This window comes from Zootoca vivipara, chromosome 15 (genome assembly GCF_965207765.1).
Source record: "Zootoca vivipara chromosome 15, rZooViv2.hap1.1, whole genome shotgun sequence".
In the NCBI taxonomy this organism is placed as follows: Eukaryota; Metazoa; Chordata; class Lepidosauria; order Squamata; family Lacertidae; genus Zootoca; species Zootoca vivipara.
In genome coordinates, this window is record NC_142598.1 from 20,146,174 (window position 1) to 20,288,328 (window position 142,155).

Sequence of the window (142,155 nt, forward strand, 5' to 3'; positions counted from 1 at the left end):
CATTTATCTGAGTGTGTGTATGTATGCTCAGGCACATTAGTGGTCCTCATGGGGAGACCAGAAGATAGTTAAGTGCTGGTGCTTCACTAGCCTGTTGTCTCAGGTATTTAATTTGTATCCGTGAGTACAGAAACCACACAGGCCCAGAATGATGGATTGTGGGTTGGGGAGTGGGGAAAGACCTCTAAATTGAGATCTACAATACCTGATGTTATCCAAAAAGGGAAGCAGACAGTAGAGATTTTATGGTGCGGTGACTTCTTGGAAATATTGTACACTACACACTACGTCAAGAAAAGTCCTTAGTGAGAAACAAGGCTTCTTTTTTCCCCAGTTCACTTGAAGACAATTCAGTGCATCTTTGCTCATTGCTCATGGATAGCTAGTGTTAACACTTTTTTGTTTCTAAAGTAGTGAAAATTTATGTTTGAAGGCCAGCTGTGAGGAGGAAACTGGAGTTACATATCTTCTTCGTCCTCACTCACAGCTCCATTCGAGTTGCTGGCAGCATGTTCTGCCTGTTCCTTCATGTACTCGACTTTTATCTGCTCCAGTTCTCTCATCTCAGACTCCAGTTTTAACCTGTACACTCGGCGCCGATTTTGTAAAACTTTCATGGGAAACGGGTTCATGTCACTGAAGGCGATGTTCATCAGCTTCCTGGAAGAGAGCAAGCATATGAGCCAGAATTTTTAAAGGGTAGCTTGGACTAAGTAGACATTGGAGAGAGACTTGTGGGAATTCTGCATGCTCTTTTGGCTTCCCTCGCAAAAATGTGGCAGGATTTCTGAAAGAGGTTTGTCTTCCAGGGACAGAAAGTGTCACCCAGGGACCAAAGCTCTGGGTCTTCTCTGCAGTAGGCCCTCATCTTTCAGGCCACATAAGAACACCCTTAGATGCAGCTCTGTGTCAGACCAGTTTACTGGTTCCCTGCACTACTGTTCTAAAACAGTATTTCAAAATTTACTACTGGCATTTCCCACAATTCTTTTTCTGCTAAGGAAGGAACCTCTCTTCATTACAGAGGATTCTGGGGAATGTTTTAGGGTGAGCACAAGGCCAAGTCTACTGGACTATCACCAGGGCTGCCCCAAGTAATTTTGCCGCCTGAAATCATGGACAAAATGTTGCTCCTTTTATGTACTGCATTTGCAGTGGATTCTTAAACACTGGCAATGGGACAGCAACCTCCACTGCACCTAAGGCTCATTTAGGGGAACAAGGCAGGCCATGGGGTTCACACAGCTCTGTTTTCTAGTACTTCACAGCTGCATTGAGCCCCCCAGAAACCTCAGCTTGAGGTATCAGCCTTACTATGCCTAATGGTAAGGCCGGCCTAGTCTGCCACCCTCTGTGAAATGAGAATGCAATCTAGAACACACCCAATACTACCCAGAGGCTAAGCATTACAGAGAGGGAAATGAATTGTAGCAGGACATCTGTCCTTCAGGAAAACTGGTCAACCATTAATGATCTGCTTCCGAATAACCCCAGGATTTTCTGGAATAAGGGATTATTATATACAATAACATGGACCTATGTTTTAGATGTGCATGATACATTTACTGGTGATCAAGGAGAGGCAGGATTCACTTCAAAGCCCAAGGGTATATATAAGGAGGTATGCTTTTAAAGGAGTATTTGTTCAGTTTCTGTTATGTATTAGTGTATATAGTTTTCCCTCGGGTCCTCAGGTCCTTGACAGTTGTTTTAGGAGGGAACTTTAGGAGGGAACTTTGAATTATGTTTGATACATTGTTTGAGCCAGCCTCTATAAAAGCAGGCCGGCTCGGCAATGCAGTTCAGTTCTGTTCCAGCTTCCAAATAAAGAGCTGCTTTTGAAGAATCGCTGTGTCGTCTACCCACTATTTTACAGTTTCAGTGTTGCCTCAGGCATTATTTACACACACCGCATCATGTGGAAGCCACTTCCCTGTAGTGCTGCCCCACACAACGGGAGTGTGAACATTTCCCCATCTGATCAGCACCTCATACCCAGTGTTGCACATCAGTATGAGGGAAATGGCACCAGCATGTCTCTGTGTGTGAGAGAAAAGGGTTTCACTTTAGCCCTAATCTATCTGTACTTGGCTTGGTTCCTAGCTTCTGATTTGCCTCAGATAAATGCTGTTGCTTATTCCTGATTGTGCCTGCCTCAATCCCGGTTTTTTACTTTTCCCAGTTCTCTGAATGACAAACTGTCACCTGACAACCACAATCCCCATACGAAACACTTCCTGACATCATCCTTACCTGCCATCACAGATGGTTTTGGTAAAAAAACGCATGTACTGGTAAATTTCCAGGCTGTCCTGGATCCTCAGTATCGCTTCTTCGTTGTATTTAAATATTGCCAGAGCGTAACGGAATATCACCTGGGACAAAGAAAAACATGGCTGACGGGGGGGATGCCATAGGAGGGAGGCAGTTAGAGCCACACAGATGATAGAGGTAACATCACTGAGGCAGGAAGGAACAGGTTCAATAGACACATCGGAAGCCTGGCCTAAATGCCTGATTGCTCAAACATCTCTGCAGAGACTATCTATGAAGTGAGAATGTAGGAGGGATAGGAGGCAGGGATACTCTTACCTTAGTACCTTCGTAGAGAAAGGCATCCCATACCCTGAAGAGAATATCGCTAACAAGACTGTCTACAAATACAACCAAGAACCAATTGAAGGTCACCAGGCCCAAGTCGATTCGGTGCTGCTCCAGATGAGCCGTCAGCCTGGGAAGCTTCTCTGACAAGAAATCTTTAAAGACTCTTTGATCCACCTGGATTCAGCAAAACATCAATAAGAACCAATAACCGTACTTGAAAGGATGCTTTATCAGCACGTTCTCAGAGTCCTCCAAAATCACAGGGGTTAATTGTACTCGTAAACACCTGACCGATCTAACAAAATCAAACTTTCGACACGGCACAATACAGTCTACAACACACACAAGCTATGGTTATACTTTCTGCAGTGGAGGCAGAACCAACCAAAATCTGCTTCCACTGTGGTCACAAAATGATTTCTTGAGTGTAAAATATTTTTTGTTGACTCTCCTATAGATCCTGTGATACCAAAAAGGGATTTTTTGCCCCCCCCCAAATAAACACCTTAAAAAACCGGGTAATCCTATAATCCCATGGTACTGATGATCGCATTGGAATGGGCTACAATTGAATGGTTTGTGTGTAACTTTATGCCAAACTAGTTTGGGCTTTGGATTGTGTCCAAATTAGGCCACAGTGAAGGAGGAATTAATTAGTTTTAAGGACAATTTGATTTTTGACATCATGCAAACCACTGGATTAGGTGTGAAGTTCCATTATTTTGTCAAATAATCAACTGGCTAGATTTAACATGAATCACAAAACAATGTAAGCCAGGCCTATGTAAAGTGCGTTGGGATTTTTCCTCTAGAAGCACCACTTCCATCATAAAGATATACAATTCTTTAAAAACAACTCATTTTTCTTTCACCCATGACTATCCTATTGTATGGCTTAGTGGGGAGTCCCAGACTTACTTGAGAGCCAATTAGTGTGTTGCTGTAGTAATCTGGAGGCATTAGGTTTTCAGTGATATGAACTAGGAACCAGAAAGCGTTTTCTTCTTCCTCTAGAACCAGTAGTGCAATGGCTGCCAATCTGGGATGAATAAAGAGACACCACTGTTAAAGAAAGCAGGCAAGAATGGGAGGCAGATCTTATAGCTATGGCCCTTCAAGCTGGAAAATTCCCACAAGAGGAAAATGGCGAAGAAGCAAGAAGTTTCTTCTGAAACTTAACACTGCATGTGGTAAATAGGCACCCCACTTGTTAATGTAACTATAAAACAGGTGCCATAGTAGCTACCAGTTCTTTCTATGGTGCCCTGGCGGTTCTTTCTATGGTGTCTTGCAAAAGGTCTCAGTAAATATTCCTTCAAAAAGCTACAGCACACAAGAAACTATCTGATCTTCCTGGTCAGTTTCTGTTTGGACTGGCTTTTCCTGCACTGAACACTTTAACATTCTTAAACATGCTGCATGCACATATTTCACTGGTTGCCAGGACTGGAACATAGCTGCCAAGTCTCCCGTTTTTCGCGGGAAACCCCCGTAATTTAAACAGTTTCCCGCTGGCAGCCTGGATTGAAAACCCCCCCCCGTAAATCTCCCGGATTTCCTACCTGCCAGGGAGGCTCCATTTTGGGTCCTGGCGCCACCCAATTTCCGGTGCCCAGACATGGGTAGTGCGGCACCGGAAGTCACTTCTACACATGTCCGGACATACGTAGAAGCGACTTCCGGTGCTGCGCTACCCATGTCTGGGCACCGGAAATCGGGCGACTTCCGGTGCCGCACCGCTGCTGATCCTGCATTTTTCGGCGGGAGACTTGGCAGCTATGGACTGGAAACACACCGGTTCTGAACAGAGAAGAGATACAAATTGCTTCTCTCGACAAATGAGTGCAGAGTAAGCTGATGTAGGTGCCTTTCCCCCATTGACTGTGCGTAGCTGGCGGGGCAGCGGCAGTGCCCACATAATTTGTGGCCCCGTCTCTCTTTCAGTTGCAGCGGCCATTTTGAGTTATGCCACATGCCCCAAGGCAGCCATTTTCTCACTGGCGACCATGATACTCTCTCAACATTCCCAATATGACCATGACCCCTGGGCCCCAAAAAAGGTTGGCAACCCTTGAGTAAGAGCAGCTCATCTTTTCAGCAGCACAAGTGAAAATAGGCACAAGAAAACATTTGGCTGTTTGCATGGTTTCATGTACGCCTATATAGCTTTGTTAGAACACAGCAGTTCCAGTTGGAGTCATTGTCAAATACATCTCACGACTGTGATTTTTCACATTATACTTAGATTGTATAGGGAAGTTTTTAATGTTTGGTGTTTTAGCGTGTTTTTAATATTGTGTTGGGAGCTACCCAGAGTGGCTGGGGCAATCTGGTCAGATGGGGGGGGGTGTTATTGGGTTGTTTTTATTTTGATACTATATGTTTTGTTTTTTTATGTTGATCTTGTTCTGTGGACTACCCTGAGACCTCTGGGTATAGGGCGGTATATAAATTCAATTAAATAATAATAATAATAATAATAATAATAATAATAATAATAATAATAATACAGTGGTATCTTGGTTCTCAAACTTAATCTGTTCCGGGAGTCCGTTTGACTCCCAAAACGGTTCGAAAACCAAGGCGCGGCTTCTGATTGGCTGCAGGAGCTTCCTGCACTCAATCGGAAGCCGCGTCGGACGTTCGGCTTCCAAAAAACGTTCGCAAACCGGAACACTCACTTTCGGGTTTGCGGCATTCGGGAGCCGATGTGTTCAGGAGCCATGCCGTTCAAGTACCAAGGTACCACTGTAAATTATTATTATTATGACTGATTGGGTTATATATTTGACCCTAATATTTGTTGCAAACATAGAGTTTAAAAAGGTCGGCAATGAGCTAGCACCCCTTACCTGTTCAGTCCCTGGCAATAGCCAATGGTGGGATTTTGCAGCGAGAACGCAAGCAAAATCCTTCGGAGTTTGGGAAGATACTGGGAGGCAGGTGAACTGAAGTGCCTATTGTTGGTGAGCGTGCGAGGCAGATCCAGCTCAATCTGGCGGGAAGCTGGGTGCTCAGCAACTTCACACTTCTTGAGCAAGCTTTGGTAATGGCCAGGAGAGCGAATGTGCTGTACCCGCCTGCTCACAATCCATCTCCACACTCGTTGGCGGTGGTCTATTGGGACGCCACAGCGCAGCAAGCTCTTTAGCTCTGAGGAGGGAGTTAGTTCCCCAAGATTATTCCACCGGTCAGAGAGAGTTCTCTCCATGGCATCCTGGTTCAGGAGATTACTGGATTTGATCTCCAGAGCCTGGATTTTTGCCAGAAGCTTCCAGTCTGCAGCTTCGTACTCAGGAATCGTCATAAACCCATAGTCATCATACTGGCTGAACGGTGAAAAGAGAAGAATATGGGGGAAACATCAAGCTCCAGAGCTGTCAGATTGATTAAAGAGAAGTTAGTAAACTCTGAAACAATTATTATCATTATTTTAAAAGTATACATCTTGCCAAAGATCTCGGTGTAGTTGCCTTTTTGACAATGGGGGGGAAAGTAAGATAATGTACAGTTTAAGAATAATATAAAATGCTATCACCGACTGTTTGAAGGAAAAACCAGCTCATGTTTTCTTTTGCCTTTCCCTACTACAGTAACACACCAAAATCAAAAGGTAAAGGTAAAGGGACCCCTGACCATCAGGTCCAGTCGTGACCGACTCTGGGGTTGCACGCTCATCTCGCATTATTGGCCGAGGGAGCCGGCGTATAGCTTCCAGGTCATGTGGCCAGCATGACAAAGCCGCTTCTGGCAAACCAGAGCAGCACATGGAAACGCCGTTTACCTTCCCGCTGTAGCGGTTCCTATTTATCTACTTGCATTTTGACGTGCTTTTGAACGGCTAGGTTGGCAGGAGCTGGGACCAAGCAACGGGAGCTCACCCCGTCACAGGGATTCGAACCGCCGACCTTCTGATCAGCAAGCCCTAGGCTCAGTGGTTTAACCACAGCGCCACCTGGGTCAAAGGTAACCTAATAATGTAAGCGAGTCTACTCTCACCTCGCAGCCCCACAAGTGAAAATGTGCTTTTGTGGATTAAAAATAGGATGATCAAATAAAGCTTTAGCTGATAATCTGGCAATGACAGCTCACGGACAGTAAGAATATAAGGATTGTCAGATGAATCAGACCAATCTAGACCAACATCAAATTCCAGAAGCAGTGAGCCTGGTGAAAACAAAGAGCGCTACATCTATTTTAAACACACACACACACACACACACACACACACACAGCCATTACTTGATTGGGCTCAGATGTACAGGGATCATGGCTTCCTCCTTCACACCCCATTGAAGTGCTTCCTGGATGAGGCCCTTCAACATTTCCACATGTTCACTGGCAAAGTCCGGTAGGCCTTGCAGCTTCCGCAGAATCATCAGATACTTGCTCTCAATCTGGCAGTTGTGGGCTTGCAGGCGGGCACACTGGAATTTAAAAAAGCGAAAAAGCGTTGCAGTCAGAATATGACCATGGCTTCCTGTTGTCGTGTTATGCTCCCCGTCGCCTCAGAAGTAGCCACCAGCAACCTAAGGTGGGAGAGCTGAGGTTGGCTCCTATAAAGCTGGAGCACAAGCAAACACAAAGATTCACACCTCACATTCAACACACATTTAAAGCACTTTGACCCCCCCTCTCACCCCCAAATTCTGGGAATTTTCAGAGTGGTTTAAGAGCCAATTGGTTTAAGAGCCAATCTCTCCTCCCAAGGAACTCTGGGAATTGTAGCTCTGCGAAGGGAGAGGAATAGGGGTCTCCTAAAAATTATCAGCACTTTCAACAAACTACAGTTCCAGGATTCTTTGGGGGAAAGCTATAGGTGTTTGAAATGGTATAATACTGCTTTAGATGTATAATGCAGATGGGGCCTAAAGCACAAATGCTGGATTATTATTTTTTTAGACTGCTTTTTACCTTCATCAGTAGGGTTTTCTCTTTCTGTGCTACCGCGCTCCAGATTTTAGTAACCTGGTGGATTTCGCAGTTCAGAAATTGGTTCTGAATCTTGTACGCTTCTAAGTCATCCTGGCAAAAAAAGACAAGAGAAGATACGTAGAAATAACCTGTTGGCACAACTGTAATTTGTACACCCAATAAATTTGTTGGGTTTATGAAAGGACAAATGGTGTCCGACAGAAAGATGGGGGCAAGCTGTGTTGTTGCTGAACTCTTTCCATGGCCAAGGGCACTGGTGACAAAAAGCAACAGAAAGTCCTATTTTGTAGACAGATAGAAAACATTACATTCACAGAGAAAACCAGAACACTGTCTTCTAAGTGTAGTCATCTCCAACCTGGTGCGCTCCAGATGTTGTGGGCACCGTGATATTTTTTTTAAAGGAAACTGAATCCTCTGCTCAATATCATATTCCGGGCTGTTTCTTAAAGGAGCTGCTATGGTATTGTGGTGCACGCAGACTTGCCTCTTGCACACACAAAAATAAAACAGAGGGATAACATATCACCAAGGTGCAACTGTGGAAGGAGTGAGGTCATAATCGCCACCTCCTACTGTACCCAGGCCAAAGCATTTTGCCACCAGAGGTGGTGCCCGCTCCCAGGTACGGAAGCTGACGAGCCGAGCCATTACATTTTCCTTCAACACCAGGTATGAGATAGTACCTGAATCAACAGGACAGATAAGGGCCCCCAGGACAGTTTGTGTAGCAACAGAGAAGGGCTAAGGGGCTAAGGAGGCATTTACCTGGGGGCATTTACTGTTGTGCCGCCCCCAACACATTTGCTCCCCAAGGCTCTGCCCAATGGTAGGGCCGGCCCTGCCATTGCACCATTTGCCTCAAAGTACCTTCAAATGTTCAATCTCTTCCTGCTGCTTGTACAAGGTCTCCATGGGAATGGGGTCTGCCTCCCGAACCGAATCAGGCATGTCTCTGGCGAGTTGCTCCGTCAGCTTCAGGATGACTTGTTGCTTGGCCTGGTTTTTGTCCATCAGGAGCTGCACGTGGGCCTTCAGCTCCCCAATGTGCTCGTCCTTCAAAGCCAGGCCCTGCTCCAGCTCCTTCTTCTCCATCTCCAGCACTTCAACCTGTTTATTCAGCTCGGCAATCTGCCTCACTTTGTGCCGCACCAGCTCCAGTCTATCCTCCTCCTTTGCCGTGACCAGGTACCTGCAGGACTCTCGCTTCTCATGCTGGGCTGCTTCCAGGGCTTTGTGGAGAAGCTTAACCAGTTCCTGTAAAAGTAAACATTGGGGGGGGGGAGAGAACCCTTCATTTTCTTGTGATTCAACACTCAGCAATTTATTGTTTGCATATGGAGTGAGGTACATCGATGTAAATCAGTAGTGGCTAACTGCAGACCATCCAAGTGTGCCTGTTTTCCAGGGACAGTCCCGGATTTACAGAAGCCCCTTCTGGTTTCTGACTTGATTCCAGAATGTCCCGCTTTTCCTTAGGACATCCCTATTTTCATGTTGAAGGGTATGGAGCCGATGAGATAAGTAACTATGCAACCTTTAGAAGACACCTGAAGACAGCCCTGTACAGGGAATGTTTTTTATTAAAAAAAAGTTTAATGCTTTACTATGTTTTTTTTTAATATGTTGCAAGCTGCCCAGAGTGGCTGGGGCAAACCAGTCAGATAGGCGGGGTATAAATAATAAAATTATTATTATTATTATTATTATTATTATTATTATTATTAATTATTATGGAATAGGACGTCCCTATTTTTGTCAGAAATGTTAGCGGGTATGTAACTGTGGCCTTCCAAATGTTGTTGAAAAGAAAAGGAGGGGGAGAAGTAGTCATGGACATGAGGATGAATCGGGGGGGGGGCTGCTGAATAGAAGACAGAAGTGGCCTCAAAAATAGCATTGGCAACCAAGAGTGCTGAGCACCTGCTTGGGGTGGGAAGAGAAGCTCTGTGGGTTTAGCATGAGAGGAGTGAGGAGGAGTTGGCGACTAAGGTTTGAAAGGGGCGTACTCCAAGTACTACAAAGATATCAGAAAGCCAACACAGGCAACAGAATAGTTTATTTTACTTGATAAACAAATTACTACTTGTCTTACAGCTAATGAGAAATCCCCTCTGAAAAACTATTGCTACCATAAGTAGTAAGTTGCTGCGATACAGGGCCGTCTTAAGTATATCCGGTGGCGTGGTGCAAAGATCCCTCCGGTGCCCCCCCCGTTGCCGACCTTTTTACGGCGCTGCCGGCAGCTTTGCGGGGCTGGAGGAGGCGGGCAGTGGCTGGAGAGCGGCTCCTCCGGTGGGGAAGAGGCAGAGGCTCCGGGCGCGGCGCTGCTTCAGCGTGGTGGGCAAGGGTGGTGAGCTGGTGCTGGGATGCGCCGCGCCGAGCCTCCACCTCTTCCCTGGCACCCGTGCCATGGTGGCCAAGGCAGGTGGAGGCTCTGGCGCGGCATGGCAGAGGAGGGCGAAGGCAGTGAGCTGATGCTGGGAGGCGCTATGTGCAGCCTCCGCCTCTTCCCATGCGCCCTCCAGAACTTGGCACCCTGGCGCCCCACGCCACTTGCCTCTATGGGCAAGACGCTTCCGCTGGGACACCCGGGCTCACTTGGCCATGGCAAACACCAGGTGCCTATGGGCAAGTGGTCCTCTCTGCCTGCCCTACCTCACAGGGCTCCTGTAAGGATAAAATGGGGCCATCCCAAATAGATTAGAGAACATGCATATCTCAATGCCAGGATATACACTTTGCATGTGTAGATGCCAAAGACTCAGTTCCCAGCATCTCCATTTAAAGAGTCCTAGGAAGCAGGGCTGGGGAAAAGTCTCAGCCCAGGCTGAATCTACACATATATTTAAAAAGTTTAGAAATATATATGGAATTTGTCATCAGCTCACCATCGCCATCTAGTGTCACATTTGTATAATGCACTTAAAACACACTTTAAATGTTGTACTGTATTTGCAGCTGTATAGCTGAGCCCACAACATCCTAGAGAACCTCTGCACCAGTACTTGGCCCCATCTGCATTATACATTTAAAGCAGTATAAAATCACTTTAAGCAGTCATGTGTTTCCCCCAAAGAACCCTTTGAAGTATTGTTTGTTAAAAGTGCTGAGAATTGTGCCAGAGAGGTTTAACAACCCATCCCTCTGCCCAGGGAACTCTGGGAGTTGTAGCTCGCTGAGGAGAAAAGAGGTCTCCTCCTAACACCTCTCAGCACCCTTAACAAACTACTGTTGCCAAGAATTCTTTAGGAGAAGCTATGATTGTTAAAAGTGGTACGATACTGCTTTAAAGGAAGAGTGCAAACGGGACCTTAGACTAGATGAACCAATGGTCTGATTCAGTATAAGGCAGCTTTATAAGTCACACTCTGAACAACCTGGAGGAAGCGCAGGATTCCAAAGTGATCAGACATACATTTCTGTATCTGGAAAGGAAGGAAGAATGATGCATTTCTATCATACGAGGATGAACTTAATTTTCCATTCCAACTATAATTAGTGAGGACAGTAAGCCACAATGACTCTTCAGCTACAGTTCTGGAGGAAATTCCCAAGATTCAGAAAGTTGATGCTGTGCTGATATTCTAGAAGCACAACTGAAGCGTTAACTACAGGCTAGTTAAATGTGCAGTGATCTTGCACAAAATGATAAAAATCATAATCTACGAATTAAGAAGTTGAATAACTTACCAGTTAAAATTAGATGTATAAGAAGGAGGAAGCTGAGTTTGGCAGAACTTATAAAAATAGGAGATGAAAAGAGATGTTAATAGCGAAAGGTGGGGGGTAGGGGTATTTGTTGTATTTTGATGTTTTGTATATAATGATCAATAGTACATAAGGATGTATGAATGTTTATGTTTGAAAAAATTAATAAAAATTATATGGGGAAAAATTGAGATGTATAAGAAAAGTGTTTTCTTAGTTTGTTTGTGTTTTTAAAAAGACATCCTCAGGTTGTTTGATTTGACAAGACTTAGATACCAAATATGGCCGCCACCCGTCTTTCATAAAACAATCAGATTTTTGTTTCTCCGAGAATTCAGCTTATTTCAGAAACCTTTTGACAGCCTCACCATGAAAGAAACCTAAGAGTACCATTAGAGAATCAGCTTGTATTTCGTAATAGTTTAGATGTTCTAACTTCAGTTTTCCTCCGAAATATCAGGAACAACGTTTTCCTTCAGCAGTTGCACAGGAAATGCAGTTTTCAGCGGGGAGTCTGTATCACAGTCTGATGCAATCACTCAGTCTGTGACCCACTGTCATAATAATAATCCTATATAATAATGTCCGTTGTCCCTGCGTCCAGTTGTCCCGTGTGTCCCTGAGGTACTGCGCATGTGCCCCAGGGATACAGGGATTGGACAGCAGAGACTGCCCGCGCGCACTCTCCCCCCCCCTCTGCCTCCTCCAACCGCCGCTCCCGCCGGACACCGCCTCACTGCAGGGCACGTCAGGGAAGCGAGGGTGGAGGCCGGCGAAGGCCTCCTCGCAACCCTCCCTGGCCCGTGAGAGGAGCGGCGGTTGGAGGAGGCAGGGGGGGGGAGAGTGCACGCGTCCTTCCTGTCGGCGGCTGGGGGAGAGGAAGGAAGGAGAAAGCGCTCCTCCGTTCCTGTCCCCCTGCCGCCGACAGCAAGGACGGGTCCCAGGGTTCGGAGAAGCGCTGCACAAGCGCTTCTCCGAACCCTGGGATGTCTGCTTCCTGTCGGCGGCTGCGGGAGAGGAACGGAGGAGGAGAAAGCAGCGCTTTCTCCTCCTCCGTTCCTGTCCCCCTGCCGCCGACAGCAAGGACAGGTCCCAGGGTTCGGAGAAGCGCTGCGCAAGCGCTTCTCCGAACCCCAGGATTCTAGCGCCCGTTATTAAACGGGCTGAAAACCACTAGTATAATAATAATTTATTATTTGTACCCCGCCCATCTGGCTGGGTTTCCCCAGCCACTCTAGGCGGCTTCCAATTTCTTAAAAAAATACATTAAAATGTCACAGATTAAAAACAGGGCTGCCTTCATATGTCTTCTAAATGTCAGGTAGTTGTTTTTCTCTTTGACATCTGATGGGAGGGTGTTCCACAGGGCGGGTGCCACTACCGAGAAGGCCCTCTGCCTGGTTCCCTGTAGCTTTGCTTCTCGCAGTGAGGGAACCGCCAGAAGGCCCTCAGCGCTGGACCTCAGTGTTAGGCTTGTGTAGGATGGTGCCTCTGTGAGTTACTAGAGGGAAATCGGTTCTTCAAGCCATACTGGCAGTATCCCTCTTAGCTGTAACTCTGAACAGCTCTCCAGTACCTGGGCACAACCAACCACACAAGTATTCCAACCATTTTCCAACCTTGGTTCCACAACCATCTCTCTACCACAACCTAGTACAGTAAAGAGGAAACACACTATAGCTCTAGAATGACCCTCCTAATCTTCTTTTTGACTATTATGGACAGATACATAACCATACAAAAAAGAAGCCTTTTTTGGAAATGGAAAAGACATTTTGACAATATGCTGTATAACGATTAATAGTTGCGCACAGTTACTTTATTTTAAAATACAAAAGGCTGCAAAGAAAGGAGGGAAGTCAGCAAAGAACTGAACTTGAACTGTATATATGTAGAAGAAAGCTGTATTGTATATTTTGCCGAGAATGTTGAATGTTAATTGCTGTAAAGGGTTTTTTTGGGGGGGGGGGTACGGTAAATAGAAAATCAATAAAAATCATGTCAAAAAAATAAATAAATAGAATGACCCTCCTACCAGAGCGCAGAAAAAAGGCAATTCAGAAGCTGGACTTGGACACAGTATTTAGGTGCTAGAAGAGAAGACAAGGGTGTGTTTCCTTTCATAAAGGTAAAGGTAAAGGGGCCCCTGACCAACAGGTCCAGTCGTGTCCGACTCTGGGGTTGCGGCGCTCATCTTGCTCTATAGGCCAAGGGAGCCAGCGCTTGTCCGCAGACAGCTTCTGGGTCATGTGGCCAGCATGACAAAGCTGCTTCTGGCGAACCAGAGCAGCGCATGGAAACGCCGTTTACCTTCCCGCAGGAGCGGTCCCTATTTATCTACTTGCACTTTGATGTGCTTTCGAACTGCTAGGTGGGCAGGAGCTGGGACCGAGCAATGGGAGCTCACCCCATTGCAGGGATTCGAACCACCGACCTTCTGATCAGCAAGCCCTAGACTCTGTGGTTTAACCCACAGCGCCACCTGGGTCCCGTGTTTCCTTTCATAATACCTTCTAATGCAGTGTTCACCAACATGGTGCCCTCCAGATGTTTCGGACTACAGCTCTCATCAGCCCCAGCCAGCACATGTTTGGCCCTGCTCTTCTCTTGCCAACAACAGTAATACATGAGGCAGGAACACACCTTCTCGTACAATATTGTGACAAAATCAAAAGGCTTAATTAAGCACATTTCCCCAAAGATCAAAATGGTATGGTGTCTCCATCCATACCAAACACACATGTCAAGGGCAGGTCCAGGATTACCTTCTGAGATTTGACATCCTCTTCAAGGACTAAAATTTGGTGCTGAAGAGAAGCTGTTCTCCCATCTCTTGTCCCTTCAGCGAAGCAAGGGAGACTCCTGCTTTCCTTTTTGTCTTTCCTAACCGAAGGTGGCTTTAACCTTGACTTTGTATCCTTCTGCGTCTCTGTTGCGCCTGAGGAAGGAAAGAACACAGGACACTTCCCTGCTTTCCAGTGGTGGCACAGAATGTTTTGATCTGCGGTTACCGGTTATCCTATGGGGATGGTATGGACTGGCAACTTGTGTGTATTTGCAATAGCTAGATGAGGTGGGTGAGTGAGTGAGAAACGGATAGATGGACAAAATTTGAGTAAAAGAGAAAGCAATGTTCGATATTAGACAAGGCTTGTTTTACTTCTAACGAGTACATAAGCAGCACTTCTCGCCAGCAGACTGGAGGTAGGAAGAAGGGCCCGATCCATGCATTCTAGGTCTAGAAAATCCAGTACAGTGGTACCTTGGTTCTCAAATTTAATCCATTCCGGAAGTCCGTTCCAAAACCAAAGCATTCCAAAACCAAGGCGCACTTCCCCACCCATAGAAAGTAATGCAAAAGGAATTAATCCATTCCAGACTTTAAAAAACAACCCCTAAAAGAGCAATTTAAGATGAATTTTACTATCTAACAAGATCATTGATCTATAAAATGAAAGCAATAATCAATGTACTGTACTATAAAACAAGTAAGACAGTATTGTAGATGAGAAAAATTAAAATTATTATTATTTTCTTACCTGGACTGATGATAGTCATTGTTTGGATAGGGGGCTTTTATCCATTTCTGCAGTCACACAACTAATCAGTAGCTGAACTGGGTTCCACACAGTCACAAAAACAAATTAACCAAAAAAGTCTCAAAAACAAAAATGCAAAATAGCAAAAACTAAAGCACCAAACTTAATCTGTTCCGGAAGTCCGTTTGATTTCCGAAATGTTCGAAAACCAAGGCGCAGCTTCTGATTGGTGCAGGTGCCCCAGAAACAATAGCCTACAACCCACATGGGATGTTTGGCTTCTGAAAAACGTTTGAAAAGCGGAACACTTACTTCCGGGTTTTCGGCGTTTGGGAACCAAGGTGTTTGAGTACCAAGATACCACTGTACTGCATACTGGGCCCAGAATTCACACAGCAAGGCATTATAGAAATCTGAGTCAGAGGTTTTCTTTCCACGTGAAAGTTAGACATTTGCATCTATGGATGTATGTGCAAACGTTTTTGCAAGTTTGTGCTATCATGGCTCTATGCCCAGGTTACCTAGAAATGCTTAATTAAACCCTGATATTTACTCAAAATAAATCCCAGAGGCTTCAACGAAGGCTTTTGTGTTCATTTTCCCCAGTTTCTTCCTCACAGCTGTGCAGAAAAACCAGTGCCGGATTAACGTATAAGCTAAACAAGCTATAGCTTATGGCCCCACTCTCTTGGGGGGCCCAAAAAACTTTAAAGGGAAAAAAACCTGGATGTACATTTCCAAAATATAAGATAAAAAACCAATAAAATAAAACCTACATACAGCAACCGTGTTTTGTGTTGTGTAGGCTCCTATGATGCAAGTAATAGGCCCCGCCTGCTAGCCTGCTCCCTAAAATATCACTGGTTTGCTCATTTCTATATATAGGGTGCAAATGGCTTTAGATACCTATTAGGTCCATAAATTACCATTCAACATATTCAACACAAAAAAAAACAGCGACAATTTGTTGTTGACAAAGGATAGCTGGACATATAAAGGGCCCCATTACCTTCAGTAGCTTAGGGCCTCATCAAACCTAAATCCGGCCCTGAGAGTAACAAGTAAGCAATGCTATTTTTAAATGTTCTCACCATCATGCAGAAATAAATACCTGCGTCTTCTGCTTGGGTTTCTGCATGCTCTTCATCGGCTGTGTTTTCAAGGTCGTCTTGGATTCCCTCAAAACAAGGCATGCCACCATTGTCCCTCCGGCTCTGCCAGCTACCACAGAGATTATGCACTGTGTTCCTAGAAGCACAGAAGCACATGGGAATGGTTAGACAGAACCTGTGAATTAATAACAACGCTTAAATGCCGCTGGCGGTTTTTGTACACTCGTGCCACAAGGCAATATCTCCCTGCAACGACATCTAGTCATTTCCTAGTGATTTTTTCATTTAGTAGCCGTTGTTCCAAGGTTGCAAACTCACAGGACTTGAACTCACTTAGGGCCGGGTTCATACATGCATGCGCATCACCTGATGACTGTATCAGCACTCTTCAAATACAATGTCACTTCCTGGAGCTGGTTCACACGTTCACCAGTAAGTCACCAAGTGTATATTGATCATGTGTAAAGTCATAATTTGTGTTGCGTCCGCTTCATGTTGTGTCTTTTCAGGTTGCGTCCCGCGGCAACCCGGAAGTACCAGAATGGGTTACTTCTGGGTTTCGCTGCTCATGCATGCGCAGGAGCGCTAAATCGTGCTTTGCGCATGCACAGAAGCACCAAATCACACCATGCGCCTGCGCAGAAACTGCACTCTAGTTGCTTTGGGGGGGGGATACAGGCAGGCCTCCGGAACGGATCCTGTTCGTAACCAGAGGTACCACTGTAGAAAGATCGAGTGAGGTACAAGCATATGCGCAACAGAGAAATCTGCACAAAAACGTATAAAACTCAAACATTACAATTGAGCCTAAATATTCTATTTGAATATAATATGAACAAAGAGGAAGGTGCATGGGGAAATTCTTTGCTCCTGCACAATGTTTACTTCCCCACATTTTTGCTTCTGACTAACCTTGTTTCTCCGTGGTTGCTAGGGAGAAACAGCTGGTGGGTGGGGAGCACAATGTTTTCTTCAAGTCCTTCATGGACACAGAACCAGAGGTTTCTAATGTTGGAAGGGACCCTGAGGATCATCTAGTCCAGAGTTTCCCAAACTTAGGTCTCCTGCTGGGTTTTTTTGGGGGGGGGGGACTACAATTCCCATCATCCCTGACCACCAGCTAGGGATAATGGGAGTTGCAGTCCAAAAACAGCTGGAGACCCAAATTTAGGAAACCCTGACCTAGTGCAACCCCCTGCAATGCAGGAATATGGTTGGAAACAGGGTGTTTAGCTAGAGGGGTCCTTGATCTGATGCAGCACAGCTTTCCTTAAGTTCTTATGCAACATCTGTGAGTTTATTGAAATAGTGATTGAGCCATAAATGCTTACAAGAGTTGATCAATGCAAGTTGTGCACTTTCAAGACTTTTCCTTTATCTATATATATAAAAATGTAAAAAGGATGTGGGTGTATTTCCACTTTTCACCAAAACCGCTTGACCGATTGAGGTGAAATTTTGACACAACATCACATGCGAATGTCTGAAGGTTATAGGAAAGTTTGCTAAGACAGATGTCACACCTCCGCCAGGTAAAAACCCCAAAAAACCCTGTTCCAGAACGTACCACTCAGCCAAAAGTGCATGCTGGGAAAAGAACCAGGTTACAAACCACCGCCCTCTAGCGGCGGCTACACTGGCACTGCACCTATAAAACCTTCCCTCTCAACAGCACCTTGGCTCCCGTTTATATACTAGGCCGAAGCCTTTACAGACTAGGTCAAATGGAGGTACTGCCTCGCCTGGGTGTGGGTTGGGGGGAGGAGGGGATGGGATAGGTCAGGACATGGTGGGACCAGTCACAGGGATGAGCCGGGAGTGGGGGGAGAAGGGGGCGTGATACGTCATGGGTCAGGACAGGGGGGGGGAAATCACAGGGATAAGCCAGGGGGTGGGGGAGGAGGGGGGAATCACAGGGATAAGCTGGGGAGGGGGGAGGGGGCGGGATACGTCATGGATCGGCACAGGGTGGGGGAAATCACAGGGATGAGCCACAGCAACACGTGGCAGGGCCAGCTAGGCATTTAATAAAGCTAAAATATACATTTAAGCATATTAATAAATTTGCTCTTTTTTTTAAAAAAAAGTATAACGTCACCTTCCATAACAACATTTCCCCCCTCTATAGCGACACCCATGCCTACAGCTGGGTTCTTCTTCCCTGCCATCTGGTTGGCTCTCGCCTTTCAAGACTCAGGACACAAAGGAGCATTTGTTAGCCCTCGAGATGTCAAAAAGACTCTGCTGTTAGTGGTGCAACAGACTTAACACAGCTAGTTTTCAGGAATTGAAAAGAGATAAAAAAAAGTTACTGTATTTCAATCCAAGGATGCTTGAGGGAGATGTTCTGAAGAGCGTGAGAAGGCTGTAGAGGTGCTGGGAGAGAGGCTGCCTTCAGGCCAACGACATCCGTGGGGGTTTTCACAGGGGGCAAAAACTCATGTTCTGCCTCTGCTATGGAGGGGAGAAACAAACAAACGAGCTGCAGCATCATCAGTGGGATTCAGACACACCCAAGCTAAAGTGGGATTCAGACACACACCCAGCAGAGAGAGAGAGAGAGAAAGAGAGAGAAATGCTATCAGTGCATTCTCTGTTGTCTATTACACAAATACTGCCACCCATTTGGGGCAAATGAGATACCCATTTTGGCTGACTTTTAAGAAGCATTTGTGCAACCACTATGGAGAACTAGGCTAGCCTTGGGCGGAGTGGTCAACTTCAAAAATTCTCACATGCCCAGGACTGGAAATGAGCAGGCAGGCGCTGGAGGATTCTACTTTTGATAGATCCAAATAACTGCTGGCGTGTTTTTTAAGCGGACAGCAGCCATTGCCTTCACCATAGCATGCCTCTTATGGCATCCAGAGGTGGGTCTTTGTTTCCCCCCCCAGAAGGCACAGCTATAATCTGAGGGCATGTTATTCACATTTGCGGCTTAAAATGCAGTGAGGTCATTCCCCAGCCTGTGCCCTGCAGCATTTCAAGCTACATTTGCATGGAGTTGTTTGCATCCCAGATGAGGCAGGAATGTCTTCACCTGATGCAGGTGACCTCTTTCTCCATCCCTGCAACCCCCCCCCCCCATCTGCACTTGTGTGATGGCTATTAGGGTGTGCTCACATTAGTACTTATTCCACATCAAGTTTTCTACAGTATTTGGACTGAAGCTGGTTAAAAGCAAGCAAGCAAACACACACACACACACACACACACACACACACCCCAAACAGGAGTATTCGTTAAGAAACTACAGGATCAATATGGTTTATGGCATGCGACTGCAGCTTCAAAAATTAGCAGAGAGAGTGTGCTGGATGCAGACTAAGCACAGCAGCAGTGTGAACGTAGACACAGACATGCTTAACTAGTTGTCAGTTGCATTAAACTCTGTGGAGCTTACTTCAGAGTAGATACATGAAGGTTTGGGCTGAAGCCTGCATAGCATTGTCTCCATTCCAGAAAGCTGTCCATCAAAATTACAGGCTTTGGTTTCTTTGCATGCCAGAGTATTCTCCTTCCTTTTTTGTGCTGTTTTGCTCCCAGTCCCTAGATTGTAAAAGGTATTGTTCTACTGTCCGGATCCCCCCCCCCAATGGAAAGTTGTCCTGCTGTGTTTAGTCACCCGTGGCAACTGATACGCCCTAGCCCAGTAGCCTGATCCAGTCACCCAAGCATTTTTTTCTGTGCCCTTATCCCCAGACCCCACCAATTTTTGGCAGTAACAGCAAAAGGGGGGGATAGAGATGGCGATAGCATGAGTGAAGCGATATAAACCTCTCTGCCAGTCCAGCACCCTGACGGGGATCATAGCTGTCAACTTTTGGATTTAAAAATAAGGGACCAGCAGCCTCACCTGTCCCAGGGACAGTCTACAGCAGGCACGTCCAACAGGTAGATCGTGATCTACCGGTAGATCACTGGACGTCTGTGGTAGATCACTGGCTCCCCTCAAAGAAGCTCAACAACTTTGACTCCCCTAAAAAAGCTCAACAACTTTGACCTGAACCCCTAAAAAACGGGCTTTCCTCCCTAAAAAAAGCTCAACAACCTGAACCCCGCAAAATGGGGTAGATCACTGCCTCTTTTTAACTGTGAGTAGATCACAGTCTCTTGAGAGTTGGCCACCCCTGGTCTACAGTATATCTAACAATCCAGGATAGCAGCGGGAAACGGAGCCAGAATAAGGGAATTTCCAGCCATAAAAGGGAAGGTTGACAGCTATGATGGGGATACTAATCTGCCCCTCCCTGGTCATCCCATTTATCATAAGATGCTCCTCAGCTGATCTGCATGAATCAGCTGAGGAGAGGAAGCTGTGTCTTGTGTGTGCTGTGCATGTACTACTTGGGGATACAGCCACCACTGGAGAGTTTTCTTAGGTTGAATGCGGTCCTCAAACTAAAAAGAAGTTAGCAAACCCTGCTTTAGCACTTAGGCTGATGTTGTGCAATTTGTGCACAGTGAGGAAGCAGACTCTCTCTCTCTCTCTCTCTCTCTCTCTCTCTCTCTCTCTCTCACACACACACACACACACACACACACACACACACACACAAACACACACTCACAAGTCTCAAACCTATCAGAATTCTGTTTGCATTAATATTTATAGGATCAAGCCCTGCTAAATGGCTGAATTTATGCAGCACCAACTAAACCAGCACTGGTGAAATAATCCTGTCCCCTGGGGCAGGGGTGTGTTGGGGGCAACACATTTGCGCTGCTGCTACTTACTATTGTTAAGCGTGGCATCATTCACACAGGGGAAATCTGTGTCATCTTCTGCAGAACTTCTAGTCTGGTTACTATAGAACTCCCAGCGTTTTATCTGCAACTGCTGCAACCAGTATATCATGGTCTGTTTGTCGACAGCCTAAAGTTCAATTTGGGGGAAAAAAAATAAATACAGGATCTGTGTAACTCAAGGAGTTGCCTACAGATACAGCTAAATTCCACAACAATAGACTTCAGCGACAAACCCAACCTCATCAGAACAGACCATGGACTTACCAAAATCCAGTATAATTGGGGAGGTTTTGACGCAGTGGAAGTTCGGCTTCTCTGTGCAAGCGCAGAGGCCTCATCAATGAAGCATGGCCTAGTGCAGCGGTTTCCAAACTTTCCGCCCCATGGACCACATGAAAATTGCTGAGTTTTGGCAGGCTACTTAATGCTTTTTTGCCTATTGTAACCATTGCAATTTTCTGTGCTAGATGCCGAATGATTTTTAAATTGTGTTTCGATTGCTTCTTTTGCTCCTTATATATTCTACTTCGTTGCATTCACTAAATCCAAATTGTAATGCAATAAAAAAAACAAATAAAAGTAGCAATCAAAATACAGTTAAAAATTGAATATGAATATTCAGTGTAGTGGATGTGCCATCTCCCATCATCAACCACTAGTGCCTAAACTGAGGAACTCCTTGTTGAAAAGACGTGGCCGGCATTTGAACTGACAAAAATCTAACCCCCCAAGCCTTTAGCAAGAGGGGAACCAGGTGGGACAGTCTACCATGTCTGCTTGTGTGTGTGTGTTTTTTTTCACTTACGAAACAACGGCTTGCTCTACACAAAACAATAATCCATGGTTTGTTTCGGCATGCGGTTTTTCTGAACATCCAAACCCAGATTAGAAGACTAACCATGGTTTCTGGTAACAAACCACAATTTGAAGCCATGGCTTGTTGGCAGCTTGTGAACTATGGCTTGTTTTAACTACAAACTTAACAGCCGTGCTCAGCCATGGCTTATCAGGACACCCCACCACAGACATTTGCCAAGCTACAGAGGCATTTGGCAATAGTGGCTGGGAAACAAACCGTGGCTTGTTTAATCGTCTGCTAGACAACTTGTGATCTGTTGAACAAACCATGGTTGCATGTTATGTACAAATGCATCCAATGTAAAATGCCATGTACACTGAGTGTGCTGTCTAAAATGATAATAATGTACAAGAAAGTCTTCCCCACCAACACTCAGCAAAAGTAACATACTTGTATTGTTTTAATAATCTTTGAGGCAGAGGCTGCTAATGGTCTCGGGAGTTCAGGATACTGCCAGGAATCATTATTGTTGTCTTCTGCTTAAAGAAAAAAATCACTAGGAAATCATGTTTAAGGCAATTTCCCGAAGACAAGAGCTTTCTTCTTCTCATACTGTGAAGAGAAAATTGTGAAGTTCGTGCAACCCAAAGGTTCCAACTCTACTCAGACATTCCTTATCTTCTGCCAATATATATAAAAAAATGGGATCAGTATTTAAACGTGGCTCTGTATTAATGAAATGCATGCTAAGTTTATTATTATTATTGTCCTCCAAGAGTGCAGCCAAGAACCATTAAATGTCAGAACAGGAGAAGATTGGGATTCTGGTTAACTGAACATTCAGTTACAATTGGATGTAGCTGTGTAAACTACACCAAGATAATGCTGGCTTCTCAATGGTGATGGTGATAGTGATGTTAAAACATGTGTTAAATGGAGCAAACGATGTTTACCTCTCCTGTATATAAATGCTCCCAGTTCTTTTAACACAATAGTAAAACACTGATTATAACTTGTCCTAAATTCCTATAATTCAGGAAATTCACGGCTGAAGACTCGATGCGTTTGGGGGTTTCAGCTCTGTGGAAACCCCCAAACGCATTGAGTCTGCAGGACAAGGAATCCAAATAATTTATCCGCCAACACTAGTACGGCTGGTCTGCCTTTGTTTCCATGCTTTCAAGTTGGGCACAAAGGGTAGATCCCTGCCCGAGATCCCTTTAGGTCACCATATGAGCTCAAGTCCCATTGCATGCCCCCAACTACAACATGCACATTTCCCCACCACTAGCCCAAACCAGCCATGTATTCCACATACCTGAAGGATAAATGTTTTGCTGGGGGTCCTGATTTCAAAAACGCCCTCTTCTGCTCCCACCTTAAGATCAAAGCTAGCGCTGGATAGCTCTATGCTCCCCAAAGGGTTAATGTCCTGTGCTGTCCTGTAGTAAAGTAAGTGGCATTTGTTTTCATCGTAGAAGAACCAACGCGACTTCCAGGTCTTGATTGGGGCTTTTGCAGAAAATTTATTTAAATAGCCACAGAGTTGTTTCTTGGGGGTTTCCCTGCCAGGTTTCAGATCCACATTTTCCCTGAAAGGAGGCCCATCTCCTTCTAGGGTGCAACTGATGCCACTCTCAGTATCCTCTACTTTTCCCTCTTCGGGTTTATTGGAAGTTCCGACCGCAAGGCAATCTCTGCTCTCAGAATCCGGCTCCATACTCCACCGCAGGCCAGATCTCGTGTTGCTGGAATGCAAACAGCAAAAGGCAAAACAGCCCAAGAAAAAGTTGCTGAGAAAATAAGCATATACTACATGCATGTAAGTCCCACAGTTCAAGATATCTGCTGGTTAATAGAAAGACGCGCCTCTTGGCAAACTTCCTTCCACAGCCCAAAGCTGACAAGCACTTCTACTTCTCCAAACAGCTGCCTCACACGTACAGAGGTCATCGCGCGACTCACATGACAATGGAGACAAACCACAAGCAACGAGTGTGTGAAAAAAAATACAAATGGGTCCAGGAAATTAGCCTGCTTGCAGATGGGCTGGTTTCCACCTCTGTTAAATATCTGCTGGTCAGAATTTCCCATTCCTAAATGGCCCTAAATGGTCTTGGTCCAGTATACCTGAAGGAGCGTCTCCACCCCCATCGTTCTGCCCGGACACTGAAGTCCAGTGCCAAGGGCCTTCTGGCGGTTCCCTCATTGAGAGAAGCCAAGTTGCAGGGAACCAGGCAGAGGGCCTTCTCGATGGTGGCGCCCGCCCTGTGGAACGCCCTCTCATCAGATGTCAAAGAGAAAAACAGCTACCAGATTTTTAGAAGACATCTGAAGGCTCCCCGTGTTTAGGGAGGCTTTTAATGTTTAATAGATTATTTTATTTCATTTTTCTGTTGGAAGCTGCCCAGAGTGGCTGGGAAAACCCAGCCAGATGGGCGGGGTATGTATAAATAAATAAATAAATAAATAAATAAATAAATAAATAAATAAATATTATTATTATTATTATTATTATTATTATTATTATTATTATTATTCTTCCTGGAGTTGCTTGGGTAGCTTACCAGTATATAATGCCATTAATGTGCACAATGCCACTTTTCAGCCACATACTGTCAGTTGTGGGGGTAAGGCTGCCCTTGAAAGGCATCCTGAAACTTCAACTGGTTCAAAATGCCTGTTTCCTGGGGCCGGGCTGATGCATATAACTCTGCTGTTGTCCCTCCCACCCCCAATTGCCTTCCTCTTAATTTCCAGGGCCACTTATGGGAGCTGATTCTTAAGCATTAAACAGCTCAAGACTGATGCTTGAAGGAGCACCGTATCCCATATATGTATATGCCTTCCTGTGAACTTTGATCAGCATCAGATATCCTGTTCCTAAACTCAAGCGCAGCAGGTGGGAACAAGGAAATGTTTTTCCAGTTGCTTCGGAATGCCCTCCTTACGGAAACCAAACTAGCTAAGGACATTAAGATTATTTCTGGAGGGACTGTGGCTGGCCGAGTAAGAAGCCGAGTAAGAACCCAATCACCAATTGGGTAATTTTGCTGCAGGTTTACTGAGGTTTTCCCAGCTGCTGCTTTTATTATAATCCTGCTGCTTTGATTTTACTGCTTTGGTTGCATTTTGTTGTTTCCCTTTTGATAGCTTTAAATTTTACATGTTGCTAGCTGCCTTGAATCACCTAGTTCAGGGGTTCCAGACTCTGGTCTGTGGACCACAAGCTTCATTCAGGCGATCCATGGCCTGGCCACTTTCAACATCCCCACTGATATTTAGCTGTATTGTTTTTTCATTTCTTATATTGTATTGTCTTGTCTTTCCATTTGCTTTCTGTGGAATGCAGGCTGCGATACAATAAAATAAGATGCAAGACGGAAAAGCAGCAATAAAAACCATGACTGAAACCACGCAGCATTGAGCACATTACAATTACTGCACCAAAGTGCACAAGCATGGGCAGTGTGTATGGAGGTCCGGGGATGCCCAGACGACAAGACCCCTCTCTCGACTTTACTGATATGGTTTCAAAGGAAAGGAGAGCAACACTTTTGGCACCAGCTTGGCTGCAGGAGTTGCCAGAAGGAGGCGTACAAGGTACCATCCAATCATTTTAAGGACTCTGTAACGGATTAGCCCCAGGATGGAAGATTTATTACACCCTGGATTAGAAAGAGTTAATCCACCTCCAGCTTAACTGACAGCGCATCTTTAGGAGGTGGGAAGGTGCCCGGTTTAAAAGTTTTGGCAGTTGGAAGAGGAAGAGTGGGAGTGTGGTGACGAAGAGGGAAGAAGAAGGGTGTGGGGCCAGGATAGTGGTGGTTTAGGTTAGGCTTAGGATAACTTGATGTTAAAGCCTGACAGAGTTAATGTATAACTGTAACTAAGCTTGTAAACTTATGCATCGTTAAGAAAATAAAAACCTATGTTCTCAAGAAAATAAAATTCATCTTCTTTTTGTGCCAAAGAGTATCATCTTGGTTATTCCAGCAGCGTATTAAAACTCACAGAGGTGGAGACTCAGAAAAGGGCAAAACTTACCTAAGGAAAAGGGGATAGTTTGTGTCCTAGAGTCACACAGGAAGGGCAGTATGGTGAAAACCTAGAGTGCCACAAGTTTGCCAGGCCAGGGTGATATGACAGGCTGATACAGAGAGGGGATCTGAGTTGAGGGAGTCCCTGCTCTGTAGGCAAGAGGTTGTTCATTCAAATAGCCCTGAGTGTTTGTGAGATCAGGCCACGAAAGCTGGCATTAGACTCTCTTTACTGAGAAGCCCAGAACTGAGGGGTTTATTTTAAGGCGTAAGGAATTGAGTGGGGATTGCTTTACCCCTGTACCCTTTCATCCCATAATTTATTGACAGCATCGGAGTTTTGTTGCAGACTCCACTCCAGATTTGTGTAAGTAGGGCTCAGTCTTTTCTTCTCCCCAAAGTATCCCACAAGGCAGCAGAGGTTTAGGATCAGAGTTTTCCTTCTCCTAGATGGGCTCCCTTCCCAGGTGGATGAGTCCCATCTGCCCCTCACATCCCTCCACTGCACCTGCAGACACTGTCTTCTTGATCCTTGGGCCTACTATTGGTTTTATCCACTCAATCCACCAGAGCTTTCTTCACATGCAGGAGAAATCCCTAACTGACTGAGAGTTTGAGACCTGGTTTGGTTGGCCAGAGCCAGAGCCATTTCCTGGGGTGTGGCTGCATCCTAACAGCTTCTACTGGTAGGAGCCACAGGTAAGCACCGAGTGCAGGGTGGGGACCAAAGGCGGACAAACTACTCAAAGAGGACCATGACATGTCTACCGGTAATACATAGGAGCCAACTCTTAGGGGCCAAGATCCCTTTGGCCTCCCATAAAATATTTGAGCCCCCCCCCCCCGGTTGACGGGCATTGCCATTCAAATGTCAAGTGTCGCATCATATGGTTGATTATGCAGGGCAGAGCTTACCTGCCCGCCCGCCCATATTTTATTCAAGTTGGCACCCCTGGTCCAATAATATTATCCGTTTAATGCAAAAAGGAGGTGTTGCGGAAGCTAAGAAACAAAAGCACTTACTACAGCCACAAAACGCCTATGAGAGTGATGGGATAAAATGATGGGTGGGGTGAGGAGGTGTCTCAAACAAACAGCTCAGCCACATTAGCTCTCAGTAACCTACCCCCTTTGCCACTGCCATTGGTTAACAAAAATATACAGCGCAGTTTCCCTCACCTATCACCGCCACAGGTGCCAACTCCCTGGGTACCCCGAGCACCCACAAAATTCCCCATGAAGGGGCTGGGCACCCACAAAGTTCAGGGCCTGTGCCATGCACACATTGCATGGCACCCATGTCTCTGGGCAACCCCAGTCACAGGGCCAAGATCAGATCAGATCAGAAGAATCTTTATTTGCATCAGCCATAGCAATAAAATAAAATAAGATGTAGTGAAGACAGAGGTAAAAACTTAACTACAGTACAGTATACAAAATACATTTTGGAGGTTTACATCAATAATCAAATAATAGAACTTATTCTAATTGCCCCCGCTAAAAACCTTGCATTTCTTTGCTGTCTCCTGACGCGGGCCGGCACTCCTGCCGGTATCACAGTACCTCCATGCTGCACCTGTTGAACTACCCAGCGCAGTCCTTCAAGTAAGAAAAGTGGCGTCGCTAAGGGAGTTGGGGGGAAAAACCAACCCACTCTCAACAGAGAAGGATAGCATACGCGTAAAGAAAGTACTGTACTGTATACCCAAATTTGCCCAAGCAACCAAGTCACTCTTTCAGCTCTTATCTTCACTCACCCTCCGAGCGGACTTCAGCAGAAGCAGCTGCGCCTGCAAAGAGCCCGATCCGCTTCCTGATCAAACGGCAGCAAATGTTATGGTGCAAGGATCGAGCCAGCGAGCAGCGGCTGTTTCCTGGTCGGTTGGGGCGGGGCGGTGCCAGGCAGTCCCGGCATGGCGAGCCGCGAAGGAGCGGAAAGCAAAACAACAATGCATTCCGCCGCTCCGCGTTTGGCGGGGGAAGCGGGAAGGCGCGCCTTGCCGTGTGTTTCTCCAAGAAATATTCCACGTTCTTGCCCGAGGCGAGGACGATTTTTCCCCCCTGGAGAGCTCGAAAGTTTGCGGCTTATTTTGCGACTCTAAGCTGGTCCTAATAATACGTGGCTGTAGGTTTCCTATCCACCCCCCAACCCGGTTGCCTGCGCCTATTTTATTTTATTTTTGCTTATGGGGAAAGGACACCTTACAGAACCAGGATGCGCAACGGCATGCCAATAACATGTCATGCGCGAGATCAAATGCTGCGCAAGCCCATCTCTTTCCTGTACAGCTGCTATAAGTCCCTGCGCTGGGCAACTTGAATGCATGCATTCGCGTTTTTGCAAGCCCGCGCGCATCGCAGATTTAATGGGTTTGCAGCCTTGATTCCCGTGATGTCACCCGTTACCAGCGAATGCCTGCAAATGGCTGATCTAAAGTGCTTTGAGGTTTACAGCAAGTTGCACAGGACTGGCGCAAACTCCTGCAAGATAAAGACCCGAGCGCCCTTGAGCGATAAATCATCGCAAGCTAGACTGTTATCGTAATTTGGAAGCTCAGATTCATGAGTCATTTATTTATTATTCTTGCAAAAACAAAAAAACGAATGACATGCTCGTTTCTTTCAGCAACTTAGCTAGCACAACCAAAAGTTACGTCTAATTATCCGTTATTTAATACTGGCAAACTAGTACTGTGCGATAAAGCGTTTTTAGCTGAGTTATTGATTTTAGGATTCCACTTTCTTTCCTACGATGCCCTTTAAAAAACAAAACAAACCACGCAAGATCACTCTTAATACCCTAAGCAGTTTCTCTTCAATGAAAAGAACCCACTCCCGGGCACTAAAGGCTGCTGAAAGGGCTGAAGTCTCAGACTCTGGGGCTGGACTGATCCTTGAGTAACCACCACGCTCCCTTGAGATTTTTTACCGCTTGCTTAGCAGAGCTGCCCTCACTTGGTTCGGCTTCAGAATGCCGCTGAGCATGCGCAGAGCCGCCCTCTTCCGGTTCGGCTTCGCGATCTCACTGAGCATGCTCGACCCTCGCTCTGCCCGCACACTGGCTTGAATATGGCAGGCGCGCTGCGTCTCTGGCGAAGTTGCACGCGGGCAGTTGGGAGCCGCTTCTTGTAAGGTGAGCGCGCGGTGGTCGCCTGCCTACACCCCAGAGGTAAGGGGTGCTCTCTTCCTCTCCCATAGCTGAGGAGCCTGGTTTTTGCCACTTATCACCATACTAATAGGTGGAGGACAGAATGACAGGGCCCTTGGTTGCAAAAAATAGTCCTCCATCTCCCCCCATTTTATTTTATTTTCTTAAATAGCGCACTCTTTGGATGTGCTAAAACCAGCTCTCCATCCTGGATTCCTTTTATTGGACATTACAGTGACAGTGCTAATAATGGGTGTTTCAAGGCGGGTGTTTACTGTGGGATCTGTATTCCTCATGCAAGCAAGTTAGAACAAGGCTTCTCCCACTGATCTGTTTGTTACAACCAGTGCCAGATTTACGTATAAGCTAAACAAGCTATAGCTTAGGGCCCCACTCTCTTGGGGCCCCCAAAAAAATTTAAAGGGAAAAAACTGGATGTACTTTGATAAAATACATATTTTGTTATGTGCAAATGGCTTTAGATACCTATTAGGTCCATAAATTACCATATAGCATATGTTCAACACAAAAAAACAGTGACAATTTGTTGTTGACAAAGGACAGCTGGACATATAAAGGGCCCCATTACCTTCAGTAGCTTAGGGCCATATCAAACCTAAATCTGGCCCTGGTTACAACCATATAAAGCCCCTGTCTGGAAGCACTCCCAATTTTAGTTTCCCGGCACTGCTTCAAATATTTGTGTTCAAGAATTAACATTTCTCAACGCATGCTTCTCTCTCCTTTTTATTTAGGTGCCGTCCATTACTTTGATTTGGGTGAGAAGAGCAATTCCCTTTTACCCCCTTTTCAGTTGTATGCACTGAAGACAGCATGAGAAATCTAAAATTGCTGAGAACTTGGGAATGCCAGCCGGTCCGGACTGTTGGAACTCCTCAAGGCTTCTCTCTCCGTGCAGACAAGGGGACGTTATTAGTCAGTACAGAGTATGGAATTGTCGAGGTGGATCCTACCACACAAGAGGTGAGATATAGCACATGTCAATTATGGGTTTTGCATTCTAAGAACTGCTGCCTAGCTGCAGTCCATTGCCAACTACTTTCGCCGCTTCTCCATAGTGAGCCCTTGGCTTTTCATAGGGTGAGGCCTAATGATGCGAATATTTGAGCATAAAATGTTGTTGTTTAGTCGTTTAGTCGTGTCCAACTCTTCGTGACCCCATGGGCCATAGCACGCCAGGCACTCCTGTCTTGCACTGCCTCCCGCAGTTTGGTCAAACTCATGTTCGTAGCTTCGAGAACACTCCAACCATCTCGTCCTCTGTCGTCCCCTTCTCCTAGTGCCCTCAATCTTTCCCAACATCAGGGTCTTTTCCAGGGAGTCTTCTCTTCTCATGAGGTGGCCAAAGTATTGGAGCCTCAGCTTCACGATCTGTCCTTCCAGTGAGCACTCAGGGCTGATTTCCTTCTGAATGGATAGGTTTGATCTTCTTGCAGTCCATGGGACTCTCAAGAGTCTCCTCCAGCACCATAATTTTAAAGCATCAATTCTTCGGCAATCAGCCTTCTTTATGGTCCAGCTCTCACTTCCATACATCACTACTGGGAAAACCATAGCTTTAACTATACGGACCTTTGTAGGCAAGGTGATGTCTCTGCTTTTTAAGATGCTGTCTAGGTTTGTCATTGCTTTTCTCCCAAGAAGCAGGCGTCTTTTAATTTCGTGACTGCTGTCACCATCTGCAGTGATCATGGAACCCAAGAAAGTAAAATCTCTCACTGCCTCCATTTCTTCCCCTTCTATTTGCCAGGAGGTGATGGGACCAGTGGTCATGATCTTGGTTTTTTTGATGTTGAGCTTCAGACCATATTTTGCGCTCTCCTCTTTCACCCTCATTAAAAGGTTCTTTAATTCCTCCTCACTTTCTGCCATCAAGGTTGTGTCATCTGCATACCTGAGGTTGTTGATATTTCTTCTGGCAATCTTAATTCCGGCCTGGGATTCATTTAGTCCAGCCTTTCGCATGATGAATTCTGCATATAAGTTAAATAAGCAGGGAGACAATATACAACCTTGTTGTACTCCTTTCCCAATTTTGAACCAATCAGTTGTTCCGTATCCAGTTCTAACTGTAGCTTCTCGTCCCACATAGAGATTTCTCGGGAGACAGATGAGGTGATCAGGCACTCCCATTTCTTTAAGAACTTGCCATAGTTTGCTGTGGTTGACACAGTCAAAGGCTTTTGCATAAAATACTTTCAATCAAAGGAAGGAATTGAACCTGTGCATGCTTTCAACAATGTATTTTATTCACTACTCCATGCAGACAAAATTTTTGGCGTTAAAAAATGTTCGGGTAGATTCTTGAGTTAATTTTGCAAGACAGAAAGCATGCGGATAATTTTTATTAAAACTTTGCTAAAATGTGTGTGTGTGTGTGTGTTTGCCTGCTTGCAGAAGAGTGTAGATTAACACCAAAACATTCAAAGCAACAGTCTTTCGATTTCCTGCTCCCAGGAAATCCTTGTCATGTTGGTTTGTCTGCTGAAGAATCATTTCTGTGCCTCTGCTACAGAACCTCTGCATATTGCAAAGGATTCTGGGATATATTCTAGAACACACTTCCAGGTCTTGCTGGTTGCTGCTGACCAGGCTTGTTAGGTTTTGCTATGCTCATGAACCAAAAGTGCACCAGAATTTGCTCACTGTTCTCCCATGACTGCACTTTGCAGGGAATGTTCAGTTATAGTGTTTTTCACTAGATTTTCTATGCTACTACAGTACTGATCTTCTCAGTAAGGAACCCCTGACAGATTTCCAAAGGACTTCAAGATTCCTAAGAAAACAAGTTGGCAAACCACTGCTTTCTATTTTTATTTTTATTATGTGTAGTGTGCCCATCAACCTCAAGGTGTGCACATTTCATCAAGTACAACAGAATTTAAATTCATCACAGCAATTAGTATAAAAATAATTAACCCATGAACACCAGCATCTCAAAACAATCAGTAAAGAGGCACTGTACAATTTCCCAGTGTGTTGGATGCTAAGCCACTGCACAGAATCCTAGTAAAAGGGTAATCAAAATATATCCGCATATTTTTGTAGATGCGTATACCAGACGAACATGCATTTTTACTAGGATGATTCCAGCAGTTTGCAGCAGCACCAGCAAATAACTGCAGTTTAACACACATGTTGGTAGTGGTCTTCCACTAAGAGCCAACCCACATGATCAAATCAATATGTTTGCATTATAGCAGGTGCTTGCCTCTGTTTTAAAGGTCACAAATGAAGTTTCTTTGCTGGCTGAGGGTTTTTTACCAGAAGATGGAAGCGGGTTCATTGTGGGCATTGAGGATTTGCCTGATCAAGAATTTGTCTGTGTGGCTACTGCGACTGGAGACGTCATACTGTGCAATCTGAACACAAACCAGGTATGGCAGGAGGGGCCAAAGTAACATGACGTTTAGCCAGCGATATGGATGTTGTAAATGGTTTTGCCTTAATCTTGGCATCCACAGAGTTTTTCGCCTTTGCTCTTTTTTGTTAGTGCAGTATGTATATGGATTTCTTGAAATCTGTTGCACGTATGGGACGGGGAGGAGTTTGCCAAATGTAAATTGCCACTGAGGTGTATTTTACCACATACATGTAATGAGAAGCTACAGCCAATGACAGCTGTTCTTCCCAGAGAAACGCCAAATTTGAGCTTGATTGTAATGGTTTAACATACTATTTTTCTTAACATAAGATTGATGAACCTTGCAGGATCAGCCCAAAGGCCCATTGTAGTCCAGAATCCTGTTCTCACCACGGCCAACCAGATGACTAGGCCAGGGCAGTCCAACTTTTCATACCAAGGGGGCCACAATAGTACTTCGACATGGAGCTCACACACTGCCCTGTTGCGCTGGAGGGGGGAGTGACAGCAAGGTGCTGAGCTTTGGGAAGTAGGCGCAAGGCTCTGGCAGGGTCCTAGTAGTAGTAGTAGTAATAATAATAATAAATGTATACACTGCGCATCTGGCTGGGTTTCCCCAGCCACTTTGGGCAGCTCCCAGCAGAATATTAATAATAATAATAAAGCGATAAAACATCAAACATTTAAAACTTCCCTAAACAGGGCTGCCTTCAGATGTCTTCTAAAAGTCAGATAATTGTTCATTTCCTTGACATCTGATGGGAGGGCATTTCACAGGGTGGGCACCACTATTGAGAAGGCCCTCTGCCTGGTTCCCTGTAACCTCACTTCTCGCAGTGAGGGAAAGGCCAGAAGGCCCTCGGAGGAGGAGGACAGTGTCCGGGCTGAACAATGGGGGTGGAGATGCTCCTTCAGGTATACTGGGCCGAGGCCATTCAGGGCTTTAAAGGTCGGCACCAACACTTTGAATTGTGCTTGGAAATGCACTGGGAGCCAATGTAGATCTTTCAGGACCGGTGTTGTATGATCTCGGTGGCCACTCCCAGTCACCAGTCTAGCTGCCACATCTAGAACACTTCCACCTCCTTCCCAAAGCTGGGAAAGCACGAACAAGGCTTTGGGAAGGTTAAAAGGAGACGCTAGGATCCTGTCAGAGACCTCGCACCACCTTCCCAAAGCACAGCGCCTTGTTTACCGACTTTGGGAATGCAGTGCAAGGGCTGTGGATGTGTCAAATGTTGCTGAAGGCCACAAAAAAAGGCCTCAAGGGACATATGTGGCCCTCGGGCCACCTGTCGGACTGCTGTGCCTTATGGGAAGCACCTAATTGCAGCATCCTTCTCCCTACTTGTGATTTCCGGAAACTGACATTCAGAGGCATGCTTCCTCTGTAATCGGAGGGAGTACATCACAACCTCGGCTAGTACCCTTTAATGGCTTTATCCTCTATTTGACACTGTCAAATCCCTTGTGAAGTTGTGTCAGGCTGCTGCTAAAAGGCACAGGAGCAGCAGCATGAGTTAACACTCTTCAATCTTTTTGCAGTTGGAGTGTGTCGGGAGCGTGGACAGTGGTCTGACTGTGATGAGCTGGAGTCCTGACCAAGAGCTCGTTCTCCTTGCTACAGGTGTGGAGCAACATTCTGTGTGTTGGCCAATCCTGTCAGCCTCGTTCCTTACCTTTTGATCCATTGAAGATGATATAACGCTGACCCATTGCAAAACCCTAATAGGCCTTGGGAACTGTGCGCTTTCTGGGTTAGTGTTACAGGTTCACCAGTGCTGGCTGTGAATCTGATTCTCTTCTTCACCAAACCAACTTCCAAGCCTGGCTTCAGGCCCTGGTTTGACAAGAAAACCTGCTTAGTTGCACGTTTAACAGTTGTCAGCATCAGTGCGCCCGTAACACTAAATCAGTATGATTTAGGGCGGGGGGGGGGTTAATTCTGATAAGAGCAAGAGGGATGGGAAGCACATACAGTGGTACCTCTACTTACGAATTTAATGCGTTCCGAACGCACATTCGTAAGTCGAAAAAAATTGTAAGTAGAATCTCATAGGAATGCATTGGGAGAAAAAATTCGTAAGTCGAAGCAACCCTATCTAAAAATTCGTAAGTAGAAAAAATCCTATCTAAACCGCATCCAAGGTGGCGGACGGAGCTCCATTCGTAACTAGAAACATTCGTAAGTAGAGTTATTCGTAAGTAGAGGTACCACTGTACCTGTTTCTGAACCAAATTGCAGACCAAAGTTTTCTTTGAACCAGCATCAGATCTGCACAAAGTCTCTGTGTCTGTGAGGTCCAGAAGCTCCTACTGAAAGCAGACACTTTTAATGTTTAATGGCAATACAGAAATAATAACTATTACAGTGGTGCCTCGCTTAAAGAATGCCCTGCTTAACTAAATTTCCGCTTAACGAAAGGTTTTTTCGAGCGGAGGTTGCATCGCTTAACGAATGGTTTTTCCCCCGGCCGCGACTCGCTAGACAAATTTTGTCAATTATTTCCCCCGGCACGGAGCGCAACTTCAGAGACCTCCGAAGTTGTGTTCCGTGTCAGGGGAGGCGGGCGAGAGGCGGTGGCGGGGGGGGGGGGAGAAGCTCTTCCTCCGCCCCCGCATCTGGCCCCGCACAGCCGGCACGGAGCGCAACTTTGGAGACCTCCAATTTTGGAGGCAGGCAAGGCGGTGTCTGGGAGAAGAGAGCTTCTCCCCCCGCCGCCTTGCACACAGCCGACATCGGAGGTCTCCGAAGCCCCGTTGCATGCCGCTGCCAGTCCCCCAGAGCCTATAGGAACGCATTGATTAAGTTTCAGTGCATTCCTATGGGAAACTGGGACTCGCTAGACGAAAAATTCATTACACGAATTGACCCGTAGAACAAATTAATTTCGTCTAGCGAGGCACCACTGTATGTTAATTTTTTGCTACTGTTTTGTCAGCTGTTCTTTGAGTTTAAATGTCTTTGCCATGTGCTAACTGAATATTATTTTTTAGAAGACTTTAAAATATTGGGGATCACGTTTGTTAATCTAGTTCACTTATAAATCACTTCATATGAGGCATCCCAAAACGATTGGAAGTTTAATCACATATATAAAACAGTTACTTATATCAAAACAGTTAAAACTGCATATATAAAAAGATTAAAAGTATATATATAAACACATACATAAATTCAAGTCAAATTCAAGACAGTTGTCAACTGGGCTTAAGCTTTTAGAAGGCTTGTTGAAAGACATGGTTGTAGCTTAAATCTCTTGTTTTATTTATACAATTTATGTTGCACTTAATGTGGTAGAATGTCTAGGCAGGTTGCATGAAATGTACCAAATCCAAATAATAAATAAACACCGGGGCAGAGGCAGTATCGGACAATGTCATGTAAGACTACAGCCATATTTGGTAAATATCAAGTAAGAACTGGGGAGGACTATGTAATAGTAATGATATAAATAAAACAGTGGTCTAGGAAAAGAGAATGCAGTGCTATCCCAACAGCCACTGAAGAAGGGCTGGAATTCTGTGGTGTGATAAGTAAGTTATATTAGTTCATCTTGGCAGAGCAAAAATGTCTTGATTTTAAAGTCCATTGCTGCTCACACTATGACACAGGTCAGCAGACTCTCATCCTGATGACGAGGGACTTTGAACCTATTACAGAAAGCCAAATCCACCAAGATGACTTTGGAGAAGGTGAGTTGGTGCTGCAGATATGGGATGCTCAAAAAATGCACGGCGTCAGTTTTAAAAATTGAATGAAATGCATAGGCAGAACCAAATGAAAACTGAAATTACCGCACCAGAAAACTGGATCCAGCTGCTCATTTGGGCTGCTACAAGGTTGGAAGGGACTTGGGAAGACACCTAGTTCAACCCCTGTTCAGTGCAGACTCTACAATGCAGGATGTGGGGAACCTCAGGCCTGAGGGCTACATGTGGCCCTCCAGATAACTATTTAGCCTTCAGCAGCCCTGCTCCATTTTCTTTTTGTGTGTTTATTTTTGCCTGGCTGGAATGTGTCCCCGAAATGTGATAAATCCTTTTAGCCTATCTGTGGATGGAGAGGTGTAGCCCCCTGTAAGAGCAGATATAATAGAGAGTGATATTACATTTATGTGTGAATCAAGACTTCATAAACTCTAAGGCAGGCATCCCCAAACTTCGACCCTCCAGATGTTTTGGACTACAATTCCCATCTTCCCCGACCACTGGTCCTGTTAGCTAGGGATCATGGGAGTTGTAGGCCAAAACATCTGGAGGGCCGCAGTTTGGGGATGCCTGCTCTAAGGTCAACTGCTGGTCTCCAGCGATGAAGCTGATATCAAGTGGTTGGCATGGTGACTTGTAAAGCTTGCAAAAGATTTTGAGAACGAGAATGAAGTCTTGTGATGTTTGATGGGGTGGGCAATACATTTTTGTCAGATTGTTAAAATGTCACACCACAAATGCTGCTAATTGTTTACTTCTAGGAAAGTTTATTACTGTTGGTTGGGGTAAAAAGGAAACCCAATTTCACGGATCGGAAGGCAAGAAGGCAGCTCGCACCAAGCCAGTGGTACTGTATTCATTATAAATATTGGTTATGTATGTACACAAATTGTTATTATTATTATTATTATTATTATTATTATTAATTTGTATCCCGCCCTCCCCGGCCAAGGCTGGGCTCAGAGCAGCTAACATCATAAAGACAACACAATATGCATAAAAACAGACATCAATTAATCAAAATACATCTTAAAATTAATTCAGACAAGTTAAAATCTGGGCAGGTGGCAATTATCAGGTTGGAATTGAGAGTGGTTAATACTTACCAGGACCAACTGTTTCCACTGATCATACAAGGACCTGTGAGTGGTTTGGGGGCCTCCTTCGGGGTTGTTTTAGACAAAGGAAAGTCAAACTGCATCCTGCCCAAAGGCCAGGATAAAAAGTATACAATGGCAAAATGATGGATATAAGAAAGGCACCCCCCCAATTGAATTGTTCTTACTGGAATACCTGCATTAAATGAGATCACAGAGCTAGTGTGGTGTAGTGGTTAGAGCGTTGGATTGAGGTGATCCAGTTTGAAATGTCCACTCGGTTGTGAAGGTCTCTAAGCCTATTCACACACTGAATTGAAGAAAAGGCCCAGTTTGTATATCCCATAGTTATTTGTTTACTCTGAACATGAGGATGGAACGACAAATCACAGTTCCTAAATTAGTGATATGTTCATACTGGGGATTTTGGTTTGGTTTGGTCTAACAAGCCATGATTGCTCAGCAAAGAATGGTTTCATATCGTGGTTTGATTGGGGTTGAAGCAAACAGCAGCTTGTAAAGCCAGAGCGTCTGGTTTGTTGTTGTTGTTCACTATGGTTTACTGTGTCATGCGATTGCAGCCAATCAGAACAGGCCCTCGGTTTTTCAGTCTCATCTGTGGGAAAACTAAGCTAGCAACCAAGGACCGGGGTGGGGTGGGGCGGTGACTAGGAGTAAATGGCACACAGCCACCCGCCTCTTGCATCTCGGTTAACAGGAAGTGCATCATCATTTATTTCCCCAGGAAGTGCTGCCTGCTCTGCCATGGGATGACCGTAGACCTCGAATCACCTGGAGGGGAGATGGACAGTACTTTGCAGTGAGTGCTGTTTGCCCAGAGACAGGTTGGTATAAGTTCAAAACAATAAAATGTTGTTGTTTTTTTGCTTTAAGAAAACCCGCGACACCTGCTTGAATAAGGTATTAAAAATCATATTTTAAAAAGTAAGAATACTCTATCATTATCACTGTTATTTACATACATTGTTAAGGTACAGTGGTACCTCGGTTTAAGTACACAATTGGTTCCGGAAGTCTGTATTTAACCTGAAATGTACTTAACCTGAAGCGAACTTCCCCATTGAAAGTAATGGAAAGTGGATTAATCCGTTCCAGACGGTCCGTGGAGTACTTAAACTGAAGCGTACTTAACCCGAAGTGAACTTTCCCATTGAAAGTAATGGAAAGTAGATTAATGCGTTCCAGACGGGTCCGTGGAGTACTTGAAAGTACTCAAACCGAAGTGTACTTAAACCGAGGTATGACTGTATTTCTCATGGCTCTGTTCACATATCTCTTTAATATCTCCTTCAGAGATGGAACTCCAAGAAGACATAGTTAAGGAAACGCAAAAGCTATTCAGTGGTATCCTTGAGTGCATCATTTTTATTTTCTCTCATGGCTGCAGCGTTGCAGTTGGGATAATGGGTAGATAAACGCCCATAAATACGGACAACATGGGTGCAGAGGACATACATGTATATTGCATGCAAACACACCTGTAGTGTCCCTGCGCATGGGCTCACACATAATGTGTACGGTCATAATGATAGGCCAGGCCTCCTCAAACCTGGCCCTCCAGATGTTTTTGGCCTACAACTCCCATGATCTCTAGCTAGCAGGACCAGTGGTTAGGGATGATGGGAATTGTAGTCTCAAAACATCTGGAGGGCCGAGTTTGAGGAAGCCTGTGATAGGTGTTGCACCAGTTTCCTTAAAAACAGGAAAGTCTCCATCAGATGGGCTGTGAGCAATGAATGCATAGCTGCTCAAGATGTAATATTAACCTTTATTGTATGATAAGGCTCCCTGGGAGACTTGATGGGTGAATCATAGTCTGCAGGTCCTGAAGCTTGGAAAACAATTCTAATGAGTACTGTGTGCATGTTTCTCTCCCCCCGCCCCCGGCCCCTCTGGAAATGCAGGTGCTCGGAAAGTCAGAGTGTGGAGCAGAGAGCTTGTTCTGCAGACGACAAGTGAGCCCGTCCCAGGGTTAGAACAAGCACTGGCCTGGAAGTGAGTAGGGAAGAGTTGTGTTTTGTGGTGTGTAATGAGTTTGCGATGTTTTTTACATATGCCCATTGAAACTTCACCAACCATGGATTTTAAAGGTGGTGACTTCACTGATGAAACCCACTTCAGCCCCATCTGCACTATACATTTAAAGCAGTATTATACCACTTTAAACAGTCGTGGCTTTCCCCAAAGGATCCTGGGAAATGTAGTTTGTAAGTTTGTGAAGTTTGATTTAGTAGCAGTGCCATTAATTAAAGCAGGATTCCTCAAACTCGGCCCTTCAGATGTTTTGAGGCTACAATTCCCATCATCCTGCTAGCTAGGGATCATGGGAGTTGTAGGCCAAAAACATCTGGAGGGCCGAGTTTGAGGAAGCCTGAATTAAAGGCTGGAAGAGATGGAGGGAAATAGGGAAAGAAGTGAGAATTTCAGTGGTGGGTGGGAACGCTTTTGTTTGGATCCCAGACATCAGGACATTGAGGAACAATGAAGGGGTAGGCCTCGTATATAAATTTCTCAGAGGCCAAGGTTTTAGACCTGGTGCTCAGGATTTGCTGTTGTTGAGTTCCCAGATCTACGAGAAATGGTAGCCCTGTTCTCTGACTCTAGCGATGCCAGTTTGTATGTATATATTTGTAGTATTGGCTTTCACCCTCCCCCCTGGAAAAATTCCTGCGGGTGGTTGTAGATGGGGGCTGTGCTGGAGGGGAATGATTTGTTCTCAATGGTGACCATTTTGTTCTGAGGGACTAGAACACAAAGGAGGAACCACCTTCAGAAGCTCTCTGCAATATATATAGGGTCTCCCTTCTCCACCTTCCACCTTTCCTTATGACAGATGTTCCACTACTTCATCTTTTTTTAAAAGAATAAAAATGTATGTTTGAAGAATTGTCCGAAACATTGTTGTCCTAACTTACTCTTTTGTTTTATTTGTCGAGACCCTCTGGAAGCTTAATTGCATCCACACAAGATAAAGCCAACAAACATGACGTTGTGTTCTTTGAAAAAAACGGACTTCTTCATGGTGAATTAACACTTCCCTTCCAGAAAGGCCAAGTCAAGGTAGGATGACCCTCTTTCTGAAGGGATTGTAAACTGAATACAGTGGTACCTCGTTTTTCGAACCTTCCGTAGTCGAACATTTCGGAATGCTGAAAACCCAGAATAAAGGCCTTAGTTTTCGAACGCGCCTCGGAAGTCGAACAGGAAACGCGGCTTCCATTTGAGTTTTCCGTATCGAGGCTTCCGCTTTCAGTTTTCGGTTTTTGAATGTTTCAGAACTCAAACGGACTTCCGGAATGGATTACGTTTGAAAACTGAGGTACCACTGTAGTAGTCCCTTAACTGAATCTGAAGATTTCTTGGCCTCCCCTTGTTTGGAGGGATTTAGCATTCTTTAGAAATCGTCGTTTTAAATTGTGAAGGAGATGTTACTCAACTGAAGGCAAATAAATTCTGTTGGAAATGGCCCCCGGCTTCATACAACACCCCGATCCATGTTGCTTTAGGTAAACGAGCTACTCTGGAATTCGGACTCCATGATATTAGCAGTATGGTTGGAAGAACTGAAAATGGAAGATACCGCTCAACCAAAGACATATGGTAAGAACATAGCATCATCATCTGACTCTTGGTGTACCACAGCTTCTCAGACTGGCTCACAGGTCTGGTGTGGCCTCCATCAAGTACCCTGGTGCATGGCCTTCTGCTTGCATTGGTATGCTTCCAGTCGTGTGGAGGATTAAACTGCAGAAACATGCAACAATATGTGTGATGGCTGCCATTAAGGAGATACATTTTAAACTCTCAGGACACAGAGAGAGAAAGAGAGAGAGCACTAGAGAGACTTTTCATGCAACCCAAATCATATAGGGTAGAGGTCAGTAATGGGAGGCACCTAGGCCAATCCTGACCCCCCCCCCCTTATGGGTGTTGGCATCCTGCTTGCCAGCCTCCAGGCGAAAGAGATGTGGAGAAAGTGGGAAGGACAGAACTACCTAAATTGTATAGAAATTTATTTATGTCTGCTGCTACAGCACCAAGAAGGTTACTTGTCCAAAAGTGGAAAGAAGCAGAAGTCCCAGCAAAGGAAGAGTGCATACAAAAACTTATGGGATATGCAGAAATGGCAAAACTTACCGGAAGAATAAGAAATCAAGATAACAATTATAAAAGAATGGAAATGGTTCATTGAATGTTTACAGATAAATTGTAAACAGATGAAAACATTAGCAGGATTACAGGTGAAACTCAGAAAATTAGAACATCGTCGAAAAGTGCATTTATTTCAGTAATGCAACTTATTATTTATTATTTTTCTTTTAATTTTTACAAATGCTTTCTTTTGGAAATTCCACAGTAATAAAACAAATAGTTACAATAATACAAAAATAAACATCGCTATTACATTTCAATAATTACATTCCATTTATGATTGACCCACCTAACGACAAATAATTACAATTACAACAAATAAAGGCTTGACATATCTTGCTTTGCATGTCATGCATCTATCTCATATATTGGTTTCACCTTTTAAGTTGCGTTACTGAAATAAATGCACTTTTCGACGATATTCTAATTTTCCAAGTTTCACCTGTATTGTAATAACCTACAGTTTTATGAGTATACATTGACAGTAGATAATTACCGTAAATGAGCAAGTTAAATGAATGTGGATATGCAGAAGATATTAAAAAATAAATTTAAGGAACTGCAGAAAGGGGGGGAGAGGAAGTCAAAATTTGAAATGTTAAATTGATTGTAAAACTAATGAAATGTATACATTTAAAAAGTATAAATAAATTTTAAAAAAGAGATGCAGAGAAAGAGGCATCTGTGGCAAAAGAACGTGGCGACTACCACCACTTGGGAAACATTCGTTTTCAAACTAAGCTGAATGCTACACAACTGGGCAGCGAAGAGATTCTAATATCTCAAAGGCTAGAGAGATTCAGAGTTGGGGGGGGGGAGTGTCTGTTCTGCTAAACGTTGGGGTGTGTCTAATGTACAGTCCTGCGTTCTGTGTGTTCTGTTTGCAGTTCAGCTTTGGACAACGGGAAACTACCACTGGTACCTGAAGCAAAGTCTGCATTTTGATAGCTCAGAAGGCAGCCAGTCCATTGTGTCCCTGGCATGGGACCAAGAGATGCCGTACCGACTCCACATCCTCTGCCAGCAGTGGCTTTACCTCTGCTATGATTGGCAGTGGTGTACGGACCGCAGCAGCGGTGAAGGAGCAAGCGACTTGGCTAGCGTGGCAGTCATTGATGGAGGTACGTTTCTACTGAGCGAGATGGTTGTGGGGGTTTTTTAAGGTGGACTGCGCCTGCTGAGAAGTCCGCGCAAACTCTAAATCTGAATTTATTCCCTTATCTCCCCGACTCCACACAGCATTTCACAAGATGGAGAAGATGCTCTGTCAGGTTAACAGCAGCCAAGGTGGCCCTGTGCAGGGCTCCTCCCCATAGCTAGTAGAAGCAGAATGATGCAAAATAGGCAAATACATAGAAATTTGCTTAATTTTGCATAATATAAACAGGTCATGAAATTTGGTTTTTTGTCGATGCAGAACAATTATTTTAACTGTGGAGTGTACATAGCCCTGATTAAGGGTTTGTTAACATGAGGGAAGGGCCATTTTGAAGGAACCTAGAAATCCTCCAGAGAAACTCAGTCGAAACTGACAAAACATCTATAAAGATACAGTGGTACCTCGACAACCGAAAGACTTGACTTCCGAAGGTTTCGACTTCCGAAGTTGACAACCCCAAAGTCTTTTCGCCGCGTGCGCCTTGCGTGCGCGTTCTGCGCAGAAGTGGCGTGTGCAGTCGGCGCATGTGCAGAACGGGCGCTTCGACAACCGAAGACTTCAACTTACGAAGACAGCCGCGGAACGGATCGTCTCCGTAAGTCGAGGTACCACTGTAGAAAAAATACAATTCTCTTCCTCATCTCCTGTGCATGATGAGTATATGTCTTAATATTTATAAATAACTTTCTATGTGTTCAAGGCCCTTCACATGTCATAGAGTGTTTCAGTAATCTTTACAACAATCCTGTAAGGAAGTTCGGTATTGTTATTGACCTGCCCTGTAAGGTGCCTTGGTATTACGATCAGCAGATGGGGATGAGGCTCTAGGAATATAATGGCTTATTCAAATCTACCTGGTGAGCTCAGATTAGAGGCAGGATTCGAACCTGTGACCTGTTTGTTCATACTCTTAGCTCATGTGATTGCTCTATACTTAACGATCGGCCGCTGGAAAAAGTGATCAGACTCCAGTAAAAAGCATTAGATTTTAATATGAAAAAATCTGTGATGATGGCTGTATGTTGATCCAGGCCTTTGCTGCTATGCCCATTTTATTAAATAAATTTTTATTCAATTTCCAATTTATCCAATTAAAATAATAAAAAAAACATTCTTTTATACACAACATTATAAATTTTCATCTAACATTTTGCTCTGCCGAGCTACGACTTCCCCCCCTCCCTTCATGCGGGTTTCTTGTTTACTACATGCCGCTATGCCCATTAAAGCAATTTCCCCCTCTCCTCTTTCTGTATAAAGACAAGGTTCTGTTGACAGCCTTCCGTCACGCTGTGGCCCCTCCACCTCTTTGTACATATCAGCTCCAGCTCCCCTGTTCTGTCAATCAAGTTGCCTTCCTTATGGAACCTTCTAGAAGTGGGGATCTTGCTGTCTTGGATGCTAGCAACAGGATTTCCATTTATAGAGCAGGTAGGTACACCCATGGCTTCACCAAAAGCATGGCTTCAACTCCTTGCATTATAAAAGGCCAGGTGGGGATGGTGGCTTTCAATCTGCTTTTAATTTAAAACAGAACAGAGGGAACTTCTCAGGCCGATGCTGAAAGCAAGTCTATCGCCTATTCTCTTTGTTGCCTTTTGACAGATGGCCAGGCAGACGCAGACTCCACAGTTAAAACTGGTGCAGTTGGTGGAAGTAGGTGCAAAGTTGCATTCCCTCGGCTGGAAAAGTCATACAGGTACCGGGACTTGAACTTGGTGCAGATTATTTGTTCCTGAAGGAATGTGAAACCAATACATATAACTACAGTCATACCTCGGTTTTCAGACAGAATGCTTTCTGGAAGTCCGTTCGGCTTGCGAAACGTTCGGAAACCAAGGTGCAGCTTCCGACTGGCTGCAGGAATGCCCTGCAGCCAATCGGAAGCCGTACCAGATGTAGAAAACCAAGGTACGACTGTATTGGCTACTGACTGGGTGAGCTTTGGTGACTAAGGTAAGTCTTCCCTTGACTTTTTGTATTGTTTTCATAGGCATCCTTTAGAGAAGACAGGGAGGTTGCATTCACCTCTTCCCAGTGTCTCATTCCACATACAGTTATTCCTCAAGCTCTTTGCTTTCTTTCTTTTTTTGCTAACTCACTGGTTCTTCACATTATGAGCCAGTTTGACCATAACAACCCCAGCTTCATAAATCATGAACATTAGGATTGCATGCTTCTCTTCCCTTTGTTCCAGTACTTCGAAGCTGGCCAAACAAGCTATAGTTTCCTTTTAGCGTATGGAACAGAAAAACTATAGGTTCATGTCTGTCTACTATCCAGCATTGTAAACCACTGTAAACCTAGGCATGCACTTGAATACTAGTAACGTATAAAAAAGTAGCCCTCAAACCTGATTCCCACCAGCAGATCAGCCGTTGATTTCTCAACAAACAATTAGTTGCCTGCTTGGTGGCTGGTAAAGTAAACATGTATTCAGTTTTAAAGCACAGTAAATGAAGTAAGGAGATGGAGTCGGTCCTGTATACCTGAAGGAGCGTCTCCACCCCCACCATTCAGCCCAGACACTGAGATCCAGCACCGAGGGCCTTCTGGCGGTTCCCTCATTGCGAGAAGTGAGGTTACAGGGAACCAGACAGAGGGCCTTCTCGGTAGTGGCACTCGCCCTGTGGAACGCCCTCCCAGCAGATGTCAAGGCAATAAACAACTATTTTACATTTAGAAGACAACTGAAGGTGGCCCTGTTTAGGGAAGTTTTTAATGTTTGATGCTATACTGTTTTTAATATTCGGTTGGAAGCCGCCCAGATTGGCTGGGGAAACCCAGCCAGATGGACGGGGTATAAATATATTATTATTATTATTATTATTATTATTATTATTATTATTATTATTATTGATGATACACACGTGAATCAGCCCTTAGCTCTCCAAAGCCAACTTGGGATGCACATACGCAACAAAAGTGTTTGCAGAATCCATAGATACCGTGTTTCCCCCTTTTTAAGACACCGTCTTATAACCTTTTTCCCTCAAAAAACCACACGGTGGCTTATTTTCAGGGGGTGTCTTTTTTTCTTTTCTTTTTTAAAAATGCCGGTACAACTGGGTCCCACTGGCTCAGGATGCTCGGCGCTCTCTTCCACGCGCATTATCAGCACCACACTCTAGCCAACTGAGCTATCCAGGTTTTACAACATAATCCTGTAACATAATGCACAACATGATGTACATAACATCCATTAAATGAAACAAGAAAATAAGGTGATTATTTAAATACAATACATAATACACAGCAAGCAATGGCAGCAATTGAAACTGGGATTTTTTTTAAAAAAATTATTCTTTTGTCATGCTACGTGTGTCCTCTACCATTATTGCTGTCAACCAGGCTGGCAGCAGCTCTCCAGGATTTCAAACTTGGGGGTACCTGGCGGTTAAACCTGGGATCCTTATGCATTCTCTCCCTTTCCCCTCCTACCCATCCTGAGTCAAGGGCTCTCCTTCCTTGGAGGCTTTTAAGCAGAGGCTGGATGGCCACCTGCCATGTATGACCTAGCTGAGATTTTTGCATTGTAGGGGGTTGGACTAGATGACCCCCGAGGGTCCCTTCTAACTCTACAATTCTACCGATTCAACAAAGGGCATAATTATCACCATCACCAAACTGGTCCAAGCAACTAAGGAGAACGTCTTGCATACACCCCTGTCCTTTTGATTGGCAGCTAAGCTTCGCCTGGCCGGCTTCCGAGTTGCAGCACCCGATTCTGCAAAGCTCGCCGCGCTGATGGGAGGACGCCCGCCTGCCTGCCGCGCAAGAAGTTAGGCAGAGCCGCACAAGCTGCACAAACTCTGCAAAGAGGCGGGGGCGGGGGCAGTCCTGCCGAACGGGTTGAGTAACCCCGCCGGCGGGATACGGAGATGGCGTAAGGGAGCTGCCCGCTTCTGAGACGGCCTTTCGAGAGCCTCGCTCGGGCGGCAGAGAGGCGCTCCAGGGCCGGCGGCTCTCCTCGGGGACGGGAAGAGCCGCATTTCCTGAGGGGAGCAGCCTGCGGGCTGGGCTCTGGGGAGGGGTGGGAAGGTGCTTGGCCCCTGCTGCCCCCTCAGCTGTGAGGTAAACCTGCAACGAGCCCACACTTTTCTCTTCACAAGCAACGAGCCTCTCTCTCTTTCCTCCTGACGCTCGTGCCCTTGGTGCTCCGTGCGGCGCTGCTTCGCGCTTTGTTAGCGCTGCAGCTGCCGCCGCTTCCGGACAATGACCCGACCTGGCAGGCTTCTTCCTCCTGCCACGGCCGGCATTGCAGGAGCTGGGTCCTGCTAGCTTGTGCCCTCGGTGCTCCGTGCGGCACTGCTGCACGCTTTATCGGCATTGCCGCCGCCGCTTCCGGGCACCGACCCGACCCGGCAGGCTTCCTCCTCCTGTTACAGCCAGCGTGCTGGGTCCCGCTAGCTGGTTGGGGCGCTCAGTGGTCTTGCTCCGCACATCGCGGAAGTATGGCTTATTTTCGGGGTATGTCTTACATTTCTCAAATGATTAAAAACCCTGCCATGGCTTACTTTTTGACTACGTATTAAAAAAGGGGAAACACGGTAACCCTCTTCCTCTGCTTGCCTTCTGACTTGCCAGAACTGGTTACCTCGGGCTAATAGGCGATTCCTCCAAATAATACTGAGAATAATATTGTCCATTCTCTATGTCGTGTCGCCTGGATGTATTTAAAAAAGGGGTTGAATTGTGCAGAGGTGGGGATGGTTACCGGTAATGCTCCTAATTAATGAAGTACCAAACAATTCCGTCTCTATCTTCTTTTTGAAAACTGTCACAGATTTGACCTTGGCGACAACAGAGACGGTAAAAATCCGCTTTGGCTTCGCCTTGTCACCTGGTTGCAAGATGACCTGTTCCTGGCTGCCAGCCAGGGGTACCTCCCAGCTCACACCTCCATTCACCATCTGAATCTGTCTTCGTCGGCTGAGGAGGGAAGCATTGATATCAGGTATTGAACAGGGTATTATGTGTGCTGTGTTAATTTCAGAAATTCCTTTGCTTGGTTCCAGAATGCTAAGGCAGGGCTTCCTCCTTTGTGCCCTTTTGGGTCTGACTGGCTGGTTCAGCTATTGCAGAGGCTTTGGCTTTTTAAACCCCAGTAACTTGGAAAGCCAATTATTGTGTTATTTTCTTGTTCTCCCAGTCACCCATCTGTGTGTTCTGATGCCTAGAAAGAGCAATATTGCAGCCGTACAACCAGTTAAGATGCATTGTTAGTGGGTGTTCGAAAACCCTGGGAGTAAGAGTCCTTGTGAGATTGTTCATTGTGCTTGCTGCCTTTCTTGACCATGGTATATATTTCTTGGCGTGTGTGTGTGTATACACATATACAGTGGAACCTCGGTTTATGAACACCTCGGTTTACGAGTTTTCGGTTTACGAACGCCGCGGACCCATCTGGAACGGATTAATTCACTTTCCATTACTTTCAATGGGAAGGTTCGCTTCAGTTTATGAACAGACTTCCGGAACCAATTACACCCATGCTTCGGGTTAAGTACGCTTCAGGTTGAGAACTCCATGGACCCGTCTGAAATGGATTAATCCACTTTCCATTACTTTCAATGGGAAAGTTCGCTTCAGTTTATGAACGCTTCAGTTTATGAACAGACCTCCGGAACCAATTGTGTTCATAAACCGAGGTACCACTGTATATATTGCTCTGTCAAATAGGTTAGACAGAAAAATTGTCACTTACCCAAGGTCACCCTATGTGGTTTGTGGCTAAACCAGGCTCGTCCTTATCTAAATCCATCACTTATCCACTGTGCCACACCAGTTCCACAAACATGTACACTGAAACCTTGACGCATCTGATGCATTTTAGCCATCTATGTTAAAATGGCGCTGAAGGCTAGAGACTGGGATTGTCTTAGGGGTTTTGCAGACTTTGCTAGTTAAATTATAGAAATCCCCATTGAAATATGGTTAAATAATATTTGGAATGTGGCCCTATCAGAATGCCTTACTCAGGGTAATTAAAGGCACTTCAAGGATAGACACTTTTGATGAGACTTGGCTTCCTTTCTTTTCCTTTATACATGAGACAGAATGCACCTTTATTCCACCCACAACACAAGAATCTCTGGGGAGAGGATACTTGAATAGATAGCACATAAATGAACACATTGCTTGTGCACTGTGTACTGCAGATGAAACTTAATAAGAATGTACCACTGGACGAGTTACTGTTGTTCCTGTATTTACATGAAAACCAATAAAAATTATTGGGGAGGGCGGGAATTATTGCTTTGTTAGGGATCACTTTGAAGGAATAGTTCAGAGTGTGGTTTGGGTTTCCGAAACCTGCAATCCCCTTCTTGTCTTCCTTAGTCATTTATGCAAAAATGACTGGTCTCAGGTTGAGCATAGCACAGTCAGCTTCCTCCCTTTTGTGCACCTTTCGTAGCTCACCCGTGACTGTGGATGGCGATGTCATCAGCCTGTGTTGCAACCTGAAGACCAAAGCTGTGGCTCTGCAACTTTCTGATGGACAAATAATGAAGTACCTCTGGGGTATGTATGGTCACTGGTATTCCCTTCTCCGGTTGGCTGGTCTTGGAAGTCTTGACATGGGAAGGGAAGGGGTGTAGCACATGTTTTGACCGCACGGTGGCCCAGGCTCCATCTCCAGTTAAAAGGACCTGTGATTCAAATGGCTGGGAAAGACCCCTGCTTGAGACTTTGCAGGGCAGCAGCTTGCAACCAGAGCTGGCAGTACATGACTAGATGGGCCAGTGTCCTGTCTTCATATAAGTCAGCTTCGTAGGCTCAAATGTCACAAAAATCCATAAGCTGATTTTTTGCCTTGTCTAGCCTCTAGCGCAGGCACCCCCAAACTGCGGCCCTCCAGATGTTTTGGCCTACAACTCCCATGATCCCTAGCTAACAGGACCAGTGGTCAGGGATGATGGGAATTGTAGTCCAAAACATCTGGAGGGCCGAAGTTTGGGGATGCCTGCTCTAGCGCATTTAATGTTTTCATCTCCTAGAGGGTGCCGTGAACCATGCACTGTGTGTGAATGATGTATTCAGTTGTGTGCAGGTGTCTGCTTTCTAGAAGAGCCTTCCCTAACCTGGTGCCTGCCAAATCAGTGACACGAGTAGTGCTGTGGTCTAAACCACTAAGCCTCTTGGGCTTGCCGATCAGAAGGTTGGCTGTTTGAAGCCCTGCGACGGGGTGAGCTCCCGTTCTGTCCCAGCTCCTGCCAACCTAGCAATTCGAAAGCACGCCAGTGCAAGTAGATAAATAGGTACCTCTGTGGCGGGAAGGTAAACGACGTTTCCGTGCGCTCTAGTTTCCGTCATGGTGTCCTGTTGCCCCAGAAGTGGTTTAGTCTTGCTGGCCACATGACCTGGAAAGCTGTCTGTGGACAAACGCTGGCTCCCTCGGCCTGAAAGCGGGATGAGCGCCACAACCCCATAGTCGCCTTTGACTGGACTTAACCGTCCAGGGGTCCTTTACCTTTTACATTTTTTTGCCTGCCAAATGTATTGAGCCACAACTCCCATCAGCTCAACCAGCGTGGCCAATGGCTAGGGATATGATGGAAGTTGTAATCCAGAAAACACCTGGAAGGGCACCAGATAGGGGAAGTCTGTTATATAACGTCACCAGACCTTTCAGAGCATGGGTGAGAGAAAGCATGAGAATGAGAGAATGCAAAGCTGAATGGTGTGTTCCTGGGCTCAACTTTTCTAGAGGACCTTCTCCCATCGCTCTTCAGGCAGCCCCACTGTTCTTGGCTCTGGGGCATTCCCTAATCTAGTGGTGTGAGGGATGCCACCCAGGTTGCAAGCTTGGCCTGTTCAGCATCATTCCAAGATGTTGAACCTTAGTAGATCATCCTGCATTCGGTAAAATAAATAGTCTTGGCTTTATCACATAGACCTTCTGTGTCTTTCCCCTCCCACTTCAGGAGCTGAAACACCAGTTGTCACCCCTTGGCTGAACAGCAGCGGTTTAGCTGTCCAGTTTCCCTCTCCGTGTATGCAGACTGCACTGGCTGTGGTTGGTGGTGAAGTAAGTAAAGAATAAGTGTGACGTCTAGGACCACTGAGCACTTGGTTGTGACCTTACTCAGTGGTTCTCAAGCTTTTTTCTCTGAGCCACACTTTCAGAATAAAAAGTTGCTTGCGTGGCACCGAACTTTTTATTGATAAGGAATACATTTGAAACCGAAAAGAAACTGCTTAGCAGCTGATAAGAAATACATTGGGAAACTTTGGAAAACAAAAAGAAACAATGCCTAGCAGTGTCTGTGAAAGACTTTCCCCTTTCATCAAGTATAGTACTTGCGGTTTTTAATACATTGCTCTTAGTAATGCTGCTTATATTTTTTCTACTATGATTCTTGTACTTGAGTTATTGTTGTTTTAGAATATGCTGTTTCAATTTATTTTGTAAATCACCCTTGAATTCAATAATGAAGGATGGGGTGTGTGTGTGTGTGTGTGTGTGTGTGTGTGTGTGTGTGTAACAAATAAAATAAATATTCCAGCAGTAATAAGGGTGAAGTTTCAGGTCCCTGCATAGTTCTTCCCATCTCTATAATGAGCGGAAGCCGAATAAATTATCCAAAATAATTTTGAATTTTATACCTATTTGTTTCATTCAGATGATTTTGACAAGTCTAGATTTTAGGTGGTTTGTTTGTTGTTGTTTATTTCGTTAACAGGCTTTGGATTCAGTCGGCGCCTGGTTTTGATTCTCGGTACTGAATTCATAGGTTTCCAATCTATGGCAGGTTTGCTTTCTAACCCTGTGCTGTGCTCTGCCTTTTGTCTCCTCAGGAAACCATCTTTGGTCTGACTGACAGATGCCGCTTTTTTATTAATGACGTTGAGGTACCAACTCCTCTTACAGCTCTCGCTCGTTTGTTGCCCCTCTGCCATAGGAAGCTCCTTTGTACTGAGTCAGTCCCTTGGTCCGTGTAGCTCAGCCCTGTCAGCATTGACCAGCAGTGGCACTCCTGGGTTTCAGGCAATGTCAGGCATTGAGCCTGGGCCCTTCTGCCTGCAGAGCATAGGCTGTGCCACTGAGCTTCAGCCCTTCCCCAACATGGGCAATTCTGGGCTGCATCAATAGGAGTATAGCATCTAGATCTAGGGAAGTAATAGTACCACTGTATTCTGCTCTGGTCAGACCTCACCTGGGGTACTGTGTCCAGTTCTGGGCACCACAGTTCAAGAAGGATACTGACAAGCTGGAACGTGTCCAGAGGAGGGCAACCAAAATGGCCTTAGGCCTGGAAACAATGCCTTATGAGGAACGGCTTAGGGAGCTGGGTATGTTTAGCCTGGAGAAGAGAAGGTTAAGGGGTAATATGATAGCCATGTTCAAATATATAAAAGGATGTCATATAGAGGAGGGAGAAAGGTTGTTTTCTGCTGCTCCAGAGAAGCGGACACAGAGCAATGGATTCAAACTTCAAGAAAGAAGATTCCACCTAAACATTAGGAAGAACTTCCTGACAGTAAGAGCTGTTCAGCAGTGGAATTTGCTGCCAAGGAGTGTGGTGGAGTCTCCTTCTTTGGAGGTCTTTAAGCGGAGGCTTGACGGCCATATGTCAGGAATGCTTTGATGGTGTTTTCCTGCTTGGCAGAGGGTTGGACTGGATGGCCCTTGTGGTCTCTTCCAATTCTATGATTCTATGATAATGTCCCCCATAATGACCTACTGAAGGGATTCTTCTCTGTTTCCCACAGGTTGCTTCAAACGTCACATCCTTTGCCATCCATGATGAGTTTCTGCTGTTGACAACACATGCTCATACCTGCCAGTGCCTGTCGCTGAGGAACACAACCTTGAAAGGTGAATTTCTCCAGCATGCCTAGCAATAAAGGGCGCCCTGGTCAGTTGATCCTTTCTTGGCCTTCCTCTTTTTTGATATGCTGCTGGCCCTTCCCTCAAATATGTAACATCCACCTATGGATGGATGTTTGCTTTCGATTCTTCAAAATAGCCACCAATGTTCCTACTTTTTATAGGAGCTCGCTTTCCCATGCTACAGCAGCACAGAGAGGATGAGCATAACATTGACCAGAGAAGGTTAAGGGGTGATATGATAGCCATATTCAAATATATAAAAGGATGTCATATAGAGGAGGGAGAAAGGTTGTTTTCTGCTGCTCCAGAGAAGCGGACATGGAGCAATGGATTCAAACTACAAGAAAGAAGATTCCACCTAAACATTAGGAAGAACTTCCTGACAGTAAGAGCTGTTCAGCAGTGGAATTTGCTGCCAAGGAGTGTGGTGGAGTCTCCTTCTTTGGAGGTCTTTAAGCAGAGACTCTTTGATTCTATGACCATACTTTATAAAGCTGTTAGCATTGCAAAGCCCCCCCCCTCTCTCTCACACACACACTGCAACACAACACACTCACTCACTCTCAAACAGCAAGCCTATGTCAAATGTGCAGAGTGGCAGAAATCCCTGTACTATTGTACTATTGGGACAGTTTCATTGGATAAAACCCAGCATATCTGCGTTTGGGGTTTATGCCTGGTGTCCTTTTTTATTAGGCACCTTTTCATTACTCACCAAAAAAAGTAAATAGTTATTCCTTTGGGATTGAGCTTTTATATTGACTGTGGCATCTTCAGCTTTGCAATCAGGTTTGGGCAACACATCTGTCCCCAATAGTGAGACACTACGCAAGGTTGAAAGAGGATCCCGGATAGTCACAATTGTGCCACAGGATACAAAGCTCATTTTGCAAGTGAGTGCTCTACATCTATGCTTATGGCTCAAAGCACCTTATTTGTTGCATGTGGTGGTGGTGGTGGGGAGAAATAATTGGGCTGCACAAATGGAATAATTATGCTATGTAGCTCTTGGCTGGAGTGTCTCATTCACAAATCAGGCTGGATAGATCATTATTTGAATGATTTCCCATAAAACAAACTAGCTTGCTGAGGAAGAGGTGAGGCTGGACCCTTCTTCCTCATGTGCCAGCATTATAGTATAAAAATGGGACGCGGCTGGCGCTGTGGTCTAAACAACTGAGCCTCTTGGGCTTGCCAATCAGAAGGTCGGCAGTTCGAATCCCCGCGACGGGGTGAGCGCCCGTTGCTCGGTCCCAGCTCCTGCCAACCTAGCAGTTTGAAAGCACGCCAGTGCAAGTAGATAAATAGGTACCACTCCGGCGGGAAGGTAAATGGAATTTCCATGCAGTCTGGTTTCCATCACGGTGTCCCGTTGCTCCAGAAGTGGTTTAGTCATTCTGGCCACATGACCCGGAAAGCTGTCTGTGGACAAACGCTGGCTCCATCGGCCTGAAAGTGAGATGAGCGCCGCAACCCCATAATCGTCTTTGACTGGACTTAACCATCCAGGGGTTCTTTGCTTTTACCTTTATGGGAATAAAATTATGGGGCAGCGTTCACACATTTTGCACCCCCAACTTGTTTTTTAATGTCCCCATAACTCCGGCTATTTTGACACTTGCTAAAAAAAAAATCTTTCACCAAGCTTTCCTTGAATATGACCAGTTTTGCAATATCCATTTATTCGATTGCTGAAGGCTGTGTCAAGTGGCTGCAAAAGGGAAGGGTTCATGACTCCTCCCTCTGCTATTGGCAATAAATGATCGTGGTGTTAGCAGCAAGGGTGGTAAATTTATGTTGGGATCTTTCTGCAGATGCCGAGAGGAAACTTGGAAACTGTTCATCACCGTGCCCTTGTTTTGGCCCAAGTCCGCAAGTGGCTGGACTGGTGAGTCAAGTTGATGGGATGTTGGGAGCAATTTGGGACATGCTTCTTCCTCTTTCAAATGACTTATCATCATTCTGCCTGTCCTGCCAGCCTCCAGTTTAAAGAAGCCTTTGAATGCATGAGGAAGCTGCGAATCAATCTCAACCTCATTTATGACCACAATCCGAAGGCAAGTTTGAGTAAACCTGTTGTCAAAGTTGCTCAGAGTGCATCTGTTTGGGGAGAAGGCCCAAGTTGCATCTGTTTGGGGAGAAGCGAGTTGGTGGCTGTTAGCGCTGTCACCCAGCAAAAGAAATCTTAAGTGATTTACTCATACCATTGATCATTTTAAATTTGCACAAGTGTAAAAACAGTTGTTCTGTAACAATAGCAGACTTTCTCCATCGATAATGATAGGGGTGTTCCGTATCTCTTGACCCAAGTTTGGAGATCAGGAAATATGATTTCTGCTCCATGGCACACGGAAAGGTAGATAAGGTCTCCTCCAAATGCCATTCCTGATACCTACCCACGTTGAGTGAGGGTTTCCCAGGTTTAGCCATCATAAACCATTCAGACTGCTTTGTTAGATGGGCTGAGAAAGGCCATTTCAGCATGAAATTTGCTTTGGGTTTGTTCTTGCCTAATTAAAATTGGCCCGCAGATTTAAGAGGTTGATGTGAAGTTAACAGGTCTTGGTTTTGTTTCAGGTTTTCCTGGAAAATGTGGAAACATTTATAAAACAAATTGATTCAGTGAGTTTTATCAACTTGTTCCTCACAGAGCTGAAGTGAGTATTGCCTGGTTAATGTGCTTTGGTGTAAAGACCAAGAGGTTGACAGGGCCTTATACATGGGTGCTGTATTTGAAAATGCAAAATAGCTTTGAGAGGAGAAGCTGGAGAGAGGAGTGCTTAACCCTTTCCCCAGCTCTCATTTTTCCATTTCAGAAATGCCCCTCCAAAGTATTTTCTCTCCTGGAGCAGGAAAAAAAAAGTTTCTCTGAATTTTCCCCATCCTGAAGTTGTTCTGCTTTTTCAAAAGCAGGGCACTGTTACATGCATTGGCACAGCCTAAATCAACTTAGTGCTCTCCAGACGCTTTGAATTTCATGGGATTTGTATCCTAGAACATCTGGAGGGCAACAGGTTAGCAAAGGCAGCATTAGGGTGTAGCACACAGTTAGTTCATTTGATGTGTTTACATATATTTTTTGAGGACCGGTTGAGAGTCCTTTAAACATGTACAATCAGACGGCTGATTGAGAGGGAGGACTCTGCACAAAACAAATTCTGTATCAAGTAAAGGCAAATTTTGCAATCTGTACATCGTGCAGATTAAATTTGTTATATTTTCTTTATATTTTTGCACCATTGTCGTTGTTATTTTATGCAAAATGTATTCTGATTTGCCTGTATGGAGAAGGCAAGAGAAATTCCAACCTCAGTCACTGGAACGTTTCTGGTTTCTAAGACTTCATTATGCCATTCCCACATATTTTCAAGTATATTTTTGCAGACCTAAGGGCTAGAAATTTGTATGAAAAATAAAAACCAAAATACTGAGGACTTTAGGAAGCTAGATTTTGGGCTTTTGAGAAACACACAATCCTACCAATTTTGGGGGGTCAGTCTTGTTGCAGGATGTGTTTATCCTGTGTACATTTTTGTATTGTCGATGGCACTGAGACCTAGTTTCCTTTGTTTATGTGCTCCTTCCTAGAGAAGAAGACTACACAAAGACTATGTATCCGCCTCTAGAGCCTACCAGTGTCTGTGAGCTTCACGATTCTGATAGAAAAAAGGTTAACCTCATCTGTGATGCAATGAGAACAGCCATGGAGAACATCAGTACTACCAAGTATTCAACATATCATTCTAGAATATCTCTTTATATAGAAGCCATAGAACCCTGATAGAACTCTGATAGGAGTGCTGGGTCTATACAGAAAGGAAGGACCTTGACTTTTAATGACAGGACTACCAGATCACCAGTTCCGAGGAAGGAGGAAATATATTTTTCCCCATATCCACCAAAAATCCTCGGAGCTGGGGGTTCAGGGTATGTGGGAAGAGAGGAGAATGCAGCTTCCGGCTTAAGGAGTGGTGAGTGTTCCCTATCTCCTTTCTCAGGGTCTAGAGCAGGGTTTCCCAAACTTGGGTCCCCAGCTGTTGTTGGACTACAACTCCCATCATCCCAGTGGTCAGGGATGATGGGAATTGTAGTTCAAAAACACCTGGAGACCCAAGTTAGGGAAACCCTGGTCTAGAGACTGTGACTCCTTATGGTGTCGGTAAGCAGAGGCAGAATTCGCTCTCTCCATTTGCTCTTTTCATTCTAATCTACCTCAGTCATGGACAGAAGGAGTTGGTGAAATAATTTTCAACCCAGACTTCCTCTCTGTCCCTTTAAAACCAGCTTCTTTGCTAAAAAAAAAAGGGGGTGTGGGGCGTTATAGGAGCTGAAGAAAGGGCCTAGGCATCTAAATCTCTTCTCCACTTTAAGCAAAATATGGGAGAAATGAACAACTACCTAAAGTCCAGAGGTTTTAACTCCTGTCTTTCCCCCCTGTCCTCTGTAGATACTGTTTGTCCATACTGACCTCTCATGTGAAAAAGAGCCCTCCAGAACTGGAAACAGCTCTGCAGAGAATTCGTAAGCTTCGAGGTACATTATTAGGGTTGAATTGGTTGAACATATGTTATGGGGTTTAAAACGGGGGGAGTGGGGCCTCGTAAAGGCTGCTAAGCAGTATCTACATTCACCAGCGGATGTTTTGGCTCATTACTCACTCCTTTGGAGTTTCACCAAATGATGGACTCATGTTTCCAAGATTTTTTTTAAAGGAACAATGAGGGCAGGAAACTTGCTTATTGTGCATTAAAGCTCAGTTTCTCGTGCAATCAATCTGTGATGATAGTGCTTGCTTGTTAAACAAGTTCATACATTTCTGTGCAACATCTTCCTTAGACATCATCTGATTCAGCAGTCGCATTTTGAAAGTCTTTTTAATAATAATAATAATAATAATAATAATAATAATAATAATAATAATTTTAAACTGCAGAGCAAACTTCAATAACTGCTGGATCTGTGAGTGCAGAAGAAGCTCTCAAATACCTGCTGTACTTGGTAGATGTCAATGAGTTGTATGATCATTCTCTGGGGACATACGATTTCGATTTAGTCATCATGGTTGCTGAGAAGTCTCAGAAGGTAATTTTGTGTTTTGTTTTCCCATAGCCCATCTACTGCCCTGTCCTAGATGGTGGAACAAAAAAACATAAAAAGATCACTGCTTTATCAAAATGCACCCTCAAGGGGAGAGTCAGTGTGGTGTATGGTTAGAGCAATGGACCTAAGACCTGGGAGACCCAGGTTCGAATTCCCACTCTGTCCCAGTAACTGCCTCTCAGCCTAAGCCGTTGGAGAAAGAAGTGGGGTATATAAATGCAAAATATACTCCCAAGAATTGCTTCTGCCACCCAAGCTCCTCTGCTGTCAATGTACATTAAACCTTTTATAATAATAATAATAATAAAATAATAATAATAATAATAATAATAATAATAATAATAATAATAATTTATTATTGATACCCCGCCCATCTGGCTGGGTTTCCCCAGCCACTCTGGGCGGCTGCCAACAGAAAAATAAAAGAAAATAATCAATTAAACATTAAAAGCCTCCCTAAACAGGGCTGCCTTCAGATGTCTTCTAAATACCTGGTAGCTGTTTTTCTCTTTGACATCTGATTGGAGGGCATTCCACAGGGCGGGCGCCACCACCGAGAAGGCCCTCTGCCTGATTCCCTGCAACTTGGCTTCTCGCAACGAGGGAACCGTCAGAAGGCCCTCGGTACTGGACCTCAGTGTCCGGGCAGAACGATGGGGGTGGAGACGCTCCTTCAGGTATACTGGACCGAGGCCGTTTAGGGCTTTAAAGGTCAGCACCAACACTTTGAATTGTGCTTGGAAACGTACTGGGAGCCAATGTAGATCTTTCAAGACCAGTGTTATGTGGCCTCAGCGGCCGCTCCCAGTCACCAGTCTAGCTGCCGCATTCTGGATTAGTTGTAGTTTCCGGGTCACCTTCAAAGGTAGCCCCACGTAGAGCGCATTGCAGTACGACCGGAGCACATTCCTTCCACCAAAGAATTCTTGGCACTGTGATTTACCCATCACAGAGTTACAATTCCCAGCAGCACTTAACAAACTACAGTACCCAGAATTCTTTGAGGGAGGAAATGTGCTTAAAAAGGTATAGTGTATAAAAAGCCACAAGCATTCAGGGCTGTCCATTCTGTGCAGTTCCTACAGACCACACCTGTTTCTTAGTGCCAGTTATTCTTTGCCTTCATTATCCTTTGCCTCATTTTTCCACACTGCTGTTTAAATTGTCTGTGGCCTTTCCCCCAGCCTAGTGCCCTCCAGATGTTGCCGGACTGCAACTCCCATCATCCCCAACAATTGGCCGTGCTGGCAAAGGCTGATGGGAGCTAGAGTCCGGCAACATCTGGAGGGTTCGGGAAGGCTGGTCTGTGGCGACCCAAGTGGGGTGTCTTTGGAGAGTGTTCATGATGTTGCTTTGCCAGAAGTTCAGTCATGACATGAACAAAACCACCTGCGTCTTCTCAAGCAATTGAATAAAATGACAGTAGGAACAAAAGAGGCCGAGAATAGTGAGAGCCCCACCCCAAAAAAGAAGGGAAGGAAGAAAAAAAGGAGAGAACAATATTAATTAGAAAAAGTGAGTGAGTTTGCAACAAGAACACAAAATTTCTGAAAATAGAATGTGCCCTTTGACACAGCAACAAGGCAAATAGTTTCTGCTCAGATCTAGACTGCATTTGGGGGGGGGGCTGTTGAAGCTGCCGTTCTTTTGACAACTAGGCAACTGCAGCTCGTTCCTTTCAAAAATAATTATTTTTTAAAACCCTCTTTTTTTGGCAGGATCCTAAGGAATATCTCCCATTCTTAAACAAACTTAAGAAAATGGAAAACAATTACCAGCGATACTCTATAGATAAATATTTGAAGAGGTATTCAAAGGCTCTTCACCATCTCAGCAAATGTGGTAGGTACCCTGGCTGTGTGGTCTCTTGGGGGCAAAGATCCTTTTGCCGCATCTTATCTTTTCTGGTAAAAGGGTAAAGGTAAAGGGGACCCCTGACCATTAGGTCCAGTCGTGACCAACTCTGGAGTTGTCTTGCTTTATTGGCCGAGGGAGCCGGCATACAGCTTCCAGGTCATGTGGCCAGCATGACAAAGCTGCTTCTGGCGAACCAGAGCAGCACACGGAAATGCCGTTTACCTATTTGCACTTTGACGTGCTTTCAAACTGCTAGGTTGGCAGGAGCTGGGGCCGAACAACAGGAGCTCACCCCGTCGCGGGGATTCGAACCACCAACCTTCTGATCGGCAAGCCCTAGGCTCTGTGGTTTAACCCACAGAGCCACCCGCGTCCCTTATCTTTTCTGGTAACTATAGCTAATTAGAGACTCCCCCATTTTGCTAATCTTGGTAAAGGGAGGAGCAAAGTTTCTCCTCCCTTTACAGTGGCTTAATAAACTGATTATCTGAATGCAGCCAACATTTTCAGGATTTTTTCTTCCTGTCCACCCTCAAGAGACTGAATGTTGGGCTAAATGGACCATGGATCTGAGGCTACGTATCTATATTTAATTTTTTTTCTTTTGCAATAACTGGGACTATAACTTGCCCCCCCTCCAGCTAAGATTTTTATTTTTGTCCTCAGGTAGCTCAAACATTTCGCTTTCACACTAGGACTTGCCTAGCCAAACCCCACTCTAAGTAAGCCCAGATTGGCTTGCGCAGTTATGTGAAACTCATTGCTTGCTTTCTTCCCAAAAAAGTGTATTTTGCTTCTCCCTCAGGGCCAGAGCATTTTCCAGAGTTCCTGAACTTGGTGGTGGATCAGAACTTATTTAATGAAGCCCTGAAGCTATACTTGCCAGACACCCAGGAGTACAAGGTGTGTGAAATACTTTCCCCATTGTTGTACCTTTTTCTTATTACTACTTTATAAGACAGCATCTTAAAAAGCAGAGACATCACCTTGCTGACAAAGGTCTGGATAGTTAAAGCTGTGGTTTTCCCAGTAGTGGTGTATGGAAATGAGAGCTGGACCATAAAGAAGGCTGATCGCCGAAGAATGGATGCTTTTGAATTATGGTGCTGGAGGAGACTCTTGAGAGTCCCATGGACTGCAAGAAGACCAAACCTATCTATTCTGAAGGAAGTCAGCCCTGAGTGCTCACTGGAAGGGCAGATCGTGAAGCTGAGGCTCCAATACTTTGGCCACCTCATGAGAAGAGAAGAATCCTTGGAAAAGACCCTGATGTTGGGAAAGATGGAGGGCACTAGGAGAGGGGGACGACAGAGGACGAGATGGTTGGACAGTGTTCTCGAAGCTACGAACATGAGTTTGACCAAACTGCGGGAGGCAGTGCAAGTGCCTGGCGTGCTATGGTCCATGGGGTCACGAAGAGTCGGACACGACTAAACGACTAAACAACAACAACAACAACAACTTTATTACTTGTGAGAACAGGCTGCTCTACTGCAGTGATAAAAAACAGGTTGCAGGCTAGACATTGGCCAATAACTTACTCCAAACCACTTCATCAATTTAAAAGCCAAGTCACTTTTTCCTGAAGGGCGGCCAGCTCTTCCTGCATATCAGTAACTCAGTGGCTTCTCCTTCATGTTTTTTTAAAAGTTTTATTTCTAAAACAAGAAATAAAATAACAGTTGCACACACGATCATAGCCTGATATGTACAAGGTTCAACATTTAGTCAAGAATCTGTGTCAAGAATTAGCAGATAGAAACGAAATCATTGAGAACATAAGGTATCTTAGTCTGTCTTGTTGAGTCTCCCCTGAAGGAGACATGGGTGATTGGAGCTAGGAGAGTTATGGTAAAGATTAAGAAACATAGGAGTTGAGAGGGAACCAAACAATAGTGAATTTGTCTTTCTGAGCCACCCACCTTATTACCCTCAGATATTTCAGATATGATATTTCACCTGTTTTGTCTAGCGCTCCTCGAGTCAGTGAATAATAATAATAATAATAATAATAATAATAATAATAATAATAATAATAATTTATTATAATAATTTATTATTTATGCCCCACCCATCTGGCTGGGTTTCCCCAGTCATTCTGGGCGGCTCCCAGCAGAATAATAATAATAATAATAATAAATAAATAAATAATAATAAATAATAAAGCGATAAAACACCAAACATTAAAAACTTCCCTAAACAGGGCTGCCTTCAGATGTCTTCTAAAAGTCAAAAAGTTGTTTATCTCCTTGACAGCTGGTGGGAGGACGTTCCACAGGGCGGGCGCCACTACCGAGAAGGCCCTGTGTCTGGCTCCCTGTAGCTTCACTTCTCGCAGTGAGGGAACCGCCAGTGAAAAGTAGCCATCCCTCCCCCAACCCCAATTTCTTTACATCTCTGCCTTGCAGACTGTTAGCTATGCTTACGGAGAACACTTGATCCAGAAGCATCTCCCTGAGCAAGCCGGGCTAATCTTCTTCCGCTGCGGTGCATTCGAGAGAGCGCTGGATGCCTTTTTGATCAGCGGTAACTGGCAGCTGGCCCTGACGGCAGCCGGCGAGCTTTGTTACACCGAAGACAAGCTGGCCAACCTGGCGAGGAGCATGGCAGGTGAGCATTCCGAAATGCATGTGGCCTCTCATTTGCGCTGTTCCAGGGTGGCCACCTGTCCTCTTTTTTGCAGGACACGTCCTCCTTTTCAGCAGTAAAATTTCTGTCCGGGTGGTTTTTTTCAATTTGCCAAAATGTCTCTGGCTATACAGTGGTACCTTGGTTCTCAAACTTAATCCGTTCCGGAAGTCCGTTCCAAAACCAAAGCGTTCCAAAACCAAGGTGCACTTTCCCATAGAAACTAATGTAAAATGGATTAATCCGTTCCAGACTTTTGAAAACAACCCCTAAAACAGCAATTTAACATGAATTTTTCTATTTAACGAGATCATTGATCCATAAAATGAAAGCAGTAAACAATGTACTGCAGTCACACAATCAATCCATCAGTAGCTGAACTGGGTTCCACACAGTCACAAAAAATAAACAAAAATGAGCTGCAAAAACAAAAACGCAAAATAAATAGCAAAAACAGACAGACCTCAGCGTAACACTCAAAATGCAAGTGTGGCACTCAAATCGTCAGCATAACACTCAAAACGGAAGTGTGACACTCAAAACAAAAGCTGAACACTCAAAACGGAGCACATTCGGCTTCCCAAAAATGTTTGCAAACCAGAACACTTACTTCTTGGTTTGCAGTGTTTGCGTTCCAAGATGTTTGAGTACCAAGGCATTTGAGAACCAAGGTACCACTGTTCTTTCTGGATGAGACATAGACATAACTGGTAGTTGAAGACTTGCTTTCCCACTATGGGAGGTTGGCAAATTACGGTTATGGAGTACGTGAAAATGGCTCAATTAACTAGGAAACTCGGAAATCAAGATGACAACAAATACAAAAAAGAATTGGAAATGTTTATTGCATATTTACAAAAGCAATGTATGCAAGTTAATACATATAGCAGGATTTTTTTAAAAAAACAACAACAACACTTGCAATGTTATATATAATGTGTAAACTTGGAGGTCGTTTGAGAGGAAGATTTTATTGACATCCATTAATGAAGATAATACAAAGGAACCAGGGGAGGGAGGGGAGGGAAGTTGGGGGATTCAAGTAATCCTAGAATGTGGATTTAAAATTGATTATTTACATAGTTGTTTTAAATGTTTTAGCTTATGTGTTTTTTTAAAATGCAATTTTAATTTTTTTTGTGTGAAAAATTAGTGTGTGTGTGTGTGTGTGTGTGTGTGTGTGTAAAGACTTGCTTTCCTCTTCTCTTCACCTGCCCCCTCAGCAATATGTCACAGCTTCTATAGCCTATACAGGTGAAACTCGGAAAATTAGAATATCATCGAAAAGTGCATTTATTTCAGTAATGCAACTTAAAAGGTGAAACCAATATATGAGATAGATGCATGACATGCAAAGCAAGATATGTCAAGCCTTTATTTGTTGTAATTGTAATTATTTGTCGTTAGGCGGGTCAATTATAAATGGAATGTAATTAATGAAATGTTTATTTTTGTATTATTGTACCGGTAACTATTTGTTTTATTACTGTGGAATTTCCAAAAGAAAGCATTTGTAAAAAATCAAAATCAAAAATAATAAGTTGCATTGCTGAAATAAATGCACTTTTCGACGATATTCTAATTTGCCGAGTTTCACCTGTAGTAGGGGTATTTAAAATGAGAGTCGTCATAGCATCCTCTTTTTTGCTCTTCAAAATATGGCAGCCCTACGACCTGGCTGTAGGTTAGATCCATAACTTGTACATCCAAGGCCCAAGCTTCTAGTTGGGAAGAGATGGGGAGGAGGCCTCAGGTCTGTGTGCCTCCCTTCCCTCCACAGACTATGGGATCTCCTGGTTCATTTTCTACTTTCTCTCAAGAGTTGGGAGCGTGATAGCCTGAGGGCCATTCCCAGTTTTACCCTGGATTGAATCCTGGCAGAAGATTACAAGCCATTGGAAACCAAAAGGAGTTTTGAGACAGAGCACCCTGAAGTTGGAAATAGTACAGCATTTCAGATGCCCTGCACAGTCAACTTTCCCTCCGTGTTATTTGCTTCCCTTCCCTTCTTTGCCATTCTCAATTTTTGCCAAACCTCCCTCCCCACCCACACACTGCTGAATTCCTTGAAGCCCAAATAGTGAGACCAAGTATTCATTAATGCAGATTACATCCGTGCGGCGGTTTCAACTTGCCTAAGTCCGTGCAAAGTGTGTGGTTGCTATGGTGCAGAAATTTATAAGCCAGTTACACTCCATATCAGGACGCTGTTGTTTTTTATCATTTTGCCAGGCAATTTGAATGAATGGAATCCTCTGCTGCTGACCTGATCTAATTTAAGGACTGGCGTCTTTAATTAATGGGGATCACATACAAGGAGGAAATCAGAACCCGCAATATATTAATGCAATAAAACAGGCAGGGTTTATTTTACCAAGAAAGGTTTCTTTTTTTTCTTTCCCCCCTTGAAACATTAAATTCTCTTCCTTCTTTCAGGGAAATTTGTTGAAAAAAGGAAGTATGCAGATGCAGCAATACTCCTGGAACAATATGCCAAGGTATAGACTAAATTTCAGACGAAGGGCAGTATACAAATTTAATAATAATAATTTCTCTTCCTCCACCCCCGCTGCTTGTTGGTCAGATTCCCAGCTTACTACCCCATGTCTCTTTGTGCTGTTTGGCCTGGGTTCTAAAGACAGCCATTAACCCAGTGGTTTCTGTTATCTCCTTAAACACACTTTGCCAAAAAAAATTGTACATATTTACACCCCCACCACATGTGAACATAATTCCCTTTTTCCTGGCATCCCCTCTCTGTAAATCGCTTCCAGGCATGTGTAAAGCAACGAATAAACATAAAAATAGAAGACAGTAATTCTTTGCTTCCCCTTTTCCAGGATTACGAAGAGGCCATCCTTCTCCTCCTGGAAGGGAACACTTGGGATGAAGCCCTAAGATTGGTGAGATCCTTCAAAACATGAACCCATTTTCGTCACCTGCCTGTTGAAAGAATTTGTGTTTGTCACTCAACAACAACCTTGATGTGGGTTTTTATGTCCCTTCTCTGTCTCCCAGATTTACAAATATAACAGGACTGACATTCTGGAGACCAACTTCAGACCATCTCTGCTGGAAGGTAAAGCTCCCGCTTCATGTTTGCTGGGATGCTCTCAGAAGTGTGGGGCTGCTGGGATTCCAAGGGTTGTAGCAAGACAGGGATACTGGGATGTGGGACTCTGCTGGTCAGAGATTAGCGCTTGTGCAAGGATATTGATAAATGTTGTCTTGCTATCCAGAAACTGCATGTTGTAGTACATTTTTTTCCCTGGATTGTGCAACTTCAGACTGCAGGCGGGGAATTGTATGTTCAAATGTTTCCTTTGTGTAAAGCAAACCTTCCTGTGCATGGAAAGCTAGTCCATCAGACATGACTAGATAACTGTTTCAAGATGAAATTCTGCCTTCTCTTTTAGTGGGGTTGGGTAGGATTCAGGCTTTTAGGTAATCCCCCCCCCTGCTTTCCTTATTGGTTTTACAAAATAGATCACACAATTAAAATTTAAAAACATTTTTTTAAAAATAAAACAAGATTCTTCCGAATCTTAGAACTTCCCTCCTCCCAACCCTGGGTCCTATATATATATATATATATATATATATATATATATATATATATATATATATATATATATTTTATTAATTTTCCAATTTTAACAAACTTATACAATAACAATATATATTCATAGCTACGGGTAGGTAGCCATGTTGGTCTGATGTAGTCGAAACAAAAAATAAAAAAATTCCTTCCAGTAGCATCTAAGTTTGTCATAGGTATGAGCTTTCGTGTGCATGCACACTTCTTCAGAATATATTCATATATATTCATGTCCAAATATTTAAAGAGTCAACTTCCCCCTAAACCCTTCCTTGGTTACATTGTGTTTCTTCACACCGCATTTGTTGTTGTTGTTTAGTCGTTTAGTCGTGTCCGACTCTTCGTGACCCCATGGACCATAGCACGCCAGGCACTCCTGTCTTGCACTGCCTCCCGCAATTTGGTCAAACTCATGTTCGTAGCTTCGAGAACACTGTCCAACCATCTTGTCCTCTGTCGTCCCCTTCTCCTAGTGCCCTCAATCTTTCCCAACATCAGGGTCTTTTCCAAGGATTCTTCTCTTCTCATGAGGTGGCCAAAGTATTGGAGCCTCAGCTTCACGATCTGTCCTTCCAGGGAGCACTCAGGGCTGATTTCCTTAAGAATGGATAGGTTTGATCTTCTTGCAGTCCATGGGACTCTCAAGAGTCTCCTCCAGCACCATAATTCAAAAGCATCAATTCTTCGGCGATCAGCCTTATTTATGGTCCAGCTCTCACTTCCATACATCACCACTGGGAAAACCATAGCTTTAACTATACGGACCTTTGTCGGCAAGGTGATGTCTCTGCTTTTTAAGATGCTGTCTAGGTTTGTCATTGCTTTTCTCCCAAGAAGCAGGCGTCTTTTAATTTCGTGACTGCTGTCACCATCTGCAGTGATCAAGGAGCCCAAGAAAGTAAAATCTCTCACTGCCTCCATTTCTTCCCCTTCTATTTGCCAGGAGGTGATGGGACCAGTGGCCATGATCTTGGTTTTTTTGATGTTGAGCTTCAGACCATATTTTGCGCTCTCCTCTTTCACCCTCATTAAAAGGTTCTTTAATTCCTCCTCGCTTTCTGCCATCAAGGTTGTGTCATCTGCATATCTGAGGTTGTTGATATTTCTTCCGGCAATCTTAATTCCGGCTTGGGATTCATCTAGTCCAGCCTTTCGCATGATGAATTCTGCATATAAGTTAAATAAGCAGGGAGACAATATACAACCTTGTCGTACTCCTTTCCCAATTTTGAACCAATCAGTTGTTCCATATCCAGTTCTAACTGTAGCTTCTTGTCCCACATAGAGATTTCTCAGGAGACAGATGAGGTGATCAGGCACTCCCATTTCTTTAAGAACTTGCCATAGTTTGCTGTGGTCGACACAGTCAAAGGCTTTTGCATAGTCAATGAAGCAGAAGTAGACGTTTTTCTGGAACTCTCTAGCTTTCTCCATAATCCAGCGCATGTTTGCTATTTGGTCTCTGGTTCCTCTGCCCTTTCGAAATCCAGCTTGCACTTCTGGGAGTTCTCGGTCCACATACTGCCTAAGCCTGCCTTGTAGAATTTTAAGCATAACCTTGCTAGCGCGTGAAATGAGCGCAATTGTGCGGTAGTTGGAGCATTCTTTGGCACTGCCCTTCTTTGGAATTGGGATGTAGACTGATCTTCTCCAATCCTCTGGCCATTGCTGAGTTTTCCAAACTTGCTGGCATATTGGGTGTAGCACCTTAACAGCATCATCTTTTAAAATTTTAAATAGTTCAGCTGGAATATCATCACTTCCACTGGCCTTGTTATTAGCAGTGCTTTCTAAGGCCCATTTGACTTCACTCTCCAAGATGTCTGGCTCAAGGTCAGCAACCACACTACCTGGGGTGTACGAGACCTCCATATCTTTCTGGTATAATTCCTCTGTGTATTCTTGCCACCTCTTCTTGATGTCTTCTGCTTCTGTTAGGTCCTTACCACTTTTGTCCTTGATTATGGTAATCTTTGTACGAAATGTTCCTTTCATATCCCCAATTTTCTTGAACAGATCTCTGGTTTTCCCCATTCTATTGTTTTCCTCTATTTCTTTGCATTGCTCATTTAAGAAGACCCTCTTGTCTCTCCTTGCTGTTTTTTGGAAATCTGCATTCAGTTTCCTGTATCTTTCCCTATCTCCCTTGCATTTTGCTTGCCTCCTCTCCTCCGCTATTTGTAAGGCCTCGTTGGACAGCCATTTTGCTTTCTTGCATTTCCTTTTCCTTGGGATGGTTTTCGTTGCTGCCTCCTGTATAATGTTACGAGCCTCCATCCATAGTTCTTCAGGCACTCTGTCCACCAAATCTAAATCCTTAAACCTGTTCCTCACTTCCACTGTGTATTCATAAGGGATTTGATTCAGATTGTATCTTACTGGCCCAGTGGTTTTTCCTACTTTCTTCAGTTTAAGCTGGAATTTTGCTATAAGAAGCTGATGATCTGAGTTACAGTCAGCTCCAGGTCTTGTTTTTGCTGACTGTATAGAGCTTCTCCATCTTTGGCTGCAGAGAATATAATCAATCTGATTTCGATGCTGTCCATTTGGTGATATCCATGTGTAGAGTCGTCTCTTGTGTTTTTGGAAAAGAGTGTTTGTGATGACCAGCTTGTTCTCTTGACAGAACTCTATTAGCCTTTGCCCTGCTTCATTTTGAACTCCAAGGCCAAACTTGCCAGTTGTTCCTTTTATCTCTTGATTCCCTACTTTAGCATTCCAATCACACCGCATATCCTCTTTTAAATATCTTAATCAACTGCATATTATAGTTCATCCGCATTTTAGTCCTCCAATTTATCCAAAGTCTTTGTAACATTGCAAGAGTTATTCAAAGCCTGCCCAAGAGTTCAAGTGTTTACAGTGTTCTTTTAAATATAATAGATATTTGTCCCATTCTCTATTGAAGTTTTGATCCTCCTGATTTCTGATTTTCCCAGTCAATCTCACCATCTCTGCATAGTCAAGTAGTTTCATCTGCCAGTCCTCCTATTCCCTTGTTTTTTCAGTGTATTTGGTTCTCTAATGATTTGCATTTTATGGGTTTGTGTAAGCCACTTTGAGAGACACCTTTCTGAAAAGCAACAAATAAATGTAATAAAAAAATAAGACCCTGATTGCGCTGATACGCTAGCTTTCTAGGTGCCAGGATAAGGCGTGTACACCAGGGAAGATTCAGCTTGACATCCTGCCTTAAGCTTGTACAGTGATGTCTTCTTGAAGGCAGCCCTGTTTAGGGAAGCTTTTAATGTTTAATAGATTGTTGCATTTTAATGTTCTGTTCTGTTGGAAGCCGCCCAGAGTGACTGGGGAAACTCAGCTAGATGGGCAGGGTATTATTATTATTTATTATTATTTATTATTTATTATTATTATTATTATTAGGGTTTTTTCCTTGCTTAGACAAAGTTTTTAATGTGCCTGATTCAGTTTTACTGCAAAATGCTTCTTCCACTGTTGTCGCCCTCAATAGTTCAGAAAAATCATTTGGCATTCCTGGAGACTCAGAAAGCAGCATTTTCTTGCCATCAGAAGCGCCTTTCTGTGGTCAGAGAGCTGAAGCAACAAGCCCGGAATGAGATGCTGGGTATGCATTGGGATGGAGTCTTGTGTCCTGCCACAGATTAGCTCCTGGGCTAAAGCTGTGTTTTGAGATAGAGTGGAAGCACCAGCTATTGAGTAGACCTAGTCATGTAAGATAAGGCTATCAATGGCTACTACTCGTGCTACCTCCAGGTTCACAGGCAATATTACCGGTATCTCCTGAAAGCCCAGCGGTAGGAATAAACAACTGGGTGGTGGGGGGCACTGTTGCCCCCATGCCGTGTTCCTCAGCTTCCCAGAGGCATATGGGTGGTCACTGTTGGGAAGAGGAGGCTGAACTGGATAAGCCTTACAGCAACAAGGATTCAGTGCATGTTCTTATGGACTAGCGCCATGGAGGCCAAAGTGTGAATTGCAGGTCTATGGTTACCGGTATATCAAATCAATTTCACCCCAGGTTCAAATCACAGCTCACTTGCAGAGCGATTTTGCTTCCGTTTGTGAGATGGAACAGCAATAACTAGCTGTCTGGCAGAATTGTTTTGGAGAAAAAGACCCGTCAGACATTGCTAGGTGTCATAGAAATACTGTTGTGGGGAGGATTTAGGAGGCGGTATGGGGGATGTTTTGTTCTTTCTCCTTCTGATCCAGGTAACTGACTTTTGCAGATCTCGAATTGCCAAACTGCCCAGAATCGGATCTCTTTTCTGATGCCAGCAGCATGGTGACAGCCAGTGACGCGAGTTCCAAATACACTCACAGCAACTCGAGAATATCTGCGTATGTACTTTGCCCTTGCACCAGCTTTTCTTGTTTCAAGTGGGAAGGTTTGGAATTATATTTGCGCAAACGGAGGTTGTGCCTGGTTCTCTTTCGCAGATCCCATTTATTTGATCATCTGCATTAGGGCTTTGATCACCAAGCAGGTCACAAAGCAATTGCTTCATCCCTGCAACATTTTAACCTGAACGGTTGCCTAATTTTACCTGTAAGGAACATTGTTTTCAGAAGTGTATGTGTAATTTTAATGTTACACCTCTCTTCGCGTTTTATGTGTCATGCTGGTAACAACCAAGCACACACACTCTGTAAGTGTGAAAGTCCTGCTATTAATAATAATAATTTATTATTTATACCCCCGCCCATCTGGCTGGGTTTCCCCAGCCACTCTGGGCGGCTTCCAACCAAATAATAAAAACAGTACAGCATCAAACATTAAAAACTTCCCTAAACAGGGCCGCCTTCAGCTGTCTTCTGAAAGTAGAATACCGTAGTTACTTATTGCCTTGACATCTGCTGGGAGGGCGTTCCACAGGGCGGGTGCCACTACCGAGAAGGCCCTCTGCCTGGTTCCCTGTAACCTCACTTCTCGCAATGAGGGAACCGCCAGAAGGCCCTCGGTGCTGGAACTCAGTGTCCAGGCTGAATGGTGGGGGTGGAGACGCTCCTTCAGGTATATTAGGTGGTACTGAGCTTATTATAGAGCCTGACTATATACTTGGGTTATATGGTTAAACACATGCTCCCCACTTGCAGACCAGTGGTGCCCATAGAAATACATAAGATGGGTGGGTTGTCATTGCTCTCTCTTGCACAATTTCAGTAGAGCTTCTGTTACTGATGATCCTGCCTTTCTTTTTACCCCAGACGTTGAATCTTCAGTGGTGGTGGGAAAATAGAGGGACAGGTAAATAGCAGCAAGAGGTTGAAACTAAAAGCTAGTTCTCACTTAAGCAGTAAAACCGTCTTGTCCAGGGCTTCCCAAAATTGAGTCTCCAGCTGTTTTTGGACTACAACTCCCATCATCCCTAGCTAGTAGGATCAGTTGAGAGGGGTGATGGGAATTTGGTAGCTGGAGACCAAAGTTTGGGAAACTCTGGTCGAGGCTGTACCACTTCAGCCTGCCTGTAGGTGCACATGATGGAATACTTCTCCCAACCACCCATTTCCTAAAAGCAGTATCCCTTCACATAAAAAACTAGCACAGCCAGACAACAGGTTATAGCTTCTTCCTAAAATGCTAGCTTTCCGCAGTACATGTGGAGGTATTGACAACAAAACCAAGCTCTCCTCAATCTGCCTTTCCATTTATGATTTCCCCCTTATTTCCTCCTCGTAAAACAGTCCCCCCCCCCAAATTTGGGTCCATAGCTGTTGTTGGACTACAACTCCTGTTGTCCATGACCACAGGTCCTGCTAGCTAGGGATGATGGGAGTTGTAGTCCAACAACAGCTAGGGACCCAAGTTTGAGGAGAAAAAAACTGCCCCCAAAGAACTCCCAACTCCACTGTTGTGTATAGATGTTTCATGGCATTTCATCTATTGTAGACGCTCTTCAAAGAACCGTCGCAAGGCAGAGCGTAAGAAACACAGCCTAAAGGAAGGGAGCCCCTTAGAGGATGTTGCACTCCTGGAAGTTTTAGGGGAAATAGTCCGGAGTATTGACAATCTAAAAGGTGAGTCACTGAGGTTCTTCGAACTTTGGATGTCGTCTGAAGGAAGAGGCTCAGAACCGATTCTGGAAAAGCCTGGGTTGGGGGGGGTGGGGAGTGGGGAACGGGACCCCCACATAGAGCAAGGGATTAACAATTTCCAGAGAGAGTTTCTAAATGCAGTGGCTCTGAATTATAGGCTGCCTTCATTAATGGATAAGCCTAAATGGCAGAATGGCCAATAACAAAGTGAGTAAAACAAAAATGCTCGGATCCTGGAGTACTGAGGCCAACGTTCATGTCGCTGCTGGAGAAATCTGATTTAAAGCTACTCTTAAGAGGTTAACAATAAAAACCTGACACAGGGTAGCTAACTCAGTGAAGAAGCCTGAATTCTGAGGCACTGAACTTTATCTCTGTTATTGTTCTCAATATTCCCTGAAGTTAGTTAGTTAGTTAGTTAGTTAGTTAGTTAGTTAGTTAGTTAGTTAGTTAGTTCATTCATTCATTCGTTCATTCCCTGCCCATCTGGCTGGGTTCCCCCACCACTCTGGGCAGCTTCCAACAAATACCAAAATACATTAAAATATCACAGATTAAAAACTTTCCTAAACAGGGCTGCCTTCAGATGTCTTCTAAAAGTCAGATAGTTGTTTATTTCCTTGACATCTGATGGGAGGGCGTTTCACAGGGTGGGCACCACTACCGAGAAGACCCTCTGCCTGGTTCCCTGCAACCTCACTTCATGCAAAGAGGGAACCACCAGAAGGCCCTCAGAGCTGGATCTCAGTGTCCGGGCAGAATGATGGGGGTGGAGATGCTCCTTCAGGTATACAGGACCGAGGCCGTTTAGGGCTTTAAAGGTCAGCACCAACACTTTGAATTGTGCTCAGAAATGGAAGATGAGCACCCCTAGCTTCTGACATGTCAGGACGTAGTACTTTATGTTAAAATAATAGTGATACCCACATCCCCCCCCTTTTTCCCCTTGGTTTGCCTTCATCACTAGAATACATTCCCAACATATTTAACTTATTAAGTAGACTTTGGGAAATATATTAAATGTTTGAAGCGCCAGAGCCATTGACATATTTGGCCTGGACATTAAAAGTTGTTTGCTTCTTACTGATCAATAGGGCACAAGGCAATTTGCATTTCCTGCCTTTACATCTCATCGAGCAAAAAGCTCCTATTGTTGTTAATTAAAAGGAAAGCTGAATATTCAGGGATGGGGATTGGAATGTCCCTGGAGGGGAGAGGTCCTGCAGAGGCCCCCCGGAGCTTTTTATTTTCCAGAGGAAAGGAATAGGTGCTCATTTTGTGCGGGCCCAAGAGAGAGGGGGATTCTGCGGAATGAATCTTGTGGTAGTTCCAGGCTGGGTTTGGAGGGCAAAAGTAGCATCTTTGTGTATTATCCCCCACAGTTAAAGAACTTCAGTTTTAACCTATAATAATTGGAGGGGGGCCTTTAATTTCTTCCCAAGGTGAGATACACAGCCTTTTAAAGCATCTCATCCTCTTTGGCTATGATGGGCAAGCCCAGGAGTTGCAGCAAGCCTTCGAGGAGACCCTTCGCTTGGTGGAGCAATCCCTCCTTGAAATCTGGACACCAAATCTGCAGCAGATCCCAGCCAACTCGGTACAAATTTAACTGAGTAATCACTACCTTGCCTCGTCTGCCTTTGCTTATAGCTCAAGGGGCTAAACACTGCTGGCAGCGACGTATTGCCGCAGTGCCAGCAAATCAACACCAGCCCTTGACGCAGCAACCAATAACACGCCTAATAGCCGCTGACAGCCTTGGCAGCAACCAATCAAACAACCACCCTATGCACTATCCGTGTATAAGATGACCCCCACTTTTTAGCATAATTTTTATAGAAAAATACCTAGTCTTTTACACGGAAAAGTACGGTAACTCTTTATTGCCAAAAGTCCACTTACAAGTTAGGTTGGATGGACATGCCTTTCCCTGTGTCTCTCAGCTACTCCCAGGTGTGCACTCGATAAGGCAGTTTCCACAACAGAGAGGCCCCAACCATCTCCCCTATCCAAGCTGCGCACAAGCAGATAAAGACTCTGCCTACTTGTAGCTGTCTGCTCCTCCCTCTTCAATCCTCTCCTTGTCCTGGGAGACAGTGGATCGGGGAGACGGGAGCCAGGAGGAGGTGGTGTGGAAGCCCTTGACCCTAGCCTTCCCTCCTCCTGCGCTTGTTCTTGACTCCCCAATCCTGCAGCTGCCCCTGCTGCTAAAGGCTCCTGCAAATCGCCGGTCCTTTCTTCCAAGCCAGTCTCCAGCCCCTCTTCTCCCGGGGCCCACTCACCACAATCCAGCCACCACTCCTCTGCGTCCAGCCAGTCCCTGACACCAATTAATATTGGGGACCCATGCCAGTTTCCTGCTGGCAAGCTAACCTGGCCTCTGTCGGTTCCTTAAGGAGCTGTTTGAAGTTGACCTTTGGGACAAACGGCAATGGGAGCAGGGGGAACGAAGCAGCACGTAGCCCCTAATCTAGAACGGCCACACATTCCAGACCAGAGTCCAATGGCTGATTTTTCTTCCCATAAAAAGTGGCCAGTTTAAGCACACATTTCTTTAAATGATGACTAGCGTAATGCGTAGTTTGGCTCTGAGCTCGGGGTAAGTACTGGTGCTCCTATGGTCCTTACTCTGATAGTACTCTGAAAGAAGTGCGTTGCAGCTGCACTTGGGAGCAGCACATTGCTGTCACCGTCAGAACCACTGTAGAACAAAAGTGCCCGGGGTAAACCTGATTTATCCCAGGTCTCTGTGACACGTGTAAAGAGCCCCACTTCTCTGCAGTGCTTAAAACAGCCTTCGCCAGCCAGGTGTGCTGCACGCATTTTGCACTGCGATTCCCATAACCCCAGCCAGCAAAGCTGATAGTCAGAGGCCACAGGTCTAAAGAGACGTGCTACCTGGGAAGGGCTCCCTGCCAGCACATTTGCTTGTTTGCAAATATGAATTGGGAGTGTGGAAGGGGAGCAGGGGAGCAAATATTTCTTCTTTCCCTTTTGACTCGAGAGAGAATATCTCAGCAGATTTGCTCTCTTAAGGAAGATAGCAGCCGCATTGTGGAATTCTAAAAACGTCCAAGAAGTACATTCGTACCTTGGTTTGCGAACGGAATCCGTTCCGGAAGTCCGACTTCCGAAATGGTTTGAAAACCAAGGCGCGGCTTCCGATTGGCTGCAGGAGCTTCCTGCACTCAATCGGAAGGCGCGCCGGATGTTCAGCTTCCAAAAAAAGTTCGCAGACCGGAACACTCACTTCCGGGTTTGCGGTGTTTGGGAGCCAAAACGTTCTGAGTCACAACGACTGTATACCAAGACTCAGGGTAAGCTTCATTTTTGCTGAAATGCTGTAATTCCATTGTTAGACATAGACCTGATTGACACGTAGCGCTAAGCCAGATGATGACTTTGAATGACCAAATGAGTATGCCGGTTCGAAAAGAGGAGACTGCCAGCAATTTGTTTCTTCCTGGTGCTACCCAGGGCTAAACCTTGGTTTGGCCTGGCTTGGCTTAGCATATAGTGTGAACCAGGGCTCAACTCCAGACAAACCATGAGCTGTAACCCAGACCTGTTCTTGGGTTTATAGCTCATGATCTGTCTGGAGGAGTCAAACCACAAACCTGGGTTCAGACATAATGCGGAGCAAAACCACAGCTTAGCCCTGGGTAGCATGGCAGCAGTAGGGCTCACTTGAACCCTGGTTGGGCTTAGCGTTACATGTTTAGTGAGCCACAGACTAATTGCTCCACTTGCCTATCCTTGCAATTTTAGATCCTGGGTCCCAATTCAACTGCCAATAGTATAAGCGCTGCCTACAATCAGCAAAAGACAATGGCTCCTGCATCACAAGGTGGGTGAGAGAAATTATACGCTGCGCAAATCAATTGTTACTGTGATTGAATTCAGCGTTTAATTTCTGCATACGTATAAGTTAAAACTTGTTTGACTGGAAACCCTCTAATCCCAAAGGGTGTGGAGGAAGCTGCTTCTGATTTTGAGAGCTGAGGGAACATCCTCCACACATGCTCAGAGGCACTATTCTTTATTTCTTCATATATTTCTGAGCTGATCCCCTACTGATTTGCGATTCAGATTATGTTCTGTTTCTATAAAAATCCCGATAAGTAAATAAAACAATCCATACCATGTAATTTCATTATCTATAATGCTTGGTTTTATTGGTATTTGTAATAAATATTTGATATTATGTAAACCACACAGAGTTTTTTGGTGATTAAATATGGTTACCATGAGGCATACCATTCATTAAAGTTCCAGAAACCATCTGTGCTGATCACAAAGCAATGAGATTAATAACAGGAATGCCAGATTTTTATACTCTTCATTGATTTGTTTTAAGTATGTCTCCAATAGCAGGTGGAATTGTAGGAGTGACTTTCATGCTCACAAAGTTCCTTCTCTCCCCACCCCCACCCCCTTTTTAAAAAATGCTATTGTGGGGGTTTGTCATTTGCATCTCCTTTCAGTTTCTGCATTCCCCATACTACATGTGAAATGCATTTGCTTGCCTGCTTATTTTTGTCTATAATTATTAGTATTGTCTTTTGTTTCCCACCCCCTCTCCAAGATCCTGAATTCTTTATACCTCCCAAACTCAACAAAAGCATCCAGTGGAAACTGAACCTTCTCCAATAATCCAGACCCTGAAGCTGTTAGATGGACTGAGTGCCTGCATTTCTGTGACTTCATATTCTGAAATATGTGCCTTCCCCAGATCTTGCAGCTGATCATGTATCCTGAACTGACAAGGGATTGGCAGGCCAAAGCTCTGAGTTATGGCCTGCCTTTCTTCATCCTCTTTGTTTCCTGCTGCTGACTTCCGATGGATTACCTGGACAACCAAACACAACAGCCTCTGCAAACCAAGCAGGCGACATCTGTTTGTTTAAAATTGTTGACTCAAAAAAAACATATATTTTTTTGCTCTTTGGTCCCTTTTTTGGCAGTGGATGTCACAAAACGATCTTTTAAAACTTGAAAGCAGACCTGCGCCTTAGTTGCACTGTGGTTTTCTAGGCTGAATGGCGACTTCTCTGTGTGTGTTTTTAAGGACACCCAAGTCAAACTCAAATACGGACATCAGCTACCCTGCATAGCCAAAGCGAAGCACCCACTGAACCAGATGCGCTTTGTAATTGAGTATCTGATGATGGATTTTCATACACTAACCTTGAAATACCATGTTTTGACAAAATATTTATAGGAGCTGCCCCTTTTTCTCAAAATCGAGGAGGAAGAGGGGCTAATAAAGTTTCATTGTCACTTTTTCCCCCATTCTGGGTCTCTGTATCTTTTAGTTCTTCTGTTCTTTGTGAACAAACTTTAGAACCTGCATTTTACCTCTTTTTGGAGGGGGGGGGAGAAATCTCCATGGAAAAACTGATGAATCAGTGGAGCACGAAATCCTTTTATTGGAAAGATGTTTTCTGGTAGCAAAACTAAAATCGTACACTATGTATTTATTTGTGTGGTTTTTTTAAAATTTAAAAATAATACTAATATTTTTATATCACCTTCGCAGTACACTCCAGGTGGCATTCGTGGGATTCCCGTGTGCTCTCTCATCCAGGCACTGCCTAGATCCAGGCTGGCTTAACTTCAGCAAAGTGGCTGCATTATGTGCCCTCTGACTACACCTGTTTTGATTGGTGTTGCAGGTTGTCCTTTTCTCTAGGTCCATAATAAATGATGGACGGGTGGATGGGTGACACCTGCCTTGAGAGCAGTACATGTGAAAAGGATCTAGGAGTCTTGGTAGACCACAAACTTGACACGAGTCAGCAGTGTGATGCAGCAGCTAAAAAAGCCAATGCAATTCTGGGCTGCATCAATAGGAGTATAGCATCTAGATCTAGGGAAGTAATAGTACCACTGTATTCCGCTCTGGTCAGACCTCACCTGGAGTACTGTGTCCAGTTCTGGGCACCACGGTTCAAGAAGGATACTGACAAGCTGGAACGTGTCCAGAAGGGGGCAACCAAAATGGTCAAAGGCCTGGAAACGATGCCTTATGAGGAACGGCTTAGGGAGCTGGGTATGTTTAGCCTGGAGAAGAGAAGGTTAAGGGGTGATATGATAGCCATGTTCAAATATATGAAAGGATGTCATATGGAGGAGGGAGAAAGGTTGTTTTCTGCTGCTCCAGAGAAGCGGACACGGAGCAATGGATTCAAACTTCAAGAAAGAAGATTCCACCTAAACATTAGGAAGAACTTCCTGACAGTAAGAGCTGTTTGGCGGTGGAATTTGCTACCAAGGAGTGTGGTGGAGTCTCCTTCTTTGGAGGTCTTTAAGCAGAGGCTTGACAGGCATATGTCAAGAATGCTTTGTTGGTGTTTCCTGCTTGGCAGGGGGTTGGACTGGATGGCCCTTGTGGTCTCTTCCAACTCTATGATTCTATGAAAAACATATACCGTATTGGCCCGAATATAAGCCAGACTTTCCCCCCAAATTCTGATCACGAAAAGTTAAAGTGTGGCTTATATTCGTGACCTTACAGTATGCAGCCAGGCCAGGAGCGCAAGGCAAACAGTGCCAGGAGTGTGGTGAAGTGGCACCCACCCCACACATAGTCCCCTGGCCTCTCCCCTAAGGCCAGGATCCTGCCCCCACCCAGTGTGCAGCCAGGATCAGCGAGGAATGGAGTGGCTTATATTCAGGTATCCCCCCCCCCCATTTTAAAGCTGTGGCTTATATTCAGGCCAATACGGTACAGCAGCACCTTGCAAGACGAATTTTTCGCAAGACAAATGCGTTTTGCGATCTGATGGTGACTCGCAAGATGAATTCGTTTTGCGAAAAATTCGTCTTGCAAATCGCGGTTTCCCATAGGAATGCACTGAAATTTAATTAATGCGTTCCTATGGGCCAAAAAAAAAGAAATTTCACTGCATTCCTATGGGAAACCGCGATTCGCAAGACAAATTTTCCGCAAAACGAATTGACTCGTGGAACGAATTAAATTCGTCTTGCGAGGCACCACTGTTAATTCAATGAAATCAAAACATGAGGCAGGGGGGCAGGAATTATTAGAGGGACATCTCTGAAGGTAGATAATTCTCTCTGCCCGCAATAAAAAGAAAACTATCTTGCTGAAAAGAACAAAGTATGCCTCAAGTTTTTAGTTAAGAGTAGGGCTTTTAGCAAAATTGTGTGCATGCCTAAAGGTAAAGGGACCCCTGACCATTAGGTCCAGTCATGACCGACTCTGGGGTTGCGCGCTCATCTCACATTATTGGCCGAGGGAGCCGGCGTATAGCTTCCAGGTCATGTGGCCAGCATGACAAAGCCGCTTCTGGCGAACCAGAGCAGCACATGGAAACGCCGTTTACCTTCCCGCTGTATTTATCTACTTGCATTTTGACGTGCTTTCGAACTGCTAGGTTGGCAGGAGCTGGGACCAAGCAACGGGAGCTCACCCCATCACAGGGATTCGAACCGCCGACCTTCTGGTCAGCAAGCCCTAGGCTCAGTGGTTTAACCACAGCGCCACCTGGGTCCCTGTGTGCATGCCTAGTCAGAACCAAATTCCATTTAGTTCAATGGCATTTATTCCCAGGTAAGTGTCATAGCTGCCAAGTTCTCCCTTTTTTTAAGGGAAATTCCCTTGTGCTGAATAGGCTTCCTCGCGAGAAAAGGGAAAACTTGGCAGCTATGGTAAGTGTGTGTGTATAGGATTGCAGTGCTGCATTATGCCGATTGTGTATGTAAATGCTATATTGATATAGCAACTTTTAACTTTTTGTTTGTTTCGCTCTGCACTGCTATTCTTGAGCTAGAAAAGAGTAAGGCACCCCTGAAAGGAACACAACTTTTGTCTCATTCACACGCAACACATTTTATAAGTGAAAAGGCTCGTCCCTTTCCCCAAGCAAAAATATTTGAAATATGTTGGCCTAGCAGGCAGTGTTTTCATGTTCAACGCCCATGACCATTTGGAACGTAAGGCAAAATAATTCCAGCTTCCCGTTTCTTCTAGAAGACAGAAATCCAGCCTGATGCTACACTTGCTTCCTGAGAACAAAGCCCCATTGACATAACTCGCGACTGGATCCAGCAGGAAGGCCTTACCTATGCGCAAAATTTGCCATGCCACTCGTGTCAAGAAATGGAAAACCACTTTGTTATAACTGCAGAGTGTTTACTATGGGCTTTTAATACAGGGAGAACGGAAAGTAAGCAATCCATTAGTGCTCACAGATCAAGTAACTTTTCGATGGGTACTAACAGAAAAGCGGGTGTGAGACTTCTTTAGCCTCTCTACATCTAGCTTGTGTGTGAGAGAGAGAGAGAAAGAGAGTTTTAAATCAGTGATGGGAGCTCAGAAACATTTCCTGTAGATGTAAAAAGGACCTCGTTCTTCATACTCTTTCCTATAAACCCACAGCTGCTGGAAAGCCTTAAGGGAGGCCAAGATGGAGCCTCCGGTCCACACCGACGTTTTCCTCTCGGGGGCAGCTGACGAAATGGGATTGTCATTTGGGCACATTTTAATCAGCTCTCTCTGGAAGCGGTCAGCAAAGCCTTTAATCATCGTACAGCCCCCACACAACAAGATGTTGCCCATCAGGTTCTTTTTGAGAGTGACGTCGCACTTATTGAGGGAAGTCATGGTGAGGAGAGGAAGCCCCAGCTGCTGCGAGTTTATCAAGGACGGCTTGAAGAGTATTTCGGAGCACAGGAATCTCTCTTTGCCGATAATGATGGTTTGCCCATCGGGAAGCTCATATTCCATCTCGTATTTCCTGGAAGGTGCTGTTGTCTCCTGTTGGAAGTCTAAGGAAGTGAAGCAGTGGTTCTCTTTGATATCTTCCAGGATGTGCCAGTCTCTCTCTGTGAACAAGTTCACGGAGTCATTTAATAACTTCATGAGGTGTTGTGTGACATCGGACCCAGCATAGTCTACCCTTTCAGTAATGCTTGGCATGGTATAGCCTTCATAAATGGGGACCACGTAGGAAACACCGTGACCGCTCTCTACGACGAGACCCGACGTCTTGCCATAGGAATACATGGACAATCTAGATTGGTAAGCGATGTGCATGGCAGGAGTGCAAAAGCTCTCAAATAACATTTCTGCGTATTTTTCTCTGTTGGTGGTAGGGCTCAGGGGCGGATCTGATACTAGGACCGCGTGCTCCTCGGGCCGAATCTTCATCTCCTTCAGGAAAAGATACTCCCACATGTCTTGAACAGTATCCCAGTCGACTATGATCCCATGTCTCAAAGGGTTCACAAGCTTCAGGGGTATTCCTGCATCTCGAAGTTCTTGGCCGACAAAAGTCTCTTTCCTATTGTCTCCAGTTTTTGCAGTCTCTTGGATATGCTTGCCCACAGTCGATGAGACCACATGGCTTGGCTTAAGTTCTCCAGCAAACCCGCACTTGCAGGAGCCAGTACCAATGTCTACGACGACAGCTCTGGTCTCCTTCACCACCATCCTTGGAGTTGCCTCCGCTTCATCTCTAGCCCTGGCTGAGCCAGGCCTCATATGCGGCCCCCTCTTCAAAGGCGCGGAACCAGAACTTGCACTTCCTCGGCTAGACATTTTCTGTCTCCTTTCTCATTTACGCCCATTCTCTAGGTGCTGGGCTCCATTTCAAACAGGCGGCAATGCCCACAGTGGGCTTCAGAACCTTGACGACACTGGCATTGTGCATTATGACATCATCCACACTGCAGACGCAAGCAGGAAATGGTCATAAAATGCGTCTGCACTGGAGGAATTAAGGTCGATTTGGGGGTTTGCCATAGGAAATTAACAATTGCTGGTACTCTTACAGTATTTGATTTGTAATTTATTGGGCATGTTGTAGATATGCCGTGTCGATGGTTCAGTATGAAAGTGAGCAAGCGTCTGGTATATTAGTTATTAAGTGTTCTGGCTTACAGCTAACACCTGTGGAATAACCTTAGGAATACAATGTGAAACTCTATACCACAGAATACTTAGTTAACCCCCTCTTTAAGCATCCTGATCTCTTCTAGGAATGAGGCCAGGTGAACTCAGTAACAGGGATATTGGGGGGGGGGGAAGACGCAATGGCCTTATCGGGCCCTTTCAGGTTACCAATATGGCCTTTAACAGGGATAGGCAGATTTCAGGCCTACAGGATCTACTTGGTTCCCCCATGTCACACTAGAACCCCAAGGTCCACCAAACAGAGCCAAGGGCGTAAGCGTGTCCCAGGTGGTTGGAAATACACTAATAATTCAGGGATGGGAACATGCTGAGCCCAGGAATCTGAGATGGGTACTAGAAGCGAGTTCAAAAGTTATCCCATACAAGCATTTTGTCAGGCACCTAATTTTGCAGGCTGGGTGAAATTATTTTTAGTTGTTAGATAATTAAGAGTCAACCCCTTGGTGATCTACTGCAATTTTCTCAAAAGATCTACCAGTAGATCCCCACCGGCCCTAATACCCACTCCTGGACTAAAGCATGTTTGCCACTCTTCACAAAATTGATTTACGTATCCACAGGGCTAGGAAACGGGCATAATTTGTATAGCCAGGGCTATAAGCAAAGCAACCTAGCTTTCCAGCTTTGATATCTAATTGAGCTAAAATGTAGCTGGAACTGACAACTTAGTAAAAAAAAAACTATTGTGGGTGGCTGTTAATGGGTGAGGAATTTCACCCTTCAAACTGTTTTGACACCTTGTTTCAATCAGAATGGTCAAAGCACAGATTCCAACCCTAAATGTATTTGAGTAAGTTAATGTTGGACTCATTTGGTCCAAGTTTGTAATTTTAAAACAGACACCTAAATGTTTATGTTACTTGAAATTATCCTTTGGGCTCTACTTTGGAAAACTAGACCAACAGATTGAACCTACATGCATTTATTCAGAATTCTACACTTCTACAGACTTCCAACCCAAGTTGCTAGTTGTGATGTGGTTAAGGACCATTGCTTTCAATGGGATCTAGTCGGAACTAACTTGAGCAAGCTGCTTCAATGCGTGGTGGCGATCCAGCTCCAGGTTGTTCTGGAGGAAACTGATTATCTGTACTCTTTCCCATCCGGTTTGCAACCATGTTTTCAGATGGAAACTCCTTTGGCTTCCTGGCCCTGATTATCTGTGCCCAGGAACTGGCATACATAGCACAGATGCGCTACCGAACCCCGACAGACTACCTCTCATGAGCCTCAGCCAGCATGTCCAATGATCAGGGGTGGTAGGAGTTGCAGTCCAACATCAGAAGGACTGTAGGGTTTCCCCACCCACATTGAAAGCTTTTGATACCATTAAGTATGGTATCCTCCTGCACTGACTATCTGGGAAGAGCCTTTGGAGCACTGTGTGGTGGTGGCATTGGCCATTTCTGAAGGGTAGGTTTCTGAAGGGTAGGTCATTTGATCTCCAAGAGAGATCTTGTTACAAAGTACTGAAGGGTAGGGCTGGGTGATATAGCGAGATATTTTCCAAAACCAGTTTGAAATCTGTACTGTGATATTGGTTTCATAATTTTTGACCTGGCAATTCAGTATATTGCAAATCATGATGTGTTTGTGTGTGTGCTATGCAAAAATCACAATGTGGGGGAAACTGTGAAGCCAGCCAACGCTTCTCTTGATTCCTGCAGTTCGTTAACTCTGCTCTGCCTCATGCAGTGGGCAGTGAATCAGAAGAGCAGGCGCCGCCAAAAATCACAATGCAGGAAAAACCATGAAGCCAGCCAGTGCCTCCACATAGCTCCATCCTTTTTTCAGACATGGTGATACAGTGGAACCTCAGTTTACAACTACCTCCGTTTACGAAAACCTCAGTTTACGAACACCGCAGACCCGGAAGTGTTTAAATCCGGGTTCCCCGGTGCGCATGCGCAGAAGTGATCTGTGCAGCACGCGCGTGTGCAGAAATGCTCTATCGGTGCTTCGTGCACGTGCAGAAGCGTGCCTTCGGCGAGCGAACACCTCCGCGGAACGGATTGCGTTTGCAAACCGAGGTACCACTGTATATTGATATATCCCGATATTTAGATGGTGATATATCACGATGTTGAAAACCAGATTATCACCCAGCCCTACTGAAGGGGAAGAGATTTTGGTCACAAGATAAAACCCAGTTTGATTTCCATCCAGCCCCACCTGCTCCAAATGATAAATGCCCTTTAGAAAGGGTTTGAGGCTACTCCTGTTGGTTCCCACCTACCCAAGAACACCATGCACTACCAGAGACATCACAAACCACCCCCAGCCCGCTCCACAATCTGTCACATTAAAGCAGAACCGGCCATTCTAAATACTTGCGCCTTTGTGGGCATTTTAATAAGCAACTTGGTATGGTCTTTGAATTAAAATGAGCATGTCAACTGTGGAATCCGGTTAACCCAACGATCAGCAAAACGTAGCAAGCGGATCAGAAGGGCCGTTCTTCATATTATTTTGGCCAATGTTCCTTCAGGTGCTCTTTTAACTGGGGGATATTTGGTTGCTGCCGTTTGCACATGTGACACTTCAGAGGCAGGTTCAAGAGTTTGGCAACGTCCTTGTCTACAGTTACTCTCCCTTTCTTCTTCACCATCGCAATCAGATCTGAAAATGGTGGTGGGGTGGCGTGGGGGAGGAGGAGAGGAGAGACAGACATTTTTTATTTGAGATTACAGGTTCAGCCACACCTGTTTTGTTAAAGTTAGGAAACGTGTGCCAATGGCTTAGCTCTGCTCCTGTGTGCAAGGGAGGGAATTGATTCCCTCCTACAACATTCTGCTGACGCAAACAGCTGCTTGTACCCATACCTATCTGTCTAAATCTATCTATTGCCATTGCTTCCCAAACATGATACTGGGAAGACACATCTTGCCCTTGAATTAAAATTGGAGGAACACAGCATTCTAGACCTCAGACCTGAACATGTTTGCTTTTGGCATGTGAAAGGATATGCATCACTCTCCATTGGAAGGAGGCGTGTGCCCAGAGCACTAACTCACGCAGAGACACAAAAGGGCTTGGCTGGACCATAAAGAAGGCTGATAGCTGAAGAATTGATGCTTTTGAATTATGGTGCTGGAGGAGACTCTTGAGAGTCCCATGGACTGCAAGAAGATCAAACCTATGCATTCTTCAGGAAATCAGCCCTGAGTGCTCACTGGAAGGACAGATCGTGAAGCTGAGGCTCCAATACTTTGGCCACCTCATGAGAAGAGAAGACTTCCTGGAAAAGACCCCGATGTGGGGAAAGATGGAGGGCATGAGGAGAAGATGGTTGGACAGTGTTCTCGAAGCTACGAACATGAGTCTGACCAAACTGTGGGAGGCAGTGAAAGAAAGGAGTGCCTGGCATGCTCTGGTCCATGGGGTCACGAAGAGTCGGACATGACTAAACAACAACAACAACAACAACAAAGCTCTATACATTAGTGGCCACACAGATGCTCCTTTAAGCCGCTCCATATGCCAGCTGTCTCAACATGGTGATTTGTTCAAATGCTGTGTGTTAAGCAATGTTCTCCATCTGGCAGCAGACTCTCCTTTGGGCAGTTTGTGGCCCACATTAGGTGATCACAGAATAACCAAACTGTAGAGTTGGGAGGTACCCCCAAGGGTCATCTAGTCCAACCCCCTGCAATACAGGAATCTCTTGCCCATGTGGGCGTCGAACCCACAACCCTGAGATCAAGAGTCTCATGCTCTACTAACTGAGCTATCCCCATTTCATGGCTTCTATATCCAAGATGCCAGGGTGTCTTATATCGGAAAACAATGGTGGAAAGTTCCGGCATCCTGTTTCGCAGCCAGGGGGTGACGGAATAACTCCTAGGGGAATCTCTACGCCCCACATGTAGGTTTAATAGTACTTTCCTCTCCCGGGTGTATCCTGGAAATAAGGGGTGGGTTACTTGGGGGGCTGACTGATTTTTAACAGCTAATTCTCAGCACCCGTTTGGGGCAGCACGGAGCCTGCGGGCACTCAAGCCACCATATCACTCCCAGGAGAGACATGTGGCTCAGGCGTGCTGCAGGCCCTGCGGTGAGTGCCGCCTGGCATTTTGTCACCTCCCTCAGTGGTGACACCTGGGGTGCTCTGCACCCACTGCTCCCCCTTCCTCCGCCCCTGCCGCAAAGGCAGTCCCTGCTTGTACAACTCCCTGCTTTTTTGGGGAAGAAGACAAGGCAGTTCACATTAGTAGGGCACCTATGCCCCCCTAAAGCAGGAGTGGAGAACTTTTGCCCTCCAGGTATTGCTCAACTACAACTCCCATCAGCCCTAACAAGCATGACCTTGAGCTAGCAGTGAAGGGAGTTGTAGTTCAACAACATCTGGAGTGTCAAAGGTTCTCCACGTTTACCCTAGAGTCATTACTACAGCTGCCTGCAGATGAAAACGTGAAGGGATCATCTAGGAAACTTGTTTTAGAATAATCCTGCAATACCGGCTAAATTAAAATGATAGCTGAAGCCACATTTGTTTAATCCTGCCCAGCCTATTCACATATAAAACGAGGAGGTTGTGGCTATCCTAAGAGGCAGGTGTTTGAGAGGTCTCTTCCCTTTTCATAGAATCATAGTTGGAGTAGAAAACTAGTATGTCAGGGAGAACATGCTTCAATATTTGTCCTAGGCCAGTTCAGTTGTAGTATCAGAGCAGAGCTGTGGAGAACGTACCTGGAGGGGAGGGTTCAGTTCACGACACCTGCATGCCTCCTTTTATGTTAAAATCAGACACCCTCCTACCTGCTTAATCTGCATGTGAAAGATGTGGTCATGGCTAGGTTTCGTGGAGAAAACAAAGTCCAAAGACAGACAAATAAACAGACACTCACAAATAAAGAGGAATTTTAGAAGAGATGGCCCGTTTTTTTGTGGGTTTTTTTTACCTTTGGAGTCTATGAAGTACTCTGTTGTAAAAGAGTTCCAGTGCTTCTTGGTTTTGAAGCAACTGGAATCAAAATCTTGGCTGATGACGTGAAGATGCAGTTGGCTGAGAAAACAACACAACAAGGATGTGTTATATGTTGCTGTAACAGGTAATGAACAAATTTATTAAAGATGGCCTTTCCTTCTAACAAAAGGTAGGAGATTTGTTTGCAGCATCTCATACTTACATATTTCAAAAAAGCACCTATAACTGAGGTTTTGGTACTACACAAACTGATTTAGTCAATTAACAAACAAGTTAATCTGGTTATAAAACGAGATTACTTCCCAACTGAAAAATAAATAAATCCTTAATTGGCCAGCAGACCTAATGATTATAATTAAGCACTTTTAGAACTTGCCGTAATGTGCAGAATGCCTTATATGGTATTCATACTTTAATTATGCTGTATGTTGTCACTGCGGTCTTCTGAAATAAGTAACTTCTACTCCCACTTCACAAATTAAGAACAAAAACAGAGATAGAAGCAGTGAGTGGGCTAAATCTGGCCTGTAAACTCGTGGAACGCGCTGGATCCAAAATAGCAGCAGTGGCACAAACACAGCACAAGCGTTCTCAAGGGTTGACCAACTCTGGCGTGGCGCCGGAGCCAACCATTACTTTTCGTCGTTTGCTGCTTCCTTATTGTGGACACATGTGGGGCAAAGTAAGAAACCAGCCATGTGCTACCGACCTCTCTGTTATGGACCAAATCTGCAGGAGGGAGCAAGCAACCACAGGGGAGACAGGCATTCTCTCAAGTGGACACTTGGCAGAGCATGCTGGGCACCTGCCAGTTGCCAGAATTAAAATTTACAGAATGGGATTTAACTAAGTTGCTGGGTGCAAGGAACAAAGTCCACTTGCCATGGGATTCCCCCCCCCTTCACTTCACTTCACTTCCCCCCTTGCGCCCTCTAAATCTGCTCTTGACGGTTGGGGAAAACCCTAGGAGACTCGCAGGGGGAGGAGAGGGAGAAGTCTTGTTGTGAGAGTGGACCTTGTTCACCGCTTGCAGGCTCCACTATGCTGAATTCCACCCACAGTTGTCTCCAGGGTCTGTGTCTGGGGAGCCCTGGTGTTCATGTCTGTGTACTACCTCCAGTGAATACAAGCTGCTAGTAGGCAGCATGAAAGAGCGCTCTTCCGTTCCTGCCCTGCTTTCAGGCTTCCCAAGGGCATGTGGTTGGCCACGGTGAGAACAGGATGCTGGAGCAGATGGGCGGCAGGGGAGGGTCAGCAATAACTCACATGGCATCAGGGAAGTTAACTCTTTATTCAAGGAAAGCCAGGCCGATTCAGTAAGCCGGGCCTAATGAGCCCAGCAACTTGTCCCAGTAGATCTCGCCCCTATAAGGCAGTTGTGGGACTGAAGGTCCCCACTTTCCCATAGTTCCCCAAATCTCCAGCTCCCCAGCGTCCTTCCCAAGTCTCTCTTTGCTATGCTCTCTTCATACCTCTTCTAGTACTGAGAGACCAGGAAGGAGAGGAGCTGGTCACAGCAGGAGGGGGAGACGCCCTGGCTTCTTCAGCTGTCTGCCTTATCTCTGCCTCTTAGCCCCACTCATCTCCAGCCTCTGCTTCTGGGCTGCTTTCTTCCACCGCCTCTTCCTGCTCACTAAACCCCATTACCTCTTCAGCTTCCAACACCTCCTCCCAGTCTTCTCCCTCTGAACACTCATTTGTCATCCCACCACCAATCCCCTGGTTCCGAGTCTTCTTCCCTTGAGGGTTCTCCAGCTGATTCCTCCCACCACTCCTCTGCATCCAGCCAGTCCACGACAATGGGCCTTTGCCCTGAACCAACAGGGCACAACCCAGTCCTGAACACAATTAGGGATTACCTCATGCTGGGAATGGCATGGTAGCCCAGTCTGAAGTGCAAGCTGTCTTTCTCAGGGCACTGCTGGACAACCTTCTCTCCAAGGGCATGCATGTGCTCCAGAAGTTCGAGATGCTCCTGAGTTACTTTACTCAAGGTGGAGATGGGTTGCCACGGCAGCACTAACCAGTGATAGCGAGCTTTCGGATACTTGTCCTTTATAACGACAGCCTTTTCATCCTTGTAGACCTAGCAGAAAAACACAGAAATCCTGCGGTCTTGCACTGGTTTTGCTATCACGGAGCATATATCCTCAAGCACCATGGTGACCCAAGTTAGGAATGAGATCCTTACCTGCATATCTGGGTTTTGCATGGAAACCTTCAAACCTCGAGCCCAGAACTCCAAACATTCCTATAGGACAAAACACAGGGACTCTGATAAAATAAGTCCGGAAACGTTCAATGGGGCACACTTCCTAGTTAGGTATGCTTAAGACTGCAGCCTAAAAGAGCCAAGCCACATAGCTAAAATAGCTGTAGCAGACACTTGTGGTTCTGATTGCATTCTGAAAGAGCACTGAATGCCAACATATTTGTAACTCTCAGGTCATTCCTGGGAGCAACGATAGTAGGCAAATAGCCCAAAATGCAGCAGTACTTTACTGAAGATTAGCAGAAACTCAAATGGTGCCTTCTGCGTGCCCCGTTTCATGATGGCAGGGCCTTGGGTGTGGAATCTACGGCCCTCCACACATTGTTGGACTCCAGCTCCCATCAATCCCAGGCAGGATAGTCAATGGTCATGGGTGATGGATGCTGCACTCCAACATCATTTGGAAGACAGCAGGTGCTTACACACACACACACACCGCCCTATTTGAATGTGCAACTGACAAGGAATCTCCGATCTAGTCGGGAACGCCAATTACCCACAAACTGTGAGGTCTGGCAGCACTGTTCAATGTTCTACACCTGCCCCCTCGAACCCAAAAGTCAAGCCCCAATATCAAGGTCTTGCACAGCCTTTGCCCCTACTAAGATCTACATTGCAGACACATCAACAGGGTTTATTATACCAGTCTCAGTGTTACATCTCCCCTCAAAGATTTATAGGAACTGCTTGGGCGAGGGGGCATAGAAGCCTTTAATTCCACTTCATTGAAGTGCAACTCCGAGGAGAGAGCAAATGACCATTGCACCAATTTAAGCCTGTAATGTAGATAAGGCCCTAATGTGATCTCACCTACCGCTCAGGTCCTGCAGCGAAAGGAGAGCTTCGCTGACTTCACCCACCCACATGCTACAACGAGTTACCACTAATATTTCCTGGCTCACCTTTTTGTTGACAGAGCTTCCACTTGAAGAAACAGAACTACTGCTGCAGCTTGAATCGCAGACTTGAGGGGCCATTTGCTCCATTTTCGCGTGTTTGCCTGGCATGCTTTCCATGCCACCATTCTCAGGTTCATCCTGTGGTCTTTTCCCCCCTTTAGGCTCCACCGCCTCCTTACCACCACAAGCCCCCATTTCCTCCGAGAACTGCACGATGTACGGGTACAGATTGTTGACGATATGGAGAATTTGCCCTGGCTTCAGTTTAATTTCCTGGTCCTTGCCAATATCCACTAGGTCAACGCTGGTTGGGTTGACTCCTATCTTTGGAGCAAAAGAAAATGCCAGAATTGGTGTTTTGTCGCCGAACCAGAACTTCCACACCCCTAAAATACGGCATCCATGGAAGGACATGTAGTATTTCCTACACACCCGAACAAGTGCCAAGCTGGCCATTTAAGCAGTGGACCACAACTGAGATGAACAAGTCTACTTCGTAGTAGGCGATCCAACACATGCACTACAACAGTACGAAACTTTAGAAAGGAATATTGCGTTGGATTCTGTGATATGTTAACTTAAAGTAGTTCATGGAAATAAATTTGCCTGTTCCCTCTTCCCTGATGCATTCACCTGCCTAACCCCCCCCAAAAGCCTCTATGTAAAAAAATGGGGCTCCTCCTGAACAATATGAAGTGGAGCATGTTCTTCCCAATTTTGGGAACCCTCCTCTCCCTGCAGAAGCCCCCTGTGCCCCACCCTATTGTTCACAGGGCAGCCCTCTGGAGAGGCTTTTGCAGGGGGAAGGAGAGGATCCTCAGTCTATAGACCTTCATCGACTTTCCTTCTATCCAATTCAATCTCTAGACTAAGATTTCAGTCCTATACATATGGACCTGGGAGTAAGTCCCATGGAATGAGGCTTATTTCTCAGTAGATTGTATAGGATTGTGCTGAAAGCCTCCAACAGGGAACAAGAGGGGTGGGGATCAGATAAATTCAACTTACTTTGGCTATTCCTCCCAGACTGGTATGAATTCTGGATGAAAGCCACTATATGAAAAGGAAGCGGAGTGGAATACACTTCCGCCAAGCAGGGCAGGTCTTAGAAACTGGTTGGGCAAAGCAATAAAGCACTCTTGTTACCTATAAAGTCAGTGAAACGTTAGCACACAGTGAAATGTTTGCTCCATGTGATGCAGATTATTTCCACTCAACTGGAGACAGCATTGCTGTCAAAGAGGGGGGCGGAATATGTCCTTCAGAACGTTGTTGGTGAATAGGGAAGCTTCTAAAAAAGGCCCCTTTGATGAGATTTGGTTCCAACTGATTTCTTAGGTTAATAACAATGCAGAGATGTGCTACCCAACTCATTTGCCATTGTAGAAAGGTTATGTTGGAACTGACTAATAGTCTGGGTACTTTTTCTTTTCTTTTCCTTATCTGCTCTTGATTGAGTTGTGTTATTTTCTGCATGTATTCTGTGTCTGCAGGCTGTACACTTTATGTGAACTTTTAAAGAAATAACAAAACTCTATTTTTAAAAGAGAGAGGTGGGGGGAGAACAGTACATCTTTGGCTTTATTTTTAAACACTGCCTCCTTCACTGAGGTCAACTCCTGGTCAGAAAATGAAGCCCCTCCCTGCAGCATCTAAAGATTGCCTTATCAGCCTTTGTTGTTGTTTAGTCATGTCTCTTCGTGACCCCATGGACCAGAGCACACCAGGCACTCCTGTCTTCCACTGCCTCCCGCAGTTTGGTCAGACTCATGTTCGTAGCTTCGAGAACACTGTCCAACCATCTCGTCCTCTGTCGTCCCCTTCTCCTTGTGCCCTCCATCTTTCCCATCATCACGCTCTTTTCCAGGGAGTATTGGAGCCTCAGCTTCAGGATCTGTCCTTAAGGAAATCAGGGCTGATTTCCTTAAGAATGGATAGGTTTGATCTTCTTGCAGTCCATGGGACTCTCAAGAGTCTCCTCCAGCACCATAATTCAAAAGCATCAATTCTTCAACAATCAGCCTTCTTTGGTCCAGCTCTCACTTCCATACATCACGACTGGGAAAACCATAGCTTTAACTATACGGACCTTTGTCGGCAAGGTGATGTCTCTGCTTTTTAAGATGCTGTCTAGGTTTGTCATTGCTTTTCTCCCAAGAAGCAGGCGTCTCTTAATTTCGTGACTGCTGTCACCATCTGCAGTGATCATGGAACCCAAGAAAGTAAAATCTCTCACTGCCTCCATTTCTTCCCCTTCTATTTGCCAGGAGGTGATGGGACCAGTGGCCATGATCTTAGTTTTTTTGATATTGAGCTTCAGACCATATTTCAGCCTTTAGTCAAACCCAAACAAAACACAAAGAAAAATATGCTAGCAGCCCCTCGCAGCCCACCCTTTTCCTGTAGCCAGAAAGAAGCAGCTTCCATTTTGCCCAGGTCTCCTTCCTTCAGGTCAAGTACCATATGGCTGCCTGCCACTATGGTTGCCTAGGCAATGACCCAGCACAGCTGTGAGACTGGCAGAGAAGTCTAAGCTGACAAAGAGGCCAGTCTCCAAAGGAGAAAGCAGCAGAGTTTTCTAAAGATACCTTAGCTAATAGGTGGGACTTAAATGACATGGGTTGAATGTAAGTGAAGATGTTCAATCTGTTCCAAACCTGGCAGAAAAGTGTTTTGAAGCAGGGCAATGAGTAATAGAAGTCTCGCCCCCTTTATTTTCCTACACTTTGTTGGGAAAAGGTGGTTGAGTTAATTCATTCGCAGCTGCAGCCGCTGCAGTGCTGCATTTATTCAAAAGAGTAACCTTCCATGGGCAAAAGGGCGAAACAACGCCAGGTCTTTGATCAGCAGCAGATACACTGCCCTTCCCGCACTCAGCAGGACCATATGTACCGACTGAAAATATCTCACATCTATCTCCAATACCACGGAAATCCAGGAAATGAGCCTATATTTGCAAGCTTTGCATTGTTCATTTTACCTCCATTTCTTTTTCCAAAGAATGAATCAACATGGGTTGTGGCTAGGGTTGCCAGACTCAATAGAGGACAGGACTTCTGTGCCTTTAATTGCCCTGCTCTCTTTTGAGTCTGGAAACCTTAAAGAGAAACCAGCAAATCCAATCATTCTGGACAATAACCATACGAGAAATCTGTAAGATAACTAAGCAAGTGCTAGAACCCACCCCAGAACTGGTCTTATTAAACATCTTCCAAGACAACAACGCCCACTCAGAATACAAAGAACTCATAACCCACCTACTGTCAGCAACCAGAAACATCATAACCAGACATTGGAAAGACCTGTCAGGAGTAAACATGGACCAATGGTATCAAGTAGTATGGGAAACAGCCCTACTAGAAAAACTAACCAGTAAGCTGAAACTGTCACGGGGACAAAAAGAAGAAGACACCTTCACCCCAATTTGGTTCCCCTTCATCACCTACACAGCCCAACAAGACAATGACAAGAACCTACCATCAGCATACAAATCAATATGGCTAACCTAAACAAAACACACACACACCCCACTCACACAAGAAACCGAAGACCACCACAGCCAAACACACATGAACTAGCACATCCTACGCCAACCCCCGACCTCTCTCACCAGGAAAGGAGAACAAGCGAACAACAGTGAACCTGCACATTCAACGCTGACACCGAACCCCTACACATAGCAAGAGAAAAGAGAAACATTGACACCCCACCCCACCCACCTCCCCCCTTTCCTTCCTAATGTCTCAACAATCAAGATTAATGTGTAAAAACAATACATGAGAAAAATACGAGACACTGTACTACCTTTGTAAACTAATAAAATCTTTAATAAAAAAAAAAGAGAAACCAGCAAACCCTTTGTTTAATTTCCAAGCAAAGAAAGGGTCTGCTGGTTTCTCTTTAAGGTTTCCAGACTCAAAAGAGAGCAAGGCAATTAAAGGCACAGAAGTCCAGAGCAAGGCAATTAAAGGCACAGAAGTCCTATCCTCTATTGCAGTGGTTCCCAACAGGTGGTCCGGGGACCCCCAGGGGTCCGCGAGCTATGCCAGAGGGGTCCTCAAGATCCTATTAGAATAAAAAAATATATTAACTATATTTCGTATGATAACAGATTTTTTGTTTTGGCCACTTCCTGCATGAGCAGAGTCTAGCGCAAAACTAGAATTAGATAGAGGCAGTAGTTCTGCTGTATGCCGCAAGGACTACAAGAAACTTGGAGATAAGGCAATGAAAAAGATCCTTCCATTTGCAACCACATATCGGTGTGAGCAAGCATTTTCTTCCATGTGTTTCATGAAAAAAACATATAGGAATCGGCTCGACATGCGGTCGGATTTCAGAGTGAAAGTTTCAAGTTTGGAACCTAATATTTCAGAAATAATGGACTCAAAGGACAGATTTAACTCATCTCATTAAGAACTGAAAATTAAAACTAATTGTATACTGATGGAGTACTCTGTTGTAACTGTAAAAAATGTATAAATATAAAATATAAAAAGACTCTTAATTTGGCTCTCACTTTTTAATTATAGGATTAGGAATTAATGGGGGTCCTTGTCACAATAGCGGCTCGATGAGGGGTCCTCGAGAAAATTTTGTTGGGAACCCCTGCTCTATTGAGTCTGGCAACCCTAGTTGTGGCAATAGAGGGAATGGACAGAAAAGGGGGAATTAAGTACTCAGTGATGGGCTCATTACATATAAGGCTTAGACCAGTCTTCGTCCACCTGGTGCCCCCTCCAGATGTTTTGGACTACAACTCCCATCAGCCCCAGCCAGTATGATGAAAGTTGTAGTCCAAAAACATAGGGAAGGCACCAGGTTGGCGAAGACAGTGACAGCCCTTGACCTCTGAAAGCGCCACCCAAAGCTCTTTTGGATTTCTGAGTGCACAGCAAAGTTATGCTTTCAAAGCAGATGAAACTGGCGTAAACCACAGGACACAAGCATTTCTATCCTTCCACTTAAGCTTCATAAAGTGCTCTCAGCATTGCTGCATGCGAAGGAAAGGACATACCTGTTTAACCTGGACATACCCTTTGTTGCAGTCTGCTTTTAGCTGTACTGAAAAGAAAAGTGACAGAGAGTGACATTAGGCCCCCCCCTATGCCCCAACATTTTATGCTGAAGGGTATACTAACCAGAAAGGACTGGGGATGGAGGACAGGGCGTGGGGGGGATCTAAACTTATAGAGAACAGGTGTATTATAAGCAGTGCATTTTTATGACATTATTTACTGGTATAGAGTATTGGCATCTCTTTCTTTTTGTATTTGTTTTTCTGCCCACAGCACTTTTATCAGCATATGAGTTCTGTAGACCTGGGAAGAAACCCCTTAAATTCGGGAGTCACTGCTAGTCAATGTAGATATTACTGAGCTAAATGGGTTAATGGTCTGACTCATAAAATTTCAAAGTTGGAAGGAATACCAAGAGTTATCTAGCCCAACCCCCTGCATTGCAGGAGTCACAGCTAATATTTTATTTCTGCAAGACACGTACAGGAACCATGTTTCTATCGGTTGGCCTGGCACTGCGACTCTACAAACAAGCTTGTTGTGACGGGTTGACTTCTCCACCAACTCTGTGTGCCAAATCAGGTGCAGTTGGTGGAAAGGGGAAGTCCAGCACCTCTGCCTCTTAGTCTTTATAAGGAGGGCTGAGTCACCTTCTTAATGCAGTTTGTACCTTGGTAGTCAAATGGAATCTGTTCCGGAAGTCCATTCAACTTCCAAAACGTTCAGAAACCCAAACACAGCTTCTGATTGGCTGCAGGAAGCTCCTGCAGCCAATCAGAAGCTGTGAAAGTGCCGTTGGACGTTTGGGTTCCAAAGTACGTTTGCAAACACTCACTTCCAGGTTTGCGGCATTCAGAAACCAAAATGTCCAAGTAGCAAGGCGTTCGGGATCCAAGGTACGACTGTGTTACCTACAGTGCAATCCTAACTATGCCTACTATGAAATAAGTCTTAACATTTTGCAAGTGGGGGTTAGGACTGCAGCCCTAGGAAGTTTAGTGGAAGCTCTTGGTCTTTTAGCCTCTCTATTAGCCCTATAGCAGCACCCCCTGCAAACTATTTAGCTTCAAATCACTTATGACATTACACCAAAAGAAATCAATCCTAAGCATTTTTACTCAGAAGTGAGGACTACTGAGTTTAATAGGAGTTACTCCCTAGCATGTTTAGGATTGCAACCTTCATCTCCACTTTACCTTGTCTTCGGGAACACTTCTTGTCTGTTATCTCTGTTTCGGGCCCACGCCCTATCACCACCATTTCTAAATGTGGCAGTTTAATTCGCTGACAGGCTCTATCTTTGCTCACAAGCCAGCACACATGCATTGTGCTCAGGGGAGAAAAGAAAGAAGGAAAAAAAACTCAGTTTTACTAAGTGAATCTTAAATTCAACTCGGGAACAAGCAAGCCACACGTTTTCCATAAAATCTATTATTTTATTTTACAGCGCTCACTGGATAGGTCTTAATCTTGCATTCGGTGTAGTGGGTGCAAGTTTGTGGAACTCCCTCCCAACTGAGATTAGACAGGCACCCTCCTTGCTGAACTTTAGGCACATGACTAAGACTTTCTTGCTCAGTCCAGAGGGAATATTAAGGTAGTGTTTTGTTCTGTGATGAATTGTTGTTGTTTTATCACCCAACTTTCTGTGGATTGTTTTTATGCACACAATTCAATTTCTCTGCAGGTGGAAGAAAACCGAGACTTACAGAACACAAATACTTCATCGGTGCAGAAACAGCATTAAGATACAGAATAGTTTAAAATATTACATGCACAAGACCAATCAAACCTCAACTATTTACCTAAAAATGTCATATTAGAACTGGTAGGATTTAATTGCAAATAAGTATGCTTAAGCTCCATAAACAAAAATGCAGAGTTCTATATCCTAAAAGGACAAGCAAGCACTTGACTAAACGCATTGTAACAGTGTTGTTTATACATATACACTTGAATATAACCTGTAGAACAATCTCATTGCTTTTTAACATTTACTACTCTAACACATTTATTAAGCCTCAGCTTTGAAGTATGCCTGTAATTTCCAACTAAAGGTAAAGGTAAAGGGACCCCTGACCATCAGGTCCAGTCGTGACCGACTCTGGGGTTGCGCGCTCATCTCGCATTATTGGCCGAGGGAGCCGGCGTATAGCTTCCAGGTCATGTGGCCAGCATGACGACTAGGAACCCACAAATTAGTTCTGGTCTCCTACAGGATAATTGCTTCAGAAGGAAGTTCCTTCAGGAGCAAGGTTGGGAACCTGCCTCTGACATGCATATTTAAGATTTTTGGTTGATGAGGCTCTAAGTTTTGCCTGCGACTATTAACCAGGGCACAGGGCTATGTGCATGAATACAAATGCTAAATGAATACAGTTAAGCTGAAGTAACTGTTCATAGGAATTCAGCTATGATAATAGAAACAAATGAATTGTGACTGTAGTCCTAAACATGCCTACCATGGTTTAATGGGTCCTACTTCAAAGTACAGTAAACATGTTTACAAATGCACTGTCTATAGTTTCCCCCCCCCCATAACAAGATTCAACTGTGAAACAGTGATTAATTTGCTTTCATTTTAACCAGGGCTCACCCTGCAAAGCCCGTCAGAAATTGGGAGTAAGGGACAAGAACAAAATTAAAGATTATTCTTAGGTTTCCTATTATAATTCCCAATTTCTTACTCAGTTCAGAAATGCAGATGAATCCCGAATAAGTAAATAGAATGCCTTGTGCGCAAGTGGATATTTTGAATGGGAAGCAGTGTGCAGCAGCTTCTTTGTGTGATTCAAAACAAATGTTTTGGGGTGGTCCAATGGTTATTGTCAGGGTGAGGGAGCACAGCTAGTCAACTCATTCCTCTTCAATACATGCAGCGTAAAAGGAGGACATCACACTTTACAGTGAGTTGCACACAAAATCGGTTTTAAACTAGATTATTGGCATACAGCCACTTATAGGGCACACAGAGGCTTCCTGGAGATATAGGCCTATGATTTGGGGTGATTTTTGGAGTGTGGGTATGTTCAAATCCCAGTTCCTTCCTTCAGGTTATTGTTCTGCTTACCACTTACCCAATATTAGAGCTCTTAAGAACTCAAAAGGCCTGCATACTTTTTTGGCTGGCCTAATAAAAGTTATGGCTTTTGCATCCTTGTTCCCATTTCCCAAGAAATAAATTCCAAGGAGTTCAATGCGCAGTGAACTTCAGCATGAAATAAATAGCTGCAGATCAGGAATTGTGGGTGGGTGGCTCTGGGTAGAATGAGCCACTGCCTGAGTGCACACAAAGGGTGCGCTGAATTTTCCAACTTTCAAATTCCTAAAATGAGGGGTGCTAAATAAACGTTTTAACGTGACTTGGGAATTCAAAAGTATTTGGTTAAATTAATACAATTCAGTTTTGCGTGGCAAGTAGCATATTACCAAGTACTTGCCCGTTATATTAATATCATTTACATTATGTATTTTTATTACTACTTAGCATTGCCTGACAGCTTCAGAAAGTAACATTTAAACTCTTGGGTTTCCCCAAAACAGTTTATGTGCTTCACCAAGTGTACTCTCTTAGGAAGCTAAATGTTGCCCGATCACAGAAATAACTGCAGCTTTTAATTCCTCACACCCGAAAACGTATTTTTAAGACCCCCCCCCCACAGAAGAAATTTGCAAAAATTAAGTTTCAGCCCCTAAAATGACACGCCCCACCCCCATACTAGCATGGCAAAATTTGAGACAGGAGAAATGACAACAGTTTGGGCCATCTGGAGACAGTCGTCATTTTTCCAGACTCCCCTCTCTTCCCTTCCGGCCTTCGATACGTCGGCCGCCTCCCATAACACACCCCAGCGGCACCGCCCGGCCCCCGGCTACTCCTGCCCGCCGCCCGGCCGGCCCGCACCCGGGCTTCCGCTCACCTCCACGCTGCCATTGCCGCCCGCCTCCGCTGGAACGCCGCTGTCCAATAGCCGCTCCCTTTGCGGTCCGGAAGCCAATCAAACCCGCTCTTTCGATTCCGCGTGTAGAGCGCTGCGCTCGCCGGCTGGAAGGCGTCCCCAGCCTACTCCTACCGGTAGGTGCAAGGAAGTTTGCTCGCTCGGTGGAGCTGCTTGTGAGCCGCATTCAGTATGGGGAGGTTGGAGCGGTTGGATTTCCCTAGGGGTGCGGGGACCACCCGATTGCATTGCACTAATATTCTTCACCTCATTTTTGCTTAGCTAGTTCAATGCAAAGCCTTAATAAAAAATGCAGGTAAAAAAAAGGTATGCCAGGCTAATTTTAAAGAGCCAGCTTTTTAAATTGTTTTTTATATAACGTAACTTCCGTATGCTATATTAGCAGTATAAGTAGCAAAATTATGTTAATATAATTTTGTATTGTAATTGTTGTAGGCGATCCTACCATTGTGATTGCAAATGATAAAATATATCGCGGCAGAAATTCTGTGTTCAATGCAAGTAGACACTCTGGTACTTCTCAGTAGACGCGTGTGTGATCGCCATTCTTTATTCCAAAGCACCTCTGTGCCTTTGAATGCATTTGAATGCAATAAATGTTTACAGAAATCAGCTGAAACTTCGTTTTGCTATGTCACAGAGTCCTTCACTGGGGGAAAAAGCATTTACTGTATTAGGAAGTTGTGTGGCAAGATGTAAAAGTGGGACATTTAATCATTGTGTAGGAGAGGGTATTTGAGCAGGTGTAGCTTGCCTGACAAGTTACTCCTGAAATTTCCTCCTACATAACTATTTCGGATATACTGTGAACTTCCTGTAAAAGTGGTGTTTAAAACTCCACCTTCTGCTGGTCCACAATGCTTATGTTGTGTCTGATGTTTGTCTCATTGTGTTAGCTACTAGGATAGGAACTGTAGTTTGCCCTCATAGAATTAAAAAGGTAAAGGAAGTATTACCATTTACATTTGTGAGTTACTTTTTACACACACTACGATCAAGTAGTGTATAAATTTTATTAAGCAAACAAATAAATAAAACCCTCATGTTCTCCAGGCACGACAACTAGGAAGGAACAAGATCCTATAGCAGAAGCCTATCCACGGCCAGCACATTTTGCAAAGCTAAGCAGGGTCCAGTATGGTTTCAAATTGGATGGGAGGGAGGGAGGGACACACCGTGTCTGCATTGTAGGGGGTTGGACTCGATGACCCTTCCAACTCTACCAGATATCTTGGACATACGGGACAAGAGGTTGCAAGTTAACGGAACCGTTGCCTGTACAAGAAGCGAACAGCGGCCATTGTGAGCGCCATGTTTCTTTGTCAGCGCGGGCCCCGCTGCATTTTGGAACTTGTAGTCTTCCTTTATACCAAGGGCGGGGGAGAGAAGGAGAGGGGGGCTTGGCACGACCTGATAAGGGCCGCCTCTGGTGCATGACGGGATTTGTAGTGTCCTCCGATGACGTAATTGCCCGCGAGGGGAGGAGCTGGCTTTTCGCGTTGCCGTTTGGCAGAAAGCCAGCGAATGAGAAACACTGAGCGTAGGAGGCGGAGGCGGTGCTTCCGGGAATGGGCGGTGCTTTCTTGAGAAAGGAAAAAACTCCCCGGATACTGACTAGGCTGAGACCGGCTCGGAACTTTCTAGAAAAGTCGCGGCTTTGCCTTGCCTTCTGTGTGAGAGGAAGCGGCAGGCTGGTTGCTCGGCTCCCTCAAGCGCTAGACTTCGTTTGGTATTTTTTTTTTAATTTCTCGGCCGGGGCGCGAGCGTATGGTGAGTGAGGGCCGAAAAGCTTCCCCCCCAAAAAAATTATCCCACCGGGGCCCGCTGCTTCCCCCCCCCCAAATTATCCCACCGGCGCCCGCTGTTCCACACAGAACGGGCGGGCAGTTGCGCGGTTGCTCTCCCCCCCCCCGCTTGTGTAAGGAAAGGGGGAGGGAATCTGGCGCACGCCTGGTCAGCTGACGCCGGTATAGCGTGGGGAGGGGGGGAAGAGGAGGGAAAAATGTGACTGAACTTTCCCTAAGGAGGGAATGTGAGAGGGGGGGGATCTAGTTGGGCCGTTGGTGGTGGGGAGGTTGCCATGAAGCCGGTCGTGACCGTTCTCCAGGAGGCGACCCCTTTGAAGCACAAAAGGTGTGCGTGTGTTCAGCTGTGGGGTGACTTCTCGTCTTCCTAAGCATGGAGTGGTGCTCGCCTCCCCATTTCCGTCTGTAGGGGGGAGGGTAATGCTGTTTTAAGTGGGGTGGGGTGGGGAGAAGCAGGAAGAGTCTCTCGTCAGATGTTGTGAACCGCCCTGTGATCGTCAGGCGGAGGGAAGTGTACAAATTTAATATAAAGTTGGGCATCTCTCTGTAGTGGTCTCAGGTTGGGTGTGAGTTTGTGAAGTGGTTGGGGGGGGGCGGGAAGGCCAAGGTTTTGAGATGGAACTAACACCACCCCCAAAAAAGGTGCTTTTAAGGGGTTTGGTGGGGGAGGGGTTTAGAAGCCCACATTGTCACGTGGACGGTATTTTGTATGGAAGTTTGTATGAAAAGGCCATTGCCTTTAAAGGTAAAAGCTATTGGGGTCTGATAGTCCTAAAGGTGTTTGCTTTAATAAGCATTTGGGAGACAGGAATGCTGAAACTATGAGAGAGACTGGAAATATCTCTAGCTTACTGTGTTTGTTTGATGCATTTTTAATGTCAATTGTCAATGTTATCCTTCCCTGCCCCTTCCTGTTACAGGTATCAGCTGAACCATGGTGAAGGAGACCACATACTATGATGTGCTTGGGGTAAAGCCCAATGCCTCCCAAGAGGAGCTGAAGAAAGCTTATAGGAAATTGGCACTGAAATATCATCCTGATAAGAATCCTAATGAGGGCGAGAAGGCAAGTGTGCAAGCCCCTTCCCTACTACAGACATTATGCCAATTAGTTTTGTGAAACATGCTTTATCTGCTGACTACTTGTTTGTATTGTACCTAATGGCTGTGAATTTAGAGTGGGTTGGATTCTGGTACCCTGGCAGTAATACATATCCTCTTCCCAGAATGTGACATAACAGTCTGATACTGATTAATGTTTATCTTATCTAGGTCTATTTCTCCATGCTATTAGTTTGAGCATGTGACATACTTTAGAATTCGGAGGTGGTGAGCAGAGAGCTAATATTGCTTAATGAGAAGCTATTGGTACTTGTACACCATCTTATATTTATAACTTACTGTTTTGTGCAAAACAGCCCCTCTATAGTGCAAATGGATATCAGAACGTTGATCAGTTCAAGGCTTTTTAAGACTAAATGCCTTGTCTTTTACTTTTAAGAAGCTTAAATTCAAAAGCATGACTGCAGTCCCTGCGAATTCTGAAGTTTCACAAATGGAAAGGCTGACCATCTTAACCTTTAAAAATTTCACATTGATGCCAAATGTGATTTAAAAGGCCTGACTTTAGTCTTCAACATAGGGTGCACGGTGGCTCCTTAAGGTAACATGTGCATATAGCCAGCTAGATTGCTGTAGAACATTAAGTTCAGATAGTGGTGCTAAATAAATGTTACACTAGTACGGGTAATCTTCTGTGAATATTCTGTAAAGAGATGAAGCTTTTCTTTTCTTTTTAATCTTGTAGTTCAAACAGATTTCCCAAGCCTATGAAGTGCTTTCTGATCCTAAGAAAAGAGAGTTGTATGATAAAGGTGGTGAACAAGCTATAAAAGAGGGTGGTACTGGAAGCGGCTTTGGATCACCCATGGATATATTTGATATGTTTTTTGGAGGTGGTGGAAGAATGCAAAGAGAAAGGAGAGGTAATGTCCAACTTTTTTGAACTAGTTCATGGAAGTGATTGTAGTTCAGTCAATAAAAGCAAATTGCATGGGCAAAGAGAACAGCTCCTCAGATTTCCATTTGAAAGTAAAGGTGGCCTACTCATAAGGGTAAGATCTTATTAATATCATGAGTTGCTTTGGTGACTCCAGTTAAAATAAATTCAAATCTTAAAAGACTTAACTTTTATTAAAATGTCCATTTGTAGTACTTATAAGGTGCTTCAAATTTTAGTTTCTGATACTTGAAAGTTACTAATGTGGAACTTCAGGTATAGAAATGCTAAAAGTTTAGCTACAAAGAGTGTTTTTTTAAATAATAAAAAACACCTGATTTATATCGCATCCCAAAAGAGTTTTCTGACTTGTATGTAAGCTATTCATGTTTACTTGGAAATGTTCCACTAAGCTCAATATATTACTATTTCGTAAATGTGCCTAAGATTGTAACCTTGGAGTGCAATTCTAATCTCCCATGTTGGTGGCTGTAGGGGATTACAATGATGCTTTGGTTTCTTTCCACTGGTAGAAAGGAGAACTATGCAGGGGGAGGGGTGCTTTACCCAATTTTGACTTCTGGGTGGAAAACTACCATCAGCAGTTGTTCTGCAGTGTTAGCAAGCAGTATGCTCTGGAACAGGCAGGGAATGAAACACCAGTGGTTCTGGATCTACTGGATCCAAAATCCTAAAGATCTCTGAGGATTAGTTTCCTTCCTAGAGTTGGTATAGCAAAAAGTCTTCCCCATCCCCATTCTGCTCTTGCACAGCCAACTAGCCAAGCTTTGTCTGTGGTGCTAGATCTGCCATTTTACTTCTCCCCAGCTCCTCATTAGGATTGTTCTGACCATTTCTCAAGAAATCCAGCTTTCCCTTTAAAGATCAAGCAGCACAGAACTCCCTCCCTTACAGTGGGGCCAGGGATCTTGCTTAATGTCAACTAGCAGCGATCACAGTTGAAACTTATTGTAGAATGGCTTCTCAGGTTGGAGAAAAATAAATTTAAAAGTTGAAATGTATTGGTAAGCAGGAATTTGATGGATCTTTGAGAACGTAACCTGAACTGAAATAAAACCAGATGCCTGCCATATTGGTCTTCAACAATATGCCTTTCCTTACAGGTAAAAATGTTGTCCATCAGTTGTCAGTTACTCTAGAAGACTTGTACAATGGAGCAACGCGAAAACTGGCTCTACAGAAGAATGTCATTTGTGACAAATGTGAAGGTACACTGATAAATTTTTGTTCTTAGGGGTAGGGGAGATGAAAAAGTCATATTGGAAACAAAGTGCAGTTGTAACGGGGGGAAATATGTAGTGATCTTGTGCTTATTTTCTTTGATGCTGTTCTCTAGGCCGAGGCGGCAAGAAAGGTGCTGTGGAATGCTGCCTTAATTGCCGAGGAACAGGCATGCAAATTAGGATTCATCAGATAGGACCCGGAATGGTTCAGCAGATCCAGTCTGTCTGTATGGAATGTCAGGGCCACGGGGAGCGCATTAGTCCCAAGGACAGGTGTAAAAGCTGCACTGGAAGGAAGATTGTTAGAGAGAAGAAAATCCTGGAAGTTCATATTGATAAAGGTATGTGTCTCATTTTGGGTCTGTAGTTTTAAACCCAATTATCTTTGAGGGAGAAAGTATGGAGAACTTTCAGAAAAGTTACAGAAGAATAGCTGCTACTATTGCAGCCTACTTGGTAATAGAAGTAGCCTGCAGGTAATGTAGCCAAACACCCGATATAATCTGGATAAGTTGCAGAATTGCATTAGAATCACCAGAGTCAAGAAACATACCTGTTAATGTCTATAATACTATGGTATTTTTGTCCTGTTTCTCCATCTTACATGGTGCTTTTGCAATAGGAATGAAAGATGGTCAGAAGATAACTTTTCATGGTGAAGGCGACCAAGAACCAGGATTGGAGCCAGGAGATATTATCATTGTCCTGGATCAAAAAGACCATTCTCTGTTTACAAGGTAAATTTGTGATCGTGCTGCTATAGCAATTTTAACTATGTTAATATGTAACGGCTGGTTTTTATATGTATATGTTTCCAGTCTCAGGGTTTGTTTATTGGATGAGAGGAAGGTTTTAATATTCTAATTCAGTGAGAATAGAGGATAGCTATAAAGGAACAAAGTTAAAAATCAAATCATTACTCTCTTAGAGATGGGGCAGCTACTATAGGTCTTCAGGAGTAACAAATGGAAATCAGGTGGTGGGGAACCACTTTTGGCTGGAGTACCAGATCTAAAAGTGACTAGGCCTTCATGAACCACAGTGATGGGTGTAGCTTAGTGTACTCCTGATAGTTCTTTCGCCGCCATGGCTCGTGTTTAAAGACACATATGCAAAGGAACCACTGGGAACATAAGCCGATTCCCAGTTGTTCCTTTGTAGCTGTGGATTTACCTGTGCTGTGCCTGATGAAAAAAATCTGAAAACAAGCTGTTCCTTGATACAATTCTAGCCACAAGATTCTGTAGCTTGAGAGTACCTTCCCCACTGACTGCTAATGAAGAAGACAGAGATAGCATGTGGCTAGTGTAGGGAAGCCTCATTGTTTGATAAACCCTCAGCCTTAAGTTTGCATTAGTATCCATGGTGGTGGGTGGGTGCAGTTTTGCCTTGCTAGTTGGTAAAATAGTCATCTACTGGGCGATACTGACTTTCTTGAAAGCAGGCTTGGGAGATGTGGTGAAGCTCTGAAAATCAGGGGTGACTGGATGTAGTTGCTTTTCAGTTAAATACATTACGTTCACATCTATAATATCCATTTTAGCAAAGCTAACCACTTAGAAATAGAACAGACATAGAAACATAACCACCCCACCCCCTATTCCCCCTCTTCTCCCCCTTTTCTTCCTAACATAACATTCTATGTATCATTAATGTCTCCTAACAAATGAAACTGAATTGTAGGAATCATTACTTGAAGAATGAGGCATCACACTGTTTTGTATACTTAAGAAATATTTAATAAAAACATTTTTAAAAGAAAAACAAATAGAACAGACAGCTGCAATAGCATTTCCCACCCCCCACCCCTTAAAACAGGGTCTTGAATGGCTCTAGGATCAGAGTAAACTATGGGGTGCTTCCAGTCTTGCAGGAGTAAGAATTGCTTCTACAACAAAATGTGTAAAGACTGTATGAGTGATGTTCTCAGAACTGTGATCTGGATTTGAACTTCCACATTTTACTTCAATAGTATGCTTAACTCAGGAGCAGCCAGTGTTGTGCCCTCCAGATGTTGCTGCACTACAGCTCCCCTCACACCTCACTATTGACTATGCTAGCTGGGGGCTGATGGGAATTGTAGTCCCAACACCACTTGGAAGGCATCCTGTGGCAGATAGTTCTTTTTTTCTACAGACGAGGTGAAGATTTGGTCATGAGCATGGATATCCAACTAGTTGAGGCGCTGTGTGGTTTTCAGAAGCCAATTACAATGCTGGATAATCGAACCATAATCATTACTTCTCATCCTGGTAAGTATTACTTGAGAGCAGGTATTTTGGTATATTTTCCTATTGCTTACTGTGGGTGGTAAAACTTCCAAGTAATATTTTGAGCTAATAATCATCACATGAAAATGAAGTGTGCTCAAATCTATGGAATGCAGACTTGTGACACAACAAATACTGTATCTATGTCAAACCTAGTAGTGATATACCAGCTGCTGAGATCCACAAGTGAGGAGGGTGGTGTTGCATTCAAGTCTTGTGTGAGAGCTTTCACCTGCCATCTGGTTGGCCACTGTGAGATCAGTATTCTTGGTGGCTCTTTGGCCTGATGTTGCAGGGCTCTTAATATCTTAGAAAGCTAGTATTATGTATAAAGGTAAAGGGACCCCTGACCATTAGGTCCAATCGTGACCGACTCTGGGGTTGCGGCACTCATCTCGCGTTATTGGCTGAGGGAGCTGGCGTACAGCTTCCAGGTCATATGGCCAGCATGACAAAGCCACTTCTGGCGAACCAGAGCAACACACGGAAATGCCGTTTACCTTCCCGCTTTAGCAGTACCTATTTATCTACTTGCACTTTGACGTGCTTTCGAACTGCTAAGTTGGCAGGAGCTGGGACCGAGCAACGAGAGCTCACGCCATCGCGGGGATTTGAACCGCCAACCTTCTGATCGGCAAGCCCTAGGCTCAGTGGTTTAACCCACAGCGCCACCCGCGTCCCAGTATTATGTATAGCGCTGTACAAATAGCATTTCAGTGATAGACTCCTGTTGCCTTGGAGAAATGTCACCATCACTTACAGCTGTTCTTTGACATGATGAAATGGAAATAAAGTTTGCAAATAGATGTTGGAAGTACTCTTAATACACTATTGAACATTAATCCTGGCTTGATTTGTAAGCAAGATCTCTTCTGTTCGCCAGTTTCTGCTTCCAATACTTGCTGATATCTGTGCAAAATGAAGTTTCACTACACTTTTCTGCATGAAATAACTACTTCTTCATGGTTGTTTGTGCACCTTCATTCTCTCTTGCCTTGCTAGATCTATTAAATTTTAAGCATTTCTCACAGGGAGTAGTCTTACTACTCTGCACAGAGCGTATTATAATGCTAATAAAAATAGGTCTATTAATGAGGATAACCCTTTATGCTTTTGATTCTTAGGTCATATTGTTAAACATGGAGATATTAAGTGTGTACTGAATGAAGGAATGCCCATCTATCGCAGGCCATATGAAAAAGGCCGTCTGATCATTGAGTTCAAGGTAAGATGCAGCTGTCAAAAGCCACTGATGAAATGAAATTTCTTCGGTAAAGTTTCTTCTACTCATGCTAGAAAATACTGCCATGTGAGATTTTAATATATTGTGCTTTAAAGAAAAAGTTGACATTAATTTACATAGCTACACAAATGTGCCTTCTGCTTGCAAATATCTGCCTGCCAAACCATATTGTATACACACACCTACCTAGAGATTTAATGATGCATGCAGTGCACTAATACTGTGCCCTAATTTCAGGTGATCTTTCCAGAAGGTGGCTTCCTTTCCTCAGATAAGCTGTGTCTATTAGAAAAGCTGCTACCTCCAAGGCAAGAAGTGGAAGAAACTGAAGATGCGGATCAGGTAGAATTGGTGGACTTTGACCCATCTCAGGAAAGAAGACAACATTACAATGGGGAAGCCTATGAAGATGATGAGCATCATCCCAGAGGTGGTGTGCAGTGCCAGACCTCTTAAAATGGCCTCATGATTCCCCTTGTGCTGCTTACCCTGTATGTCAGTTGTGGATGAGTGAAGGACTAAAGTTGCTAAACTCTCTCTCAAACTTGCCATCATCCCTGTAATATTTAAAACATAGTTGTTTTTAAATCAAGTTAACAAATTTAAATCAGTAAAATGCTACACTTCAATCAAGTTGGAATGATGTTCATATTTCCGTATGACCTCTTAAGGAAACTAGAAGCCACTTTGCTCTGGCTTTTTTATTTTGTGCATTGTAAGTGTATTGTGTGCAAACGCACTGGCTTAGTATTCAGTGATTTCTGTTTAGTATTATAAATTATATTCCCTTTAAAGTAATGCACATGTATTTATGATTCATGTTTAAAATGTGAAATTAAAGTTTTGTATTCATCTGCTCCTAAAATAAGTTGGTGTGTTTTGGATGTATTGTGGCTGGTTCAGACTTCACAAGACACTGTCCTGTGCTGGAAAGTAAAAGCCCCCCCCCTCCACCCCCAGCTTTAAGCTAGAATGCAGTGCAAACATGCTCTGTTAATGTTATACAGGATCTTAACATGGCTAGTGGGTGAAAGGTGTTGAAAATTCAACCTGCCTAGTGCTTATGTGTGATGAAGATCAGAATGTTCAGGCTTGGCACCTTGAACAACGGCAACCATGCAACTGAAAGCAGCTGGTCATTCTTGGACTAAAGGCAGAAAAATATATAGTATCTCCAACTTTAAATAGGAAAGGTGGACCATTTCAACTTATTAATATTTATCTTTAATTGATCCTATTAACAATATTCAAGTCCTTAGACTGCATGAGTACTAGAAAACCCCTAACTCTGACACTGAATTCAGATAGTTTTGTGTGAAGTTTCTTATCAGGGCTACCTCTACAATTAGCCATTTCAACATGTTAACTGGTTTTATAAGTAAATGGGATATAGCTTACTAAAATGGCTTTATATTCCACCTCATAGCTGGGCTTGATAACTAAGCCAGGGGCTTAATAGATTCAAGTGCCTCTTGAGACTCAGCTGTACCTAAGGTGACACTTTATGATTATTTTTAAGAATTCCATTGCAAACATCCCTATTATAAGAATGAGACCAGCACATAGTGCATCAAGCTGTACATAGAGAGCAAGTGAGCTAACGATAGCAGTCTAGTTTTTCACATCCATGACCTTATATTTGAGGTTTTGATCTATGACTTCTTTCTAGTCTCTAGTCTGGGGTTTGATTAAGCTGTATAGCAAATTATCATGGTCCTTGTGATAAGGATGAGTTAGTTTAATTGAGAATGTGACTTCTAAAAAATGCTTGCATATTGTACTTTAAACCTGAGTTTCAACCTATAGGGGGAATAAATGCTGTCCTTACTTCTAACAGTTTCATCTCTTCCTTTTTTATTACCTAAATTACCAATCAAAGCATATTAACGCAGTGGAAAATTGTGCCTTTGTGGCAATTTGTACCTATTAAAACAGCCATTTCTTGGCATTGGCCATGTGCAGGGAATGTTCAATTATGTTAACATTACAATTCATCTATTATTATAAGGGACATTATGAAATGCAGTTTTCTTTAAACAAGTTAGGCTATTTCAATTGAAGTGACAAAGTAATTTTTAAAGCATTAATATAATTGGGACAGCTCTTCTATTGACAGCATGGTAACTTTTCTTATCCTTGTAAAAAGCCTATTGTAGCACTGGTCTTGGAATGACTTGCCTGCCTCCCACCTCAACCAACTAGTTTTGTTTTACTTGTTCTAAGCAGCTTATCTGCTGAATCATATAGCCTGATGCTGTCATGATTTATCCACGGCACCTTGCTGCCCCAGGCAGTTCCCAATTAAAACGCTGAATAGCTCCTGCTTGTCACACTCTTAGTCACCTGAACATCCTCAGCAAACGTAGACAGTTAACTGGCAAAACATTTAACAGCAAGGGCATCTCTAGTAGCTCTCAAATATGGTTAGCAAGAATACTTTGTAGGGAAATAATTTTCTTGGCATTTGCACCCAATAAAAAGGAAGTTTTCCCTGTCCTCCACACTCTGGAGCACATCATAAGAAGCTGCTAGTCTTGGATAGCTCAGCTGTTAAGAGCATGGTACTGGTAACACCATGGTTACAGGTTCAGTCCCCCAGCTGCCTATTCCTGCATTGGAGGAGGTTGGACTAGATGATCCTCAGGGTTCCTTCCAACTCTATGATTCTAGGTACCACCTCCCTCATATGCAGTCTCAGGGCACTTCTGTTTTAAAATGGAAGGGTGGATAGTGATGTTGAACAAACACAACATTCCCCCAAGCCAATTCAAAACAGGCAAAAATGCCAGCCAGCATAGCTAATGGGATAAGGAATTATGGGGGTTGTAGTCCTATCTGCTCCAGAAGAGCTTGGCTGGCTGCATTTTCACAAAAACACTGCAATATTAGCATGTTTTATATCACTCTGCTGGATATATAGCAAAGCTGTACTATTTTTCTCTCTGCTGTAGAGGAATTGTATAAGAGAACCCGCTCTATGGTTCCCAACGCTTGGGAGCAAGAGCAAATAAAACATGATAGAATTGTAGAGTTGGGAGGAACCCCAAGGATCATCTAGTCCAACCCCCCCACAATACAGGAATCCTGCCCACAGCTGTCCCTGGGTGGGCAGGAGCTACCAACCTGCTGGTTAACAGCCAGGCACACTGTCCCATTGCGCCAGATATGTGCTCAATGCTTTGTTTTATAAAGGACAACCCTTGGTTAAAACTACACACAATGCAACAGTGTTACAGAGCCTCAATGTCTGTATGCATAATTAGTTCATGCAACAGATAACTGCAGGTTATCAAGTGAGGATCCTAATCACATTTCGAACGCTAAGTGGCTGCTTGCACTGCAGTGAAGTACAAAGAGACCCAACTCAAAAAAGCAACTGTCAGTGACCATTCCCAGGGATGGAAAACAGCCTTTACAGTAGAATCCCAAGTTCAAAAAGAAAAGCTAGACCCCCTACACAAGGCAGATGCTTTTGTAGTAATACTTTATTGTAGAATAGGCACACTTAAAAAATAAAGTACCACCAAACAAATGGCTCCAAATAAAAGCTACACAAGTCTAGAAATCAGAAAATTACCACTGAACAAGTTTGATCAGTCAACGTGGCTTCAGATCAAGGCCCGACACTAGCTAGATGAGGCTTATTTACTAGGACAATAAGCAAGATTGACTGAAGTTCACACATATTTTGGGACATTGCAAAAAGAAATCTATAAAACTCTTTTCTAAGCTAATCCAGACAAAGCTATATTTTAAAAGGAGAATAAAGTCAAATGTATTACCCAGAGCAGAAAAATCCACAAGAACGTTACCGGGTATTCATTTTGAAAAGTTCAGAAGATTTATCCACTACCCAGCCAAAGTTAAATGCTTTGAAACCCCATGCCTGTTAATGGACCGTATTATCTTCTTAACATGTCCATTAACACTGATGGGATTTTAAAATGCTTAGCTTTGGCAAGAAATGTGTCTGTTTTAAGTAGAATACGCCTTATTTCCGTGCTGTAAGTAAAATACAGGGATAGTTGGAACAGAACTTTGATGAAATCAATTTCACAGAAACACCAAATGTTTGCTTTTCTTCACTTTGCCTTAGCCAGAACAATATTTACATTTAACATTCATTGAATTAAAACAAACTGAATTATGGTTAATGTCCCTAAAAAGCAGCAAAAAGGAAATACATCTTAAAGGATTTTCATTTTTTTGCAGCAAAGTGCTACACCGGGGCAAGCAACTAGCAAATATTCTACTAACTGGATTTATTGCATTTATTTGCAAAAAACAAATTTATTGGGACATCTTACTATGAAATTAATATTCAGCTGAGATAACTTTTGGACCTCCTAGGAACTGAAAACCACCCCACAACACACACTGCCATTGCATTCAAGATCTCCATGCACTAGAGGGAATTTAAAAAATCAGTTTATGGTTTCCAGAGTTTCAGCAGCCCATCTTCACTATAGGTAGCAATCAAGTTCTGGTGGGGATGGTGAGCGATACCAATAACATCCTTTTCGTGAACCTGGGTATAAAAGAAAGTTAATAAATCTTTCTTAGAATTTAACTCGAAATCTGCAAGCCTGCTAGAAGATTTAAAGTTGAGATACAATAAAGTGGTAATTTAGGGTGAAGACATAAGGAGTATTAACATTATCCCAGAAATAATTTCTACATCCTGCCCAGCTCATAGTGAGGAATATATAGGCTTGATAATGTTCTTCTAAAGCAGGCTTATCAGAAGTCGTCTGCCAGGTAGTTCATATCTATACAGCTTTGCAGAAGAAAAGTATGGGATAAGCCACCTAGCAGAGATGCCGCAGAGCAGGCAGGGGTGGGGAAACTTTTTCAGTGCAAGACCTCCTCAATCCCTTCTGTACAATCTTGTGAGAGCTACATGCCAGAGGTGGCTGGAGCAAGAGGCAGAAGGAGGTAGAGAAATGAATGGAATTTTACTTTTGTGCAGTAGGCTAGTTTCTACACACATTTACATACACATCCCTCTCTCCATCTTCTACCTGGGCAAGCATCAAGTACCATCAGAGTTCAAGGATGCATTCCAGCCAAGTAAAAGCCCTCAAGGAGGATGCAAAACAGGGCTGGTGAATGGAGTTGACTAGGAAGGATGTGTGGCATGGAGAGAGTTCTGGGGCCGCATAAGAGAGGCCTCGAGGGCCGCATTCCACCCCCAGGCCTGGGATTCCCCATCCTTGCCATAGAAGAGGACGATACAGAGGTGACTAATACGGGGAATTGAGGAAAATGATATACTAGGGCTGAGGATGCAATTCAGGGGAGGAGACTAAACAGCAGTGGTGTTTAGGAAAGTGTTTGAGAAGACTTTAGAGCAGGAGTCAGGAAACATTCCCTTATGGTAATATGTCAGGGCCTGCTTGCCAGCAGAGGTGCAGCCATTCCCCTGCCCCCCCCCACTCCACCCCACAGCATAAAATGCATATAGATGGGCATTATTCAGGAAGGCAGCCACACTCTGTCTCTTACAGGAAACACATCCCAAAAATTTCAATGCAAGGTTTTCCCCAGTAGCTTGTGGTGCTAGGAAGCCTCTCTTTAATCCATTACCCCTCTCCCCCACTCAGTTGTCCTCATCCAGATTGGCCAGCCCTTGCAATTTGCATTAGAATCTCCACCCCCGCCACAATCCCCAGACCGTTGGATCAAACAGTGGATCTTGTTGCAATGCAAACTACAGCTATAGGCTGTCTTGTGTGAACTGGGATCACAGTGGAGGCAAGGGACAAAAGCCCTCCTATTCCCCCCCCCCCCCGCTAAGAGGGTACCAACAAGAACTGATGGTCAAACACCTGCAATTTGCTACATTTCCCTGCTGGCTGGGGAGGAAGAAAATCCCCCTCCCTGACAGCTGGCAAAAAACAGAGGAGTAATGGTGGGATCAAAGAGGAGAGGCTCCACAGGCCAGAAGAGATACCTCTGCAGAGTGGGGGTTCCCCGCCCCCTGATTTAAGCATTTTCACCTGCTTTTCAGTTTCTGGCTTCCTAGCCTACAGTGTACCAAGGTGGAGCCTCTGGGACAGCATGAGAGGTGTGAAGAGAGCTTCAGGCACATCGGCAAAAACTGGGTCGCCCCTGCTGCTGGTGAGATTCTCTACTGGATCTCCTCCCTCTCTGTGAGTGGAAGGAGCCCTTCCGCTTGTGGAAGCATGGTTGAGATTTGCATCACAGTAAATTAAAAGCAAGGAAATCTCCAGTTCAACTCCTCTCTGCAATGTGCTTAATAGGGACTCTCAATCCCCATCACCCACCAACAAAAATGGGGATAATAAAACCTATGTACTTAACAAGGGGTGTTGTATGGACTACTGAGACAATATTCTTGACATGCTTCGAACATTCGCAAGTAATGCTAAAGGATCATCGTTAGGATCCTTTTCTCCCCTGAATGATTAAAAAACGGGGAATGCCGCATGATCTCCATTAGCTGCAGCCAAAAAGATAGCCGACGTGAGAAAATGCTCTGCGGCCTGTCATGAATTTTGCACTACTAAATGTTATGGCAGGGGGAGATGTTTTCGGGAGCAGTTACACAGCAGCTACAGCACATGCCTCTGGCCAATGGTTTGGCCTTGGACTGAAAATACACTTGTTTTAAATGTATTACTTTATGCAAACCGTTTCTCAGTCTTTTAGCTAAGATCAAGTGTAGGGGGACTAAACCTTTCTTTGAGACAAGTTCCCTGAGATAGAAGGTCTCACCTGCTTGCGGTAACATTACAACATCCAAACTGGGATCAGGCCATACCCAGCACTTTGTAAGGTGTTTACAAAGACGCACAGGCTGCCGTCTCTGTTACTCACCGTCAATGTTCTCTCCAGCTTGCCAGTCACTGTGCTGAAACAGTACAGCACAAAGTCTTCACCCACACAGTAGATCCACTCGCCTCGTGGAGAAAGGGCACAGCAGACAAAGTCACCACCTTCCCTCTTACCAGAGCTGAAGCTTCTCACAATCTACAAAGTCAATATATATTGGCATTTAAATCAGCTGCGCATTTGTTGGGTGAGTGAATTGCTTGAAATATACCGAAGGATCCCATAGATCAAACAACACATAATTAGACCTAAGGGGAAACAGAAGCAGCATAACCCTCAGGGATCCATCCCACAATCTCTGCTTGAGCAGTGCTGAGAATGCTAATGAGAACAAGGCTTACAATTGTTACTTTTGGAGTCCACAATATCAGACTTATCAAGTCCAGAATCCTATTTAGTCACAATGACTTACAAACAGCCCCACAAATCATTTAGAAAGGGAGAAGTGAAGGAATCTGCACTAAAGAAACAGAATCTTCCCAAATCCAAGAGGATGTGTTCCCAGTCATTTCAAATCTATTGCCCTCTGATAACATACCTGCCCCTGCATGTTCATAATGACAACTGTATTTGATCTGTTACAAACAACAAAGTGTTCCGGATTCTTAGGCAGCAAAACCACACTGTTGACGGTGATGTCTGTCCCAGCTGTGCTGCCGAGTGATTTGAAAGTGTTACAACACTCTGTAGTCTTCATATTCCAAACCTGGGAAACAGAACAAAGGAGAAAAGATCAGTACAGTCATGTAATATATATATAAGCCCGGCTCCAGAGTTCTGTCACACCTTAGCAGCATGCCAAGAAATGGAATCCCAGTTCTGCAGAGTGATAGTAATGCTTCACAATACAGAGAGGACCACATCCCTTCAAAACATAGACATATAAATGTATTATCTATTTCGGAAAGTTGCTTGTTTGATATGCACGTGGACACTTCTTAAAATATAACCAAATTTGCATGGTGGTTCCTGCAATCAAGGAGGTTTTCGTTTGTGTTTTGATACAGTTGGATGCCATTATGAATCATGGTAGCAGATTAAACTTTTCAGAATTGCACTGATCTTTTGGTTTTACTAGTTTAAAGTAACGATGATGGTCTACTTTTTTATTTTAAAAAGCCAGTCCATAATTGGTGGTTAAGGTCTGGTACTGAAGGTCAAGTCTGGTATTTAAAACAAGCAAAAAAATACAACCTACTAAACAGTTGATTAATCAAATAAGTATACCGGTATACAATGCTTCCACAAAACAGTTTGGCTCCAGCTATGGAATCCCTTCAGAGAAATGCTAGTCTATAATATTTTAAGAAGCTGCAACAGTCGGAGAAGACTTGTGATACAGAAAGTATTAAATGTATGTTTTACTTCCGCAATCCAAGCTGGTGAGAATTCTCTTTACAAAAAGTGAAATGAGCAAACACTTTGGCTAACCAAGCAAAATAAACAACTACCAAAGGCCAGTAGGCTGATCTTACCTTCACAGTGCCATCCGAAGATGCGCTGATAATGTAATGCCCATCCTGTGTAAATGTGGCTTCGTTAACAAATGACGAATGACCACGGAATTCTTTGAGAGTCTTGCCAGACTTCAAGCCATGAATCCTGCCAGAGAATACAAGCTGTATCAATATCGCTCAACCAAGTAAGGCTGAATAGCAAAACTCAGCAAAAATGAAACGTACCTGATTGTCTGGTCAAAAGAGGCACTAAGAATCTGACTGCTGTCCTTTGAAAAACTCAGGCAGGTAACACCTTTGCTGTGTGCTCTTTCGAATCGCCTCAGACACTGCCCACTCTGAATCTTCCAAACCTGGGTACAGGAGAGTGAAATAGAAAACCATGTGCAATTTATTTCTGTCCCTGGAAAACCACCAACTTCAGGCTAGTTGGAATTTCTTGTTATTGACTGTTATAAAAACATGAGAAGATCCTGCTGATTTTTATTTTTCTTATAACAAGACGTGTAAAAGAATTCTGTTAATTTCAGTGTATCATTGTTTCTGTCCCTAGTTTATATACAACCCACCTATTTTAACCTCTTGTATGTTAGAACCTGCATGATTTGGATGTTTAAATTTGTTCTTACTGGGTCTGTAACTGCATAATGAAACTGTGGTCTGCAAGAGAATCACAACCAGACAGACAGACTATTGTGAACCCCACATTCTTACCCATAGAGGAAGCTGCCCCTGGCATTTTTGCATGAGTTACTGTAAAGGCCTTGCCTCCTTTCAAATCAGCGTCTGTGGAGTGAGAAGGTAAGTAATTCTGCTATGCCTCTCTGTCAGTTGTGATAAAATTGTTTGATGATTCCTGATGCAGAGAAGCAGCAGAATAACACTTTCCCTCAAGGGAGCTGTCTGTAATGTACCTTCATGAGGCACAGTTCCCTACCTACAAGCCTTCCAATCAGGAAAAAGACTGCAGAGACACTAGACCAGGGGTAGGCAAAAACTTTACCCACGGGCGGGTCCACTGTCCCTCAGACCTTGTGGCGGGCCAAAGAAGTGGCACTGGGGGGTGGAGCTGGAAGAAGAGGCGAGGGGGGCAAGTAGTCCTCCGCCCCACCTGCTGCGCTTACCTTCCCTGAGGCTGCCGCCGCCGCCACCGCTGCTGCTGCTTCTCCCACCTACAGGAGCCCCAGGGTAGTGGCGGTGGCAGGAAGATGAGCGGCGCGAAAGGGCTGGCTCCGGAGAGGGGCTGCTTAAAATGGCACTCAGCCAGCTCAGCCCAGCCCCCTTCCTCCTCTAGGCAGGGTGGGGAGAAGCCAGGAGGAGGGAGGTTAAGAGGCGCCACCGCCGCAGTGAGTGTGGGGGGGAGATGAGGGGGAATGGAATGGCGTGGGGGGGGGGGAAATGGCGCAGCCCAAACGAACAGAATCCCCACACCGATCCACAGACAGTCATTAGGCCTGATCCGTCCCGTGGGCCTTAGTTTGCGGACCCCTGCACTAGACCAATCTTACCCTTCCTGGGTATAACAGTAAATCTTGTTTTAATTCAGAAAGAAGTAGGCCTCGGCTCTCAGAAGTTTAGGAAGCATGGCTTAAGATCACCTCTCTGGATCAGTTTTCTGTCCTCTCATTCCCCAAATTGCATACCTTGATCTTCCCATCCTGTGCTCCGGTTGCTAGCATTTCCGTATCCCTACTGAAACACATGCATAGAACCGCATCATCCATCATCATAAAGTTATCCTGAGCTTGGTACTTCAGATCCTAAATGAAGTAATGAACAAAGGATCAGTCACTGAAGGTGAAACAAGAGCCACTGGGAACAGCAATGTGTATAAGAGTCATACCAAAGGAGCCGACTTATTCATCTAAACCAGGGGTCCCCAGACTTACCGCGCAGTGGGCCGGTGCCCGCCGCGCCGACCGCGCGGTGGGCCGGAGGGCAGGGGAGTGCGCGCGCAGCGGGCCGGAGGGCGGGGGAGTGCGCGCCCGTGCGCATGCGCACACGCACACGGGCGGGGGGGAAAATCGCCGAAAATCGCTTGTGCGCATGCGTATGGGCCTCCCCCGACCCGGAAGTGCATCGGAAATGACCTCTTCTGGGTCGGGAGAGGCCCATACGCATGCGCAAAATGGATTTTCGGCGATTTTTTGCCCATTTTTCTGTCCGTCGCCGCGCCGCGCGCCGTAAGAGCGGGCGGCGGCAGCGGGCGGCGGGGGTCGTCGCGGGCCGGATTGGGAGGCCGATTGGGCCGCATCCGGCCCGGGGGCCGTAGTTTGGGGACCCCTGATCTAAACAGTACTGTCTAATGGCGCTGTGGTCTAACCACTGAGCCTCCTGGGCTTGCTGATCAGAAGGTCGACAGTTCGAATCCGTCACGGTGTCCCATTGCGCCAGACGCGGTTTAGCCATGCTGGCTACATGACCCAGAAAGCAGTCTGTGGACAAACACCGGCTCCCTTAGTTGAAGTGAGAAGAGTGCCGCAACCCCATAGTCGCTTCTGACTCGACTTAACTGTCCAGGGGTCCTTTACCTTTACCTTACTAATGTGTCTAGCAGTGGAGCTCAAAGTTAGAAGCCTTTCTTAGGTCTGCCACATGATTCTTTATAATAGAAGATGCTGGGGACAATTCTGGGACGATTCAGGCTCCAGCATCTATTAAATCAAGATTAAGTCTACCAAATCTAGCACTAGGTGTTATATGGTAAAAGCAGGAGTCCCAAAAACACTTGGTTTGGAAGCCTACATACATCTTTGTCACTTGAGACCTATATTTTCAGAACCCACCCTATTTTTTGTGATTCCATTTTTCTTGTAATTTTAAGTTTTTAATGTTTTTAGTGTTGTATTTCAAATTGCCCTGGGACCTTGAACAAGTTGCTCGATCTTGAAAATGATGTTGACAAGTGTCAAATTGGTATTGTTATAAAATTCAAATGCACTGTGCATTCAGAGTTCCCATTTACACTCCAGTTCCATTGGGGAAACTACACAAATCATAAATTTTGCTTATTTACCTGAATTTAGTACAGTAGGCCCTCAACTTACATGGGGGTTATGTTCTGGGGCTCACTCCTAATGCCAAAATCGTAGATAGTCAAAGCCCACTGGGTTCAATGGTGGGTGGGATTGCCAAAGTAATTTCCTGCAGAATCTTGCCCCCTTCCTTGATTTATTTCATTGTCTAAATCTGAATGTGCACAAGTTAAATGAGTGCACGCTAAGGGCTTTACTGTCAGAACACAAACTATGTACTGTACTGAACAATCCACTTGAAAGGACATGCGATGTTTTACCTTCCTGATTTTGCCGGTGGTGAAGTTCCATACTTCAATGAACCCATCAACAGAGCCAGTGACTAGATATTGACCATCTGGGGAAAATCGAGCACACTCCACATGAGACTTCTGGCCAAACTGTTTTAAGGGAACAAAAAGAAGGATTTCACGCAATGCCAATTTCATATACAGTGGTGCCTCGACTTACGAATTTAATCCATTCCGAAGGCACCTTCGGAAGTCGAAAAATTCGGAAGTCGAAAAATGCCATTGGAAACGCAATTTCCCATAGGAATGCATTGGAAACGAAAAAATTTGTAAGTTGAAGCAACCCTATCTAAAAATTCGTAAGTCGAAAAATCCCTATCTAAAACCGCCGTGGGTTTTTCCCCGGATGTCGAGACATTCATAAGCGCGCGCCCATTACCCCCATTCGTAAGTCGAAAAATTCAGTTGTCGAGTCATTCGTAAATAACCCTCTGACACTGAATAGGATACTATCCTAGACTAAATAATGATAAATCCTCAGCCCTCACATCACATCAAGTACTCAAACTCTGTGGATATTTTTTAAATGCCCATCTCTTTTTGAATGAGGAAAAGTATCCACAATGCTTGCAGCATACAGATGTTGTACCAATTTAATATGAAATATATATGAAAGCGTAATTGGTGTTCACTTCCAGAAACTGAACTACAATAGGTTGGATAGAGCTCCCGCTGGAGAAATGGAGCAGAGAGGTCATTTTTCCCAATTCCTTCTTCTCCCTGCAGTGCCCTGAAAAGCTGCTCTGAGAGTAGGAACAAGTAAGAGGTAGTGTGAGAGAATTGGGGGAAGATTGTCTGACCCCCTTTCTCTAGCAGGAAGCCTCTGCTGGATCTCGGGGGGCTGGAGCTTGGTGCTAGCAGAGGGGCAAATCTGGATTGAACCCAATTACTATGTATATGCTTTGGTTCATGGCTTTCAACCTAGCCAAAGAAAAAGTTACTTTCATCATAAAAAATCTATTTTATATTCTCCTTCTACAGGTGGATGGAAGGAATCAATCACCACTGGATGCCATTTTGAGCAAGAAACATAACATACCCCCTTAGCATTCTTGTGTACATGTCTGGTATGCAAGTGAGTCAAAAATGCATCTTTAATTTAGCTTAATCTAATCATTTTAGTTTAATGATCTGATTTATATCCTGTCTTTCCTCTCGAAGTAGCCCAGGGAAGCAAACACAGTCACACAAAAAAAAGCATTCTGAAACAGTTAAAACATTCTAAAAACAGGTAGGTAGCCGTGTTGGTCTGACGCAGTCTAAATTGTCCAGTAACACAGAACCTTAGAGACCAACTAAGTCTGTTCTTGGTATAAGCTTTCGTGTGCATGTATCTGAAGAAGTGTGCATGCACACAAAAGCTTATACTAAGAACAAACTTAATTGGTCTCTAAGGTGCTACTGGACTATATATATATACACACACACATATTCCAAAAACAGTTTCAGTTAAAATGATTATTTCATCCAGTGATCTCAGTTGATTTCTAGTCCAATATCAGCTACAAATATAACAATGAGAAAGGCTACAAATGTGTTCATCAACTTGCTTGTGTGTTTAAATATAGCAGGTATTCAAACAAAGAACTCAGCTACATTAGGTTTTTTAAAAAGCGTTTAAAATGCATTATAACACTGTCAGCAGATGGCAATGTAGAGATCCGTCTTTGGCAACGTGATTTCCCGTTATGAGGTTTACAACGTGTTTTCCTGAAACATGTTTTTTTGAATGTGTCTAGATCCAGCCCAAGTTCAATATGACTCAAAAGCCAGATGAAAAGATACATCTATTTTGCATTTCATGCAACAGAATCTGCAAGATATATATATATAAATTGGCATCAATGAGAGAAAATGTGCTTTTCAGAGCTTACGGGCATGCAAGGAGGATTTCAAAACTGGTACTATTACTAATGACTAAAATGTAGGGGATTGAAAGTCAAGAGCTGTCAGCAATCTTGAATGTAACTGCAAGAAGCTCCTGCAGCCCATCGGAAGCCGCAGAAGCACCTTTGGACGTTCGGCTTCCAAAAAACAGTTCACAAACCAGAACAGCCACTTCCGGGTTTGCGGCATTCGGGAGCCAAAACATTCGAGAACTAAGCTGTTTGAAAACCAAGGTACTGTATCCTTGATATGTTATTTAAATGAACTCCAGGCTTGTGCCCCGGGGAAGTCACTTCGGTGCTGCTAAGGCGGTGGTTTGACTTCACCCCTGGAGACGCACTCCATTGTCTCTTGAGACAGATGGATGCCAACAATTCTAGAAGAACCCGTCCCATTCCTCGCAAGTGGTAATTAGGGACTCACCTTAATATGCCTACTCAGTTGTGTGGGGAACTTTTCCTCTTCAACATCTTTGACAGCTGCTTTGCCTCGGAACAAATCAATTGTCATACCAGGAGGAAGGAGTCCTTGATGCTGTTGCCATTTCAGTGCCTGAGAAATCAGAGGATTAAAGCACAGATCTTGGTAACTTTTAAAATGATAATCCTTACATTGATATTCCTAACATTGGGAAGTTGCATCTCAAACGTCAGCTGTGACCTTTCCTTAGTGGTAAGAACTTGACTATGATCACCCACCTACACTGCAGAAGGGTCTGTGAACATAGATTTGTTATGGAGGCTGTTTTATTCAATCCGTCCCATGAAAAGAATCATTTGAAATGTGAAGTGGAAGGCTGTGGTTTTACGATAACAAAATGTATTTAATTGTATACCTTTCAGCAGTTCATGAATAAGGAATCTCTATTTTCAGTTTCATACAAGGTAAGTCTCAGTAGAGGGGGGGAAATACCTGTCCCAGCAATGCCATAAGACGAGATGGAGGCACAACACTGACTTCACCAGCCAAGGCTTGGGCAATAGCAGCTCTCCGCTTCTCTTTGCTGCTCCCATCTGGGTATGCCTAGCGTAGAACAAGGTAATACCTCAGTTTAGTTTTCAGGGCTTGAAGGAACTTGGTAGGAGCAACTGTTCTAAAAAAAGGTAAGACCCTTCCCAGTTTGAATGAAGTAAAACTACTTATCCAATAGCTATCAATCTGTTTTGCTCATTAAGGCAAAGCAGAGATTTGTGCTGCTTCCATCTCCCATAAACTTAGACCAGAAAAGCAGGGAGTGGAAGGCATCATTTGGAGCACAGCAAACAAAAGGGAAGAATGTTTCCACAAGTCCACAACCCACCAATAATAATAATAATAATAATAATAATAATAATAATAATAATAATAAATTAATTAATAATTTATTATTTATATCCCACCCATCTGGCTGGGTTCCCCCAGCCACTCTGGGCAGCTTCCAGCAGAGTATTAAAATACAATGATTTATTCAATATTAAAAGTTTCCCTAAACAAGGCTGCCTTCAGATGTCTTCTAAAAGTCCAATAGTTGTTTATTTCTTTGACATCTGATGGGAGGGTGTTCCACAGGGCGGGCGCCACTACTGAGAAGGCCCTCTGTCTGGTTCCCTGAAACTTTGCAGTGAGGGAACCGCCAGAAGGCCCTCGGCACTGGATCTCAGTGTCCGGGCAGAATGATGGGGGTGGAGACGCTCCTTCAGGTATACTGGGCCGAGGCCGTTTAGGGCTTTCAAGGTCAGCACCAACACTTTGAATTGTGCTCAGAAACGTACTGGGAGCCAATGTAGGTCTTTCAGGACTGGTGTTATGTGGTCTTGGTGGCCACTCCCAGTCACCAGTCTAGCTGCCGCATTCTGGATTGGTTGTAGTTTCTGAGTCACCTTCAAAGGCAGCCCCATGTAGAGTGCATTGCAGTAGTCCAAGCGGGAGATAACCAGAGCATGCACCACTCTGGCGAGACAGTCCACGGGCAGGTAGGGTCTCAGCCTGCGTACCAAATGGAGCTGGTAGACAGCTGACAGCTGTGAGTCCAAAATGACTCCCAGGCTGTGCGCCTGGTCCTTCAGAGGCACAGTTACCCCATTCAGGACCAGGGAGTCCCCTACACCCGCCCACCCTGTCCCCTAGAAACAGTACTTCTGTCTTGTCAGGATTCAACCTCAATCTGTTAGCTGCCATCCATCCTCCAACTGCCTCCAGACACTCACACAGGACCTTCACCCTCTTCACTGGTTCCGATTTAAAAGAGAGGTAGAGAAACCCCAAATGAAGCCTGATGGTACCAACCCAACACTCGCATGCCACTTAAACAAAAAAGGAAATTGCTGGGAACATTAGGCATCACTTCTGATGGAATTCCTAATCCATATGAACATCCTAAAATTGGAGGGGGCCTTGGAGGCTAACTAGTCTAATGCCCTGCTCACTGCAGGCAACCAAGAGCTACAGCATTCGCAGCAGATGGCTGTCCAGTCTCTGTCCAAAGACTTTCAATGAGGGAGAGCCGGGAGAGCCCACTATATAACACACATATAAAGATAGATTTTTGATTAGTATAGGTATACCTCACGAGGATCAAAATAGGACCTGGCCAAAAGGTTTTCAAGGTGGATGTAACGCTCTGGCTGGGTCTGTTTTAGCATGATCATCGGGTCAGTTTGTCTCAGGAGAGACCTGGCAGCCCCCAATTCACGAAGCTCTATCAACTCCAAAACTACCTGAAACATCAGAAGAAAAATAGCATTAGTAAACAGCATTAGCGTATTCAGTGTAAGAGCAAGCCACACAAACAGAAGATCAAAGTTTCAGGCAGCTTAAATGAGCCAGTCTGGTGTAGTGGTTAAGAGCGGTAGACTCGTAATCTGGTGAACCGGGTTCGCGTCTCCGCTCCTCCACATGCAGCTGCTGGGTGACCTTGGGCTAGTCACACTTCTCTGAAGTCTCTCAGCCCCACTCACCTCACAGAGTGTTTGTTGTGGGGGAGGAAGGGAAAGGAGATTGTTAGCCGCTTTGAGACTCCTTTGGGTAGTGATAAAGCGGGATATCAAATCCAAACTCTTCTTAAGTACAGCATGATGCAGGTTTCGGAAATGGAGAAGTGAACGCTGCAGTTCAGAGAACCTAAATCCATATCTTGCTCAGCTGGCCTTTATTATGACAATAATTATTCAACTGATACTAGGAGAGTCAACCCTAAACCCCACCTGAATACATCAAGCACCCGATTAATACGCTTCCAGCATCCTAGTCTCACTTTATGAGACTCCATTTATGATATGAGGCTAGTTTTTTGAATTACAGGCAAGAGTACAGATACCTTCCCTTCACCACAGGCACCAACGACACTGATGTGGAAACAACAGAATTTGAAGCTATAATATTCTCATCAGCATGTGATGATAGGAATCAGTTCTAGATATACTCTTCATCTACGGTTTGGTTGGTATTTAGTAGAAGCAGAAATAGTACCCTTATGAGCCACCATACCTCTAGAAGACAGGTGAATAATTATTTATTCTGACAGCCTTTTAAAAACTGAGAATCTAACAGCATTTTAATGCCACTGTTATTTTTCAATACATGTATTTTAAATGCTTAACTTTTTAATGAACTTGCGGTGTATTTCCTTGCGAAATATATTAGTGTAAAAAAAAAGTAAACATCAGAAAAATTTGGTCCAACTGTCCTCAGACCTAATAGGAACCCATTACATCTTCACAGAGATAACACTATAAATGCAAAGCTACAGAGAAAAAGAGACAAACCATTTATTTTCTGGTGAATGATAAAGGTGCTATCAGACATGAACAAATATTACTGCAGAAAGCATGCTTACCTGCTCATACAGATCAATAAGGGTTTTATCTGGTAGTTTTAATGACTGTATTGCCTGCAGCACTGTGTCCCAATGGCCACTGTTAATATCTGCAACAAAACTCTCAATGCTGTCCACTGTGTTCAGTGACACGGTGGTCTCTTCCTGTAGAGTGGCCAAGGCACGGTGCAAACTGTTCTCCTTCAGGTACTGCATAATCAGTCGGATAACACTGAGCAAAATAAACAGGAGGAGCAATTAATTTTGTGTGTGTATGCAGTTCGCTAGAGCATATACAGAGCAATGAGGGGAGATATACAGCAGCCAATGCATAAGCAATCCATTTCCCCAAACTTATCAGATCCTGTTTCAAAGCTAAGAGGTGCACTCAGGACTTAGAAGACCCCACAATGATCACCATGGGGAAAATTATGGAATGAGAATGGGAGATTTACAGCTTGCGACGCCATAAAGGAAAATTTTCTAAAGATGTTTTCTAGATGGTACATAACACCTAGCAAAATATTCAAAATGTATAAAAACAAAATCCAAAATGTGTTGGGTGGTGTAATAAAGCAGAGGGGATGCTGCTACACATGTGGTGGACCTGTAATAAAATTAAGAGCTTCTGGGATATGATATATGAAGAGCTGAAGAAAACATTTAAACAAACCTTTATTAAAAAAAAAACAACACCAGAAACTTTCCTGCTAGGCATATTAGACTCCGACATTGCAAGTGAAAATAAGAGAATATTCCTGTGTGCAACATCGGGAGCAAGAATCTTAATTGCAAAAAATTGGGGAAAAAGAGATAGTACCAACAAAAAAAGAGTGGCAAGATAAATTATTTGATTACCTTGAATTGGCCAAAATGACGGATACAATTAGGGGACAATCTAAACAAAAATTCCAAAAAGAATGGGGGAAATATAGAGATTATCTAAAAAAGCAGTGTCCTAAAATCAATACCTGGACTTGCTTTGAGTATTTTTTGCAAAACAAAATATGGTGTAAAAGTATAAAATATAGAGAAAAGTAGGGAAAAGGAAATAAGAAACAGTTTACCAAATATGGAATTAGACCTGTGTTGAGCATGAAGGTAGTCAATTAGAAAAGAATAAGAATTGAAATATGGATATGCGTTTATTATATATGTATTTGTAAAATGTATATGTATTTGTAAAAAGCTCAACAACTTTGGGAAATTTTTTTGTTGCGGCCCCCCAAAATAGGGGTTGTCTTTAGGGAAGCTTTTAATGTTTGATGGATTTCTCTATTTTAATGTTTTGTTGGAAGCCGCCCAGAGTGGCTGGGGGAACCCGGCCAGATGGGCGGGGTATAAATAAATTATTATTATTATTATTATTATTATTATTATTATTATTATTATTATTATTATTATTATACTTGGGGGTGTTATACACGGGGGGGGGGGAATAGGGTATACATAATAGTTCCAGTAACTGATGACCATGTTGGAAACATAACTAAGAACAAAACCTACCTCAAATTTCACCTAAATTTACAACTGTAATACCAAGAATGTTCCCCCAAGTGTCCTCAATAAGGGATGTGTTGTAGAGTTATGCACTTGCCCCTGCTGGTTTCAACCCCACCCGCCGCCAGGATGTCTTCCCACACAGACTGCCCACCAGGCAATGAGACCCTAAACCAGCGGTTCTCAAAAACTGTGCTGTGTGGCAGGAGAGGTGGCCATTACTAAATAGCTGTGTTTTATAACATAGAACAGTGATAGCTGTTTCTTTTCGTTTTCCTGTGTATTTCTTATTGATAAAAAACCCAGCGTGGCATGAGCAAATTCTGAAAGTGTAGCCCAGAGGGAAAAAAGTGTGAGAAGGGGGGGGGACAGCCCAGCTCCTGCTTTTTGAGCATACACATCACCTGTAACATATACCCCTTTATAGCGAGCAGACAGATAGAGGCACGTGGAAGTTTTCAAAATCAGGCATGTGGCCCGATTTCGAGCGCCAAGGGTTTATCACCACCCACAAAACGACACACATGCAGTATATCACTTTGGGGGAGAGTGAAGCCATAGAACTGTAGAGTTGAAGGGGCCACAGTAAAAAAAAAAAGCTAAAGGACCTCTAGACAGTTAAGCCAGTCAAAGGCAACAAAGGTAAAGGACCCCTGGACAGTTAAGCCAGTCAAAGGCGACTATGGGACGCGGGTGGTGCTGTGGGTTAAACCACAGAGCCTAGGGCTTGCCGATCAGAAGGTCGGTGGTTCGAATCCCCGCGACGGGGTGAGCTCCCGTTGCTCGGTCCCAGCTCCTGCCAACCTAGCAGTTCGAAAGCACGTCAAAGTGCAAGTAGATAAATAGGTAAACAGCATTTCCGTGTGCTGCTCTGGTTCGCCAGAAGCGGCCTTGTCATGCTGGCCACATGACCTGGAAGCTGTACGCCGGCTCCCTCAGCCAATAAAGTGAGAGGAGCGTCGCAACCTCAGAGCCGGCCACGACTGGACCTAATGGTCAGGGGTCCCTTTACCTTTTTACTGGTGTACTTTCGAACTGCTAGGTTGGCAGAAGCTGGGACAGAGCAACGGGAGCTCACCCCGTTGCGGGGATTCAAACCGCTGACCGATTGGCAAGCCCAAGGGGCTCAGTGGTTTAGACAGGGCCGGATTTAGGTTTGATGAGGCCCTAAGCTACTGAAGGTAATGGGGCCCTTTATATGTCCAGTTGTCCTTTGTCAACGACATATTGTCGCTATTTTTTGTGTTGAATATATGCTATATGTTAATTTATGGACCTAATAGGTATCTAAAGCCATTTGCACATAACAAAATATGTATTTTATCAAAGTAATTGTTGAACTGATATACAATTAGGAAGTATATTAATAGTGGGATTTTTTCCGGGGGGTGGGCAAGAGAGTGGGGCCCTAAACTATAGCTTGTTTAGCTTATACGTAAATCCGGCACTGGGGTTAGACCATAGCGGCACCCGCGTCCCTAAGAGACCACGAGGGTCATCTAGTCCAACCCCATGCAGTACTGTGTGTGTGGCCTCAGCGCAAACGCACCCGCAAGTACCAGCAACTGCAACAAGGCTACGAAGAAGGTCCCTCGGCAACCCGGGAGCGGGGGATGTTTTAAGCTGGCACCGACTGGCACGAGCAAGAAATGGATCTGCCAGGAGAGGACAAAGGCACGAGCGCGGAGCACGGAAGGGGCCTGGCGGCAAAGGGAACAAGAGCAACCCAGCAACCCCGCCTGCTCCCCGCTCCCCGAGCCCAGTCAGGGAACTTACTCCGAAGACTCGATTTCGATCGACATGATGAACTAACTGCCCGTCGCCACCCGGAGAACTCCAAACCCAGGCGCACAGCAACAAGCCGCCACTTCCGCCCAGCCACCTCCGCTGCACACATCCGCTTCCGCGGTCATTCCCCTCATACGACCCGCATAGACTTATGACTGTAGACTCCCGAGGTTTATTGAATTCCGGGTTCCTTTACACTCCCCCCCCCTCTGCGTCACACTTTCAGAATGAAAATTTGCTCGCACCACACCGATTCCCCCCCCCCCCCATCGGTAATAAATACATTGGAAAACGCAACTAGGATTGTTGTCAGTACCACTCGATGCCCTTGCTCTCGTTCTGAAAAGATGCCAATCCACATTCTGCAATAAAAAAAAAAAAGTTCTGGTACTATGCTACAGTGAAATGTTTTAGATATTTGTTTGATTGCCCTTGAATCTTCCCGCCACACTTGCTATCCTCTTCTGCCACACCAGTGTGGGGGCATCACGCTACCACGTACCACCCCCACCCCGCACACCTCCAGAGTGGAAATAAGAAATACGCGTTGAATTCAATCAATGGAAATTGCTTTCGAGCTTTTATGTATAGGAACCCATCTCCAGACAATAAAGGGAAATTTCAGCATGGAACTGCTCGGTTATATTTCGGTTCAGATTAGAGGCAACCGTTTCCATCCTTTCTCATCACAGACGTTAACTTAATCAGTACTTATGATATTATGTTGTCGCAAACTGCTGCTGCTGAAAACAAGAAAAAAGCTTTCCGCAGAGTCCGTTTCATCCGATGAGGTGAAATCCTACATTGAGAGGAAATATACACACGCACAGCTGTGGTGGGGGTCGGAATGTAGAAGAGTTAATAATAATAATAATAATAATAATAATAATAATAATAATAATAATAATAATAATAATTTATTTATACCCCGCCCGTCTTCTCTAAAGGATTACTGTGCTCGTTTTGCAATCATTTAAGGTCTAAAAATTGATATATTACAGACTGTACTTTGTAAATTCCATTGTCATTTGACCCCAACATTATTTTTTTATTTGCACCCACGTGTAACTTCATGCAACTGATGCAGTCCCTTCCAAGCTCTACAATTCTATGATTCTGTTATTCCAAGTGAACTCTGATTCACGAAAGAGTATGCTGCAATAACGTGGCCAGTCTTTCAGGTGCCACAAGACTGTTATTTTTGCTAAGACCACTACATCTCCTCTCTCCTTCTGAAAATTGTGACTCTTCCGTTTTCCTATTTCTACGTTACGTATTAGAATCAACGCAAACAATGCGACGCGCCTCTTTTTGCGGTCACGTGACGGATTCTATATGCGACGCTCTCCCGCAGTCGCCGCGTTCTTGTACGTCACGAGACGAAGGTTGCTGTTTCCACGAGTTCTCTCTAGGCAACAGTCACTTCAGCTGCACCCGATTGGACCATCTCTTAGTGACGTCACAGAGCATATCTGCGCTTTACTTTCTCGCCCACCAAATCTAAATTAGATTCTAATCCGTGTGATTTTGAAAGCAAATCCTTGCCTGTTCAGAAATCGTACCATAATTTGTCAGCAAATTAGCTTTCTGAGTGATTTCCCTTAAGAAACAACATTCTAAAAGGCAACCTCAAATTTTGCATGAATGTGGCTACTACTATCTACTGTCCTACATTTTCTGCCCAGTTGATGCAGCAAACGAATTTGTCAGGCTGAGGTGGCAACCAAAATTGCACTTTAAGCAATGTATGGGATGTTTGCAATTTGGTTCTTAAGGCTGTCGTCTAATAGACCCTTAAATCAGACATAATCATCCGGAACTGCAGGAGTCCCCACCAGATTTCAGAACATACAGAAAGCCTGAGAATTTAATTGAAAAATATGTTTTAATTAATGTTTGTAAAAAACAACAACAACAGAAGCTTTATTTTTGGGAATTACAGTATAGGAACAGAACTACCCAAACTGTGTAGAAATTCATTCATGCATGCGACAGCAGCAGCAAGAATGTTACTTGCCCAAAAATGGAAAGAATAAGTCCCGGCAAAAGACGAATGGATACAAAAACTTATGGACTATGCAAAAATGGCGAAACTTACCGGAAAAATAAGAAATCAAGATAACAAACTTTTTTATAAAAGAATGGAAATGGTTTATGGAGTATTTACAAACAAACTGTAAACAGATAAGAACATTGGCAGGATTATTGTAATAACCTGCAGTTTTATAAGAGTATATATTTAAAGTAGATTAATAAATGAGCAAATTAAGTGAATTTGGATATGCAGAAAATATTAAAAATAAATTTAAGGAAAGGGGGGAAGGAAGTCAAGTTTTGAAATGTTAACATGATTGTAAAATTATTGAAATGTATAAAATAGAAAAGCATATGTTATATATAAAGCCTCCTGAGAAGAGGTGATCTCAGAGGTACCCTTGTTACCAACCTTGTTACCGTAGGGAGTTAAAACTTAGGGAATCAGAACCTTGAATTTTGCTTGGAAACAGAGTGGGCAGCCAAGGCAGATTTCTCAATACTGGTGTAAAACATAATCCATATGCCTGGCAACAGTTAAGTGGGCAGCTACATTCTGGACCAGCTAAAGTTTCTGAACTTTCTTGATGTGAGCAACTTCACATACACACATCCCCACTATATAATCTGGAAGTTTACCGAGGTATGTCTAATGGATGTAAGGTTTCTGTTTTCCAGGAGAGGGCATAGCAGACAAATCAGTCACTGCTGAAAAAAGGCCCTTTAGAGTTCTCACTTGGCTTAGCAACAGCTGTTCCAGATCCATGAGTAGTTGATTCTTAGGTCCCTCATTTGTCAGGTCCTTCCTCACCATCATCAACCGAATGTTACATGGAATGAGCTTTGGTATACAGTGGAACCTCGGTTTACGAACACCTCGGTTTACGAATTTTCGGTTAACGAACGCCGCGAACCCGTCTGGAATGGATTAATCCACTTTCCATTACTTTCAATGGGAAAGTTCGCTTCAGTTTATGAACGCTTCAGTTTATGAACAGACTTCTGGAACCAATTACACCCATGCTTCGGGTTAAGTACACTTCAGGTTGAGTACTCCGCGGACCCGTCTGGAACGGATTAATCCACTTTCCATTACTTTCAATGGGAAAGTTCGCTTCAGTTTATGAACGATTCAGTTTAAGTACTCTGCGGACCGTCTGGAACAGATTAATCCACTTTCCATTACTTTCAATGGGAAAGTTCGCTTCAGTTTATGAACGCTTCAGTTTATGAACAGACTTCCGGAACCAATTGTGTTCATAAACCGAGGTACCACTGTATTTCCCCCCATGCAGCCCACCAATTTCAGGCATTTGATCATAACAACTGCAATAAAGCAAATGTATTATGGACAAAAATCTCAAGCATGGTGACATATTAGGGAAATGATGTGAATATTTAGATTAAAATGACATCAAATAAGATGCACTGTGCCAAGGGCACCTTGAAGTCTGGTGCCAGTCCTGTTTGGCTTCACTGATTTCCTACTATTTGAACCTTTGTGTTCACTCTGGAAGCTTAAAAAGAATTGAAGGGGCCATAAGAATTGAAGGGGCCATAGAATTCCCTAGTACAAGGCTTGAAGCAGCAGCAACCCTTTTCTGAGAGTTTGGTCATTAAATAAAAAAGGCAAAACTTGATGTGATGGCAGCATACACATGTGCTTCAAACACAAATTGCAGCTAAACTGCTATAATGCACAGGGCGAGTGATTTCAAGTGGAGAAAAATGGCTTTTGGGTAAGGATGCCAAACACTTGCACCAGTCTGCCTGATGCTTTTTCCTGCAAACAACCACACACTTCCCTTCCCCTGCAACCACAGCAATTATGTTTACTAAATATGTATTTTTCTGATTGACCTTGGAGACTGGGCAGGAGAAAAACTGCTGAGATGAGGTTTTGGATGGGTTGGGGAAGTGATCAGAACAAGAATGGTTCAGCACCCTCTGCCGCCCATCGCTTTTCTGCTTCAAATGGTTTCGCTTCCTTTATAGCCAGTGGTGTAGTAGTCAGTTCTGAAGTGCATGTGCTCTTCATGACAACGCCCATAGCCACACACCCATAGTTATGTCGCTTACAAGACTGGACAACAAAAATGAACTTATGATCAACATTGTGGCTTCTGTACCAAGTGAGCTTATCTCTCCCCCTTATTCACCACTCTGCTGCTTTGCTTAGCATCCAGCTTAATTAGCAGTTCTTGTGGACTCGGAAGCTTGCCCACTATTTCGTAAGATTTTAATTCCTTATAATAAAGGGACTTTTTTCAGAATAGAAGTACAGTGGTACCTCTACTTACGAATTTAATGCGTTCCGAACACACATTTGTAAGTCGAAAAAATTTGTAAGTCAAATCCCATAGGAATGCATTGGGAGAAAAAATTTGTAAGTCAAAGCAACCCTATCTAAAAATTCGTAAGTAGAAAAAATCCTATCTAAACCGCATCCAAGATGGCGGACGGAGCTCCATTCGTAAGTAGAAACATTCGTAAGTAGAGTTATTCGTAAGTAGAGGTGCCACTGTAGTTTTACCCTCAGCCATGCAGGCTAATGTAACCTACACCACTGTTCACAATGTTTCAGCACCACTCACATTTGAAAATACTGATCTGCTGATCTTGTTCTGCCTAAAGACTTCCTACTTCTTATCAGAAAGATATATGTATATACAATCAGCCTTATAGGAACCAGAAATGTTTAACAAGAACTGAAACATTGCATTAGTATCCTGCCCTTTTGTACATTTTCTGTCTATAGAGATCTTCCCTGGTAGGAAGTGAATTTGCTTGAATGGCTTATGTTTTTCAACACGCTGACTCCAAAGATCTGTTCAGAAAGCACAGGACAGTGGTTGGCCTCCAAAACTTGGGAGATCTTGGATATGCTTTTGTTAGACATAAGGAGAAGCTGAAAAGCTTCATGTTGCACCATCATACTACTACAACGAACAACAACTAACAATAACAATAGAAATAATAATAATACAGTACAAAAAGCTCATTGCAAGAGGACAGCTTTTAATAAAATTTTGCGTAATCACTTCCAGCAAATAATTATATAATGTTTCCAAAACCCACTACCTCCAGTGAAGACATTTTAATGCTTGCTTATGAGAAATGTCTTTGAATTTTAAAGTGAATAAAGATTACCATATTTGTGTTTGGAAAAATAAAAACACTAAAACAATAACTAGAAAAGGATTCAAATTAACAAACCTCATTGCCATGGATTTCCCGCACCCCTTTGGCTATTTAATCAAGAGAAAGCTTTTGCCAGTATGTTCATTCTAAGAGGTTACAGATGTTCTTGGCAAACTTGCCTTACAGCTGTTGGCCCAAAGCCTGTGCTGGCCCATATGAAAGCGTGAATTGCATCTTTTCCCTCTTCAAGACAAACTGTGTACTACTTAGGAGAGTCTACAGAGATGGCGGATCATGAGGGCGCTGACAAAAGGGCTCTTTGGCAGTGCAATCTGATGCACGTCAACTCGAAAGGAGGCCCCACTGAATTCAGTGTGCTTTAATTATAGGAAAGTGTGTATAGGATTGCAGCCCTAATGTATATTTAGGAGCACTTAATGAATCAAGCACAGTAACCAGAATCATATCCTAATTTTGTATTAGAATTAGAGCTGAGCAGTTTCCCACAATTTTTTTCAGCACTGCCGAAAATCATCTCCGTTGTTATGAAAAATGTACCCCAAAATGCGTTGCCTTTTAAGAAGGACAGACGCGGGTCGGAAGCTCCAAAATTTGCACTAAGTTCAGCTCCGCCGGGAAAATGACAGAGACCACACGATGCTGTCAGGAAAAACAAACTGATCCCTTTATTGCAGAATGCAAAGCTACAGCTGTAGGGTCCCTGCCTCTGGAAAGAAGGAAGGAACCCCGGGAAATGGTGAAGTCCCCCTATATACCCTCCTGTTCATGCATGGAAATCTCTGGACTAGGAGGGAGGGGGAGACAAGGGCGACGGGGTGCGGAGATGACTCTTCCTTTCAGATGGAGAGATGTCAATCTCTCTTCTCCTGTCGTTGATGGTGCTCCCTGTTGTTTGGCAGGAAGGGCAATCAGTCAAGATGGGTGCAGAGGTGGGGCAGTTCCTGGCGATTTCCATGGGGTGGAAGTCCGCCCGGCAGTGTTTTCCTCCAGGCCATGGAAGGGTGGGCTACGTTGAGGATGGCAATTTATTTGAATAAAGTTGTCAAGCTAATCTTTCTATTGTCCGTGTCTTCCCTCGTTGGGTATGGGACGGTGATGGGGAGGTTTCAGGGGGGCTTGGGGTCAGAGAAGGGTTGCACAGAAAATAAGTATGGAAAACATTTCTAATACATCCTGACGTATACAGTTCTAAAATATAAAACAGTGGTTTTCTAATACAAAGAGATACTAACAAACCTATTTTCTAATACAGAGGAACACTAGTCTAATTAATCAAGAGTAATACTGAGGTTGTGGTTAGGTTCTTAGGCATATAGGGAGGGACGCCTTTCAAGGGATATAAGGGGTTTCTCACATTTAAGGCACATAAGGCCAGCAGACATATAATCACAAGAAGCAAGCATATAATCACGAGAAGGTAAAAGTTCATAGCAAGTTTGTATAAGGTTTGTATAAAATGGTAAGGCTGTATAAAAATGGGCTGTGTTACTTGGTGGAGTTTATGATAATTGTCTGTGATAATTGTCTAGGCGAGGGTTGCATATGCTTGTCCTTAGGCGAAGGGGAAATGCAGATGTCTAGGCAAGGGTTGCATATGCTTGTCCTTAGGCGAAGGGGAAATGCAGAGTTTATGTTGGATTTTAGGAGGTGTTTGAATATGTTAATCCCTGCGGAGGGGGTGCGGGTCTGTGGAGGGAAGGAGAGCCAAGCTGTGGCGGCGAAATGGTGGTGCGAAGGACTCTGGGTAGCCGTAGCTGTCAAGCTGTGGTTACCCCTCTCTGTTCATTAATAATGGTGTCCTGCAACCCCCCCAATATGATTTTATAACACCGTCAACTGTTTTTTTGGCATTCCTTGCATTCCCCCCCTCTCATTTCTTTCAATTGCCTTTATTCTCAGTTGCCTTCTCATGTTGTGTCACTGCACATTGAAATCTGATTGGCTGCACCACATAGCACTTTTTGTTATAGAACGCATACAGTGTGTGATTTGTGACTGGAGGAATTTCACAGGTCCCTTTTTGCAATCCAATGTCAAATCCATCTTCTTGGAAATGTCCCGTTTATTTCAACTAGAGTGTCATCCAAGCAGTGTGCTTGGATTTGCAGGCCTTGTGGAAAATATTCCGTCAGCCTAACAGCCTGCTAGAAAAAGGTGAAATAAATAGTTTTCCATCTAATTAGATGATGCAACATTAGGCTGTCTGCTACTGATAAATTTGCTCATGAGTTATTCTAATACTGAACCGAGCAATAGGGCATCAGTTTCACATGCTCTATGCTCCCTGGCATCTCCAGGTATGTCTGGGAGAAACCTTTGCCTGAAACCCTAGAGAGCTGTTGCCGGCCAGAGTAGGCAATACACCGGTCCAATAGTCTGAGTCAGTATAAAGCAGCTTCCTATATTCCTGAAGCTTCAGCGCAAACCCTTGATAGGTGCTTAACAGCAGGAAGAAAGGCTACACGATCTCATCTACCATCGTGGTTTTGTTTTTGCTTTGCTGATGTCAAATGTCTCGTATATTGGCATAATGGCTCCAGGGCAAGCAGGCAGGCAAGAGTTTCAGGCTGTGCAGAGCCAGACTTCTGTCGTGTGTGGTTTTCTTCAAGAGCTCTCTGGCCTTCACAAGGGCCTTTTTGCACTTCTTCCAACTGTGTCGCTTTGCCAAGGGTATGTTCTAGCGCAGGAAATTCATAGGAATTGATGCTGCGCCCTGCAGGACTCTGTCCATCAGACAGTAAAATGCACGGTGCTTTTTCCAAAAACTCGCAGTGAGTAATCCTCACACTTGACTAAAATGTTCCTTGGCATTGCTGCCTGTCACATCTACAGTGTCATGGAGGGGTGGGGAACCATGGCTCTGGGGAAGGCAATCTCTGCTCTCAGAATCTCCTGTACTAGAGATATTGAAATATACTCGGAGTCGAGAGTGAATTTCATGCTCTTTATTCAGCTCGTAGTCATCAAGGAGAAGAAGAGAAGAATGCCCTTTCCCCAAAACCATCTGCTTATATACATTACAGTATTTACACAGTGGGCTTTGCGTGATTGGCGACTTCAGGGCTACACCTGTGGGCCAATCACTTTGTGGATTGACTTCTGCCAGCAGCCTGATTGGCTGCTCCTGCAGGCCAATCAGGTTGCGGATTCACTTCTGCCAGCTGCCTGATTGGCTGCTCCTGCAGGCCAATCAGGTTGCGGATTCACTTCCACCTGGAGTTGGATTGGGTGGCTCCTGCGGACCATTCAGACTGCTGATTCTGGATCCTATTGTTCTATGATTCAGCTCAGTACATAACAGATATGCACCCTAGGACGCCCTAGGATTGCAGCCTCAAGAGCTTTTTTTATATATATAATAATTTTTATTAATTTTATCACTATAAACACTAAAGAAGAAGAAGAGTTTGGATTTGATATCCCGCTTTATCACTACCCTAAGGAGTCTCAAAGCGGCTAACAATCTCCTTTCCCCTCCTGCCCCACAACAGACACCCTGTGAGGTGAGTGAGGCTGAGAGACTTCAAAGAAGTGTGACTAGCCCAAGGTCACCCAGCAGCTGCATGTGGAGGAGCGGAGACGCGAACCCAGTTCCCCAGATTACAAGTCTACCGCTCTTAACCACTACACCACACTGGCTCTCTAAAAACAACATCATAACATTATAACAACACAAAAGAAAAAACAACAAGAAAGGAAACACAAGCAAAAACAATACAGTACATAATTTCATTTTGACTTATTCCTAACTTCTCAACCCATTGTCTCTGGGACTTCCCCAAGCCCCACCTAACTGATTTCCATTTCTAATTGTCTTTAGCAATTTCATAATCATCTTCTTTAACCTTTTCCAAACTTAATATTATTCCATTTCTTTCCTTCAAAACAACTACGTTACAAATCATCTTAACTTTCCTTCTAACATCTATTTTATTCCCTAAGGCCTAAAATAAATTTTCTTCCATAGAAGTCCGAATACTTAAACCCCACAATATTTCCCTAAATAAGCTTTAAACTTGTTCCTCGGAGTCTCCCCGTCAGTTCAGCGAGTTCCATGAAGTCCATCATCTTCATCTGCCATTCTTCTATAGCTGGTAACTCTTGATTCTTCCAGTATTTTGCAATTAAAATTCTTGCTGCTGCCGTGGCATACAAAAAGAAAATAACATCTTTTTCAGCCTCAAGAGCTTTTTATCTGGGGACTCAGCATGGCCCCTCACATCCCACGGACCCAATCCTGTTCCTTATGCACTTCAGGCACTTTCTCCTGAGCCAAGGTTTTCTCTTAAAAAAATGTTTAGGGGTACTCTCATTTTGACTCAAGAAAATCACCATTTTATAGTTCAAATCGGGAAAAATAAATACAGTAAATGGACAAAAGTACAAAGATTCACAAAATGTTTAGGGGGATGCACCCCCCTGCATCCCCCCCCAGAAAAAAAAAGCACTGGTCAATAGTCCCTTTGCTTGGCAACTTTAATAAGAAAAAACACACTTTAGAATTAGTGTCCTGTGTTACAGGGCAAAGTTGCTTTAGGGCTATCATATTTCATTTTTGTGATTACCTCTGATCATATATCATTCACTTCTAAAGAAATAAAGGCTGCATTTTATAGACCATTTGCTTCGCATAATTATTTTTTATTAAAATTTTAAGCACAATGCCAGATGAGATTTAAGTAAAAGATCACAACAAATTAAAGTCAGTGCTGGTTTTTTTTTTTTTTTTTTGAGGAGCAGAGAACCTTTCTGCACAATCTCAGGGAAAAAAAAGAACAGGATTCCTTGGTGAAAACATTCCAGCCACCTGCTTATTATGGCAATACAAATGCAGTGGAGGGGAGGGAAGGATTAGCAGGTGGGAGATGGGGCTTGTTCCCAATTTATGTACTCCAATGACCATTCCCCAGCCTTACTCCCAGATCCCGGGGGTGGGGGGCAAATGAACTAAAATGACTGGGGAGACCGGATTGAAGGGAAGAATTTGGGGGCAGAGTAAAACCACCTCTGTCTGCTGATTCTCCCCTAAAATATTCCCTCTGTCGCAGGCTGCATCAAGAGGCAAATGGGATTATTGTCTGATCACCTGATTCATTATACTAAGGGACATTGGTGGGTAGGATCAAAGGGTACATTTTGAACGTTACAGGAAGCTTGAGTGGTCCAGATGGGAGATCCGATACCAGGGACTGCCTACATTCCTGGTGTATTAGCATACCCTGCGGCTCAGGATGTCCTCGAACATTAAGCACAAAGCAATCCCCCTCTAGATTGTTTTGCTTTGATGTCAAATACTATAAAAAGAAGAAGAAGAAGAAGAACAAAGTTCCTTACCCGCATGATATCCAGGGCACCAGTTAGGCAAATCAGAGATAAGCTTGCCACCTCCACCTCCCCCCTCCATCCCACCAAGGACCCTCACCCTTTTAGCACCTGCCTCAGCCACAAGGAATTCCTCATCACTCCATCACATCAGGGAAACCTTTGCCCAGCGGATGAAAGCACAAGAGCAGGTGGCAGGTTGAATCAGATACCAAAGATCAAAATGATAATGAAAGACAAAACCTGACATTGTCCTTAAGGCCCCCGTGGCCAGAGAGATGCCTTTGGGGAACTCACAAACAGGGTGTGTCGCTGTTCCCAGCCTTTCGTCTTCAATGGCAAACTGCCTCTGAAAATGGGGGTTTAATTGAGCCATCTCACTTGAGAGTTCCCATTATCCCACTTGGTAAGGAGTGGTAACATGCCGACTAAAAAAAGAGAGCATTATATCACTACTTTTGAAATTATGTCTAGCATTTTGAGTATTTTAGAATGTGATTGGGCATCCAAGAGCATGAAGGACTGCCTCAGATACAGAATATCATAACGTTTCCGAGCACAATTCAAAGTGTTGGTGCTGTCCTTTAAAGCCCTAAATGGCCTGGGCCCAGTATACCTGAAGGAGCGTCTCCACACCCATCATTCAGCCCGGACACTGAGGTCCAGCTCTGAGGGCCTTCTGGTGGTTCCCTCTTTGCATGAAGTGAGGTTGCAGGGAACCAGGCAGAGGGTCTTCTCGGTAGTGGTGCCCACCCTGTGAAATGCCCTCCCATCAGATGTCAAGGAAATAAAATACTATCTGACTTTTAGAAGACATCTGAAGGCAGCCCTGTTTAGGGAAGTATTTAATGTTTGATAATTTATCACTTTTTAATTCTGTTGTTGTTGTTGTTGTTGTTGTTGTTGTTGTTGTTGTTGTTGTTGTTGTTGTCATCGTCGTCATCATCATAATGAACAGTCATCGCTAGGGTTGCCATTTTAATTTTCTTCCTCTGCCCCTAGGGTGAATGGTGAATGAATGAGATATGTGTGTGTGTGTGTGTGTTAACATATCTATCTATCATCTATCTATCTATCTATCTATCTATCAATCATCTACGGTATCTATCTATCTATCTATCTATGAATGACGGGGCTCCTGAACATTTAATTGGTGTAGAAAAGGGAATTTAAACAGGTGTTGCTTGTCATGCAAGTTTCACCTGTTGAAATCCCAGCTTTTTACACCTGGCCACCCTCTTCTGCTCCTGTGCCTTTACCAGCAGCTTGGCACACAGAAATGAAACAGGCAAGGCTGTTCTTGGTATGGGAATAAAATAGTGGGAAAGGTTTATTTCAGGGGTGGGAAACCTGTGGCTCCCCAGATGTGGCTGGGCTTCCATTCCTGTCATCCTTAGACCAATGGCCAGGGCTGATGGGAGTTCAATGACATCTGGAGGGCTCCCCATCCTTTGGTTGCTTGCTAAGGTTGAAGCTGCTGCTAAAGGCATAGCCTGCAAAACAGGTGGTGAATTGTGTTTGGGGGATTCCCCCTTTGTTCACTTTATCAGGGTTTTTGTTTCGTTTTTAAGTTCTGCTTCAGTAGTTAGCATAGACAGTGTGCTCTTTGAATAGATGTTCTTCTTATTAAATATAAATCGTAGTCCTAATTGGGAGAGATGCATCGCTGCAGTGCTGAAAGCTGAGGGGCAACTTTATCTCAACCAGTGGGTCATGCTCATATTTTTAAAAGGATGATCAGCATGGGAACTACAAAGGCCCCCTTGAAAAACCAGCAGCCCCTGTTTGTGAGCAATGTTACGGTATATTGCTCTATTGTCCTCTCTTTCTGGGCAAGTGATGCAGATGCAGGCAAGAACATTAGCAGCCGTGACACTGGCAAGCCATGGAGTCCACTCAGGGAAAGCCTCCCCATGCAGTGTCAACTTTATTTAACTTAAGTTTTACTGCCTGTGAAACTTTTCTGATGTACAGAAATGCACATGAACCAGCTCTTCGAAGATTTTGTAAGTAAACTACTGTAATCTTTCAGAGAGAGAGAGAGAGAGCGCACCAACACAAGTACTCTCATCCACTGGATCTTCAGTTCTGCATTTCCTCCCATGTTGCAAGGTTCATTTTTGTTGCAAACCACAACTGCATAACAACACACCAATGAAAATGTGAGGGGGGCACTTTTTTTTAATTAAGCAATTGTGATGAAGCACAACAAAGGATTGTTTTTAATAGACTGCATTGCTGAACTCTAATTGTTTGTCATAATGTATATGGGAGAGCAAAGGTTAAGACGACAGGCAAACACCTCCCTTTTTAGCAACAATGGCTAAAGAGGAATTACAGCTTTCCAAAGCAAATAATGTAACATCAAAGGAATTCAATTGCCGGAGGACAACAACCGTGTGTGTGTGTGTGTGTGTGTGTGTGTGTGTTTTGCTTTGAGTGTTACGTGGAATTGCTAGTTAGATTCCATACCTGGGGGGAAATTCAACCAGTTGAGAAATGGTGAGGTGACAAGTATAAACAGTGAGGGAGCTGGTATGTTATATTGGACCCAAGTGGACCACCCTCCACTGTCCTCTCGAGACTGTGATCCCCAGCAATTTATATTTCCCAGCTCCAGCTATTCAAACTAAGCCAAAGGTGGGGACTTGGAGGCTGAGTGTGTCCCTCCAGGGCTCTGTAACTGGGACTTATTCAGAACTCTGCCCTAGGTCACACACCCCTCACTGCCCCAGTTTAGTGACCTCCATGATTGTGTTTGCTGGCTGGAATATGCCCTCAAGCTGTGAGCATGCAACTGGCTTACGTGGACAGAGAGAGGTGGGTGTAGGTGTAGAAACCTCTTGACATCAACATTGCAACCTGCTGTATGAGTCATCTGTGTTACACCAGCCACTTTTTGTATTGCTTCTGCCTCCTTTCCCCTCTGACCCTACTCAAGTAACTTATCTGCATCAAGAACGACTGAATGACTCACATCCGGTGCTAGAATGCATCAGAATCGCCCCTGCTGCTAACAGAGGCTGATTCAAAGAAGGCGAGGCCATGGCAAAGACTCGTGCAGAGACGTAACAGGCGGTATTCTGAGTTCAGGGAATCCTGTCTGTATCGAGGCAAGAGCGATTGAATTCTCTGCTCACATCCAGTAAAGAGATGTAGCAGAATTGTCTCCATGGCTAACAGAGGCTGAGTCAAAGGAGTAAAGGGCAGAGCAGTGACTCATGCTGAGATGCAGCAGGCAGCCTCCTCTGTGGTGTGTGCGCAATTTGAAACTTTTAATCATAGCTGCCAAGTTCTCCCTTTTTTAAAGGGAAATTCCCTTATGCTGAATAGGCTTCCTCGTGAGACAAGGGAAAACTTGGCAGCGATGCTTTTAATAGATCCGTTTTTGTGAGACACTTGCGTTCTTTCACAGCATATCAGTGTGCCCTGTGCCTTACAGTGAGCAGAGGAAACATGGATGGTCCTTCAGCCTTTGGCCAATTAAAATTTTCTCTTGTTAAGAATTGCCTTATTTCTCCGTGTACAAGATTGGTTTTTTTTGCTAAAAATATTACCAAAAAATTGGGGGTCGTCTTACACATGGATGGTGAATGCCCTGGGGGGGTATATATGGGTATATATATATATATATATATATATATATATATATATATATATATACCACTACTTCTCTTCCCATGGCTATCAACTTTGTGCTACCAAAGTTGTGCTGTTTGATGTTTACAATATTGATTTTTTAATTGTGGGTTAATAAAGATAGGGTTGTCTTATACATGGAAAAATACAGTAATTGCTGGCCAGAGGGTTAAATATGAGAATTGAACTAAACCCCAGTGCAAGTTTCTGTTGCAGGTCTTTGAGAAACCAGAAAGGCAGGTGTGTTTTGGAGAGCTCACAGTGATCAGAACAGTAATCTCAGGGGATAGGGAGGAGTGCTTCTAGTACAAATTGCTTTCCCATACAGGAAACTCAGTGATTTTGTATGGTTTCGATCCTAAGAACAGGCCACAACAGGGCTGCCTTAGCTTGGTGACGTGTGTTCCCTGAATCGCAATCTCAAAAGGAAGACTTGGGTGGGTTTGATGGCATGTGTGGCTTGCAAAATGATGTGCAATGTTGTTTCGCGAATACCTTTGTTTTGAAGATTTGCCAGCCATCAGGCATTGCTGTCTCCGATTCAGTATGAAGTGCTTTGTGCCACAACGCACATATTTTTTTAACCAGGGGATTCTCCTTCCCACTTAATCCCAGC

At 44.3% G+C, this 142,155-nt stretch overlaps 6 protein-coding genes across 12 annotated transcripts; 2 read left to right on the forward strand and 4 right to left on the reverse strand.

Annotated features, from left to right (window-relative positions):
• Window positions 1-226: 226 nt before the first annotated feature.
• Window positions 227-27,381, reverse strand: TBC1D2 (TBC1 domain family member 2). 2 transcript variants are annotated; one of them, XM_060269062.2, is made up of 14 exons: window positions 27,247-27,381; window positions 22,768-23,197; window positions 20,639-20,777; window positions 18,214-18,352; window positions 15,901-16,037; window positions 14,016-14,188; window positions 8,410-8,796; window positions 7,519-7,629; window positions 6,847-7,031; window positions 5,457-5,933; window positions 3,523-3,643; window positions 2,593-2,778; window positions 2,254-2,375; window positions 227-660 (listed from the first exon to the last, which is right to left on the reverse strand). In XM_060269062.2, exons 2-14 carry the CDS (start codon window positions 23,167-23,169, stop codon window positions 459-461), a joined length of 2,781 nt encoding a protein of 926 aa, XP_060125045.2. In that variant the 5' UTR covers window positions 23,170-23,197; window positions 27,247-27,381; the 3' UTR covers window positions 227-458. The 2 variants fall into 2 exon arrangements, with proteins under 2 accessions (XP_060125045.2, XP_060125044.2); XM_060269061.2 differs by having other exon boundaries at window positions 18,214-18,355.
• A 1,123-nt stretch (window positions 27,382-28,504) lies between these two features.
• Window positions 28,505-76,493, forward strand: ELP1 (elongator acetyltransferase complex subunit 1). Of its 4 annotated transcripts, none has more exons than XM_035140409.3 (37): window positions 28,505-28,622; window positions 29,393-29,621; window positions 31,883-32,035; window positions 33,568-33,649; window positions 35,638-35,718; window positions 36,495-36,580; window positions 37,576-37,675; window positions 38,756-38,846; window positions 39,788-39,911; window positions 40,358-40,451; window positions 41,891-42,124; window positions 43,423-43,593; window positions 43,768-43,861; window positions 46,949-47,119; window positions 48,581-48,687; window positions 50,091-50,194; window positions 50,965-51,018; window positions 51,880-51,985; window positions 52,778-52,893; window positions 53,815-53,888; window positions 53,979-54,057; window positions 54,578-54,657; window positions 55,589-55,726; window positions 56,448-56,533; window positions 56,934-57,082; window positions 58,819-58,942; window positions 59,763-59,860; window positions 61,366-61,567; window positions 64,022-64,083; window positions 64,426-64,488; window positions 64,604-64,664; window positions 68,656-68,769; window positions 69,395-69,506; window positions 71,056-71,183; window positions 72,644-72,798; window positions 74,970-75,048; window positions 75,787-76,493. In XM_035140409.3, the coding sequence occupies exons 2-37, from the start codon at window positions 29,472-29,474 to the stop codon at window positions 75,852-75,854; spliced, it is 3,990 nt and encodes a 1,329-aa protein (XP_034996300.1). In that variant the 5' UTR covers window positions 28,505-28,622; window positions 29,393-29,471; the 3' UTR covers window positions 75,855-76,493. The 4 variants fall into 4 exon arrangements, with proteins under 4 accessions (XP_034996300.1, XP_034996305.1, XP_034996299.1 ...); XM_035140414.3 differs by having other exon boundaries at window positions 28,531-28,622; window positions 29,452-29,621; XM_035140408.3 differs by having other exon boundaries at window positions 28,534-28,658.
• Window positions 76,494-79,042: 2,549 nt separating this feature from the next.
• Window positions 79,043-82,496, reverse strand: ACTL7A (actin like 7A). Its single transcript, XM_035140422.3, has one exon. The coding sequence runs from the start codon at window positions 80,764-80,766 to the stop codon at window positions 79,540-79,542; it is 1,227 nt and encodes a 408-aa protein (XP_034996313.1). The 5' UTR covers window positions 80,767-82,496; the 3' UTR covers window positions 79,043-79,539.
• Window positions 82,497-83,461: 965 nt separating this feature from the next.
• Window positions 83,462-98,334, reverse strand: APTX (aprataxin). 2 transcript variants are annotated; one of them, XM_035140423.3, is made up of 8 exons: window positions 98,178-98,334; window positions 95,454-95,587; window positions 94,257-94,303; window positions 89,243-89,563; window positions 88,260-88,319; window positions 87,928-88,154; window positions 86,043-86,146; window positions 83,462-83,760 (listed from the first exon to the last, which is right to left on the reverse strand). In XM_035140423.3, exons 1-8 carry the CDS (start codon window positions 98,189-98,191, stop codon window positions 83,606-83,608), a joined length of 1,062 nt encoding a protein of 353 aa, XP_034996314.1. In that variant the 5' UTR covers window positions 98,192-98,334; the 3' UTR covers window positions 83,462-83,605. The 2 variants fall into 2 exon arrangements, with proteins under 2 accessions (XP_034996314.1, XP_088515175.1); XM_088659049.1 differs by lacking the exon at window positions 98,178-98,334 and adding an exon at window positions 95,712-95,936.
• A 1,503-nt stretch (window positions 98,335-99,837) lies between these two features.
• On the forward strand, window positions 99,838-108,611 carry DNAJA1 (DnaJ heat shock protein family (Hsp40) member A1). Of its 2 annotated transcripts, none has more exons than XM_035140897.3 (9): window positions 99,838-99,986; window positions 100,942-101,087; window positions 101,829-102,006; window positions 103,145-103,249; window positions 103,378-103,605; window positions 103,887-104,001; window positions 105,401-105,516; window positions 106,659-106,759; window positions 107,015-108,611. In XM_035140897.3, the coding sequence occupies exons 2-9, from the start codon at window positions 100,956-100,958 to the stop codon at window positions 107,231-107,233; spliced, it is 1,194 nt and encodes a 397-aa protein (XP_034996788.3). In that variant the 5' UTR covers window positions 99,838-99,986; window positions 100,942-100,955; the 3' UTR covers window positions 107,234-108,611. The 2 variants fall into 2 exon arrangements, with proteins under 2 accessions (XP_034996788.3, XP_034996789.3); XM_035140898.3 differs by having other exon boundaries at window positions 99,838-99,945.
• A 1,633-nt stretch (window positions 108,612-110,244) lies between these two features.
• Window positions 110,245-127,489, reverse strand: SMU1 (SMU1 DNA replication regulator and spliceosomal factor). Its single transcript, XM_035140896.3, has 12 exons — window positions 127,371-127,489; window positions 124,116-124,326; window positions 122,845-122,997; window positions 121,214-121,324; window positions 120,725-120,853; window positions 118,385-118,504; window positions 116,733-116,849; window positions 115,315-115,442; window positions 115,108-115,234; window positions 114,171-114,338; window positions 113,618-113,770; window positions 110,245-111,305 (listed from the first exon to the last, which is right to left on the reverse strand). Exons 1-12 carry the CDS (start codon window positions 127,394-127,396, stop codon window positions 111,207-111,209), a joined length of 1,542 nt encoding a protein of 513 aa, XP_034996787.1. The 5' UTR covers window positions 127,397-127,489; the 3' UTR covers window positions 110,245-111,206.
• Between the last annotated feature and the right edge of the window lie 14,666 nt (window positions 127,490-142,155).

Coding starts and splice junctions, on each gene's coding strand:
- ACTL7A (XM_035140422.3), bottom strand. CDS start 80,766: ATGTCTAGCCGAGGAAGTGCAAGTTCTGGTTCCGCGCCTTTGAAGAGG.
- SMU1 (XM_035140896.3), bottom strand. CDS start 127,396: ATGTCGATCGAAATCGAGTCTTCGGA. Junction 121,325..122,844: donor CCTATTTTGATCCTCGTGAG/GTATACCTATAC, acceptor GTTCTACGCTAG/GCATACCCAGATGGGAGCAG. Junction 114,339..115,107: donor CTTCGGATGGCACTGTGAAG/GTAAGATCAGCC, acceptor TCTGTTTCCCAG/GTTTGGAATATGAAGACTAC.
- TBC1D2 (XM_060269061.2), bottom strand. CDS start 23,169: ATGGAGCCGGATTCTGAGAGCAGAGATTGCCTTGCGGTCGGAACTTCC. Junction 18,356..20,638: donor TGATGCCACGCTTAACAATA/GTAAGTAGCAGC, acceptor TCCCCTCCATAG/CAGAGGCAGAACATGAGTTT. Junction 16,038..18,213: donor CATCCTTGGATTGAAATACA/GTAACTTTTTTT, acceptor CTGTGCTTCTAG/GAACACAGTGCATAATCTCT.
- ELP1 (XM_035140409.3), top strand. CDS start 29,472: ATGAGAAATCTAAAATTGCTGAGAACTTGGGAATGCCAGCCGGTCCGG. Junction 39,912..40,357: donor TCCAGAAAGGCCAAGTCAAG/GTAGGATGACCC, acceptor ATGTTGCTTTAG/GTAAACGAGCTACTCTGGAA. Junction 68,770..69,394: donor AGCCCGGAATGAGATGCTGG/GTATGCATTGGG, acceptor TGACTTTTGCAG/ATCTCGAATTGCCAAACTGC.
- DNAJA1 (XM_035140897.3), top strand. CDS start 100,956: ATGGTGAAGGAGACCACATACTATGATGTGCTTGGGGTAAAGCCCAAT. Junction 101,088..101,828: donor ATCCTAATGAGGGCGAGAAG/GCAAGTGTGCAA, acceptor TTAATCTTGTAG/TTCAAACAGATTTCCCAAGC. Junction 103,606..103,886: donor GGAAGTTCATATTGATAAAG/GTATGTGTCTCA, acceptor CTTTTGCAATAG/GAATGAAAGATGGTCAGAAG.
- APTX (XM_088659049.1), bottom strand. CDS start 95,815: ATGTGCCTAAAGTTCAGCAAGGAGGGTGCCTGTCTAATCTCAGTTGGG. Junction 95,588..95,711: donor GCAAGATTAAGACCTATCCA/GTGAGCGCTGTA, acceptor TTCTCCCCTGAG/CACAATGCATGTGTGCTGGC. Junction 89,564..94,256: donor GGTATGTCCAGGTTAAACAG/GTATGTCCTTTC, acceptor TTTGCTCCAAAG/ATAGGAGTCAACCCAACCAG.